This window comes from Monodelphis domestica, chromosome 4, assembly GCF_027887165.1.
Source record: "Monodelphis domestica isolate mMonDom1 chromosome 4, mMonDom1.pri, whole genome shotgun sequence".
Lineage (NCBI taxonomy): Eukaryota > Metazoa > Chordata > Mammalia > Didelphimorphia > Didelphidae > Monodelphis > Monodelphis domestica.
The window spans coordinates 432614001-432736065 of record NC_077230.1 but is presented as its reverse complement, the minus strand read 5'-3'; the positions used below and the strand labels follow the sequence as shown (position 1 = coordinate 432736065).

The window sequence follows — 122065 nt, the reverse complement described above, 5'->3', positions numbered from 1 at the left end:
ACTACAGAAAATTGCCAAACTATAAGAGAGAAAGGACTAAGTTTCAGCAGTAAATGGGAAAAATCATTCCCTTGTCTGATTTTACTATCACTGTCAGAGATAAGGGGAACCAGGATAGCCAACCTGAGGTACTTGCACATGGAATGTGGTTCAAGGAAGTCCTGCTTTTTAACATACGTCAAGTGCCACAACCTTGATTCTCACACTAGGATCAAGTCCTTTTGTATTGGCATAGAATCCTCCCTGGATTGGTGGTCTGTTTTGATCTTGTGCTACTTGGCACTGTATATTGACTCTTTTGTTCCCTTCTCCTTGAATCAGACATAATCTTTTAACAAAGTCCCATAGCATTTATCAATAAATGACAGGTTTCCCTAGTAGAAAGCCTTTTGGGTATGCATATTACTAGGACCAATAGATACTATAAACTTATACTGTAAACTTTATCCTTCAAGTAAAAAAAAAACCATTAATACTGATTTAATGTACTTCAAGTATCACCAAGGTTAGGAAAAAAGAAAGAAAAGTAAATATCCTATTACAAACATAAAGAGAAAAAATAATTTAAAAAATCATAATTTCACAGTTCACATTCCATGTGACAATGTGTTAGCCAAGCAGAGGCACAACACAAAAGGTGCTCCCTCAAAAATGAAATTTATATCATTCTTAACTTTGTCAGGATCCACAGTGTGAGTGTACATAATTTTTTCACCAGGTAAAAACCTTTTAACAGTAGTACAACTAATACAAATTCTAAAAAGTACCCAAATTCCCAAAATTATGAGCCCATTTAAGGATAATTGCAAACAAACCCACTATCATTAGGATTTACATGTATTGCTGCTGTATGACATTTAAAAACCCTATGAACACATGAATATTTGTCACAAGTTCTACAGATTTAGCCAATCTTTCAACCTTGGCAGATATATTGTTAAAGTCTATTATTACCATAATTCCAAAATTTGGTGGGAGAAAAACCCAGATAAAAACCCCGCTGTACTGTTTATGAAGTTACAAAATATAATAAATCCGTTTCAAAGCTACAAGACTTCACAGGAAAAATCATTCCCACCTTCCAGATGACATTGTAACACATCACAGGGTAATTAAGCCACTTGGGCACCTCCCTCCCTCTTGGTATGAGACTGTAACAGTGTAACAGAACTGTCTCCAATATGTCCCAACCATTTTCACATGGAGCTGAGGACTAAAAGGCAAAAATCACTTCAGGTGTGTCATCCATTACATTTACAATAAATGCAGAGACAGGAAAATACAAGAATACCATTGCACTTTACTTCAACTACAAATGGACCCTTACCTCTTGTTACAAACAACTCAGAGGCAGGCAAATAAATGATCAGAGGTAGCGATGCTCCCAGATATCTGAAAACCATGTCTGAATACCTATTAAAGTCAATTTAAATTATTAGATAAATTCCCAAAACTTGTATACAGGTTGAAGCCAATGTGATGGAGTCCATCCATCATCATATATGTGACAATTAACAAAGGCAAAAAAATAAACAAAATTCTGTTTATGGGCTTTTACAAAGATATTCTACAATACAACAAAGGCAAAAAAATAAACAAAATTCTGTTTATGGGCTTTTACAAAGATATTCTACAATACAATCATAGTCATAGGGGAGGTACAAATAAAGACAATATAACCGAATATTTCAATTTTTATAACTTATGAAGTAGTTGACAGTAAATCACCTACATCTTGTATTTAGAATTGCATTACAGAGACTTCTTCATTCTGGGGAGGGGAACAAACTGCAATAGTTAACATCAATAAGGCAATGAGGTCTGAAAAGGCTTAAGATTCACCTCCAAACTCCTTGAGGTTCCTTCTCCCAAGTACCATCAATCATCCAAATTCCTATGTCTACACCTCTGGGGTCCCTCATACTGAGGAGAGTTCCCAGACCAAGTACAGGTGTTTGGGTGTGAGTTTTGATTTTCCTCATTGGAATAACTATTTCTCCTAATTATCATTATTCCTGAAACTTCTATTCCTATTTTCCTGATTTCTTTTCTTACAATTCATAATTTCATGACCAACTTTTCCACAAAAATAACGTTAGTGGTTGTTTTGTGGCTTCTTGTAAGGGAGTGAGGGGATGGTTGATTTATCAACATGATATGCCCATAAGTACCAGTATTTATAATCTTTGGAATCTTTATTTTTAATGGCTAACTTCAAATCTTTTAAGATCTTAAAGTCAAAAGAACCATATTTTGGCATGGTAAAAGATATGTCAATCCATGCCTTACAAAGTTTTCTAGCTTCTTTTTTTTTGTCATCCAGTTCTCTTTAGGCAAATTAGGATCACTACAAGAATTTAGAAATTTATGCAGAGGTGAATCAGAAGGAATACTTCCTGATTTCCCGTGATGTGTTGCAGTATTTCTCATATTGTCTAGTCTGTATGTCCTATTTAAGCTAGTTTGAGTATTGCTAAATGGTCAGCTTAAACAATGAGGTTTAAAACAAAAAGCTAATGTAAGGAAACAGTAATTGTTGCACAGCAATAGAATCAATAATGAATATGTATTTAGTTTAATAATTGTTATTAATAATTAATAACAATATACATTTATTGTAATTATTAAGTGTGTTATTAGTAATTAATAATATGCATTTATTATAATAATCTATGATATTATCAACATTCAATAATACATATTTATTATAATTATTGTTATTAATTATTAACAACCATAAACCATAAGCAAGTATCAATAATCAATAATAACCATTAGTGATTAATAATAATGACTAATAATAGTTATTGAAAATTAATAATTATTTTTATTGATAGTATTATTAATACTATTGGGTTCTAACATTATTCCCTAATATTGCATGTAATTAATTTGATTTAATGTTGGCTTTATTCAATTTTAGAAATTTGGTTTTAATTTAAATTCAATATTATTAATATTTCCTATTAATAATCCTTTTATTTAAATGTATTCAATTTAATAGCATTAATTTAGATCACTAGTAGCAGTAGCAAAGGGATTCTTTTTATTTTCCTGCAGTTTTAATTCTTGACAGTAGGTGGCGCTATAAATGCGTATAGAATGAAAGGCACCTGTGGGTAGACCTATCTAATATCTAAGCAAGTGGTCTGATAAAGGGGAAAAAATGGCTTTTGCCATGCTAAAGAAGGCAGGCACTCTGCAGTGGACTTACGCGTCGGCTATGGGGGGTGGGGGGGAGGAAAAGAAAATGATCTATGTCTTTAACGAATAATGCTTGGAAATGATCAAATAAAATATATTAAAAAAAAAAAAAAAGAAGGCAGGCACTCTGCCAGGAAAGTTTGAAGGTGGGAGAGGGAGAGAGAAAAATGCAGTCTGAAGAAACATGCTGATGAGGGGAACAGCCACATGCTTTCAAATTTGGGGGAGGGCAGGGAGTTCCTAACCCTAGTCCACAGCCTGGAAGGACTCCCAGGATTAACTTAATAGGTGTCTCTGAGCAGGTCCCTGCTGCAGTGGCCCAGTGGGTGTGGTGCATGGAGAAAGTCAGCCGGACACTGGGCTGGGAAAGACCTGTTGAGTTCTAGTGCCCCTTGGTTTTACAAAAACCCTTGGTCTCATTTGGAATGGGAGGGGGGGGGGTCTTACACCAATTCCTAGGGGCCACCCCTGTGCACTGTTCTCCCAGTCCACAAGGGCCAGTCTGCGCCCAGTGCAGTAGGAGAGCATCCCAGCAGCCAGCAAAGCTCACAGTGGCTAAAAGCCTGCGTTTTCACAAGCCTGGGAAAATCAGATCGTCCTTTACCACCCCACTCTCATCCAAATGGGTTGGGTTGGGTGGACCACATCGGGGAAGAACCACTATCTGGGGAGGAAAAAAAACAAACATCCTCTTCCCTGCCTGAGTCCCCGGTTCTGTTTTGGGCAAAAATTGCCCTTCCCCTTCTCTACTGCCCCAGGGAGCCCCTAATTCTACTCCACAGCCTAGAAGGACTCCCCAGGATTTGTTCAAGGGATTCCCCCTGCCCTGCATTGTACTAGACTGAAAGAAGGAACACTAGGACCTTGTGTGCTGTGGAAAGGAATAGACTAGGAATTCCTGTTGGGTCCTAAAACCCACCGTATTCCATATGGACAAAAAGGCCCCTTCACCCTTATTCAAGCTGAAAGAAAAAAAAAAGGTGGTGTGGGGAGTGGGGGGTGGGGGGGAGAGATGCCACCAGGGAAGGAGCTTTTCTCAACAATCCAATGTGATCCAATCCGGGAAATACAGAAGCCTGTTCCCTCTCTCTGCCACGGTTTGTTTTGCATATGAAGGCAGGCCAGCTAACTGAAGCCAATTTTTAAAATCTTACCTAAAGTATACTCAAAACCTCTCAGAAGAAAATTAAGGTTCTATAAAACCCCAACATTGGTTGCCATCTGTAAATGTGAAAATATTTCTACCCAGATATATATTTTATAAAGTTTATTAGGGAGAGTAGACAATCATTCCTAAGTAACCTGACCATGTGGCCCCTAGCCTGCATGTCTCTTCTCCCTTCCCCTCCTCACCTGCCTGCTCTGTTCTCTTCTTGGTTCTCCCCCGATTCTCCCAAAGCCTTGACTTTTATTGACGTACAGTATGTAGAGGGATGCAAAACTGGTGCAACTGTGTTATCTCAGGAATGTTTGATAGACAGGCAAAGCTCCTCAGGAGGGGGAGGGGATAAAACTTCCTTGCATATAAACAACAAATTTGAGCACAGAGTTATTGCTGAGACTTGTTTGGATGAAGCCCATGGAGGGCATTTGGCTCTAGATGTATATAATTTAACTGAAGCAGAATGGATCAAAGGGGACTGTGGATGCATTGCTCACTAGTGTACTTCTGGGAATGAACGCTGGAAGCTGGGTGGGAAAGCAATGTGGAGAGCGTGCAGGTGAAGGTCATGGGAAAGGTGAGATGTGAACAGTCTTGTCCTCAGAGCCCACTGACCTGGAAAGAGGAAAGAGATGAGTGATTTGGGGGAACTGTTCTCCATCCTGATACAGAAAGAGTTAATGAATTAATAAAATGAAAAGATTCAAAGATTTATCAAATGCTCACTGTGTGCCAAGCCCTGCAGTGAATTTGTTGTTTGGTCATTTTTAGTCCTGTCTGATTCTTCATGACCCTTTTGGGGTTTTCTTGGCAGAGATACTGAACTAGTTTGCCATTTCCTTCTCCAGCTCATTTTACAGATGAAGAAACTGAGAGAAATAGTTAAGTAACTTGCCTAAGGACACACAGCTAGTGTCTGAGACTGGATTTGAATTCAGGAATTGGAATCTTCCTGATTCTAGTCACAGTAGCACCTAACTGCCATTCTATAGGAAGTGCTTGGGAATAAAGTAAATGGGAAATTCTGTGACATAGAAAAGCCCATGCATAAAGGAGGGTGGATTTGGGGGATGCTAATGGCTGCTGGTCAAAGTATAAGATTTAGAGGCTGGTTAGAGGGTAAAGCTCTGTGGTAGTTAGGGGCATCATCCATACAGTTGGTGGTGCCTAGTGGTTTGCAGGGCAGAGTGTCACTGCAGAGATAAGGCCAAGCTATCTTCCAGCTTACCCAAAGGATAAGGCCAGTGCCTCCCTGCCCATTCAGGCCATGCCAATTTCAGAGTCCATCCAGAAGGAAGAACTAGAGTCAGATATCTCTGGGGCTCTTCCCTGCTCAAAGTAGTTGAGCTAATAATTATCTGGAATCTTGTGATCATAGCTTCATCTCCAAAAAGCTAAGCTGATGGTTCTCTTTCCTTTTCCTCCATCTTCCAGAAGGTTTTAATTGCAGACTTCTGTGGTCACATCCAATATCCATTTTGTGTTCAGTGTAGCAGGAGTTGGAAGCTGGTGGTGTAAACCTGATTTTTACCAACCTGCTTTCCAGTTTTCCCTGGGGTGCTTGTCAAAAAAGGGAATCCTTCCCCTGTTCCAATTTGTTTTTGAGTTTCTTGAATGCAATCGTTTCTGTTTTTTCTTATCTCCTTTGTACCCCTACATCTCATTTGAACTAATGCAGATGAACAAAAGCCATATATAGTATATTTCATATATACCCAATGATTACAATCATGACAATGTAAAGACTAAAGCAAGTAGCTCTCTGGGTAAGTGTCTGAGATCAGAAAAAGATACCTTCCTCTTCACCGAGAGACCCCAAAGTACTGCCAGAGTAGAAGGTTATCTCCACTAGCAAATGTGTCCCCATGCCTGATGTAAGGGGGAAAAAGGGTTAATTTTTAAAGGGTTGGATTTGATTATTTAAGAGTTTGGTCACCAGGAATTTAATTAATTCCAAAGGGATTTTATTTACAAAACGTAGAAAGAGTGAAGCCAGAAATCAGAGAGAGGATAAGGTAAGATATCTAGCCAGAACACTAAGTAATTTACTCCCAGCCCCTCCAGGCAGGGAGAATTAGTTTCAGCCGGCCTCAGCCTTGGCAAAGCCGAGGACCCAGGAAATCTCTTCAGAAAATCCAGCAGTTGAGTCAGCTTTCATTCACCACATGTCAGACCAGTCAGCAGATCCTTCTGCCCCTTTTCACCAGCCTCAACTTGAAACCATGAAGAATTGACATCCAGCAGAAGTGGAAGTCCATGTTGAACTCCACTCCAAGAATCCCAGTTCCAAGTCAAACTCCACTTTTAAAGACATTTTCTCTTGTGTCACTTCCCATAATTCCATGTCTACCAATCACAGCTGATGCTCTGCTCTAGGACTGCCCAGAAGGCAGTTAGTTGATTCTGATTCATTACCTACTATTGCACACATGGGTCACAGACCTCCCATTTCATGATTAAGTGGGATATTTGCACTTTTGATGATTATACTAAATGGGCAGATCTTCATACTTAACTTTTAGGTACTGCGTTTGCACTTTTTGTGATTGAATCTAAAAATAGCCAGGTCACCCTACTTAACTTTTAAGTAGAGTGTTTACATTTATGGGGATTAAAATCTAAAAATAGACATGAGTTACAATTTAAATCTTCTCAATCAGGGAAGAGCTAAGTACCATCATTGTTACAATCAGGGGAGAGCCAAATCCAATCTTCACACTGGATTCCTTATTTTTTTTTTTCCGCAAGAGAGGATTCAATCTGGAGGAAGAAATGTATATAGCAAAGAAACCAAAGGGACTCCAGTTTGTAAACTTTCTCCATCTTGTTCCTGGTCCTCACCTACCTCAGGGGTTTGGCCTCAAGGAGGGTACAACAGCCCAAGGTCTTACTAACAATCATTGCAACTTCTCCCCAAACCCTGGAATGTTTTAATTCTGTCTTTCTGATAGCCATGAGGCAGCCTTCCCTATAAATAAAAGACGTCTAGTTTCATGTGGATTGCCTGCGCACTTATGCTCAGAGGGGCTGTTCTTTGTTGAACTCCATGATCAAACTGTTTTGATTTCCCTCTGGAGGCTGACTGCTCCCATTCTGTCTGGGATCCCAAAGCGTCACCCCCCCCCCCCCTTTTATTAAAGTCTTACTTTATCAGTTTTTTTTCCTTCTTGTTTAATTAGACCATCGTATAAGCAAAGACTAATGAATAAGACACAGATAAATAAAGCAGGCTGATACCAAGCACAAATAAGAGATTAGATGAGAGCATCCCCTTCATTTCCTTTCAGTGCTGAAGTGCTGTTTTCAGACTCTTCTGTCATTACTTTCTCTAGGTCCATCTTAGGTGGAAATGTAGACCACAAGTATGGGCATACACTGAACAGAAGTAGCAGGTTTGGACAGAAGCAGCTCCTTTTGGATGAAAACACTGAGCTGCAGGATCCTGGTTGGTTTTGTCTCTCTTCTTTTTAGTTCATTCCCTACATTACTACTATTGTTCCTATCTCTTTCATTCTTATAGTCTTTTATTGCTACTTTCCCTAGATTTTCCTTATTCTTTTTAGTGAGCAATAGGTGCCATCAAACTTACCTTGGGTTAAAGAGGCACCATTGTTAGAGCCCAAGGAAGGGAAGAGTAGGGGCCAATGGTCCCTTAGATAGGATCGAGAAATAAAAGACCAGACAAACACATAGCTGATAGCTAATGCCAACAAAGTTTATTGAGTAGTGGAAGAGTTTATAAAGGGAAAAAAACATAGGAATGGGGGGGGTATCATGAGTACATGTGGGGTTCAGCAAGTTCATGGTTAAATGAGTACCAAAACACATTCTTTCTCAAGATTGTTTTCCTGGCCATCTGGGCCACTTCCTAAGATATTTAGTCTATAGGGAAGATGTTTTCATTCCAATCTTTGTCCTTAGATCTGGAATGTTATTTCCAAAGTTTGGACCTTTGCCTAATTTCTTAGGCCCTAAACTTGGTTAGTCTCTGTCATTTCCCCCTGTGAAGATTGGATTTGGCTCTCCCCTTATTGTAACAATGAAGGTACTTAGCTCTTCCTTGATTATGAAGATTAAATTGTAATCTCCCGTCCATTTGATTGAATCCCCCCAAAATGTAAGCACAGTACTTAAAGTTGAGTGGGAAGATCTTCTCATGTTAGATCTAATCACCAAAGGTGTAAATATCCCACTTAATCATGAAGTGGGAGGTCTGTGACCCATGTGTGCAATAGTGGGTAACAAATTAGAATCGACTAACTGCTTTCTGGGCAGTCCTAGAGCATAGAATCAGCTGTGATTGGTAGATGTGGGATTAGGGGAAGTGATGCAAGAAAAAAGGTCTTTAAAAGAGACAAGGACCTGAACAGGGGTCTTCTAGGAGTTTGAAAGAGACACACTTGGAGTGGAGCTTTCTGTACGAAGCAGATCTACTGGAGTTCTACTGATAGAGAATCTGCTGATTGGCCTGACACATGTAGTGTGTAAAGAGTGTAAAGGCTGACTTCCTTTCCTTGGCCTTTCTGGAGGCATCAGTCTCTAGAAAGGTCCTTCGTTCTGAGATTCCTTTCCCCTGGCTGGGGCCTTTGAATTCCTACCTGGCTCAAAAGAAGCTGGAACTTGCTCATTCTCTCTCTCCTTTTCTTCTCTTTCTCTCTTCCTTAATATCTTCCCTCTATTATAAAATAAATGACTATAAATTCCATTCTGACTTTAGTCATTCATTTTTGGTATTTAGTAATTAAATCCTTGGTGACCAACTAAATTTATTCAATTGTGAAGATTGATTTTAGCTCTCTCCTGATTGTAACAATGAAGGTACTTAGCTCTTCCTTTATTGGGAAGATTGAATTGTAATCCCCTGTCTATTTTAAGATTTTTAATCCCCAAAAGATGATAACTCAGTATTTTAAGTAGATCTACCCATTTTAACTACAAAAAGGTGTTAAGTAACTACAAAAGGTGAACTAACCAAAAAAGGTGTTAAGTAACCCAAAGGATATAATCTAACCAAAGAAGGTGTCAACTAAGGAGTGAGCAGTCCTGGAGAAAAGCATCTGCTATGATTGGTAGACGTGAAATTTAGGGGAGGTGACACAAGAGAAAAAGATCTTTAAAAGAGGACCAAAGGCCAGAGGAGATATTCGATTGGAGATTCGAGTTGGATGGAGGATTCTCTGACTTGGAGTTGAACTGGAGTAACTGGATCCCTGGAGGAACTTGTGAAGGAGACCTCAGACTGTGTTTCCATTTTAGATGGTCACCAATGGTGAGTGAAAGGCTGACTTAGCGACCCTACCTTTCTTGAAGGTCTAACCTCTGAGAAAGGCCCATCATATCTCTCTCTCTCTCTCTCTCTCTCTCTCTCTCTCTCTCTCTCTCTCTCTCTCTCTCTCTCTCTCTCTCTCTCTCTCTCTCTCTCTCTCTCTCTCTCTCTCTCTCCTCTCTCTCTCTCTCTCTCTCTCTCTCTCTCTCTCTCTCTCTCTCTCTCTCTCCTCTCTCTCTCTCTCTCTCCTCTCTCTCTCTCTCTCTCTCTCTCTCTCTCTCTCTCTCTCTCTCTCTCTCTCTCTCTCTCTCCTTAATATCTTCCCTCTATTGCAAATAAATTCCATTTACTTTAGAAATTCTTTTGGGGATTTAGAAATTAAATCCCTGCCAACCACCAATTAAATATTCAGAGTCCAACCACCAATAAATTTAGCACACAGTCCAGCCATAAATTTAACGGGCCTTTTTATGTTTGAGTTGTAACTTAAGGGATGAGTGGCAGTTCAGGGGCCCATAAGATGCCATAGAAATCCTTCTGAGACAGGGAAGGATAAAAGCTGTGAGGCCTGCTGCTGCTATAGTGTGGACATGGGGGAGGCCTAGAGGGATATGCTTGAGAGCTCATATAAAATCCAGGGGGGATGCGGGGGAAGTTATCCTGTCTGCAGGATGTCGTGGCAAGAAGCTGCCAATCAAGTGAGGGAGGCGGATTCTTTAAAGGGGAAACAGGAAGGGCAGCCTGCTGGGCCAGGTGTGGGACACTCTGTGTGTTTACAGTGTGCCGGAGTAAAGGAAGAGCCGTTAACACGCGGGGTCCCCAGGGTCTGAGGGCGAAGCCTGGAGGCCTGGAGAAGGTCTTGGCTTGGGACATCTCCAGGAAGGGACCCGTCCATGAACTGGGGCCAAGTGATAGCGGCAGCCCGAGGAGGATCCCGGCACCCCAATAAAGCGGCTCCCGGGCCCAGCAGAGTACCGAAGCTTTCCCCCTGCGGGCTGGAGGGGTCCAGAGGCCAGCGTTACTCCGCCTGCGCGGCCCCCTAAGGGACGCCGAGGAAGCGGCTGCGGCGCCATATTGTGGGAGAGAAAAGGGGACCCCCCAGAAGGGGGGCGGAAGGAGCCACCGAGAGCTGGTGCGGGAGCGAAGCGATCCCGCCCGGGCTGCCCACACGGGTTTTGCGGGGCGGGAAGGGAGGGTCCTGCAGGGCGGAAGGTCTGTCCTCTTACAGATGCCACGTGACCAGGCGTTGGTTTCCGGGCGGGGGATGTGGGGCGGGCCCGCAGCCCGCGTTTGGTCCCTCCCCCCGGGCTGGCAGGGGATCGCCGGCGGGGCCGGGGGGGAGAGTCAGCGGCTGGAGGGAGCTTCCGAGAGCTCGTCTTCCCCCAGGAGGGCGGCGGGAGGCTGCCCGGGAGCAGTGACGGCCCTTGGGCTGGGGCTGGGCGGGAAGCTGGCCAGAGCTCCGGAGGTGGCTTCGGGGCCGCCGTCCCCCTTCGGTACCGCTCCAATTCCAGCCTTTACGTCATCGGGGAACGTGACCCGCCCGTTACACTCGCTGGGCCGTAGAGTGGAGAGCAGCTTCGACCCTGCCCCAAAGGCCGCTCGAGCCAGACTGCTCCTGAGGCCCAGCCGCGGCGCCCTGCTTGGAGCGACACAAAGCCGCGATGGCGGCTCTGCCGGCGCAGGGCTTCGGCTCCCCTCCGAAGCGCCCAGACGAAGCCCTTGGCAGCCGCGAGCAGCGGCAGAGAGAAGCGGCTCCGGGGGCCACCAGGCCGCCTCGCACCGCCCCTCCCCGGGTTACTCGGCTTAACTTTTCTGCGTGGGATCACAAGGACGGCAAGAGCGCGCCCGAGCGCAGACGTGCAGCGGCTCACCGACCATTCCAGCACCGACTGCGGAAGCACCTCCAGCGGGAGAAAGGGGAGAAAGGCGCCGCCTGGAGCCGGGCTGATCTCCGCAGGGCTCGTCCCAACGGCCACCCGCACTTCAAAAGCGGCGGAAGAGCCGAGAATGGCCACCTGTCCCACGTGCTTTGTCCTAGTAGTCGCTAAATGTCAACGTAAGATCATTGCCAGCACCGGATCTCCTTCTCTGGCCTCGCAGCCCTTATCTGAAGCTGCACATACATACACACATACATACACACATACATACATACATACACACATGTGTAACCGTGGAAAATGTGGTTTGCCAAGACTGTGAATTGCCAAAACTGTAAAGGTTTCAGCCAAATTGTAAAGATAATTTCTAGTGTCTTGAGTTAAATCAAAAATAAGTGGTCGCCATGGGAAAATTCCCAAATATGAAAATACCCAAGTCAGCTGGGTTTTATGGAGATTTTAATTAATATAAATGAAGGAATTAAAGGAAGGAGAGAGAGAGTAAGAGGAAATACTAGAAAGGGCCTAGGCCTGAGCCTAAGGGAGAGCGAGTCAGTCTTATCACTCACCACAAGATCGTCTTCAAGCAACCTCCAAACCTCTGAACTCCAACTCCAACTAACTTCCAATCCAAAAAAAAACTCCAACTCAGTAAGTCCCTTCCTTTTAAAGAAATCTTCTCTTATGTCTTCTCCCCTAAATTTTCACCTCTACCAATCACAGTAGCTGCTTTTTCCCAGGACTGCCCATTCTTAGTTCTCATCTTCTTTTATTCTTACCTTCTCTGGTTATATAAAACTTCACACCTCTTTTGTTAAGCTTGCCTTTTGTAAATTGCTTGACCCTTTAGGTACTAATTTAACCTTTATAGGTACTTAGCACCTTTTTGTATTAGATCTAAAAACAGACCTAGCTTAAGGTTCTAGCTTTACTATAAGTATGAGTTGGGGACTTTCATTGTTCAATCAGGAGTTCACAACTTTAGCTTCCCGTAAGGCACTGTCTGAGCAGGGGGGAGTAATTTTAAAAATTCCCAATACATTCCTGATCAAGTATCTCCATTGTTAAAAGAGGGGAATAGCTAGACCAAATCTTCTAAGGTACAGTCTGAGTAGTTTTTAAGATTCATGCATGCACACATGCATACATGCATGCACACACATGCATATACAAACATTCATACAATGTATACATGCATGCATACACACATATGTCTCTCCCTTTCTTCCAATCCTTTTGGGACACTTCAAGTACAATATTGATAAAATGTGGATTTTTTTATTTTTTTGTTTTTTGTTTATTTTTATTTTATTTTATATTTTATGGAATTAATCAATTTATAATATTTTTCCATAGTTATAAGAATGATGTTCTTTCCCTAGCCCTCCCCCAACCCTTTCCCATAACCCATGTGCAATTCCACTGGATTACATGTGTTCTTGATTCGAACCCATTGCCATGTTGTTGGTATTTGCATTAGAGTGTTCGTTTAGAGTCTCTCCTCTGTCATGTCCACTCAACCGCTGTAGTCAGGCAGTGTCTTTTCCTTGGTGTTTCTACTCCCACAGTTTGTCCTCTGCTTATGAATAGTGTTTTTTCTCCTAGATCCCTGCAGATTGTTCAGGGACATTACACCGCCACTAATGGAGAAGTCCATTATGTTCGATTATACCACAGTGTATTAGTCTCTGTGTACAATGTTCTCCTGGTTCTGCTCCTCTCGCTCTGCATCACTTCCTGGAGGTCATTCCAGTCTCCATGGAATTCCTCCACTTTATTATTCCTTTTAGCACAATAGTATTCCATCACCAACATATACCACAATTTGTTCAGCCATTCCCCAGTTGATGGGCTTCCCCTCGTTTTCCAATTTTTGACCACCACAAAGAGTGCAGCTATGAATATTCTTGTACAAGTCTTTTTGTCCATTATCTCTTTGGGGTACAGACCCAGCAGTGCTATGGCTGGATCAAAGGGTAGACATTCTTTTATCACCCTTTGGGCATAGTTCCAAATTGCCCTCCAGAATGGTTGGATCAGTTCACAACTCCACCAGCAATGAATTAGTGTCCCCACTTTGCCACACCCCCTCCAGCATTCATTACTTTCCATAGCTGTCATGTTAGCCAATCTGCTAGGTGTGAGGTGATACCTCACAGTTGTTTTGATTTGCATCTCTCTGATTATAGGAGATGTAGAGCACTTTTTCATGTGCTTATTAATAGTTTTGATTTCTTTGGCTGAGAACTGCCTGTGCATGTTCCTTGCCCATTTATCAATTGGAGAATGGCTTGATTTTTTGTACAATTGATGTAGTTCTTTGTAAATTTGAGTAATTTAACCTTTGTCAGAGGTTTTTATGAAGATTGTTTCCCAATTTGTTGCTACCCTTCTGATTTTGGTTACATTGGTTTTGTTTGTACAAAAACTTTTTAATTTGATGATTCCAGATTATTTATTTTGCATTTTGTAACTCTTTCTAAGTCTTGCTTGGTTTTGAAGTCTTTCCCTTCCCAAAGGTCTGACATGTATGCTATTCTGTGTTTGCCTAATTTTCTTATAGTTTCCTTCTTTTTTTCCTGCAGTAATAGAAGTTAATATATATTCTTGCTACAATATCAATATATACCTAAAAGCTTTAAACTATGGGAACCTGCCATTTATTGATAAAATATTATAGGACTGTGATTAAGGTTTGAATCTGATTCTAGAAATTGGGATGAAAATAAGGAGCACAGACTTAACCTGAATAGTGCCAAAAAGAGCACACAGGAAATACTAATGTGAGACTCGAGGTTGCGACGCTTGACATATGTTAAGTCATAGGACTTCCTTGTATCTACACTCTTTACAAAGTACTCATACAAGTACAAAATTTGACTATCATGCTGGCTCCCTATATTCCTGAGAATGACAAAAAAAAAATCAGACGAGGGAATGACATTTCCCCATCAAAATAGAATTCTAATTCTTTTCTTCTTATATTATGGCAACTTCCTATAGTCTTGGCTGCAAATGGCTAAATGACATATTACTGCATTCTGTCCTACAGACTTGTGGGATAGAAATTACTTTATATTGGACCTCTACAAGGGCCTATTTTGAATTTTTCCTTATGTTTTTGATTATTTTTCTCTTCTTTTGATAATTGACTCATACACCCCCATAACTCAACATTGCATTCTGAGTTGAACTGAATGTTTTTTAATACTTACTTCAGGGGGAATTGTATTTTAATTTAAAATCTAAGAATTTTTGAATTTTTTGTTTGAGATTGTATTTTTATAAAAATCCAAGAATTTTGATTTTTTGTTTAAGATTGTACTTTTATAAAAAATTCAAGATTTGATTTTGTTCGAGAAAAGATCTTCAAGAAAGAAGCTTGAAACTTTTATATCCAGAGAATGAACTGTTGCAGAAAGATGCCGAAAACTTACACTTCATCAAGAAGATCAAGAATGAACTTTGTATATGATTGATTGAACTGAACTTTGATTGAACATTTATTGTAAATGTACACATTCATGCCAAAAGGGACTGCCCCTAATTTGGCTTTCTGTCAATGTGCCTAGCAAAACATTGGTTTTGCTTTCTTTTCTTTTCTTTTCTTTTCTTTTCTTTTCTTTTCTTTTCTTTTCTTTTCTTTTCTTTTCTTTTTCATTTCCTCTCTCACTATTCTAATTTCTCTTTAAAAAATTGAATATTATGTATATCTATAGTTAGAAGTGCATTTTGAATTACAAAATTGATTATGTTAATTGATCAATGGGGAGACTAGTCTCCCATGATCATCAGGGGGGATTGTAAACCTCAAAATTTCTCAGACTTATGAATGTTAGGGGTTTCCTCCATTGGGGAATCTTCTACTTAAAAAAATTCCCTAGCAGATGGTGAGAACTCTACTTGAGTGTGGGGGCTCCTAGATATGGGAGTGTCCCTGCTCCACCCTACTTAAGACTGCCTTAGGACAGAAAACTGTTTGCTAAATAATGAAAGTACTTTGATCCATGCTTATGGAAGGGACAGGAAGTTCTTTGAGTCATGACTGTTTTAGAATTGATACAATGGATACTAAGTACCTATAAAGGTGGGGCAACTTGTAAACTACTTAAACCTAAAAGGTTGATAACTTATTCAGAGGTTTTTTCTTAATGGAATTTGTCGACACAGCAGCATTTTTTCCTGACTTACTAAAGAGATTAAAACTACTCAGCTGTGAATTCAAAATGGGCGGTCCTTTAGAAACATCTACAGTGATTGGTAGATGTAAGGACTTAGGGGAGGTGACAGAGGAGATTTTGCCCTTAAAAATAAGAGCTCAGAGAAGAGCAGGGAAGGATCTCGATTTCTGACTCTCATTCTGAAGGAGAGCTCCTTGAGGAGCTCCTCTGAGGGGCTCTGTCCCTCTGGGGTAGGAGCTCTGGAGGCTCTTGAGGGAGGCCCTTTGAAACCATCTCTGGCTGGAAGACTCTTTGAGGAAGGACGCTGGCCTGGTGTCACTAGTATCCTTGTTTAGTCAGACCTTGTGGTGAGTGTTAAAAAACTGACTGATTTCTCTTTTAAGACTCAGGTCTAGGCCGTATTGGCTTGAGGCCCTTCATACTTATTCCTTTCTTACTCTCTCTCTCTCTTTGATTACTCATTGTATTGTTAATTAAAATCTCTATAAAACCCAATTGACTTGGGTATTTGAATAATTGGGAATATTTTCCTGGCAACCACCTTATATTTGATTTTAAACCCAGGACACTGTAGTGAAACATATTTCTGTGGTAAAATTTACTCACCCTCTCTTATATCTATCACAATTTATATCTTCCACTATTTTAATCACTACAGTTTAAGACCTCAACCATTTTAAATCTCACAGAGGAGAGACTCTAAACGAACACTCTAATGCAAATATTAACAACATGGCAATGGGTTCGAATCAAGAACACATGTGATACCCAGTGGAATCACGCTTCGGCTACAGGGGGTGGAGGGGAGGAAAAGAAAATTATCTTTGTCTTTAATGAATAATGCATGGAAATGATCAAATGAAATATAAAATTAAAAAAAATATGGTTGAGACTGAATCTAATAATTATTTTGGCTGCCAAGGATTTTATTTATAAAATCCTAATGAAACACCCAGGCCAGCTGGAAATTTTATGGTGATTTAATTGATAGTGGACGAGATTAAGGAGAAGGAAGAAGGAAAGGAGTAGGTGTTCTATCTTCCCCTCCCCCCAACCTGGCTAGTTCCGATCGGGGAGATTAGGAGATAAGGTTTTGGAGTATGAAAGAGGAAGGAGTCAGCTTGAACTCCAAAAATGAAGGGCTAAGCCAAGATGCCCAAACCTGAAATCACCTCCAAGGCAACTCACCACCAAGCCCAGACAAAATAACTGCCACCACTCCAAAATTGTTGGAACACCTAGCAAGCTGCCAGCCAGAGTCACCTCTCCAGGGAAAGAGTAAGAGAGAGGAAGTGACTGCCTTATATAGACGGTTTTACATCACTTTCCTGCGTCTCATCTGTACCAATGATAGCTTAGCTTGACTTAGGACAGCCCAAGGGTCTGTCCGCTTTTTCTGCACATGTCTGTTGAAGGCCATTTCCTCAGATAATTAAATCTTGAGTTTGGTGCAGACCTTCCTAATCTTGTTAAACTAAGGAGGGTGGAGAAATTACAGGGTTTCCAAGATGTGATTCTGTTAGTCCAAGTATCTCTATTGTTATTGATTAGGAAATAGCTAAATCAGATCTTCTAAAGTACGGTCTGACTAGGGTGCAATTGTTTTAAAATTCAGGGGACCCTGCTGCCCACACATTGTACTAATATTAGTTACCTATCGGCAGCCTGGGGGTGATGGATTTGCCCTGTTGCCTGGAGACCGGATTCAAACAGAGACCCAGAGAGAGCACCCAGGCGCTGGCTCCGGAGGGGTTAAGAACGAGTCCTGGAGCGGGTAATGGAGCTGAGTAACCCCAGCAAAGTGAAGCCTCAGCTCGAGCTGGAGGGAGATGACAGGAAGAAGGAGGCAGCATCTGTGGACCCCCTCCCCAGGCAGGACTTACCTCCCACCCCAGCACTCAGGCTGCCTCCTGCTGGACTAATATTTCTCAACATATAATTAAATATTGCTTTTGTCATTAATCACTATGTTTAAATTATGTTTGATTTGTAGCAATGAGAATACATAATGCATATCAGGTATTTACATTCCGAATCAGAACTGTAGCAAAATTACAGTTTGGGAGTAGCTACCAAAACCATGTTTTGGTTTGGGGTCACTGCAACATGAGGAGCTGTATTGCGGGTCACGGCATTGGGAAGGTTGAGAACCACTGCTGTAGAGGGTTTATTTGCTATTGTCATTAAATGGGCTCTTGTGGTTTTGAGGATTTTGGTACTTCTTAAGTGTATGTTAGCTGCTCTACCACTAAAATGAATGTATGTAAATACAACAATATATACACGTATGTTACTCATACAGCACATGCCTGGGCTTCCTTTCTGCATACAGATGTGTGTTACACACAGTTAGATAGATATTGTATGTATGTGTGTGCGTGTACATGTTTGGTGTAACAGGGATATTATTATCTTCCTTTTGCAGTGTGTCTGGGGAGGAGGGGACAAGGGGCAGAAAGGGGAGATGGGAAGGAAAGGAGGATCTCCCTTTGACAAAATACATTTAGTTTCTAAATAAAGCGAGAACTCTTCTCATGTCTCAGAGGCTTCCAGTGCTCAGTGGACTCCAGGGAGGTCCAGGTGCGAGGCTATGCCAGAAGCCCTCTCCTATCCATTGTCCTCTCATCCCAGGGCTCCCTCAGTGGATTATTTCCAATTTATCCTGCCTGTAGCTTGTAGGAGGCTAGCTGGGTCCGTGTTCCATGAGATTGTGAGCTCCCAGAGGGCAGGGCCCATCCTTTGCCTTCTTTGCCCCCCCAGCACTGGGCACCCTGTCTGCCCACAGTAGGTGCTTGATAGATGCTTATTGCCTCACTGACTTTCTGCCCCTCAGGTAGCAGCTCTCCTGGCTTTCTGCCTTTAGACTCCTTCCCATCTCCAAGAAGCTCCTGGGCTTCCTGATGCCTGAAGCTTCCCCTTGTGCTCAGCAGCAGCACCCCCAGCTCCTGCCTGTGTGCAGGACATTTCCTCTTGGGCTCATTGGGCGCTTCCAGCCCGGGATCCCTAGGCGAACCCTGTCCTTTTAGTTCTTGCTGAAATAACACTGACCTGCTGTGACAATACATGGACCGGATCCACCGAGGCTCAGAGAATACACAACACTTGGGAATGATCTCCTTCAGCTTGTCTCTGGCAGGTGAGCAGGGACTCCCTCCTTCAACATCATGGAGGTGATGCCCAGGCTCTGCCAGGGGAAGCCAGCAAAGGGAAGGACCACAGCCAGGCAGCCTGGAGTGTGATTTTTAGATTCTTTCCATCTTGCTTGGTCTAGCACCCAGGAATGTGCACACCCACATTACACAGGCATGTGCTAGCAAATGACAAATCAGAAAAAGCGGACAGACCCCTGGGCTGTCCTAAGTCAAGCTAAGCCATCATTGGTATAGATGAGACCAGGAAAGTGGGGTAAAACCGTCTATATAAGGCACGTCACTTCCTCTCTCTTGCTCTTTCCCCAGAGAGGCGACTCTGGCTGGCAGTGTGCCAAGCGTTTTGACATCTTGGCGTGGTGGCAGCTATTTGTCTGGGTTTGGCAGTGAGTTTGCCCTTGAGCTGATTCAGGTTCAGGCATTTTGGCTGAGCCCTTTTGGAGATCAGGCTGATTCCTTCCTCCTTACTCTCTAGAGCCTCTGGTCTTCTTTCTGGCACTAGCCAGGCGGGAGAAATCCTACACCTTTTTCCTTCTTCCTTCTTCTTAATCTCCTCCACTATCAATTGAATCACCATAAGTTTACAGCTGACTTTGGTATTTTATTATTTGGGATTTTCCCTGGCAATCACTTAAATTTAGATTTTAAGTCACAATGCTAAAATTATCTTTACAGGAGGCAGGTAGAGAATCCCTGCCTGGAGGAATGCTGATGAGATGACCAGCAGAGGAAGAGAGGACCTGAAGGAGACATCCTGTGCCTGGCTCTAACAGCCAATAGAGTCCCTCATGTCCTCTCAGACATTCCCTTTCTCCAGCATTGCCAACTCGCTACTGTGTAAAATCAGTCCCTGATGCTGAGTCCTTCTGGAGGGACCCCACGTGTGCACCCTGCTTGCCTTGGGAGGGCGGTCCTGCAGGGGAGGGCTATGGGCAGGTCATAATACCATCTGCTCCCCATGAAGTTGTGGCCCCAGCTGCCATGCAAGCTCTCTTACTCCTGTGAAACCCGGGCCAATGAAAACATTTAGGGAGGACCCGAGGCAGCTCTCATCCTGCCTCTGAGGAGAGGGTGATCCAGTCAAAGTCCCTTTGCCCTCATATAAAAGAAGCTTAGTCCTGTCTATATAAGCAGGACTCCCTTTGAATCATGGGGAGCCCTGCAGCCATCCCACCAATACCTGCTTCCTTGGGGAGTTGATCATCCCCTTCTGAACTTTCTCTTCTTGAGTTTTGCCTCTTTAATGAGAGCCAAGACAGGAACAGAGGATTTTTCTTTTCACACCACAGAAAAACCCTGTGAAGATTGAATTATAATCCTTCATCTATTTTTAGATTTTAATCCCAAAAGTGTTAACTCAGTATTTAAAGTAGATCTAACTACAAAAAAGGTGTGAACACCCATTTCATACATTGAAAGGGCAATCCTGGAGAGGAGCACCTGCTGTGATTGGTAGACATAAAATTTAGGGGAGTTGACACAAGAGAAAAAGGTCTTTAAATAGAGGAAACAGAGGCACACAGGATCTATCCTTAGATTCAGTCACTCGAAGTTGGACTGGAAGACAGACACTCAGACTTGGAGTAAAGACGCTTGGCTGTGGAACTGGACCCCTGGAGGAGCTCATGAAGGAGACCTCAGGAGACCTGCTTTCCTTTTAGATGGTCACCATGGTGAGTGAAAGGCTGACTTAGTTTCCTTGCCTTTTTGGAGGTGTGACCCTCTGAGAAAGGCCCACCGTCTTGAGACTCCTTTCCCCTGGCTTGGGGTTAGAATTTCTACCTGACTCTGAGGAAGCCAGAGGTCTCTCCCTCTCTCTCTTCCCTTCTCTCTCTTCCTTAAATATCTTCCCTCTATGGTAAAAATAAATGACCATAAATTACATTTCATTTTAGTAATTCATTTTGGGATTTAGAAATTAAATCCCTGGCGCCCACCAATTAATTATTAAGTCCAACCAAAATAAATTTTAACAGCCCCAATGGTAAGTGTTAGAGGCTCTGGAAGGATATCCTTGGGGTTTGGGAAGGATGCCTTTTGCAAGCATGCAAGACTTCAAAACTTAGCTTAAAAACAAAAAAGAGGTTTATTAATTTAGAAAGTAATGTTGAGAGTGGCCAGGAGGATAGCGAGGTGGAACAGCAAGATGGGGAGCAGTTCCTTGGGAGGACAGCATGAAAGGAAAGGCTGTTCTCCCCGAATGACATCAGTTCTGAGATTGTTATACCTTTTTACAACAGAACCTATGCCCTGGTAGGGACTTGACTTAGAGTGATAAGCCCTCAGGCATTTGGTGGGGTGAGGTGGTCATCTGACTGGGGTCTGCCTGGAGGCATAAAGATTCATCTCTTTGTCCATCTTAAGTCTCAAGGATGTTCTAGGGTAGATAGCCATCTCAAGACCCTGGGGGAGGGGAGGGGCGTCATTGGATGTTTCCAGGTTCAGAGTCAAGAGGATGGAAGGGAGTGAAGGAGTTTCCCTGATAATAGTCCACCTGCGTTTCTGGGGTACAGTGCCCATGTCAGTAAGGGTTGGGGATTTCTATACAAAAGGTATGATTGTCCTTCTCAGAGTTAAAGGAGAATAGAGATTGAGAGGAGTTTGGCACAAAGATGGCAGAGAGAAGCAGCTGACAGATCTGGATTGGCTCAGTCAAGGAGTATTCTCCATAACCAGGAGACTAAGGTCTAGAGACTAGAGGTGCTAGAGAGGTGAGAGAAGCAGAAAACAGCACCAAGGAGACATGAAAGACCACTTCTGGACCTTAGAAGTCTACTCAGTTGAAAGACAGGGAAGCCATCTAACATCTCTGATCTCCTGGCTCTGACCTACCTTGGACCTGCAAGCCCAGCACTGAGTTTCTTGGAGATGGTGACTTGAGCTGACAGCTTCTGCTTCCAGCCAGAGAGGCTACCTGGAAGAGGAATCCATGGAAGAACTACCTTGAAAGGTGGACCACATGAGAAGTAGAAGAGGTTGTAAAGCCTCAGTGGGTTTAGGCCTCTCTTGGAGTGCCCTCCCAGGGCTAAAAGGCCCTTCCTGTCTGACCCCTTTGGTCCTCAGATCATCCTTTTCCTCAGATCATACTCAGGGCCTCAGACCCCTGCCTGTCTCTCTCCCCCCTACCCCTGTCTTCCCTCAGCTAAAAATCTTCTGAACACAAAACAAGTATGCAACTGAGATAAAAAGCAAATAAGGTTTAAGTATTGTCCAAGACCTCTCTCATCCTCCCCTCCAATGTAATAGTATTTTTTCTTCCCTCACCTCTTTATGTGATATAATTTACCCCATTTTACCTGTCTCTTCCCTTTTCTATCAGTATAATCAATCCTCTTTTTTACAGCTTGATTTTTTTGCAAATCACCCAAAACAGCTGATATTGAGTCATATTTTCCCATAGTTGTCCCTTTGTGGAGGAAACGTGAAGAAAGTGAATGAAACAGAGGATGCTTTTCAGGACTCAGCCTCTATTGGCCTTTTCTCTGAGAGCAGATGGCCCTTTCCATCACAAGTCCTTTGGGATGATTTGGGGCCATTGGGTTTCCTCAAACTTCTCTGTCATTGCCCTGGTCCACCCCAGGATAGTATGTAGAATACTTCTGTGGGTTCTGCTCCCTTCACTCTGCATCAGGCTGGGTCAGTCTTTGCAGGTTTCCCTGAATTCCTTCTGCTCATCCTTCCTCACAGCATCATCATCTCCAGGATAGTCCCATTCCACGACTTATCCCTGCAGGCCCCAATGGGGGCAGATGCCTTCCCTGTCCAGCCTTTTATCCCCCCCACATTGAGCTTCAATAGAGCACTTTGTCCATAAATATGTCCTTTTCCTTTGGGTTTTCTGTCTCCTGGGATACAGACCCCAGAATGGCATCATCACTGCCTAGAAGGCTATGAAGGGTCTTAGAGCCCTTTGAGTATTGCTCCAGCTCTGTCTCCTCAAAGGCAGAATACCTTCAGGACTCCCCAACAGGGTCTTTGTGGCTCACCAAAAAGGCCTCTTTTCTTCCCATCAGACAGCAGGGGAGTCCTGGATCCTCTGGGAGGTCAGGGCTGGGGATAGGAGGAAAAGCCAGCTGGGATAGCCAGACTCCAGCCTGTATTCAGCTTCAGAGATACAGAGGAGAGCTGGGGGAGAGACAGAGCCAGGAAAGGGGGAGGAGCAGCTCTAGGGTACATGGGGGATTCAGGGAGGACGAGCCCCTGGGGTGGGACAGTGTGGTGACCCCAGGGATAGAGACAGAGGAGATCCGCACTCAAGGTCTGTCTATCTGTGTGTGCGTGTTTATATGGACAGAAACAGAGGCCAGAAGGAAACTGAATGAAACTGCCTGAAGGGTTTCCATTATAATGAATCATGAAGATATTAAAGATGTTTTCAAAAGCCGACTAATGAGTGAAGGGTTCATGGACCAGACTATGGATGTCTTCCCAATATTTCACAGGATTGAGTTCTGAATCTTTGGATTGGACAAGACTTAAACATGAAGCCTCCATTTTATCTGCAGCCTGAAAGCTGACAGACAAGTTCTAAAGGCCTTTTGTCATGTCAAAGAGCTACCCTTACCATCTGAATCCCTTTGGTGCCAGAAGTCTGCGAAGACAAAGGTTTGATCAAAGTCAGGAAGGACGTGGAGGGAGCCTCTTTCCTGTGTGCCCAGTGGCACCCTTGTGTTGCTATCCATTCCTTTATCTTGTGTTAAATTTCAATTAATATCAATGACTCCAAGTATTCTAATTATAAGGCTTATTAGTCATCATCTGAAGTAGGAGAAATCAAAGAACAAAGTTGGCCATAGAAATTGTACTTTCAGAGAAATGACGCTGCCGGCGGCAGGTGGGCTGTCCAAAGCTCCTCTTGGACCTGCAAGGCTCCCCCTTAACGTGGGAAAGTGAGAGCAGGCTCCGGTCTCTAGTCCAGAAGGAGTTGCGCCTTGTCCTTCCTGGGCACTGGCGCCCCCCACCCCCACCCCGTTGCTGCCTGTTTCGTTACCTTTGTCATCGGACTTGAAGTCTTACCTAAAAGCCTCTGCTGCTTCCTTGGTTCCAGGGATCCCCAAAAGCCCCCCGATGCTAGAAAGGTAGAATGAACTCCTCAGGGACGTGCTGGCAGACACCCCTGCAGACTTCTGGGTCTCCCCTCTGTAATTTCTGTGTGTCTCCTTCCCTCATCCTCAAACTCCTTCCACATTGCTTTCCAGGCTTTGGCTTCCCTCCTGGGTGACGGAATTCATGCAGGAGTTTTTGGAGAGGCTGAACTTCTTCACTGGGCGGCTGTGGGGTTCGCAGGAGGAATCAAGACCCCGACACGAGGCTGTGCATGAAGCAGGGAAGAGCCTGGACCCAGCCTGTTCCCTGAGAGGCTCTCCTGAGGCTGTGAACCCATTTATCCTGCTCTTTCTGTCACCCTCATCCCTGGAAGAGGCTGCAGAGGCCAGAGAGTCCCCTCAAAAATCAGGGGGAACAGGGGGTCCTCAGGGGGATGGACGAGGCCAAGACTGACCCATGAAGAAGCCGGATCAAAAGGGTTCTGAGCGGTCCCGATCCAGAAGCTCTTCTTCCTCCCCTCAAGAGAACCCTGGAGTCCCCTGCTCCCCCCAACCTCCTCTCTTGGCCTCTAAAAACCTGTCAGGGCCCATTACCAGGCCTCAGAGCCAAGGGGGGCCTCTGCAGACTTTGGCCTCCTTTCCTGGCCATCCCATGGAGGCAGACATTGCTCAGAGACGCCTTGGCCCAGTCTGCTTCTCTCCTGCACCTCCCTGTGTCTGCATACCTTCATGGACCCATTATTCCGGCTTCCTCTTCCTCCCAGATGCCCCCTTTCCTCTCCCAGGGAGCCGACAAGGCCCCAGACCCCCTCCTGCTCTGCTGCAGTCCCTGAGGAAGGGGAGGGCATCCCCATCCTGAGGCCCCCCCAAACCCAGGAAGTTGGTGCCTGCCAGAGCTCAGGGCCTAGAGTCAGGGAGGCCTGAGATCACCCCCTGAGAGACCCTGCACAAGTCACTTTACTCTGCCTGCCTCAGTTTCCTCCCCTGACAAATGAGCTGCAGAAGGACATGGCAAAGCCGCCCAGCCTCTGCCCAGAAAGCCCCAAAGGGGGGGATCAGACAGGCCTGAACAGCCTGAGCCCAGCAGCCCAGCAGACAGACACAGACACCCCCAGACTGTCCTCTGTCCATCAGGGCTCTGAGCCTGGCTCAGCGGCTGCTGCTGCTTTCTGTGGCCTCCTCCAGGGCACGAGGGGTTCCTGGGCCTCCCCCAGGCCTCTGGAGGGTCTCCTGGGCCCCTGGGCTGGGGCGGTGCTGAAGGAGACCCTCCTCAGCTGGCCCAGAGGCCCAGGAGACCCCGAGGGAGCAGCCTTGTTCCCCCCCACACCCCAGACCCTCTCTGGACCAGCTTCTCCACAGCCCTCGCTCAGGCTCTTTTTGTCTGGATATCACATGGGGGAAACTGAGGCAAAGGCTGGGAAGGAACTTGGCCAGGCTCCCCCAGATGGGCCGTGTCTGAGGCCAGGTTTGAGGTCAGATCTTGGGGGTTCCAAGCCCAGGAAGGCAGCCCCAGAGTCACCTGATGCCTCCTCTGGGGAGAGGGTGGGCCTCTCCTTGGGGGAACTCCCAGGGTCCCTCCAAAGCAGAAGAAGCAGGAAATTCAGAGATCCCTGGAGGAGGGGAAGCTGTGGGAGGGGCCTGGAGGGTCAGCGGCTGCCCTGTGCCTCAGTTTCCTTTTTTGTCAGAAGGGGGATCCTGGCACCCCCCTCAGGTCCTGGGGGAGGATGGATCCATTCCCTAATCAGTCAATCAGTAGACACTTATTAGGCACCTGCTGTGTGCCAGGATCTAGCCTGAGGCAGCCTCCAGTGGAACTAAGCAGCAGCAGGGCAGGGCTGGAGGGGAAATAGGGGGAGGGGAGAAGGCTGCAGCCGCCCAGCTGGGGAACATTTCCTATATGACCCCTCCCCCACCAGGAGGCTTAACCCAGGGACCAAGGCAGGAGGACTCCATTTCCCAGAATGCCTGTGTCATGACACCATTCAGGTCTTGACCCTCTCCATGGAGGACTCCATTTCCCAGAATGCCTGTGTCAGGACACCATTCAGGTCTTGACCCTCTCCATGGAGGACTCCATTTCCCAGAATGCCTGTGTCAGGACACCATTCAGGTCTTGACCCTCTCCATGGAGGACTCCATTTCCCAGAATGCCGTTTCCTGACTTCTTTCTAGTCTTGGCTCCTCCCCACTGGGGCAGCTTCAAGGGATGCTGGGAATCTCCTGTGGCCTGTCTCAGCTTCTCTAAGGCTCACAGCTGTGCTTCTTGGCCGTTTGCTGGGTGAGAGGAGGAGGGGAGGGAGTTGATGCGCAGGCACGGCCCTGGCTCCCTGCTCTTGCAGTTGAGTCTTACTGCAGACTAACTTTTGGGGAGCGGGAAGACCCGGGTGGACCAGTTCCTCCTTCCTGAGCTGGGAATTGTGGGGGCTGCGTGCGCATGTGCACCAAGAGAGGCGGAGCCGGAGCCCCAGTGTAAGTGCTTGTGGTGGGGGAGGGGCTGCCTCAGTGTGTCTCGGTGTCTGTCCCTCACCGTAAAGGACTTCAGAAGAGATAAACAGGGAAGTGCCTGGTCAGGCCGGGGCGGCTCAGTCTGCACCAGGAACCCCGGCGGGGCTTTACCCTCCCCCCACTCCAGAGCTGGGAGGCAGCTGGGGGAGGGGTACAGTCACAGGAGGGGGGCTGGGCGAGGCTCTTCATGTTCACACCGGAACACACCGGGGAAGAAGCAGACCTGCGGAGCCTGTCAGGGGGCAGCGGGGATGCCCGCGCCCCCATGCCATGGGAGGACCCCCGATCTCGGGCCCCGAGGAAATGCCAGCCCGCTCTCCCCGCCCCCACCTGATGCTCCCCCCATTCCCCAGTAACCCCCCTTGCAGTCCCCCCCAATCCGGCCAGTGCAGTTTCTGAATAGAAGGAAGCCAACGATGACGTCAGAGTGGGCGGGGCTTCATTCCTGGCCAGTCCCAGGCCCTTCCCAGCCCGAGGCACCCCCTTCACCCCCGAAGCCAGGGAAGGCCTGGGAGCCCCCCTGAGCCCTCCCCCTCTCTCCCCCCCCCCAGGCGCCCACCGAGGACGTCTCCCCCCTCGGGGCTGCCATCCCCGGAAGCACCCCAGGGTGGCCCCGCAGAGAGCCTGCAGCCAGAGAGAATGGCGCCCGGGACCCCCTCCCAGGTGAGTGCAGCCCCTCCCCGGGCCAGGCTGGAATCCAGCAGAGCTCAGAGCTGGGTCTGTGCCAGGCCTCCAGGGGCGCCCTCACTGCTTGTCCTCAGGGAGCTCCGGGGTCTGCCCTGGCTGCCCCCCATCCACCCACCATATTCTGGACTCTCCCTGCCTGGATGAGCCCTCAGGATCCAGGCAGACGGGCCCAGGCGCTGCCATTCCTTCATCCACCCCCGTGTGACGCCTTCCCACGGGGTCGCCCAGCCCCAGGAGGAAGAGCCTGGCAGGGCTGGCACGGAGCTGGGCACAGGGGCGCCAGGGGAGGGGGCTGGGCTGGGGGGGATCGGGTGAGGCGGGGCCTGGCAGGAAGGGGCCATCCAAGGGCTCTTCTGGTTCCTGAAGGCCAGTCAGGGACAGGGCGGCCCCCTGAGCTGGGTGAGCCCCGGCTGTGCCCGCCTGGGGGGTTCCTGCAGTTCCTCCGTGATTGTTCCCTCCGTGGAGAACATTGTGTGGGTCAGAGATGGCTCTGGGCCATTTTTCTGAGCTCAGGATCCTAAATTTCAGTGTGGTCAGTGGAAGCTGCAGGTGGCACCCAGACCCCCCCCCCCCAAGCCTGGGTCCCCAGAGCCGGAGCAGGTGTTTGCGGGTGTCTGATGGGTCCTTCGCAGGCTGCGGGGTGCAGAGGAGGGCAGTAGGCAGCGGGCAGAGGGCTTTGGTCAGGGTCGGAGCCTTTCATGGAGTCCAAGACGAGGTCAGAGAAGAGAATGGATGGAGTCCTGCAGAGGAGCCTCTCCGGGCCGCAGTGCTTTGGGGAGCTTCTCGTGGGCAGAAACCTCCAAAGGCTCCCCCGGTACCTGGACCTGCTGAGGCTGTGTGACCTCCTCAGGCCGCCCGTAGCCTGGCGGGCTCTGTGCTCGGCTTTCCTGGACAACAACACAGACCTGAAGCTGCTATTCTTCCCTCAAGGTCTTCAGTATCCTTCATTGCTCCAAATCTATATTCTCCCCGTAGTTCCACGATCCTTGTTCTCTCCCACCTTCCCTTCCCCCTCCTGGATTGACAGGCGATTCCACAGGGTTCTCCCTACATTATCACTCACAGTCTAGTTTCGTGTTATTCACTTTTGTAACAGAGTCACCTTGGAGACCCCAAACTGCCAATCCTGTAACCGTAGAAACAACCGAGGAATCGTTGGTTTTCTTCTGGGTTTCTCCTCCCCCAGTTCTTGTTCTGCTATACTATTCGGACACACCAAACTCCATCCCTTCCCATACGGTGGCCGAGACTCCACTGCTATGCTTGATGTCTCCTACCCAGTGGAATAGCCACGTCTAACTCTGAACACGGGCACTGCAGCTACGTGATCACCTGGTTCCTGATCGCTAATGTAAAGGCACTGAAAGGACTTTCCTCTCACTGTGTACGAGATCAGTTGTAGGACGTCAGATAAAGAGGGCGGGTCCATGGAGGCCTTGTACAGACTTTCGCCCAGACCTGGAAGAATCCTCAGGCGCAGAGGCTGGGGGGACAGTAGTGAAGGCTGGGAAGATGCATGGCCAGGAACAAGGAAGTCCCCGGTCACTGCATTCAGAGTAGGGAAGGGAATAAGGGGAGAAGGAAGCTGCCGGGGGAGTAGCCTTGCAGGTGGCTACCCAGGTGGAATACCAATCCCTGGGCTGCTTTAGGTGCCTGGGAGGAGTCCAAGCTGATTAGGGCTCACTCTGGTGTCAGTTGCATTGCAGATAGGAGAGTCTGGCAGAGTCTGGAGGTCCCGGCCTTGGGCGCCACTGGAGGACAGCCGAGATCTTGAGATGTCAGAGGCGGGGCAGGTGGGGCTGCCAGGAACCAGCCAGAGTAGACAAGTTCTGAACAAGCAGCTGTCTGCCTTCCTTGGGATGGAGGTCTCTGCATTTTCCTCTTGGAGCCAAGATTTCTCTGCTTGCTTTTGTTGCTGAAATCTTTCTGCCTTCTGGTTCTAGCTGTATCTGAATGAAGATCTTTTGCTGTTTCTGGTGGCTGCCCTTTGCACTGGGCTTTATCTTTCCTGTCTGAACTCTTTGAATGTTCTTCAGATATATCAGGAGCAATTCTCCATCCCAGACCTGGCTCTAGGGGCTGCTCTCTGTCCCTGCTACTGTTGTGGGTGAGGAAATGCTGGTTCTGGTCCAAAGGATTATAGCTCAGACTCATTTCTCTCAAGAAAAGGTGTCTATTGAAGGAAGTTACACTTAGTATAGTCATGGGATTGGAAAAAGTCATTGCAGGGTTGGTAGAATAGACTCTGGATAACTGTAGAGAACAGTGGAATGGCCCCTGTAGTGTTTCAGGTTTCTAGATTGTATTCAGGTTCTGGGGAATTGTGTCTTTGCATGCTTAGAAACTCTCTGCCTTTCCTTAGACTATTCTTCTGGATATTGTGACAAGGAAATCACTTTAAAAGACTGATATATATTAATTTAAGGTCGCCAAGGAATTCAGCTATGTAATTCCTAAATGAAAACTCAAGTCAGCCGTCAGTCTTTTATAGAGTTTAATTACAAACAGGAGGAAGAAAGGAATTAGAGAGAGAGAGAGAGAGAGAGAGAGAGAGAGAGAGAGAGAGAGAGAGAGAAAGGGGAGAGAAGGGAATAGGGCTTAAATACCCCCTCTGTTTAGGCTGGGCCAAAAGGCCCAAGCCCTTAGATAGCTGGGGCAAAGAAAGGAGATCAGTCCCTATTACTCACGTGACCAAAATGGAGAAACAGTCTCAGGGGCCTCCACCTCCAGCTTCCTTCAGAGCAAGCTTCTCAGAGCACCTCTCCAACCACTCAGAGCCAAAACTCTCCAACCCCCCACCCCAGTCCTCAGACCCCTCTATCTTTAAGGAAACCATCCAAGTTCCCTCCTCTCAGTTCTCACATCTACCAATCACTGTCCATCATTTTCCCTGTGCCAATGGTGGCTCTAGCTTAACCCAGGACCGCCCAGAGGTCTGTGGCTTTGCACATGTCTGTTGAAAGTCATATTCTCAAATAATTAAATCTTGATCTTTTGCTACAGCCCTTCCTAAATCCTGTTACCCTGAGTAGGGTAGAGATTGGAATAATTAAATTTTGATCTATGCTGCAGCCCTTCCTAAATCCTGTTACCCTGAGTAGGGTGGAGATTGGAAGTTCCAAGACCTGGTTCTGTCATTCCAAGTATCTCTATTGTATCAATTCTAAAATCAATCATGACTCAAAGAAATTCCTATTCTGTGCTTAAGCATAGGTCAAAGCCCTTTCCATTGTTCAGCAAAAGGTTTCTGTCCTAAAGTAATCTTAAGAAGGGAGGAGGAGGAACCTCCCATGCCAATGGGGTTCACATTCCAATAGAGTTCCCACTCTCAATAGGAAATTTTTCAAGTATGAAATTTCCCAATGGTGAAATTTCCAACATTTATAAGTCTAAGAAATTTTAAGGTTTACAATATCCCAGGGGCATTCCATGCTGAAAAATAGGGAGTGGGTCAGGGAGGGGTGAAATGGAAGAGTTTCCAACATCAAGTATACCCTGTGTTTTCCCTGGAGCACATAGGAAAGTAGAAGAGGCCTGCCAAGAGGCATGTGATTGTCCGATCTGGCCACTTCCTCAGTCAGCCTCTTCATTTCTTGACCCTTGACCCCAGGTTTCCCTATTTACAGGGCTCTACTTAGATCCTTTGCTTTGAATGAACTGTTTTTAAAAATTAATGTTGAATTGTGATATTTTTGTGGAATGAATTTCCCTTTAACCTGGCTAAGTTTAAAGCTCCAGATTTGCTCTCCCCTTCATACCAGGTTATGAAACTAAGAGGAAACCTCCTTTCTTATGTTAAGCTCAAATGATTAAAGGCAGGACAGTGTGAAAAGTGAATCACACTTTCTTTGTTTATCAATTAGCAACTTCTAAATTAATCAATCAAAAACGTAAGGGCCCCTACTTAACACTAAGTAAGAGTGTTGCAAGTCGCTTGCTAAAGTGGGTGATAACTCCAGAAGCCACTGCCCTGCCCCTGGCCAGTGCTAGGCAAATTGAAAGAACGCAATTGGTTCCTATAAAGTGGAGGAAGGGATATTACCAGATCAATTCTGACACTTGGGATGAGGAGGAATTTCAGATCACCTCTTTCTCCTCCCCAGAATCTCCCACCTCACTCAGAGAGCACTTCCCAGCTCCCTGGTTCTATAGGGAAAATCATTTCAGAGTAAGACGCTTCTCCAGGTTTGACTCTCACAACATCATTCTTCCTTCAGACACAAAATGCCTTTGTCAGTATTCCACTGGGCTCTGAATGACTGATCTCCAGTGCTGGCTCTGACACTCCTCAAGGTTAGGAGTTTGGATAAATCCTTTGTATTTCCTCCAGTCATTTGATGAGGGTTTTACTAGATGAATTCTGAAGGTTCAGCTCTGTGTCTCATGAATTTTGCTGGCTTAGGGGTCCATAACACTCAAGGATGTGGCTGTGGACTTCACCCAGGAGGAGTGGGGCCTCTTGGACCATTCTCAGAAAGACTTGTGCCTGGAGGTCATGCTGGAGAACATACAGAATCTACTGTCTGTGGGTAAGGACCATTTCCTCTGTTAACCCTGAATCAGCCATTAAGGGAATGTCTTTATTCCATGCCAGATGTACAGCATATTGAGTCTTTGTCAATGATTAAAAAAGTAAAAGTGCTTACCTCTGCCCTGGCTTCTTCTCCTGCCCGCTTTTTATAAAAATAGTCAAAATTAATAAGAATCTGAATAATATCCTCACTGAAAAATGGTGAAAAGTTATGAATAAGTAGTTTCAGATTAAGAAATCACAGCTCTCACTACACATATGAAAAAATGTTCTAAATTCCTCTTGATTAGGGAAGTAAATTAGAAGAACTCTGAGGTACCACCTCAGCCCTACCTGATTGGTCAGTATGACTATAAAGGAAAATGATGGAGGTGATGCAGCCGAATTGGCAAACTTAATGCATTCCTGTTGGATTTGTGAACTGATCCATCCATGCTGGAAGGCAATTTGGAATGACTACTAAAGAGCTATAAAAGAATGAACCTATTTTGATCCAGTAATACCACTACTAGATCTCTACCCCAAAGAGACCAGAAAACAGGGGAAGGACCTACTTGTAGGAAAATATTTGTAACTGGAGTTTTGGTGGTAGCAAAGAATTGGCAATTGTGACAAGGAAATCACTTTAAAAGACTGATATATATTAATTTAAGGTCGCCAAGGAATTTGGCTATGTAATTCCTAAATGAAACTCAAGTCAGCAGTCAACCTTTTATGGAGTTTTTAATTACAAACAGGAGGAAGAAAGGTATTAGAGAGAGGGAGAGAGAGAGAGAAGGGAATAGGGCTTAAATACCCCCTCTGTTTAGGCTGGACCAAAAGGCCCAAGCCCTTAGATAGCTGAGGCAAAGAAAAGAGATCAGTCCCTATCACTCATGTGACCAAAATGGAGAAACAGTCTCAGGGGCCTCCACCTCCAGCTTCCTTCAGAGCAAGCTTCTCAGAGCACCTCTCCAACCAACCAACCAACAACCTCTAGTCCTCAGACCCTGCTATCTTTAAGGAAACCATTCAAGTTCCCTCCCCTCAGTTCTCACATCTACCAATCACTGTCCATGTCTTCCCTGTGCCAATGGTGGCTCTAGCTTAACCCAGGACCGCCCAGAGGTCTGTGGCTTTGCACATGTCTGTTGAAGGTCATATTCTCAAATAATTAAATCTTGATCCTTTGCTGCAGCCCTTCCTAAATCCTGTTACCCTGAGTAGGGTGGAGATTGGAAGTTCCAAGACCTGGTTCTGTCATTCCAAGTATCTCTATTGTATCAATTCTAAAATCAATCATGACTCAAAGAACTTCCTGTTCTATGCTTAAGCATAGGTCAAAGCCCTTTCCATTGTTCAGCAAAAGGTTTCTGTCCTAAAGTAATCTTAAGTAGGGAGGAGAAGGGTCCTTCTCCCATGCCAAGGGGGTTCACATTCCAATAGACTATCAGTAGGAAATTTTTCAAGTATGAAATTTCCCAATGGTGAAATTTCCAACATTTATAAGTCTAAGAAATTTTAAGGTTTACACAATTGAAGGGATGTCTGTCAGTTGACGAAAGGGTAAACAAATTTTGGTATGTGATAGTGATGGAATACTATTGTGCTGTAAGGAATGGTGACCAGGATGATTTCAGAGAGAGCTGGAAAGACTAACATAAACTGATGCAGCGTGAAATAAGCAGAACCAGGAGAACATTGTGCACCGTAACAGTAATATTGTGGAATGATTAACTGTGATAGACTTGGGTATTCTCAGTAATATAATGATCCAGTACAATTTTTTAGTTGTTGATTTTGTTTTTCTGTTTTGAGGTTATGGTTTTATATGCTTATTCACTTACAAAACTAATCAATATAACCATCCACATAATTGACCATATCAATAAACACACTAACAGAAATCACATGATTATCTGAATAGATGCAGGAAAATTCACAAAATACAACCAGCAATTCCTGTTCAAAACACTAGAAAATATAGGAATAGAAGGGTCCTCTGTCAGAATAACAAACAGTATTTATTTAAAATTATCATCAAGTATTATCTGTAATGGGCATAAGTTAGGAGCCTTCCCAGGAAGACAAGGAGTGCAGCAAGGATGCCCATTGTCACCACTATTGTTTAATTCTGTACTAGAAACTCTAGCTGTAGCAATTAGAGATGAGAAAGAAATTGAAGGGATAAAAGTAGGCAACGAGGAAACTAAACTATCACTCTTAGCAGTTGATAGGATGGTATACCTAGAGAAACCGAGAAAATCAACTAAAATTAGTGGAAATAATTTTAGTAAAGTTGCAGGATACAAAACAAACCTACCTAAATCATCAGCATTTCTATTTATTTCCAATAAAACTCAGCAGCAAGGGTTAGAAAGAGAAACTCCATTTAAAATCACTCTTGGTAATATAAATTATTTGGGAATCTATCTGCCAAGACAAACTCGGGAATTATTTGAACACGACTACAGAACACTTATCACACAAATAAAACTAGATCTAAACAATTGGAAAAACATTAATTGTTCATGGGAAGGATGAGCTAATAAAATAAAAATTACAGTCCTAACTAAACCTAAAATAATTTACTTATTCAGTACCATACTGCCAAAAAACTTTTTTTTTTAATAGAATAAGAAAACATTATAACAAAGTTCATTTGGAAGAACAAAAGATCCAGAATATCAAGGGAACTAATGAAAAAAAAATGTTAAGGATGGAGGCCTCGCAGTACCAGTTCTCAAACTATACCATAAAGCAGTGATTATCCAAACAATATGGTACTGTGTAAGAGATAGAAGGATGGATCAGTGGAATTAGACATGGGATAAATGACCTTAGCAAGATAGTGTTTGATAAACCCGAAGATCCCAGCTTTTGGAATATGATCTCACCTCATACCTAATAGAGTGGCTAATATGACAGTAAAGGAGAATGATAAATGTTGGAGGGGTTGTGGCAAAATTGGGACACTAATGTGTTGCTGGTGAAGTTGTGAATTGATTTAGCCATTCTGGAAGGCAATTTGGAAATCTGCCCAAAGGACTTAAAGGAATGCTTTGGTCCAGCAATACCACTACTAGGTTTGTACCCTAAAGAGGAAAATATTTGTACAAAAATATTCATAGCTGTGCTCTTTGTGGTGGTAAAAAATTGGAAAATGAGGGGGTATTCATCTATTGGGGAATGGATGAACAAATTGTGTTATATGATTGTGATGAAATGAATACTACTATGCTGTAAGGAATGATGAACTGGAGGATTTCTGTGTGAACTAGAAGAACCTCGATGATACAGAATCAAATGAGCAGAACCAAGAGAATATTTTATGCAGAAAGTGAAACATTGTGGAATAATACAATGTATTGGAGCTTGCTAATACAAGACAATCCCAAGCGATTTATGAGAAATAATGCTTTCCACATCAAGAGAAACTGTGGGAGTAGAAACACAGAAGAAAAACAAATAACTCATCTTTTGTTTATATGGATATATGATTTGTGAATTTGGGTTTCAAAAGATTGCTCTATTATAAAAATTAATAATATGAAAATAGTTATGAGTGATAACAGTTGTATAACCCAGTGGAAATACTTATGGGAGCTTGGAGGGGGAGAGAAGAGAAAGAAAAATAAATATGTAAGCTTGGAAAAAAATTTAAAAATTTTTTTAATTTAAAAGATACATTAGAAAAAAAATATATATGTAGGGAGTAGCTGTGTGGTTCGGTGGATTGAGAGTCAGGCCTAGAGACAGGAGGTCCTAGGTTAAAATCTGGCCTCAGAAACTTTCTAGCTGTTTGACCCTGGGCAAGTTTTTTAGCCCCCATTGCCTACCCCTTACCACTATTCTGCCTTGGAACCTCTACACAGTATTAACTCTGAGACAGAAGGTAAGGGATTCTAAAATAAATAAACAAAAAAACCAATACAGAAATAAAATTCAAAAAGAAGTACAAAACTGTAGCTTACAGCCTCTAATTTTGCCTATTCTAGCAAGTCATCCTTATTCCTCCTTTTTCCTTAAATTGCAGGCCATATGATAGGAATGGAAAGAAAGGGAGTAGGCATTTCTAAACAACTATTCTATGTCCATTGCTGGGTAAAAAAGTTAATAATTATCATTAATTTCACAACATCTTTGTGAGTTTGATACTCTTATTGTCCTCAATTCATAGGTGAGGCAACTGAGGCAAAGAGAGGTTAAATAACTTGCCCAGGAGCACCCACTTACCATCTCTCTGAGACTGTAGTAAATTTGTTTTTCTGACTCCCAAGGTCTGATCTTTTACCCCTTTACTACCAGCTACCTTTTATTTCTAGATAATGGAGGTTGTGAAATGTGCCTATTCTAATATTGCAAGATGTAAATAAAGGTGGAATTTTCTGATTGGAAATGGTTTCCATGATTTCTGCCTTCCTATAAATGCTCCAACAGTGAATATAATAGAAACCATTCTATAGTCCTTATTTGCATGCTCCCTTTCCATTAAGAATTTTTAAAAATTTTCTCTCCTTAACCCTTCTTTCTTATGCCCAGGGCTTCCAATGCTTAGAGAAAAATTTATCTCCTGTTTTCAGCAAGGAGAAGCACCATGGCTGTTAGACAAAAAAGACCCAAGGAGCTCTTGTTCAGGTGAGTGAAATGAGAGTAGGTGTATGAGGGCTATTATTCCAAAAGACTTATTTTTTCCAGTGAAGGGAGTGCTAGACTTGGGGGCTGGCAGACCACCACTGAAGCATGCTGTTCATTTCCCAAGAGATGGATGATGGTCTCAGTATAGAGTATGAGACATAATATATGGTAGCTCAAAATACCATGAATATATAGTGTGTCTGCACTAAATGGCATAATATCCTGGCATGTGTAGAGAAAAGAAGAAAACATATTCCACTTGAAAATTACTGTATGAGAGTTTAAAAAAGTGAGGTTGTTTTTCAGCTTAGCATATAGAATGACCATGTGATAGTGCATCCAAAATATTTAGAACAGAATATCTGGAAGGTTACCTGAGATTCACAAAATTATAAGAATAATTGAAGTGTGACTTTTTAGGAAAGATAGAAAGGGCAGTGGAGAAACACTGTCCAATACTGTGGACAAAATGTGTTCTGGCACAGGGTTTGATTTGTATTCTATCTGCAAGGAAGTTGGTCAGGTCATTCCTCCATTCTTTATTCATGACATGAGTTGCAAAGTATGATGAGAATCTTGGGCCTGCCTGTGTCCCAGGTCCATTGTGAGAGTTCATTGTTAGTGTATGTGCAAATCTTTCTAAAATCATCCACCTTGTAGATATGACGAAATGGTGTATCCAAAGACTGATTCCTCTTTAAATTTGAAAACTTCTTTTAGCCTGGGTAAATAGAATAAAAATCAGTTTATTTTCTGCCATCAGAGGAAAGAACTTCTATTTCTTTGTGTTCTCCTTCCTTCTGTGTTCATATCATTATTTGTTTTCTTCAGAGGCTGAGACTACTTTTGAAGTGACGGAGATGACTACAATGCCAAGCTTTTTTGTGAAAAGATATGACCCCCAAAGATGCATGAATGAGGGTCCCTCTGGCTTCGTTTTGAGAGAAATCATTGACTCTAATATCAAGGTAAATAAAAATCCAAAGAGTCACAATGTATTTGATGAAAAGACAGAGAAATTCAGCCAATATTCAGTCCTATATCAGTATATGAAATTGGCCTTAGGTAATTGTCAGGATCACGAATATGTCAAGTGCTCTCCTGAAGAAGTAGGACTTATTCAGTGGCATGAGAAACCTCTGGATGTGCCCATGTATCAATGTGACCTAGGTGGAATGGCCTTTGACTGCAGTTCAGACCTCAGGAGACATCCAAAAAGGAAATGTGTAAAGATAGTTTCTATGAGTAATAAAGGTGGGAAACCTTCCAGTCAGAACTCTGAGCCTGCTGCACATGAAATAATACACTCTGGAGAGAAACCTTATGAATGTAAAGAGTGTGGGAAGGCTTTCACATGGAAAGTCTCTCTTGCTGCACATCAGAGAATCCACACTGGAGAGAAACCTTTTGAATGTAAACAGTGTGGAAAGGCTTTTATATGGAAGGTCTCTTTTACTGAACATCAGAGAATCCATACTGGAGAGAAACCTTATGAGTGTAAACACTGTGGAAAAGCTTTCACAAAGAGGGGCCATCTTGTCAGTCATCAGAGAATGCACACTGGAGAGAAACCTTATGAATGTAAACAGTGTGGAAAGGCTTTTACATGGAAGGTCTCCTTTACTGAACATCAGCGAATCCACAGTGGAGAGAAACCTTATGAATGTAAACACTGTGGAAAGGCTTTCACTCAGAGGAGCCATCTTGCTACACATCAGAGAATCCACACTGGAGAGAAACCTTATGAATGTAAACAGTGTGGAAAGGCTTTCACAGAGAGGGGCTCTCTTGCTAAACATCAGAGAATTCACACAGGAGAGAAACCTTATGAATGTAAGCACTGTGGAAAGGCTTTCACAAATAGTGGCTATCTTGCTGTACATCAAAGAATCCACACTGGAGAGAAACCTTATGAATGTAACCACTGTGGAAAGGCTTTCACAGAGAGGGGTTCTCTTGCTGTACATCAGAGAATCCACACTGGAGAGAAACCTTATGAGTGTAAACAATGTGGAAAGGCTTTCACAGATAGCGGCTCTCTTGCTAAACATCAGAGAAGTCACAGTGGAGATAAACCTTATGAATGTAAACATTGTGGAAAGGCATTTACGTGGAAGGTCTCTTTTACTGAACATCAGAGAAGCCACAGTGGAGAGAAACCTTATGAATGTAAACACTGTGGAAAGGCTTTCACAAAAAGTGGCCATCTTGCCAGTCATCAGAGAATCCACACTGGAGAGAAACCTTATCAGTGTAAACACTGTGGAAAGGCTTTCACAGATAGAGGCAATCATGCCATTCATCAGAGAATCCACACTGGAGAGAAACCTTATGAATGTAAACAATGTGGAAAGGCTTTCACACAGAGAGGCTCTCTTGCCATTCATCTGAGGAGCCACAGTGGAGAGAAACCTTATGAATGTAAACAATGTGGAAAGGCTTTCAGAGATAGTGGCTCTCTTGCTGCACATCAGAGAATCCACAGTGGAGAGAAACCTTATGAATGTACGCAGTGTGGAAAGGCTTTCACACAGAGAGGCCAGCTTACTGTACATCAGAGAAGCCACAGTGGAGAGAAACCTTATGAATGTAAACAGTGTGGAAAGGCTTTCACAAATAGAGGCAATCTTGCCAAACATCAGAGAATCCACAGTGGCGAGAAACCTTTTGAATGTAAACAGTGTGGGAAAGCTTTCACACGGAGGAGCTCTCTTGCACAACATCAGAGAATTCATGGTGGAGAGAAACCTTATGAATGTAAACAATGTGGAAAGGCTTTCAGATGGAGGGAGTCTCTTGCCAGACATCAGAGCATCCATATTGGATAGAAACTGTGGATATCATTAATTTGAATAGGCTTTCATATATAGCTCCATAGTTGTTTCATGTCAGAAAATCTTCACTGGAGAGAAGCCTTATGAATGAGACTAAACTTATACTTGCTAGTTTTAGATTATTTATCATAAGAAGATCCACACTAGATAGAAAGTTAAGGAATATTATAAATGTGGTAAGTCCTTCAGGCAATGATCATTTCTTATTACCAAGCAAGAATTCCTTTGGGATAAAAATCTTGTTACTGTCATGAATGAAGAAAGACATTGAAATGGAGAGTCCAGAGCTTGTTCAGTATGAAAAAAATGTCTTCTGAACAGATCAGTTCCAGATGGATTGCCTGGGGGAAGGCTTTCAGCCAGGATCCTATCTTTTACATCATATCAGAGGATTCCTGGTGCAGAAAATACTTAATCTGGGTGCTCAGGTTTTATGTGTTTTCCACAGGAGGAGGGTGATCACTTATTTAGGGAAATGCAAATTATAATAAGCCTGAGGGATCACCCCATATATTTTATTTTTTAATTTATTTTTATTAAACCCTTGCCTTCCATCTTGGAATCAATACTGTGTATTGGTTACAAGGCAGAAGAGTGGTAAGTGCTAGGCAGTGGGGGTTAAGTGACTTGCTCAGGGTTAACCAGCTTTGAAGTGTCTGATGCCAGATTTGAATCTAGGACCTCCCATCTCTCGGCCTGGCTCTCAATCCACTTAACTACCTGGCTTTCCCCCACCCCATATCTTTTAGATTTGCCATTATGACAGAAAAAGAAAGTGACAAAGTTGGAGGAGATGTGAGGAAACAGATACTCAATTGATTCAGCAAATCTGGAGAGAGCAATTTGAAACTATGTCCAAAGGGCAGTAAAAAACATAAACAGGGAAAGGACCTATAGGTACTGAAAAAAAAATCACTTAAAACTGCTCTTTTTGAGGTGACTTGATATAGAATGACACAAATTTCTCACTCCATGCACTTACATTTTGTCAATGAATCAATACTGTGTATTGGTTCCAAGGCAGAAGAATGGCAAAGGCTGGGCATTTGGGGTTAAAGTTCTTACCCAGGTTCACAAAACTAGGGAGTGTCTGAGGCCAGGTCTGAAGCCAGGACCTCTCATCTCTAGGCTTGGCAGCTGTATCCATTGAGTATCCATTGAACCATTTAGGTGCCCCTACTTCACTAATTCTACATTTCTATTAAATTTGCTTATTGCCTGCTCTCTCACATTTGGAAAAGGAGTGTAAAATTGAAAAATTTAATCTCTAATAATAAAATATTTTATGGAGGTTTATTAAAGATCATTAAAATCAAGGAATAAAGAGGGTAGAAAATAAAAACCACATGCCCATGGTTGATTAGCCATTTTAAAATTCCCATTCACCACCATCACCACTGGCTGCAAGCCCAAGAAGAAATGAGACTCTCTGTCCTCACATTATATCCTCTGTCTACAGGAAGTATATAATGACAGGAAGTCAGGGGGCTCTCAGGAAATGTAGTTCTTTTTTATGGTAACAGATTTTCAATTATACAGTAGATAATACTCTTAATTTTCAGGCTTTTAAATTTCTACTCCAAGCTTCCCATTTTTGCTAGGTAGTTCTTTTCTCCTATGTATCTGCCTTTCTTATCTCATATTGTCAATTGCTCAAGACATCATATAAATTAGTAGACACTTTTCCAGTATAACCATAGTAAAACAAAACAGGCTTATCAAAAAAGAGCAACTTTCCTAAGAAATCTTTTTAATCCCTGAGTTTATATACTATTGTCAATGTGGAATCTAGAAACCCCCAATCTTGAAGCCTTGTAAGATCTGATGAACCCGTAAGTTGGAGATCCCAATTCCCTGAGAAACCACCCTGAAGGGAATCTCAGGCTAGCAGTTTCAGACTGAATCATGGACCCTAAGAAGTTTGAGGGGGCTAAGCAAATGCTAAGTACTCTTTTTCTTAGGTAGTCTCCCATTGTATCAGAGACCCTTACACTTGGGTGGTGAAATAGTGGAGTATAATAATGCGGTACACTGAGGTGTGTGAATGATACCTCAGTTCCCTTTTACTGCCTTACTACATTGGACCAGCTGCAACTAAGTCTTTCAAGCAGTTGTAAAAAACAGGTTTATTGGTAAGTAAGAGATAGGGAGGGAGGATTTAGGATTGAGAATGCCCAGTCACTAATTCTCTCACTTCCCTTTATGTTTATTGCATGGTGAACCCTTCTTGATCTTGAGGCTCCCTAAAAATCCTTTTTGCTTCTGACTAATAATGCAAAAATTCCCCTCTCTTCTTCCTTATACTATAAATGTTCCCTTTATTGGTTTATCAGGATGTGACAGGTTTCAGGTTGAAAGGATGAACCCTGTATGTTGAAGTGCAACCCAGGTGGGCTGGGTCTAAGGTTGACCCTCAGCCCTCACACCAACAACTGCATCAGAAACATGATGTTCTTTTTGCAAGGTTTGAGAGTGTAGGATCTTCTTCAGGATGGTTTTTCTGGAGAGGAAAGGTACTCCCAAAGAAATCAAAAGGTTTCCCTTGTCTCACAGGCTGTGTAATAGTTAAAGGAATTTTAGGGATTAAAGAAGTACAGGGGATAAGGAAGGTTTTGTAACAGGGAATGGGGGAGTTGAAGGGATAGAGGGAATATGGATGCTGGTGAGGTAAAAGGAGAGAGCTACTCCCTTCTGAGAGGCTATTTTTGAAAAATGGGGTTCCTGAGAAATGGACTAATTATGATAGCCTGAGGGGGATGTCTTCTCTATTGATTGATGTTGAAGATACCTCAGAGTAGGTAAGAACAGATCCCCTCCCACCCCCACAAGGGACAACCCTTCCCCCAGACCAAGGTCTTCTGGCAGGAGTCCAATAAGACTATTTATGGTTGAATGGCTGTCCTTAGGTTCAGTTCCCTCTATGTGTCCCCCTGAAATGATAGTCCTCTTATCTGACTGCATTTTATTTAAGTAAAGGTGAATTTTAATAACAAGTTTGGATTGGGGAGGTATCAGGGAAGAGGGAATCGGGATTTTCCTAGACTGGGTTTGAGTCTCAGCTTTTGAGCTGAGGCCAGGCCTTGCAGGCTGGTGGAGGGTTTCTTATTCCTGCCTATTCTAATCTCTGCTAGCTTTTGTTAAGTTCAAAGTCATTAGCAGTAGACAGCTAAAGAGGAAGAAAAGGTTCTGACTTTCAGAGCTGGTTGGGCCTGTCTCTTTGGGCTGATGCCTTCTAAAGACCGGCCTTACAGTTCAAACCATTCCCCTTAAATACTTTCGTTTGATGAAATGATCCCTGGAATCCAGGTAGAGCACCCAGTTGGGAAAATCAGATATAGAGGTGCTTCTATCCCAAGACAGGGAGAGAGTGCTCCTTCCAGTCTGAGGGCCAGGAAAAAGAGAGTCCTAGGAGAGCAACTTTCACTCTCCAACTCCCCCCTCCCCCCCACCAACTGTCATCCCTGTTTTACATCAGTTTTACTCAAGCCTTCCAACTGCTGTTTGCTCCACCTCAGTGGCAGAAAGTCCAGAGCTTGATCCAGTTTTCCTCTCCACAGCTGGTAGAAACAGGATCAGCAGAGATAAGCTCCTTCCTCTCTCAGCTCCAAGACAGGAAGAGCCCACATAGTAGTTGCACCTTCAAAATTTCTCCTCCTACATTTCAGAATCTCCTGCAGTCATGCTAGCCTCTTAAAACCAACTTTTACTACACTTAGATTCATTTATATTTCTGTGATTTCTACCATAAAAGTAGGGACTATCTTAATCTCCATTGTAAATAGCCCCTTCCCTTGCACCCTAGCCTCTAGCTATGATTCCTTTCCCTGATTGTATCCTGTCTGTAATTGGAACACTCCCATTTCCTTGTAGCTATGGTAATGTCAATCATCTTTCACTGCCCCTGGATCCCTCAAGTGGTATATAGGTCCTCCAGATTCTTTTGTTCCTTGGAGTTGTCAATCTAGCAGGGTTGGTTCTCCCAGGGGTCAGTGACCAGAGCAACCGGGATCTTGGAACTATGTGTGGGTGTGTAGCAGGCAGCTCTGAGTGGAGGCCTTGAGGAAAGCACTGAATCCCTTTCCTTAATTAAAGAGTGGCTTTTCTGACTATAATAGTTCTGTGTTTTCTCAAGTTAATACTAGCTAAACAAACATGTATTTAACTTTGTATTAACAGTTGTGGAAAACATTACATAGCTTTACTCAGTTTGCATTTATACCTGTTTTTATTAGGTTAGCTAAGTTGACTGTCTTCAAAATTCTTTGTCCTGTGGCTATTTCAATTTACAACCTTAGCAGGAAAACATAAGGAATTAATTCTGTTAGGACCTGAGAAATCAAGCCCTCCATCCTGCTCCCTGCTTCGTTCTTCTGTAGAACGAAGCAGGGAGCAGGATGGAGGGTTTTAGCAGAGCACTGTGCTGATGCTCCAGCTTAAGGGATTTATTAGGAAAGTCATTACACATTGATACATGATGGATGTGGGTCATTGACAGACAACGGGAGGCAATACAGAGAACTATTTCAAAGGGATATTTTCAAGATACCAAGTCTGGATTCTACACAGGTTTGCTGAATTCTCATTACAGGCAAAACTCATCAATTCATGGCTATGTGACTAGGGATGAGGAGGATGGGGAGTGGGAATATCACTAAGAATAAATCCAGGGGACATGGTGAGGTGTCTGGAAGATAAAGAACATCTGTAAAAGTTTCTAATTTATGGGGATCCAGGTGTGAACTAATGCTGAAAATATTTTTAAGGGGCAAGGAGAAAGGAAAGGAATGGTTGGCAAACAGGGAGTAGAGAGGAGAGTTTGCAAAGTGCTGCATGTCACAACTTTAAAGACCGTATTCTAGAGTGTGGGGAAGATATGAGAAGACACAGTGGAGCTTGGAGCAACAACTTCCTGTGGTTGTCTTTTGTGTTAGCCAAGTGGGAGTTTGCCTGCCCTTTTCCTTTGGAGTCAAAGCTACCTGCCCTGCTGTCCTGGTATCCTGGTGTTGAGATCCTACCAACTCTGTCTTCTAATTTGTCATCTAATCGTTTTCCTGTGTCCTGAGCGTGCATCTGTACTGCTATAAAGAGAACTGTTGGCCAGATAGTAAAACTGACTGTGGGGAAGGCCTGAAGCCATTTTGGGTCCAGCTGGAAGAGAGTTGGACTCATCAAGGGTTCAAAGTTAATACTCTGATGAACTATAAATATCTAACCAAAAGATATTTTAGAGGATTATTAGTCAGGTAATTAGAATAGCTAGAATTTCTAGACAGAGAGTAGTGAACAGGCATCTGGAAGAGAAGATGGCTCTTTGCAGAGCCCTGAGGAAAGGAGGGAGGAGTATCTAGAATTCATAGTTTAGGGATTCCTAATTCCTGATCCTCCAGTAATGCTACAGTGAATAACAATAAACCTTGTCTATAATATTTTTAAACCTTGGTCTAAGAGTCAGATAGCATTTTGGGCCTGTAAGAGGCCTGCCAGTCCTATCCTGATATATCCTTTGCTGGAGGCCATCACACCCCCACTGGCTGATAAGGTCACAGTTTGGGAAATAATGAGGCCCCCACTGATCCTCCTCTGTGACTTCTCTCTCTCTTTAACTTCTCTCAATAATGAATGATTATTGTTCTCTCTCCAATATAAAAGAAATGATATAAGAGCAAAGACTTAGGGAATAAATATATATCTCACCTTGATCCCCCAGATTATTACCCTAAAAGATTACATTCAGAGAATTAAAACCTAAAGATCATACCCATTACCCTCCCTCCTTTCCCTCTCCATAGAGTTACATTCACTCCCGTTACAAGCCAGGCAAGCCAAGAACATCAATCACCTTCAAGCCCACATCTCACTCCACTGAATCTGTTTGTAGACAAACCAGGCAACATTGCTAGATGCTTTAAAGTAACACAAGAAAAATAGAACTTGTAAATTGAGGAAAACCCCATTTCTGGTCTGCTTTAAGTTACCCTTTAACCCTATACCTAGCTATGAAATGTTTTGTTACCCATCTCCTAAGTAATTGTGACTGATTGTGAAGGCTGATCAAAAGCAACAACGAGTGTCTCAGCAGGTCAAGAGGAACTAACCTCCAGATTACCCTATGTCATTTATATCCACCATTAATTTATCTGTTGTAGCAACATGGTAAATGATCACAGAATGTTGATTGGGTGATTTGTTAACGTGTGACATCCAATTAAATGCACAAGATCATGTATGCAGAAAATTGATTGTATGCCAGAAAAGTATGTACTCACTGAACCTATATAATAAACGAAACCTCCTGCCATGGCAGAACGCTTTGTGATGCCTATGCATGTAGGATTGAGCATGTAGCATCTCTCATCCATTATTCGACCTAACCGCTACACCAAACAGAGTGGCCCTACCCTCGGAGAGACTGCTGGCTCGGTTCTCAAAGATCCTTGATATATCACTTATACAAATTTACCATTGATATTATTCACATTTATTTCAAAGGTATTAAAAAATGAACTATCATAACTATAGGAAGGAAAAAGAAGGAAATGAGTTTGCAAAGAGAGAGTTTCCTGCATGCCACAGAACTTTATAGACTCTATTCTAGAGTCTGAGGAAGAGATAAGAATGGGCAGGCACAGTGAGATAGTTGGGGGCCGTTGGTTCCTGTCCTTTGGGGGGAATTGGAGAGGTAACTTCCAGTGGCTTGGTCTGAGCCAAGTGGGAGTTTGCCTACCTGTTCCCTGGGGAGCCAGAGGTTCCTGCTATTATGTGATACTGGTATCCTGGTATCTGGTGTGAGATCCTATCAAATCTGCCTCCACATTTATCATCTACTTGTGTTCCTGTGTCCTGTTTCCTGACACCTGATAAGTGAAAGGCCAGCAACCTAGTAAAGCCTGTCCTGAAGCCATCTCGGGCTTCAGCCTAAGAGGGTGAACTCACCAAGAGTTCAAAGCTATCCTATTGACAAACTATAAACTTGTCCAACATTACTTTGGAGGACCAGTTAGGTCAGATAGCTATAGATAGAGAGTGTAGAGAAAGGCAGCCAGAAGATTTTGAAGAAGGTTTCTCAGGAGGCCTGGAGAAAGGTGGGAGGAGTATCCAGAATTTAAAGAATAGGAATTCCTCTGTTCCTGGTCCTCCTATCCTCTTTCATTTGAATGATAATAAAGCTTATCTTTAATGTTTTTAACTTTGATTTACTAGTCAGGTAGCATTCTGGGCCTCTAAGCTGCCTGTCAGGTCTACCCACTCAGTGTATCCAAACTTGATACATCACTTAGACAAATCTTTCCATCCATATTATCCACCTGTTTCATAATCAATGTACTCATGTTACAAACTTATGGTTATATTTCTCATGATTAATTACTTAAACACTGTAACAAAGTGTAATAACTCTGAGCTTACGGCATGCTGATCATTCCCTAAGCCTACAGTCCAAAGGTTAATTGGACCTCTGGGCAGGGCACTGAGTCCTAAATTATTTTAGCCTCCTCCTCTTTGATCTTGTGATTGTTAACCCAGCCAATGTTAAATTCTCTGCCATGTCTAATGTTCATTAACTACCTCCCATTACCCATTCCTTGATTCTCCAATAAAAGACTGGTAACACATGTTGGAGCCCATGTTGTTAAACTCTTTGTTTCTGAGTCTTTCTTCCTTTGTTATGTTCCCTCTTAAAACCCCTCTACCCATTTTCCCTCAGTCTCTAGCTTCCCTTCTCCGGTGTCCACACACAAAGATAATATTTGTGGCTGCTGGACAGCTACACTTGTGAGGTCCTATTGCTGTTAAGGATGTTTGATATTGTACTAGAGGGGGATCAGGAACCAAAGCTTGACAGGTCTCTGAGAGGGAGGAAACAGATAAATAGTAGCACTACTTCCTCTCCCAGACAGAGCTGCCCCAGAGAAGGTGAAGTTGGATCTCTGTCCAGAGCTGAAGGGTAAGAGAAAATCCCCTTCAATCTTTGGTTTCTGTTTTCTTCTCTGGATGATTATTATCTTTGATCTCCTCAATACATTTGATGAATGAGATGTTTAGTTCTTCTGTGATTTATAAGATCTATTTATTGTCTGGAAACAGGGTTGGTAGGTTAGGGAAGAGGGAAAACAGGAAGTGCCTATTTCTGATTTCACCCTAAATTCCCTTCAGGGGTTGAGGGCTCAGATCTGAAGACCTGGATCCCTGAGGACTGTTGTGGAGTCAGGCTGGTGTAATTTCCTGATATAGAGATACAGCTTTGAAGATATTTATGGGAAATCTGGATGGATAGTTTCTTTCCTTCCCCAAAGGGAAAAAAGTGTCTATCCACCTCTTGAGGAAAGATGGCTAATCTGGGTCTTTTCAGATAAATGGAGGGATTATAGCAGGCTAAACTCAGTGAGAACCCTTTCCCAACTGCCCATCTCCTTTTCTTAGCTGGAGGTTCCTGTCCCATCCCCCATTGTCAGCCAAAGTTCCAGTTCCTCCTGCAGTCCTTGCAGTGTATACTGTATCTCTTTTGTCCATAATATATTATACAGGAAGAATTTAGAGATGCTTGAAATGCTAAATGGGAAGCTTCTGCTCTTGGTAAGAACCTCATCTTGATGCTAATGTAAAGACCCTTTGAAGAGACAGAAGGTAAATTGTTTATTCAGCCAGTTCTGCCAAGGATGGACTTTTGGGCATGTGGATTTCCCCCAATTCTTTCTTATAGGTAGAAGGTCAAGACTCCTTAACTCAGGATTTTTTCTGATATTGTCAGAAGAAAGATGCTTTTGCAATAATCTCTTGTTTTTTGCTGAATCCTTGCTTTAGCATAAGATCAAGGGTGGCAACATCATTTTTCTTGTGGTATTTCCTTCCTTTTGACCCCTTTAAATTCTAATCTGGTTCTGGCAAGGCTTAGCTCCTGGGTTCAGAACAAAAGAAAATGAAGAAATGGATTTCAAATATGCATGTTATTATAGAGCTCCAAAGATCATCTTAACCAACATTCATCTAGTGTTTGATGGACATTATTGGGCAGAAGAATAAGGGATTTCAGTACCTTGCCCAGGGTGGCATAGTTTGGAAGTGTCTGAGGGTACATTTGAACCCAGGACCTCCCATCAGTAGACTTGACTCAATACCCTGAGCCTTCTAACTGCCTCCCTAAAACCTTGTTTCAATTCCAAATAGAAGTTAACTAGTTGCCTCAGTGCATTCTGGAACTTGTATTCAGAATTTCCAGTTATTAAGAATTTTTTCAGTCTCTGTCTGTCTCCCCTGTCTTTTGTTTCTCTTTCTCTTGTCTTTATTTTTTGTCCTTGACCTAAACTATGAGGTTGCCAGGTAAGGTCCATAGTATGCTGAATAAGCCCAAGTGACCTAGGATTGAACTAAGACAAGTCTGGACCAGTCTGAGCTTGTAGAAAAGACATATATCACCATATGAGATTGTACTAATAGATCCAAATCCTGACAGGATACAGGGTTCTCAAAGTCCTCTGTGATAGGTTGTTCATTAGTACTACCTGTAGCCATGTGGATGGGGCCACAACACAACTCCCTACAAATATCAGCCCCCTCCTCATTAACTTGCCATTCTGCATTCTTACCCCTGAGGCCCCCCAAACAGGTGGTCCTTGGTGGGCTCTGACAGTCTCTTGGGTTTTTTCCTGTTTCTTGTTTTTCTCTGTCTATTGTCTTTAGTCACTGTCCACTCTTGGGACATTTCTGCCTCTCCAGCCCAGTCCTGGTTTGGGCTTCCTTTGCCATCCCAGTCCTTTCTCTTTCTTCTCCAGTTCAGCCAACAATTAAAAACAAGCCACTCTGTTCCTGTACCTGAAGGATGTCAGTCTGCCCTGTTACCACCCTGTCCGACCACGAACTTTTGTAGCCAAAAGCCCCCTCGATGCCACTTTTCTCATCTGAAAATTCAGCTGCTGAGCATAGAGAATGTCTTTACTTTGGGATGGATGTAGCCAGGGCTGTTTGTATTTTCCTTAGTTCTGACCTGGGCATGAGGAAGAATCTCTTCAATGATTTCTAGGCAGCAAAGGCCCTGCCCCTTCCCCATCCTCTCCCATCTGCCTCCTCCTTCCCTCCCCTCTCAGCCCTCCCAGTCCAGCCTCCTAGGTGGGATCCTCAGACACAGTCACATGGAAGTGGCTGATCCAGTATCCCCTCTGAGGTCCTCTGCTGACAGAGCAAAGGAGACGGCTGGTAGTCCTGAAGGCCAGGCATCCCCCTCCCTCCTGTTCCCCATGAGAAATTCATTTTAAGACCCGAGTTCAAATTCTGACTTTGACACCTGTCAGTCTCTTCTATGGCCTCAGTGTGTTCTTGTGTGAAACAAAGGAGTCAGCCCAGGTGATGTACAGCACCCCATCCAGGTGAAACTCAGTGACCCCAGGAGATGGCCAGAGTCCTAATACACACACACACACACACACACACACACACACACACACACGCCCACTGATCCATGTGTGTTATATGTTTGGGCACCAGCTTGGTGCAACAGGAAACAAACCCACTAGATTGGGACTCCTCAGTCCCTGGTTCAAATCCTGTCTCTGCCACTTATTATTGCCTCAGTTGGGGTGGGCACGATGGCCCTTCTTGGACCTACACATGGCTCAAGCTTGTCTCCTTTAATGTTCTTTCACTCACATTTCATTGTTTCATTCACATAAAATGAGGGCTAACCCCTGCTGCACTAGCAAGAGTGAGTTGGAGACCTCAGGACATTCATGTGAACCCCTGGAAGGGGAAGATGGATGGAATCAAGATTTGAGGTGGAATTGCACCTAAGACACTTGGTGGCTGTGGGATCCTGCAGAAGTGACTTCATCTCTGCCTCACTTTCCTCATCTGTAAAATGGGGCATCTACCCAGCAAGATGACAAATCCTCGAGGGCCCTAGAAATGCTGGCTGTGATGATTTCCTTTCCTGGGGAATAAGGGGTACAAAAGTATTGACTGAAACCCAGGGAGAAGAGAGGCAGAATAAAGTTGGGCCATAAAAGGAGGGTGTGAGCAGAGGGCCAATCTGGGCAGGGCTACTCAAGATCAGGAAGGACTAGATGCCAAGGCAGGGACCAGCACCCTGGCATCAGGGTATTAGCAAGAGGAGTGGAGGGTTTGGGGTGACCTCCTGGCCCTCTTCCTGATACCTTTCTCTTCCCACCTCTTCATAATCCTCATATCAGACACCCCATCCTTACATTTTCTCCCCTCACTCCCTGCCATGTGTCCCACTCTTCCCCCCTGTTATTATCAAACTAAAGTTTGTGTTTGATCAGCGAAAGTTGCTATATATAAGCTAAAGCTGTCGGGGGTTAAACTGATTTGTGGGCAGGGGATGGAAGGCTGGAAGCAGTTTGATCCAACCTTTTTATTTTCTTCCAGGGTGAAGAGGTAGGAAGAGAAATAGGTGCATAGAAACTAGGAGGCAGGAATAGGATAGGCTATCTCTAAACTTTATATTATCTACCCAGAATCCCCCCAAACCTGGCTGCTTTCTTTGCAGTTTCTTCTTATCAGGCAAAGCCGACCTACACTGATCTACTCTTACTAAGATAATTTCTCTATCTAATCCTAAGCTAATAAAAATGAATCTTTATCTTCTCAAACCTCCTTGAAGTGACCTATGAAAACCAAAAGGCTGTCTGAAACCAACTGTCAGACCAAACTCAAAAGCACTTGGCAGACAGACCCTGACAGGCCCACTCCTAGTCAGAGCCAGTGGATGGAGCCCCCTCTGGCTGCTCTTTCTCTGTGGCATACCAGGAATATTGGCATCTGGGAAGTATGATTGATGTATTGATATTGTATGACCAGATGCATGGTCAGACCTCTTGATGGTCATTGTATGATTCATGAACTGGCTCTTGACTTCACCATGCCTCCTCTGTTCCAGTAAGGTCATTAACATAGCGCTGGTACTTTTGCTCTGGGCACACTCATTTGCAAAGCGCGGGGGGGGGGTGGGGGTGGGGGTGGGGGGGTGGGGTGGGGGGTGGATTTACCTCCACGTCTTTGTTTTCGTCATTATCAATTCAACCCCTGTTAAACACCTATGCCATGTTACATATTCATTGAGCACCTCCCAATCCACAACTCAATAAATGGGAGAGGACAGTGCAGTTTTCTCTCTCTTGATTCCTGCATCTTCGGAGTTCCTCTTCCTATCTCTCTTTATCTCTACCTAGGAATTCTTTCTTCCATGTGTTCTCTTATTTCTCATATTTTCCTTTAATTAATTTTCAAAGGAAAATATTATAGGAGCAAGCACCGCTCCCCATATCAATTAACTTGTCTTTGAGTCTTCATTTATTACCCATTTCCCTCAGACTCCCTTCTCCTTCTCAAGTTAAAACCCACAGAGGAAAATTATATAACAACCGCTGGCTGGATTGTTATATTCTCACTGCAGAAGAAGCTCTCAGTCACAGACTTACTCAAATTCCTAGTTGTTTCCCAAACTCTCAAAGTTACTGTCTCAAAAATAGCTGAGATCTTCTCAGAGAAATGGTCCAGCAACCTCCTCCCTGTTATGGGGCAGGAAGGATACCTTTGAGGTTTGGGAAGGATGCCTTTTGCAAGCATGCAAGACTCCAAAATTTAGCTTAAAACAAAAAAAAGAGATTTATTAATTTAGAAAGTAATGTTGAGAGTGGCCAGGAGGATATCAAGGTGGAACAGCAAGATGGGGAGCAGTTCCTGGGAGGATGGCATGAAAGGAAAGGCTGTTCCCCCATGGGGACAGCATGGATGGAGAGGCTGTTCCCCCAGACGACATCAGTTCTGGGGTTTATATACTCTTTAGATGCTATGTCCTGGTGTGGATGTGACTTGGAGAGTGTTAGTCCCTCAGGCATTTGGTGGGGTGAGGTGGTCATCTGACTGGGGCCTGCCTGGAGGCATAAAGATTCATCTCTTTGTCCATCTTAAATCTAGAGGACAAAAGAGGGTAAACATCTCAGGACCCTAGGTGGGGGTCATTGGGTGTTTCTAGGTTCAGAGTCAGGAGGAGGAAAAACAAGGGAGTTTCCCTGGTAATAGTTCGCCTGGGTTTCTGGGGTACAGTGCCCATGTCATTTCCCCCACTCCTAATATGTAAGGGAAAAAAGGATGGTGGTCTGTCTTCTGTAACTTCTTCAGAGCTGAGAATGGGTGTAGAGTTGTCCCTGCCTAACATTAGGAGAGAGAGAGAGAGGTATTGACTGTAGGCCATGTCCAGAGCATCAGGCTGGGATGGTGGCCGAGGTTATGGTGGCATCTGGCATCTGGGTGACTCGCATGAGTGCTTTTACCCTAGAAGCAACTAGAGAGATGACAAGGTTACAAATACAAGGTCCACATATCCAACCATAGGGGAGTAGCCAAAACTGGAGTGGTTGCTAATCTCCCTAAAGCCTCAGGTCTTGGATACAACTCAGAGGCACTGAGACCTTGGGCTAGAGGCCTGGGGTTCTCTCCACTTTGGGGGTGCTTCATACAGACCCAACAGTTAGAGGGACCCACTTTGGCTAGCTACTGCTTCCCCAAGCTGAATCATAGGATTATATGTCTGGCTGGCTGGGTATGCATGATTTAAAACATAGAAGAAGACCCAAAATTTAAGGAAAGAAATAGTTATTGCCAGGTAGTTAAAGGCTAAAGTAAAAGGGGTTAAGAGAGCAGGGAAGGAAAGGCTGCTGGCACAGGGTCTTAGGGACATGTCCTCAGTGAATGCTGGGTCCTAGGTAGCTGGGAACCTGCTTAGAGATGTGAAGGATGTCCAGCGACTGCTTCCCCTGATGGGCAGACAGGTCACAAGGGGAGAGTCAGCCCCTAAGATAGAAGTTTAGAAATCAGGACTAGGGGGATAGAAACAAAGAAAATTAGTACAATTAACAATTGGCATTACATATTTGCATTTGGGTATCTTATCCAACAGACTTATTAAGAAATCATCTTCTGACAGGAATAGATCCCTTTAGGATTCCCGAGTTGTTTGCAGAGTTGGTATGTGATGTTTCTGTTAAAGAATATACTTTTGCAAAGTACATATTAACTATAACATCTATAAACATTTGAGTAACAATATTTTACAGATGAATTTCTTTACTCCAGATTCTGGGGAAAATTCAAAAGAGCTTTGAGCTATTCCAAGCTCAAGATCCAGACTTCAACTGTGGTAAATTAAGGCTCCAAATACAAGCCATCAATGAATAAACTTCATCTACTTCTCAAAGTATGTTCCCTAACAATTTGAGAATGTCCAATTATTAACCTAATAGGTTGTTTGGGGAAATGGAAACTTTAATTTTCCAATTTGTATTATGTGCTGATTATGGGAATGTCACCAAGGAAGAAGGCCCAGAAGGGAAAATATCTCCTCATGTTAAAGGACACAGTGAGTGGCTTCATGTACCAAGCAAGGCTGTTACTGCCATTATTGTTTCACTCAAGGATCAGCAGGCCTAGATGGTCAGGAAAATTCAGTCCAAAGTGAGCCTTGAGCTGCCTTCTCTATAACCATCCTAGGGCTTTCTCTCTCCTTAGAGCACTTGCCACTGGATCCCAGAAGCCTTCTTTTTTTCCTTAAAGGACAAGTCTCACCCATTACAGCTCAGAGAAATTCTGCTTATCAGCAGTCCAAAAACAAATTTCCATACCCTCAAACAAGCTTTTCTGACCATTTGCCCTCTCTAAGGATTCCTTAAAGCCTATGAGTCTACATTATGGCAATTATTCTTACATATTTTGGCAATAATTAATTTGTCACAATTTAGTCATAAAACCTGAACAGGAATGTTGAATTCATTAGCTCTATAGTAATATACAAATCAAGGCTAGATCATATCCTGACCTTAGGCCATCTGAAGGAACTAAGACAAGACCAGTCAGGAATTTTCTCTAAGGAATTTTCAGAGAAATTCCAGAATTATTTGTGATTTTTCCAAAACTATATACATCAATTCTAGAAATTATCCCCAAGTTAAAGATCCAATTATGAGAGCAAAACATCTATCTGTTCTCTTTCACCTCTCTCTCTCTCTCTTTTCCTTTAAAACCCTCTGCTTAAAAAGCAGAACACAACTTCCATTCTTCCTTCACAAATCTACATACTCAAGATTTATGGTCTTTAGATCAAAGTTCCTCTTTCTTCTGAATTCAAACCCAACATACCTCTTCACCTTCTCTGACTTGCTTTTAGCATCATAAGTCAAACAAACATTCCCTTGGTATTACTTCAATTGCTAATTGGTAACCAAAAGAATTCTTATTTAAAGGATCATTGAAATGCTGTATCTTTAGCATAGTACTCATCAGTTATAAATTTCAGTTCATAGAACAAATTGGTAAATTGAGGTAACCACTGAGTATTGAACAAAATCTATGGTAGAGTCAGGTTTACAATGAGCTTGTTTACATCCAAACAATATTTAAAATACATATTTCAACAGCAACTCATATAACATTTCAAAAAAATTTCATAAAGCATTTAGTATTACAAAATCCATTTTAAATTTAGAGCTTTGAAACCTTTTAAGGACCATAAACCTTAAAGCAAGCTTTTTGACAAGCAGGCTGATTATCTATTTTCAAGATCAAGAAGTTAAATGTAATAATAAAGTTAGTTCAACTTTAATACATTGGGATGAAAACCACTGAGATGAAAACCGTTTGATAATCTTAAACAAAAACCCATCTTTGGTAAATTTAAACACTGCTAAAGCCTGTTTTACAAAACTGATCTATGGCTTTTCTATACAAACAAATTTCACTGTCTGACAAAATTAAAATTAGGATGTTATTTTTTAAACCCATATAAATACATGATCACAATTTTGAAAATACCAATAAATACCTCTAAAAGACAGATTTTAAGCATTACTTCTTTCTGTCTAGCAGACAGGGAAAGGAGATTTATCAGGTCTTCTTATCTCTCCCTGTTTACCTCAAAACAGAAGATAATTAATAGGTTGTTCTACAAGTTGAAAAAAACCTTAGTTTTAAAAGTGTAAGACATTTAAAAATCCCCCAAATAGGGGTGTCTCACCAGTTTTTCTGTTCAGAATCAACCCCCTTCCTCTCTTTAGTAGAGGAGGAAGGCAGATCTGATCAGTTAACTGAAAAGCTTCCTGGTTTCCTTCCCCCATCTCCACCTGGGTTTCTTGGCGGGCCCTTGCCTTAAAATCCAAGTGAAGAGTAGAGTTTGGAGAAATGGGATCCTAGTGAGAGAATAAAGCTAAAAGGCAATGAGCTTCTGTCCATAAAAATATGTCCAATTGCCAGCTGGTGTTGGAATTTAGGGTAACAAAAAGTCAATTTATTCATCATTTTTTTGGATGTTGCTCAGCTATTTAACATGAGAGAAAACAAACAAAAAATCTGACTGAATTTTCTCTCAGGCTGCTTAGACTTGATCTCTTCCCAACAGGAGAGGCCTACAAGCATGCTTCTCCCTTTGTCTTAATTGGGTGGGCTAGTCCCTATCTGGCTTGACCTCAGGCTGAAGAAAATAAAAAATTGCCATGAATAGGCCATGCCTCTTCTTACCAAGGATGTAACGTGGCCAGTCAACATTACAAAAAGAAATTGGTTGCTTTTTCTTTAAGCTGTTTGGTGCCAATTTTTTTCCAATTTTAAAGTATACACCCCAAAGGGGAATCTCGGGATTCTCTCTGTCTCTGTCCCATTTAGATGTGGAATGGCCAATTCCACACTGGAGAGTCAACAACTGTGCGTCCACAGAGGTTTCCCGACCAAGAGCACTCAGTTGAACATTGAGGCAGAAAGACTTCCCACACAACTTAGAACCGTCTTCCAGTATAAGAGGGAGCTGACAGACCCCAAACTCCAGTGGCCAGACTGAACTGGGGCCGATATGAGAGAAAGCACGAAAGAGGTCCCACAAGGATATCACCCAAAAGATGGGGGTTTCAGGAGTCAAAGAAAAGGCTCTTTCCTACCTGAGAAGCTGTGTCCTCATGGATGATCCGGAGTACAGGAGTAGCTTTCAGGAGAGCCAAAAACGTTGGGCGTCAAAATATTATTGGATCGAAGGATACCCTAGGGTCGGGAAGGAGACCTTTTGCAAGCATGCAAGACTCCAAAACTTAGCTTAAAACAGAAAAGAGATTGATTAATTTAGAAAGTAATGTTGAGAGTGGCCAGGAGGATAGCAAGGCGAAACAGCAAGATGGGGAGCAGTTCTTTGGGAGGACAGCATGAAAGGAAGGGCTGTTCCCCCATGGGGACAGCATGGACAGAGAGGCTGTCCCCCAGATGACATCAGTTCTGGGGTTTATATACACTTTAGATGCTATGTCCTGGTGTGGATGTGACTTGGAGAGTGTTAGTCCCTCAGGCATTTGGTGGGGTGAGGTGGTCATCTGACTGGGACCTATCTGGAAGCATAAAGATTCATCTCTTTGTCCATCTTAAATCTAAAGGACAAAAGAGGGTAAACATCTCAGGACCCTGAGAGGGGGGTCATTGGGTGTTTCTAGGTTAAGAGTCACAAGGAGGCAAAACAAGGGAGTTTCCCTGGTAATAGTTCGCCTGGGTTTCTGGGGTACAATGCCCATTGTGAATCTTGAAATTTCTCAGACTTGTGAATGTTAAAAAATTCCTCATTGTGGAATTTTTTATTGGGACAATTCACTATTGGGACTATTCCCCATTTTAAACAGTGAAGCTACTTAGATCTAAAATGTGAGAACTCTACTTAGATCAAAAATGGGAAGACCTCTACTCCACCCGTACTTAAGATTGCTTTAGGGGAGAAAACTCCTTGCTGAACAATGAAAAATGCTTACACCCATACTTAAGCCATGCCTATTTTTAGAATTAATACAAAGGGGGTGCTAAGTACCTATAAAGGTCAAGCAAACTTACATGGGACAAAGAGGTGAGAAACTTACTCAGAGATTCTAACCTACTCAGGTGTGGATTACTAAAAGGATTAATCTACTCAGGTGTGAATTCAGAATGGGCTGTCCTTTGGAAAATGTCTACTGTGATCGGTAGATGGAAGAACTTAGGGGAGGTGACATAGGAGAAAACCCCCTATATAAGAAAAGGACAGCCTGTTGAAAAAGAGATAGAGTCTCTTGAGAGACAGCCTCTAAGGAGGTTATTGAGAGAAGGACAATCTCTAAGGAGGTCTCTCAAGGGAGGCTGACTCTGGCTGGAACTCCCTCTGGGGAGACTCTGTCCCCCTGAATCATCGCTTGAACAGATCTTATGGTGAGTGATTAAGATATAAGGACTGACTGATCTTTCTTTTAGGGCTTAGGCCTGGGTTGGCCAGGGCTGCCTGGGGCCAGCCTATTCTTTTCTCATTTATTCCCCCCCCCCCTCTTTGATTTCTCATTGTATTATTAATTAAATTCTCTATAAAACCCAGTTGACTTGGGTATATTCATAATTGGGAATATTTCTCTGGCGACCACCTTATATTTGATTTAAAACAAGACACTGTAGTGAAAACATATTTTCTGCGGTCACAATTTACTCACCCACTCTTATGTCTACTACAAATTATATCTTCCACTATTTTAATCACTACAGTTTACAACCTCAACCATTTTAACTCTTACAGTTTATGGCTCCCACTCTTTTAAATGCCACACCATGTCACTCCCTAAGAAGTCAGAAAGACTGGAGGCCCAGAACTCACTGAATTCTCTCTTTTATGACAGACCTTTTAAAGAACCCTCATCAAGATCTCTCTGCTCTCTTTCCTAAAGGAGACTGTGATAGTAATAAATCTGCTTTTAATGACAGAATAAATTTAATAAAACTCCATATAACACCCCTAACATGAAGGTCCTCTGAGTTGATCCCAAGGTTCTCTTTGCCCCCCAATGCTCAGGGAGCCATTCTCCTCCCTCTGCACTGTCCCTCCTCCCCAGGTAGGTCCTTCCTCCACTCCCACACCATAAGAGGTGCTCACTCCTTTTCCAGACTAATGATGGGGTTGGACTCAATCTCAAGAAGAGCTAACATTTAGAGAATGCTTCCTGGGTGCCAGGCATCATGCTAAGGGCTTTCCAATGACCATCTCAATGACCCTAGGTGAGTCATTTAACTTCTCTCTGGTTTTCCCTCTCTGTACAATGGAGTGTTAAGAGCACCTTCATGTCACGGTTGAGGGAAGGATTAAGGGAGAAAACCTTGGTAAAATGCTGCACAAGCCTTCACTCCCTGTGAAGATGCTGGCTTTGATGGGAGTATTACTCCTTGAAGTACAGTGTCCTAGGAAAGACAGCAGAGAAAACACTTACACTGTAGTGGCTTCATTTTTCATTCAAACTGATATTCAGGAAAGAGTAGAGGGAGTAACTGTGATCGGTAGCACCTTGGGCTTAGAAGTGGGGCCCACATTGATGTACACATTCTCCCTCTGGTGCTTGAAAGACTGATTTGGGTAATAAATATCAGTTTATTGATTATACCAGTTTATTGGTTAGACCAGCATCACCCCTATGAAGTGACAGGTAGGTGAGTGGTCCTCTGGAATGACCAGAGACCCCCGATTGTGCTCAGGCAATTGAACAAATACTTTGGGGAGCTCATTTTTCAGCCCCTCCCTTGAGCCCCGCCAAGATGTCTATATATGGTGCATGCCTGAATAGGAGATGGTTCCTCAGACCTCAGCCCTTGGCCATAGACAGGGTGGACAAGTGAAGGACCAGCATCTCACCCTGTAGAGCAGGATTCATTCCTCATGAATGCAGGGCTGAGAGATGAGAAGTCTCGTCAAACAATCAGAGGAGCCATGAATAAAGGGGCATAATGGAGAGGGGAAGGATTCCCCTCCACCCACGGGACAGGGACTGCAGAGGATAAAATGAGCCATTCTTATTTTTAGCAAAAGTACATTCATGACTGAATGGGAAGCTGTTAGCTGGAAAACTGGTTTGAGGAAGTTTTACTTGTGAACCTTGTACCCAGGGTTATAAAGAATGCCCATTACATAGACCCATGTGGAGAATGGACTTAATGGACAAGGCTACAAATAGCCAGCTTTATTTTTTCTCTAAGACAGAAGAGCTGAGGCTAAGCAATGTGAGTCTGTGACTTGCACAGGGTGGCGCAGCCTGGTGGTGTCTGCGTTCAGACGTGATGAAGAGGCAACTTTCAAAGAGAGAAAGCAAATGACCAGCTGGTAGACGGGGAAATGCTCTGCCTGTATAATCACTCCTCGAAATCCCAAATAACTGGGAAGACTTCCAGCCTGATGAAGGTGAAGAGAGGAGAATCACAAATGGAATTTGTTTTCCTCAATTGTGTATTTCTTACAAGTTTTTTTTTTCCTTTTTCATCTGGAAAGAGGCCCATTAGTTGGGAAGAAAATATATATAACATATCAATAACAAGTTTCAACAAAAGTACTCTAAGTCAACACTAGATAATTGCAATTTCAATTCTCTTTCAGCCTCTGGCTCACCCCCATGCCATCGACAAATAAGTCTCTGTGTACAATGTTGTTCCAGTCTCCATGGAATTCCTCCACTTTATTGTGCCTTTTAGCACAATAGTATTCCATCACCAACAGATACCACAGTTTGTTCAGCCATTCCCCAATTGAAGGGCATCCCCTCATTTTCCAATTTTTGCTACCACAAAGAACGCAGCTATGAATATTCTTGTACAAGTCTTTTTCTCCATTATCTCTTTGGGGTACAAACCCAGCAGTGCTATGGCTGGATCAAAGGGCAGACAGTCTATTAGCTCCCTTTGGGCATCGTTCCAAATTGCCCTCCAGAATGGTTGGATCAGTTCACAACTCCACCAGCAATGAATTAATGTCCCTACTTTGCCACATCCCCTCCAGCATTCATTACTTTCCATAGCTGTCATGTTAGCCAATCTGCTAGGTGTGAGGTGATACCTCAGAGTTGTTTTGATTTGCATCTCTGATTATAAGAGATTTAGAGCACTTTTTCATGTGCTTATTAATAGTTTTGATTTCTTTGGCTGCGAACTGCCTGTTCATGTCCCTTGCCCATTTGTCAATTGGAGAATGGCTTGATTTTTTTGTATAATTGATTTAGCTCTTTGTAAATTTGAGTAATTAAACCTGTCAGAGGTTTTTTTTTTGAAGATTGTTTCCTAGTTTGTTATTTCCCTTCTGATTTTGGTTACAGTGGTTTTGTTTGTACAAAAACTTTTTAATTTGATGTAGTCAAAATTATTTATTTTACATTTTGTGGTTCTTTCTAAGTCTTTCTTGGTTTCAAAATCTTTCCCTTCGCAAAGATCTGACACATATACTATTCTGTGTTCACCTAATTTACTTATAGTTTCCTTCTTTATGTTCAAGTCATTCACCCATTCTGAGTTTATCTTGGTGTAGGGTGTGAGGTGTTGATCCAAACCTAATGTCTCCCACACTGTCTTCCAATTTTCCCAGAAGTTTTTATCAAATAGAGGATTTTTGTCCTAAAATCTGGGGTCTTTGGGTTTGTCATAGACTGTCTTGCTGAGGTCATTTACCCCAAGTCTATTCCACTGATCCTCCTTTCTGTCTCTTAGCCAATACCAAATTGTTTTGATGACCACTGCTTTATAGTATAGTTTGAGATCTGGGACTGCAAGTCCTCCTTCCTTTGCATTATTTTCATGATTTCCCTGGATATCTTTGATATTTTGTTCTTGCAAATGAACTTTGTTATGGTTTTTATTAATAACATGAAATTTTTTTTGGAAGTTTCATGGGTATGGCACTAAATTAATAGATAATTTTGGGTAGGATGGTCATTTTTATTATGTTAGCTTGTTCTACCCATGAGCAGTTAATGTTTTTCCAATTGTTTAGATCTAGTTTTAATTGTGTGGAGAGTGTTTTGTAGTTGTGTTCATATAGTTCCTGTGTTTGTCTCGGCAGATAGATTCCTAAGTATTTTATTTTGTCTAAGGTGATTTTGAATGGAATTTCTCTTTCTAATTCTAATTTCACAACATCTCATTTCTAATGAGATGTGTTGGAGATATATAGAAATGCTGATGACTTATGTGGGTTTATTTTGTATCCTGCAACTTTGCTAAAGTTGTTGATTATTTCAACTAGCTTTTTGTTTGATTCTCTAGGATTTTTTAAGTGGACCATCATATCACCCACAAAGAGTGATAGCTTGGTCTCCTCATTGCCTGTTTTAATGCCTTCAATTTCTTTTTCTTCTCTAATTGCTACTGCTAGTGTTTCTAGTACAATGTTAAATAACAGAGGAGATAATGGGCATCTTTGTTTTACTCCTGATCTTATTGGGAAGGCTTCTAGTTTATCCCCATTGCAGATGATGTTTGCTGATGGTTTTAGATTGATACTATTTATTGTTTTTAGGAACGGCCCTTCTATTCCTATGCTTTCTGGTGTTTTCAATAGGAATGGGTGTTGTATTTTATCAAAGGCTTTTTCTGCCTGGATTGAGATAATCATGTGATTTTTGTTGGTTTGCATGTTGATGTGGTCAATTATGAGTATGGTTTTCCTAATATTGAACCATCCTTTCATTCCTGGTATAAATCCTACTTGATCATAGTGAATGACCCTCCTGATCACTTGCTGGAGTCTTTCTTGCTAGTATTCTATTTAAGATTTTTGTATCTATGTTCATTAGGAAGATTGGTCTGTAGTTTTCTTTCTCTGTTTTTTTTTACCTGCCTGGCTTTGGAATCAGTACCATATTTGTGTCACAAAAGGAATTTGGTAAAACTCCCTCTTTGTTTTTTATGTCAAATAGTTTGTTCTCTAACCGATTTTGAAAAATCATATTAATTTCCAATTGATTTTTGATTTGGCTCTCCATGTACCCTTATTGATCATTATTTTTATTGCCTTATGATCTGAAAAGGTTGCCTTCATTATTTCTGCTTTTCTGCATTTGTATGCCATGTTTTTATGACCTAGTATATGGTCAATCTTTGTGAATGTGCCATGTGCTGCTGAAAAGAAGGTGTATTCCTTTTTGTCCCTATTTATTTTTCTCCATATATCTATTAACTCTAATTTTTCTAAGATTTAATTCACCTCTTTTAGCTCTTATTTTTTTATTTGATAGTGGTTGGGTTCAGGTCTCCCACTAGTATAGTTTTACTATGTATTTCTTCCTTCAATTCTCCTAGTTTCTCCATTAGAAATTTAGGTGCTATACCATTTGGTGCATACATACTGATTAATATTTCCTCATTGCCTATACTCCCTTTTATCAGGAGGTATTTACCTTCCCTATCCCTTTTTATCAGGTCTATTTTTGCTTTGGCTTTGTCAGATATCATGATTGCAACTCCTGCCTTATTTCTGTCAGTTGAGGCCCAAAAGGTCTTACTCCAGCCTTTAATTCTGACCTTATGAGTATCTACCTGCCTCAGGTGTGTTTTTTGTAGACAACATATGGTAGGATTCTGGATTCTAATCCACTATTTGTCTACATTTTATGGGTGAGTTCATCCCATTCATGTTCAAAGTTATGATTGTCACGTTTGAATTCCCTGGCATTTTGATACCCTCCCCTACTTCTGACCTTTCTTCTTTAGCTATAACCTTTTAAACCAGTGGTTTAATTTTAATCAGTCCCCCTAATCCCCCCCCCCTTAATATATTTCCCTTTCTGGCCCTTGCCTTTTTGTTTCCTTCTTGTTTTTTTTTAAGGGTCTGTTAATTTCCTTCCCCCCTCTCCTTCCATCCCTTTTTGTATTCCCTCCCCCTTACCCCTCCTTAGTTTTAGCTACTCCCTTACCCAGTTGGATAAGATAGAATTCAAGATCCCAATGGATCTAGATGCTCTTCCCTCTGAGTTGATTTCACTGAGAGTAAGTTTTAAGTATTACCTATTAGCACTCTCTTTGTATCCTTCTTGTGAGTATTCTTCCCCTCCCCTTCCCATGTGTGTCTTTGTGTGAAAAAGATTATTCTATTTATTTCTATTTCTTCAAGTATCTCTTGGTACCATCATCGATTCCCACTCCCACCCTTTTTTTTCCCCATATCATCTTAATGCCCCAATCTTTCCCTATGCATGATTCTTCTAGTTACTCTAATAATAAATACAATTTTTGAGAATTACAAATAACATTTTCCCCATATATTAATATATATGATTTGATCTAATTATAGCCCTTATGGAAGAGTTTGAATAAAAAAAACATTTTTCTCCTTTTCCCCTTCTTTCATATTTACATTTTCATGTTTCTCTTGCTCTCTGTGTTTGGGTATCAAACTTTCCACTATTTCTTTACAAATACTTGGGAATCTTCTATTTTGTTGAAGGCCCATACTTTCCTCTGGAAGTATATGGTCAATTTTGATGGATAGGTGATTCTTGGTTGAAGACCCAGTTCTCTTGCCTTTCTGAATATCGTATTCCAGGCCTTGTGGTCCTTCAGTGTGGAAGCTGCCAGGTCTTGTGTAATCCTGATTGGTACTCCTTAATATCTGAATTGTCTCTTTTTGGATTCTTGTAAAACTTTCTCCTTAGCTTGGAAGCTCTTGAATTTGGCAATTACATTCTTGGGAGTTATCTTTTGGGGATTTAGTATAGAGGGTGTTCTATGAACTCTTGCAATGTCTATTTTCCCCCTTGTTCAAGAACTTCAGGGCAACTTTCTTGGATGATTTCTTGTAGTATGGTGTCAAGATTTCTGTTTATTTCTGTTTTTTTTAGGTAGACCAATGATTCTCAAATTGTCTCTCCTTCCTGTTATCCTGATCTGTTGCCTTGTCAGTGAGATAGTTTATGTTCTTCTAAATTGTTAATCTTTTGACTTTGCTTTATTAATTCTTGCTGTTTTGCAAGATCATTCTCTTCCAGTTGCATAATTCTGGTCTTTAAAGACTGGTTTTCCTTTTCAGTTTGGCCTGCCCTGCTTTTTGTGGCTTCCCGCTGTTTCTCCAATTGGGAGTTCTTGTCTCTCAGACTGTTGATTTCTCTTTGAATTAATTCCCATTTTTCTTGCCAGAAGGTTTCCATCTTTTGGATAAGCTCCAATTTGATTTCTTCCAGAGCTTGTGGACAATTTCCATTTGTGTGTGTGTGTGTGTGTGTGTGTGTGTGTGTGTGTATGTGAAGGTTTTGATTTTGTTTGAATTTCAAGCTCTTTATCCGCTGTAGCCTGGGTTTTCCCTCCGTAAACATTTTCAAGGGTCACTGTCTTCTTCCTGTTTTTTTTTTTTGGAGGGTTGGTTGGTCTTGGGCACAATGAGCCATCCCTTTTGTGGTTTTCCCTTTCCTTTTTAGTCAGAAATCTGAGTGAGATGGGCAGGTTCTCTGTGGAGTTAAGGAGTGAGGTTTTTGCCTGAGGCAAACTCTCTAATCTCCTCAGCCTCCAATGTTCGCTAGAGCGTCCGCCATCTGCGCTCTCGCCAGTGCGCAGAGGTTTCCTGTGTAACTGCTTTCAGGGGTACATCCCCGGCAGTCCTAGTCAGCTCCCAAGGACCTAAGTGTTCCCCTTGCTCACTCTAGAGGTGTCTTTCACTCACTCGCTGTTTCTGGTGTGTGCTGGTTCTGACTAGGTGAGGTGGGGGAGGGTAGATCAGCTCACTTTGGGTGTGAGCTTTTTCTCCTTCTTATAGTGTGGAAATGCTCAAACCCCAAGTACCTTCAATGCTGTGCCCTACTATAGAGTCCCTCCGTTCTTCTGAAAATGGTTTTATATTCTTTTGAGGTAGTCTATTTCATTGGGTGCTGGGGAGAGGAAGCAACTCAAGTCTAGATTGCCATCATGCTTACCCGGAAATTATGGTTCCTTTCTGAAATAAGGTGGATAGCTTTGATGGTAGGTTTTTATTTTTTTAATCCCTCACCTTCCATCTTGGAATCAATACTGTGTATTGGTTCTAAGGCAGAAGAGTGGTAAGGACTAGGCAATGGGGGTTAAGTGACTTGCCCAGGGTCACATAGCTGGGAAGTGTCTGAGGCTAGATTTGAACCCAGGACCTTCCATCTCCAGGCCTAGCTCTTAATCCACTGAGCTACCCAGCTACCCCCTTGATGGTAGGTTTTTTAGAAGTGAGATACCAAGGGTTAATGGTTACTTGAAAACCCACAGTGAGGATAGGCCCTGCAGTTCAGTCTGAGACTCTGGGGCCACCCTAAGGTTGAGCTGTTAGGCTAAAGAGAAACAGAACACAATCAGATTTGAACCCAGGACCTCCCATCTCTAGGCTTGGAGCTATATGCAGTTAAGGAGTCTTGACCTTCTAACTAAGAAGGAATGGGGGGGGGGGTGGAAAATTAAGATGGGAACCTGATCAGATTCTTTGGTAGATAATGTACAAAGTAACCTACAGTTTGTAGTTTTGAGGTGAAGTCCAAATGTGAACTCCCCTCAGAGCTCAGCCCAAGCAATGCTCTGGAATCTTTGTATATATATAAAAATAGACTATTTATTGAAAATATAATATGACATAAAAATATAAGGATATAAAAGGATTACTAAACTCCACCCAAATCCACTGGATTCACAAGAATATGCTTCAGTCCTGGTTTTCCAGGCTAACACTGGCTCCGTGATACCTAAATAACCCCAAATTTTCCTTAATCTACACTACCTATCACTATATCCTTATAAGATTATACTTATTAACTATAACTCCAGAGACGTCAAATGACTGAGCTGAGGTGTTTACTCAGAGTCTGGAGCCAAACAGGATTTCTGTGGTCTTCTCAAGATGAAATCAATAACAATAACCAGCCTTAGTAGATATATAACTAGATTCACTTCTAGTGTCTCCCTAGCTTGGTAACAGGAAAACCCCCAAATCCTTCAAGATCTGTTTTCTTCTTCCTCAGACTCCTGGCAAAGGAGCCAAGAGATCAGAAACAGCAGCTTGTCCCTTTCACTCAAGGGAGCAAGCCAACTGTCCTAGTTTTCAGTTGATCCAGCAGGCCTTCTCTCTCAGCATCCCAGAGAACCTTGGCTCAGATCTCTTCCAAAAATTCAATTTGTGCTCCAGACAGCTACTCTGCTTTTTATCCATGAAATTAATGTTATAAGACAACTTCTTAATATTATCCTTATAAAGGCAATCCAAATTCCCCAAAGCCCATCCTCGGCAGTTCTGACTAAATTAACAATGGACCTTCTGCCTCTTCTAAAGGTATTTTCTTTAGCATCAAGATGAGTTCTTACCAAGACAGGAAGCTTCCCATTTATTATTTCAAACATCTCTAAGTTCTTCCTGTATAGCATATCAAACATCCTTAACAGCAATAGGACCTCACAATTTTCACAGATGATCCATTTCTCCCAGACACCTCACCATGTCCCCTGTAATCAGGATTTGGCAAATCTGTGTTGAATCCAGACTTAGTATCCTGAAAGTATTCCTTTGAAGTAGCTCTCTGTATTGGCTCCTCTTGTCTGTCAATGACCTACATCCATCATGTATCAATTTTCCTAATAAATTCCTCAAGCTGGAACATCGGTGCAGCACTCTGCTCAGACCCTCCATTCTTTCTGCTTCATTCTTCCGTGCTGAGTTGTCCCTCTCATTCAATAACCCTGCCTGGGCTTGATTTTTCAGGCCCTAACAGAATTAATGCCTTAAAGCTTTCCTGCTAGGGCTGTGAATGGAAACAGCCACAGGACAAGGAATTCTGAAGAGTCATTTGAGCCAACCTAATAAAAACAGGTATAAATGCAAACTGAGTAAAGCTATATTGATGTTTTCCACTACTGTAAATGTAAAATTAAATATATATATATTTGTTTTGGTAGCATATAGGCTCAGTGATTAAAAAAGTTCCCTAGGAAAGCTGCTCTTTTTGATAAGCATATTTTGTTTCACTGTGGTTTTAATGGAAAAATGTCTACTGATTTATCTGATGTCTTGAGCATTTGACAAGACAGGATAAGAAAAGCTAAGTTAGGAGATGAAAAGAACTATCTAGCAAGAATGGGAAGCTTGGAAGTGTTACAGTGAAAAGAGTGGTTGGTTAAACTGTGACCACGAAAATGTGGTTTCACAACTGTGAATTGACAAAAGCATAAAGATAATTTTTAGTGTCTTAGTTTTATATTAAAAATAAAGTGGTCACCATGGGAATTAATTCCCAAATATGAAATACCCAAGTCAACTTGGGTATTTCTGACCCAAGTCATATTTATAACCCAAGTCATAAAACCAAGTGGGTTTTATGGAGATTTAATTAATACAAATTAAGAAATTAAGAAAAAGGGAGAGACAGAGTAAGAGGGAATAATAGGAAAAAGCCTAGGCCAGCCTAGGCTTAAGCCTTAAAAGAGACCAGTCAGTCTTTAATCACTCACCACAAGATCCTTCCAAGCAAAACTCTAGTGTTCAGAGAGACCCTCCAGTATAGCTCAGGAAGCTGAACTAAGTTCAGCCACTGAGAGAGAGACCAGCCTCCAATTCAGCTCCAAAGCTGAATTCCCTTTTCAGAGGCCTTCTGACCTCTTTTTAAAGAGAATTTTCTCCTATGTCACCTCCCCTAAGTTTTTATGTCTACCAATCACAGTAGACGTTTTCACAGGACTGACCATTCTTAATTCACATCTTCTTTAGTTCTCAATTTCTCTGGGTAGACTAAAACTTCACACCTCTTTTGTTAAGCTTGTCCCTTGCAAGTTTGCATGTTTCCTGACCTGTTAGTGATTAATTTGACCTTCACAGGTACTTAGCACCTTTTTGTATTAGATCTAAAAATAGATCCAGCTTAAGGATTTTAGCTTTACTTTAAGTATGGGCTGGGTATCTTTCCATTGTTCAGTAAGTTTTACAACTTTATCTTCCCCTAAAGTATGCCTAAGTATGGGTGGAGTAATGTAAAGTTCTCACATACATTCCTGACTAAGTACCTCCATTGTTTAAAATGGGGAATAGCCTTAACCAAATGTTTTGAAGTAGAGTCTGAGAAATTTCAAGATTCACAGAAGGGAACTTAAAAAGCATTAAAATTAAAATACTCTCCTATTCAATTTGAAATGTAGCAAGGCAGGCAATAAGCAAACTTAATAGAAATGAAGAATAAATGAAGAAGGGGCACCTATCAGATACTCAATGGATATAGTTCCAAGCCTAGAGATGGGAGATCCCATTTCTCTTTAGCCTGACAGCTCAACCTTAGGATGGTCCCTGAGTCCCCTTAGTTGATATTTCTAGAGACAAGCTGGACTTGGGACACCTCAAATCCCCCCTTATTACTTCACCAGAGGGGTTGGGCTTCTGCTCAGACCCAGAAATCAGCAAACTGCATGATGAGTCCAAGTTCTTGGATAGAATGGACTGAGTAGTAGGGATCAGGTCCTCCATCTCTTCCACATCTTCCCCATGCACTCTTATTCTGTTTGTTTGGTAAGAGCCAGCAAAAAACAGGAAACAAATGAGTGCTGTTGTGTAATTTTTTTTCTAATCACAGATATGCAAATGATAAATAAAGCCTCCAAGCAAGCAAGAAAGATAGGTTTATTGTGTGTGTGTGATCTCACAACAAAGCTGGACCAGTGGTCATGACCAGAAGACCCTGAGCACTGTTAAGAGAACTTCCTTTATGCCCCAAAGAATTAGAGAATTTTTTTTACCAGTACAAAAAACAGTACAAAATAGTCAAACCCCTCAAAGAATAGAGAAACCCAGAAGCAACATTCATTGGTTAGGTCAACTAGGAAGCACTCCTTATTTGTCATTAGGTTAGGTCAGCTAGGAAGCAACCCATATTTGGTGAAAGAAATCTTTTGACCATGACTTAAGAATCACTTGATGGGGGGCAGCTGGGTAGCTCAGTGGATTGAGAGCCAGGCCTAGAGATGGGAGGTCTTAGGTTCAAATCTGGCCTCAGACACTTCCCAACTGTGTGACCCTGGGCAAGTCACTTGATCCCCATTGCCTAGCCCTTACCGCTCTTCTGCCTTGGAGCCAATACAAAGTATTGACTCCAAGATGGAAGGTAAGGGTTTAAAAAAAAAAGAATCACTTGATGGAAAGGTAGGAAGCAGTGATGCCTGTGCTAAGAGTGGGTGGTGATGAGTGGAACTAAAGGTCAAGCATTCTGACATATAATGGAAAACAATATCTGACCTTTAAAACTTTTTTTAAGTCTTGGATTTTCTCTCCTGCACCTAAGAGATGTTAAGCAATCGTATATAGATTTTGCATGTACAATCTTATAAAACATTTTCCCATATCAATTCTTCTTTTTTTCCTCCTTAAACCCTTACCTTCCATCTTGGAATCAATACTGTGTATTGGTTCCAAGGCAGAAGAGTGGTAAGGGATAGACAATGGGGGTTAAGTGACTTGCCCAGGGTCACACAGTTGGGAAGTGTCTGAGGCCAGATTTGAACTCAGGACCTCCCATCTCTAGGCCTGGCTCTCAATCCACTGAGTTACCCTGATGCCCCCCATATCAATCTTTCTGTGCAACTAAACTCAAACAAAAAAAAATTAAATGAAAAACTTTATCATCTATGGTCTGTATAGTGACCCCCCGGCAGGAGTCCTATAATATTTATCTGTGGGTAATAACCTGAGGTGGAGAGAGGAGGCTAAGGAAATGGGAGAACAATAATGACTCAAAGGCAAAAGTAGAAACACATGGGGAGTAACATGAACTACAAGGAAATAAGAGTTATAAGAGAATAGCTGGGGAGTACCAACCCCTTGATACTCCTATAGACAAGAGAGTCTGAACATTAACAGGAAGCTTTGGGGGCGACAGCATTGCTATGAAAGCTCAACTCCTTGGTGCCTCCTATAGACAATAGAGTCTAAGCCTTAGTAGGAGGCACTGGGGGAGTCCGTGTCGCCAGGAAAGAGATACAGTGAAGCAAGAGAGGTAAGAGGAGAGGAGGGAACAGAGGGAGAGAGGAAGTGAAGGGCGAAAGTTAGAGAGTTAGTCAGAGAGAACTAGTAAAAGGCTAGTAAGTAAAAGTTTCGCGCCAGTTCCCCAGTATTTATTGAGGGTTTTTAGAAATGTGGATCAACAAATATGTAACATGACATAGGTTTTAACATTGGTTGAATTGACAATGATAAGATCAAAGAGGTGGAGATTAATCCAACCCGCGCTTAGCAAATGAAAGTACTCCATGCCAAGGGCTTTAATCTAACTGTGCTATGCAAATGAATGTACTCCGAGCTGAGGCATCATGGCCACCAAGGGGTCTGACCATGTGTCTGGTAATACAATATCAATACATCAATCCCATTCCCAGATGCCAACATACCTGGTATGCTACAGTCTGGATTCACACTTGATCAGTTCTTTGGAAATGGATGAAATTTTTATTCTGAGTCCTTTGAAATTATTTTGGATCATTCTATTGTTGAGAATAGCTCAATTCACAGTTGTTCTACATACAATATTGCTGTTACAATGTGCAATGTTCTCCTGTTGCTTCTAAATTCAGTCTGCATCAGTTCTCAAATTTTTCCAAGCTCCTCATTAATTATAAAACAATATTCCATTACAATCATATGCCACACCATTTACTTAGCAAATTCCCAATTGATGAACTTCCTCTTACTTTCCAATTCTGTCATTACTCCAAAAAGCAGCTTTAAGTGATTTTTAAAAAATACCTATAGGTCCTTTTCTTTTCTTTTTAATGTCCTTTGGTCATAGTTCCAAATTGCTCTCTCCAGAATTGCTGAATCAGTTCACAAATTTCCCAATAATTCATTAGTATCTCAGTTTTCCAACATCTCCTCCAACTTTGTCCCTTTCCTTTTCTGTCATAATAGCAAATCTAAAAGGTATGGGGTATTCCCTCAGTCTTATTATAATTTGCATTTCCCTAAATAATAGTGATCATCCTAATCCTGAGGAAAATACATACAATTTGAGCATACTGATTAGGTATTTCTACACTATGAATCCTCTGATACAAAGTAAAAGATAGGATCCTGGCTGAAAGCCTTCCTCCAGGGAATCCACCTTGAATTGGTCTGTTCAGAAGACATTTTATCCTACTGAACAAGCTCTGGACTCTCCATTTCAATGTCTTTCTTCATTCATGATAGCAAGATGTCTATTGAAAAGGAATTCTTGGTTAGGAATAAGAGATGATTGATGCCTGAAGGCCTTACCACATTTGTCATATTCCTAAAGTTTCTCTAAAGTGTGGATTCTCTTATTTTTTTAAAGATGTGATTCCTTTATTTCTCTATAATCAACACTTCAACAAGATTTAGAACCATTTGCTAAGGAAAATTTGCAGACTTTCCAGAATTTCTTAAGATTAAAAATAAACCCTTGAACTGAGCATATGATTTTCCCTTTGTAGTATTTCTTTGCTGCTGCCAAACAAGAGGAGCAAGAATGAGGTTGTGGTGACTCTCTTGTTCCTTGGTCACATATGTCTCTCTTCAAGGAACCGTCTAATCACTGTTTTTTAAAAAATATTTTACACTTAGTAACTACTGTCATCAAAAGTCATTTAATAAAGAAATGCATAAAATTATGTGCTGAATCATAATATCCAGGTTATTTGTAATGTTTAAAAGAGGTAAATTGTGTTTATGTTCTGATATAAACGTTCTTTGCTTTTGAGTTCCCTTTGGATTCGTTTTATTTTCATAGTTTTTTCTCAATTTTGTGACTTTAAAAAATGTAATAACAGTATATATTATTGTTGTTCTCTTTTCATGTCTTCATATGTTTTTCCTTATTTTCTTCCAGAAATTGCTCTTACCTTGAGGAGGGTAGCAATGTCTTCCAAACACCAAGAATATCCAAGATCATCATTTAAAATACTGATGGTCTGTGTTATGGGAACAAAGCAATGAACCTAATTTGAATGACTATAAAATAAAGACTGTCCATCATTTATCTAGGAATAAGAAATAACTTGTAAATTAAGGGGATGTTGACAATTCCACTTCTGAGTGGGGTGGTGACAAGTTCTTTTGGCTCAATCATGGGATTCAAGGTAAAGTTCTGCAGAATAATAGGAAGAGAAATAAATTCATCTGAGCCAAGCTCTCCCCAAGATAGAGGCACTTTCCCGAAGAAAATATTACAAAGCAGTCATTCTTCTGAAAGTTTCCAGATTTGTCCAAGAAGTTCTCTGGGTCACACTCATATGGATTGGGAAATGCTTATCTATCATACAAGATGGAGTAGAGCAAGGGGAATACTTTTGTGCCCTTAGGAATCAAGTATTTTTGGAAGTGGATGTCATAGGCTGCTAATCGTGGAAGAATCAAGGACACAAGATGAATATATCTCTGTATCTCATGCACAACAACATCCACATAAGGCATCTTGACTCTGTCCTGCATGGAGGGTTTTCTACTTGAGCCAAGGACTTGGCCAATTTCTTCATGAACTTTGGCTTGAATCTTTGGGTATTTCATGAGCAGTAAAAGCCCATATCTCAGGGTGCTGGATGTTGTTTCTGAACCAGCAGCTAAGTAGATGCATTGGCCACCAATTCCTGATACTTGAATGCAGACTCTGGATTCAGTTTCTCCTGTTGTATTTTGATGAGGAAAACATCAATATAGTCCCGGGGGTTGTTTGGATCTAGGGTTTCCTGGTGCTTCTTCACTTGGTCCATTAAGAAAACCATAATTTTGCCACTATTTTTATGAATGGTTCTATGACTTCCAGGCAGACATTTTATTAGTGAAGGATACATATTATAGAGTTGGATCCATGGTGTGTTTAAGAGCTGATAGTTTTCATTTAATAGGCTCATCAATCTCCGAAATTTCTCATCATCATAGTTGAAGCGATTGTTAAAGAGGATGGAGCAGATCACATTGCAGGGAGCACAGCCCAGGATGAAGGTGGGGTTGAAGAACTGACCCTTTTTTTTTTTTCTGGAGCTCCTCCACCAGACACTAGGCTTCTTCCTGGATTCTCTCCTCAACAGTTCTCTTCCCCATCCCAAAGTTCCTCAGAGTCATGAGGGAGAAACCTCTGCTCTGTCTCCACTTTTCACCATTGCTTAAAAAGATCCCTTTAACATTAATTCATTGCTAGTGGAGCTGTGAAATGATCCAACCATTCTGGAGGGCAATTTGGAACTATGCCCAAAGAGCAACAAAAGAATATCTACCCTTTGACCCAGCCATAGCACTGCTGGGTCTGTACCCCAAAGAGATAATGGACACAAAGACTTGTGCAAAAATATTCATAGCTGCGCTCTTTGTGGTGGCCCAAAACTGGAAAACGAGGGGATGCCCATCAATTGGGGAATGGCTGAACAAACTGTGGTATATGTTGGTGATGGAATACTATTGTGCTAAAAGGAATAATAAAGTGGAGAAGTTCCATGGAGACTGGAACAACCTCCAGGAAGTGATGCAGAGCGAGAGGAGCAGAACCAGGAGAACATTGTACACAGAGACTAATACACTGTGGTATAATCGAACGTAATGGACTTCTCCATTAGTGGCGGTGTAATGTCCCTGAACAACTTGCAGGGATCCAGGAGAAAAAAACACCATTCATAAGGAAAGGATAAACTATGGGAGTGGAAACGCCGAGAAAAAGCAACTGCCTGAATACAGAGGTTGAGGGGACATGACAGAGGATGGACTCTAAATGAACACTCTAATGCAAATACTATCAACAAAGCAATGGGTTCAAATCAAGAAAACATCTAATGCCCAGTGGACTTACGCGTTGGCTATGGGGGGTGGGGGGGGAGGAAAAGAAAATTATCTATGTCTTTAACGAATAATGCTTGGAAATGATCAAATAAAATATATTTAAAAAAAAAAAAAGATCCCTTTAGTCTAGTCAGACTTACTCCATTGGTAAACAGCATAACTTGGGAAAGGGGAAGAAGGCGTGTGGATTCTCTTATGTCAAATAAGCTAAGAGTGCCAACTATAAGATCAGTCTCACTCATGAGATTTCTTAACAGGGCAGATTTTCTGACATGAAACAACTGTGGTGTTTTATATGAAAGCCTATCCAAATTAATGATATTCACTAAGTTTCTATCCAATGTGGATGCTCTGATGTTTGGCAAGACTCCCTCCAAGTGAAAGCCTTTCCACATTGTTTACACTCAGTAGGTTTCTCTCCAGTGCAGATTCTCTGATGACTGGCAAGATGGCCCCTATCTGTGAAAGTCTTTCCACATTGTTTGCAATTCTAAGGTTACTCTCTAGTGTGGATTCTCTGATGTTTGGTATGAGCACCTTTCCACATAAAAGCCTTTCCACAGTGTTTGCATTCATAAGGTTTCTCTCCTGTGTGTATTCTCTGATGCTGATTAAAAGAGACCTTCCATGTAAAAGCCTTTCCACATTCTTTACACTCATAAGGTTTCTCTCCACTGTGGCTTCTTTGATGTTTAGCAAGAGAACTGCTATCTGGGAAAGCCTTTCCACATAGTTTACATTCATAAGGTTTCTCCCCACTGTGGCTTTTCTGATGTGCAGTAAGTTGGCTCCTCTTTGTGAAAGCCTTTCCACAGTGTTTACATTCATAAGGTTTCTCTCCACTGTGGCTTCTCTGATGTTTAGCAAGAGAGCCGCTATCTGTGAAAGCCTTTCCACATTGTTTACACTCATAAGGTTTCTCTCCAGTGTGGATTCTCTGATGTACAGCAAGAGAACCCCTCTCTGTGAAAGCCTTTCCACAGTGGTTACATTCATAAGGTTTCTCTCCAGTGTGGATTCTTTGATGTACAGCAAGATAGCCACTATTTGTGAAAGCCTTTCCACAGTGCTTACATTCATAAGGTTTCTCTCCAGTGTGGATTCTCTGATGTCTGGCAAGAGAACTCCTCCGTGTTAAAGCCTTTCCACAGTGTTTACATTCATAAGGTTTTTCTCCAGAGTGGATTCTCTGATGTGTAGCAAGATGGCTCCTCTGAGTGAAAGCCTTTCCACAGTGTTTACATTCATAAGGTTTCTCTCCACTGTGGATTCTCTGATGTCTGGCAAGAGAGCCCCTCTGTGTTAAAGCCTTTCCACAGTGTTTACATTCATAAGGTTTCTCTCCAGTGTGCATTCTCTGATGACTGACAAGATGGTCCCTCTTTGTGAAAGCTTTTCCACAGTGTTTACACTCATAACGTTTCTCTCCAGTATGGATTCTCTGATGTTCAGTAAAAGAGACCTTCCATATAAAAGCCTTTCCACACTGTTTACATTCAAAAGGTTTCTCTCCAGTGTGGATTCTCTGATGTGCAGCAAGAGAGACTTTCCATGTGAAAGCCTTCCCACACTCTTTACATTCATAAGGTTTCTCTCCAGAGTGTATTATTTCATGTGCAGCAGGCTCAGAGTTCTGACTGGAAGGTTTCCCACCTTTATTACTCATAGAAACTATCTTTACACATTTCCTTTTTGGATGTCTACTGAGGTCTGAACTGCAGTCAAAGGCCATTCCACCTAGGTCACATTGATACATGGGCACATCCAGAGGTTTCTCATGCCACTGAATAAGTCCTACTTCTTCAGGAGAGCACTTGACATATTCGTGATCCTGACAATTACCTAAGGCCAATTTCATATACTGATATAGGACTGAATATTGGCTGAATTTCTCTGTCTTTTCATCAAATACATTGTGACTCTTTGGATTTTTATTTACCTTGATATTAGAGTCAATGATTTCTCTCAAAATGAAGCCAGAGGGACCCTCATTCATGCATCTTTGGGGGTCATATCTTTTCACAAAAAAACTTGGCATTGTAGTCATCTCCGTCACTTCAAAAGTAGTCTCAGCCTCTGAAGAAAACAAATAATGATATGAACACAGAAGTAAGGAGGACATACACAGAGAAAGAAATAAAAGTTCTTTCCTATGGTGGCAGAAAGTAAACTGATTTTTATTCTATTTCCCTAGGCCAAAAGGAGTTTTCAAATTTAAACAAGAGGAACCAGTCTTTGGATACACCATTTCATCATATCTGCAAGATGGATGATTTTAGAGACTTTCACATACAATAACAATGAAACCTCACAATGGACCTGGGACACAGGCAAGTCCAAGATTCTCATCATTCTTTGCAACTCATGTCATGAATAAAGAATAGAGGAATTACCTGACCAACTTCCTTGCAGATAGAATACAAATCAAACCCTGTGCCTGAACACGTTTTGTCCACAGTATTAGACAGTATTTCTCCACTGCCCTTTCTATCTTTCCTAAAAAGTCATGCTTCAATTATTCTTAAAATTTTGTGAATCTCAGGTAACCTTCCAGATATTCTGTTCTCATGATTTTGGATGCTCTATTAAATGGTCATTCTTAGTAAATACTAAACCATTCTTAGTTTATATACAAAGTCAAGAAACAACGTCACTCTTTCAGTGATCATGCAGTAATTTTCAAAGTGGAAAATGAGTATTCTTTTCTCTACATATGCCTAGATATTATGCCATTTAGTGCAGACACATTAAATATTCATCTTAATTTATGATCAACCATATGTTATGTCTTATACTCTTTACTGAATTCACCGTCCATCTCTTGGGAAATGAACAACATGCTTCAGTTGTAAGAGTTTAAATTTAGGTTTTATGCTAAATACGAGAATGCTAAAGTAATACTATTTGCTGATTTAAAATATTATCCCTTAAGTTAAAATGACTGCAGCAGCTTTATTTTGCAATGAAGTATGAAAGAGTAAAAGCGGGAAATGTAGGAGACAGAAAGTACTGCCTAACTAAAAACTCCGTTTAATACTGTCTCCAGACCGCAAATGAGTATCCAAAAGTGAATCTCACTTAGAATCCCAAGTCCTAATTAGGAAGCTGAAATCCAAAGAGCCAGGAAACACTGAAGAATTCACTGAGAATCTTCAGTGCACATGAGGATAAGATCACCAAGAATCTCAGTAGAACTCATGCTGAAGGGAGTGTCCCACTAAAGCACCAACGAACAGAGAAGGTCTAACCGAAGAACCAAGGAAGGAATCACTTCACTCACCATCACAGGATCCAAGGGAAGCATATCTTTAAGGATCAAGGCAGGAATGACTCCAAGCCAGAAGATCCGAAGAGAGAAGTCCTGAATCCAGGAAGCTATGGCCTTTTTATAGTCCTTTTTTTTCCACGTCACTTCCTGTCTCTTCCCCTCTTCACAGGAACCAATCAAAGCTTGCAAACTGCTTAGCCCTACCTAAGGCTGGGCAGTCCCTTTTGGAGGTGAGATTCCAACTAGTGACTGGTCAAGTGTTAAGTAGGTGTGTTTTAAGTTTTTGATTGATTAAACTAAAGATTGCTGATTGACTACATTAGAAATGATAGACAGATAATTCTATATTCACACAGTGAAGGTCTGCCAGCCCCCAAGTCTAGCACTCCCTTCACTACAAAAAATGTCTTTTGGGATAACAGCCCTTATACACCTACTCTCATCTCACTCATCTGGACAAGAGTTCTTTGGGTCTTTTTTGTCTAATAGTCATGGTGCTTCTCCTTGCTGAAAACAGGAGAGAAAATTTTCTCTAGGCATTGGAAGCCCTGGGCATAAGAAAGAAGCAAGGGTTCTGGAAGGGAAAAATCTTAAAAATTCTTAATGGAAAGGGGGCATGCAAATAAGGACTATAGAATGGTTTCTGTTGTATTCACTGTTGGGACATTTGCAGGAGGGCAGAGATCATGGAAACCATTTGCAATCAGAAAATTCCATCTTTATTTCAATCTTGTAATATAAGGATAGGCACATTCCACAACCTCCATTATCTAGAACTAAAAGGTACCTTGTAGTAAAGGGGTAAAAGATCATAACTTGGGAGTCAGAAAAACAAATTTAATACAGTCTCAGAGAGATGGTAAGTGGGCAAGTTCCTGGGCAAGTTATTTAACCTCTCTTTGCCTCAGTTGCCACAACTATGAATTGAGGTCAATAAGAGTAGCAAACTCACAGGGATGTTGGAAATTAATGATAATTACGAACTCCTTTACTCAGCAATGGACATAGAACAGTTATTTGGAAATGCCTATTACCTTTCTTTCCATTCCTATCATGCAATTTGAGGAAAAAAGGAAGGAGCAATAATGATGAACTTGCTAGAATAGGCAGAATTAGAGGCTGTCAGATACAGTTTTGTACTTTTTGAATTTTATTTCCATATTGCTTTTTATTTATTTTTAAAACCCTTACCTTCTATCTCAGAGTCAATACTGTGTAGAGGTTCCAAGGCAGAAGAGTGGTAAAGGCTAGGCAATGGGGGCTAAACAATTTGCCCAGAGTAACACAGCTAGGAAGTTTCTGAGGCCAGATTTTAACCTAGGACCTCTTGTTTCTAGGTCTGACTCTCAATCCACTGAACACACAGCTGCTCCATATATATAATATATATACACAATATATATAATATATATATAATGTATTTTTTACATTAAAAAATTTAAAAGCATTTTTCCATGTTAACATTTATTTTTATTTCTCTTCTCTCCCCCTCCCAGCTCCCATAAGCATTTCCACTGGGTTATACAAATGTTACCACTTGGAACTTGTAAAAAATAGACTCGAATACAGGACTACAATCCCCATGAGCCTTTGCTCCACTTCCCCAAAATGCCTTGTAATCTCACCTGGGCCGAGATCGAGAAGGTATTTAAGTGGATTCAAAGGCTTTTGAGGGGCTTTTCTTGGCTCTTTTTGGACTTCCGTTTTGGAGCAGAGGCGTCTCTTCCATGATGTGAGGTTATTTTGGCTAGGCCTCTGGCCTAGGCACATGTTTCTTGTATATTAATCTTTAACCTTTAATAAACCTCTAAAAAATATAATACTCCTTGCAGAGAGAAACTAATTTCTACCTGCCTCAAGTCTCCCCATATTCCATAAATTTTAATCTTTACAGTTATGGCGACCTAATGGGAAAAAAAAAAGAACTTCCAATCTTCTGATTTCTTTTCTGATCTTAAATTCAGTTTTAATAGCTAGTACCTAGAAAAAAAAATTTTTTTTTTTGAGCCATATCTCTCTGGCCAAGGTTTTCTACCCTCGCAAAGCTGCTACAGGCTCCGGACCTGCTGCCCACCCCACCTGGCTCCGCCCCGTCACTTCCTGCCTGCAGCCTGCAGCCCTGATCGTCCTCACCTGGTACCTGGTCCCGGCCTTGCCCACCCCCGCAGCCGCTCCTGCTCCTGGCCTCTCACCGACCCGCTGCCTGCCTGTTTCTGCGCCCCAGACCCTCGAGCGTGACCCCAGCCGGCTCATCACCCAGATCCTTGGAGCAGATCGCTGAGGACTCATTGCGACCAGCTGGTAACAGTATTGGCCACGTGGGTGGAGGGGAGAGAAGAGAGGGAAAGGAGACCGGTAATTTTCCCTTAGGCTAAGCCTCCACGTGGCTGGGGGTATTGGCCACTGCGGGATCAGAGAGGGGAAAGAGGGAAAAGACTAGAGATCAGAAACAGACTTTTCAAACAGAAACTTAATAGCAATGGGCTGTTTAAAAGGATTTTTGACTCTTCTGGCAGTTTCATTGATTTTACCTGCCTGTCTGGGAGCAGACTCAGCCCAAAGATTCAACTTTACCTTTGGGGAGGAAAATGGGTGGCCCAGCGAACTGGAAGCCAGGCCCAGAGCCGGGAGGTCTCTAGTTAAAATCTGGCCTCCGATGCTTCCCAGCTATGGGGCCCTGGACGGATCCCTTGAACCCCATAGCCTAGCCTTTACTACTCTACCTTCGGACAATAGACATTTAAATGGATAATTAAAAACAAACAAACAAAAAAAAACCCCAAGGAACTTTGAAGAGACTAAAGGCTATATTCTAAGGCATTTCAGACTCCAATGTTTATAAAAAAATCTCTGTATTCTATTGCATTTTTTGTTATGGTTTAACTTTGTGATTTTAAGTTCATATATTACTGGATTGAATATTATTCTGTGAACTGAAGGTTGATTGAATTTATTTTGAATGTACTGAGTTTTAAAATTCTGTTGTTTTTCCCCTATAACTGTGTTAAAAAAAATATTATTGTGAATAAGCCCATATGAAAAAACAGCTTTTTTCTATTTTGCTGAGGATAGATGGACTTTAGAACTGGCTATAATTGTACTAACAACCTTTGGGATTTTAATTTGCTAAATACCTCAAATGATTTGATTTTAAGGGTTTTTTAAATATGATTTTTGGAATTTTTTTTTAACAATCTGGTTATTTTTGCCTGCTCCTACCACGAGGTAAGGCCAGTAGTAGCTGAAGTGAAATGTATTTTATAAACCCCCAACCTTCCCACATGTGAATGGAAGTTGGGCAGTTAATCTCAGGGCATTTGTATCCCTATAAGCCTCCAAGAAAAAGGAGCACCCCTTTATTTATGCTCTTTAGCTCACTATTTTACTTCTACCAGAATGATATATAGATTTCTTGATTATGTTCTAAACCCAAGATGAGTTTTACTTTGTTTTTAAAAATATGTTTAAATACCAAGGTTGAAGGATTGCTATGTTTGTAAAAATTGTGACAAATGTCCATCAATTCATAGGTTTTAAAAATGTCATACAGCAACTTATGTGAAATATGAAAGTGTGTTTGTTTGCTATTGTAATTAAATGGGCTATTGAGAATTTTGGGGATTTTGATATCTACATATTTGTACTACTGTATTTTTAAAAATGTGTTCAATTCATTTGCCTTCTACTCACAGTGATCATGGCCAGATACAAAGAGGAAACGGATCTCATTTTTTGGTGAGAAAGCCTTGTATTTTATTTTTCTTAACTGACACAGAGTGTCAATGATTATAAGCTATATTTTTGAATTTTTTAAAGCTCTTTTATTATTATATTTTTCTTGCATGTGCAATATACTTTTTCAGTTTTTTTAATTATTTTTTTCTCTCCTTTTTATATTTGAAGCACATGTCACCAGTATTAAGATTTTCTTTAACCTTTTGATTTTCAGTGCTACAAGTTTAAGATACATTTGCTAATGCATGCCCTAAAAAGCTAGAGACTATAAAAATGATGCCACTAATTATTTAAATAAATTATGGGACTTTGCTTAATGATTCTGTCTGATTCCAGGACAAGAGATACACACAAGAGCCATTTCATAGGCCAAAGAAAGGCCAATCTAGGATGGATTGATGCACTTCTAGGCCAATACAAAGGTCTTGAACCTAGAGTGAAGACTCGAGGTTACTATGTTTAACATGTGTTAAGACATAGGCTTTCCTTGTATCCACACTCACCCTGAAGATACTCACAGATGAGTATCCCCGAAACCTTGGCTCCTACTTGGCTTCTATAATCTGGTCCCTTTCTTTTCTGCCTCTCATAGTGTGGTACTTTTCTGTAGTCCTGGCACTGACTGGGTAAATGCATCATTACTTAGATCATTTTGATTGAGCCCTGATTGAAGGACCTGTTATAGATTTATTTTTCTTCTACTTGAAATTTTTACACATAAGACTTTGATAAGTCTATATTTTCATCCAATATTTTCTTTTCTTTTGGATTTTCTGATATCTTTTTAATATCTCTTGCCAATTGATTCATATACCTCATACCTCAGCCATGCATCCCTAAGTGATCCCTTTTTTTTTTATATCACCCTCTTAACGGGGGGAATGTAAAAAAATATCATTATTTAAATTGCAAAGTTTAAATTCCTTTTGAGAAGAATTTTAGGTAAAGAAGATGCTACTTCCCTGAATTCAGAAACTGAACTGTTGGAGAAGCCATCATGAAGAAGCCTCCAGACCACAAGCTGCACAAAATGAACTTTGGGTGTGGTTAATGAACATTTATTTGCATGCATACTTTCATGCCAAAGGGGACTGCCCCCTAACTGGCTTTCTGTCAATGCGTCCAGTAATTATTGGTTTTATTCTTTTCTTTCTCTTATCCTCAATTATTGTAATCTTTAAATTGATTATGTTTTCTTGATCCTTTGGAAAAAAATTAATTTTTTGCAAATGATCAAAGGGGGGAAATGTAAAAAATAGACTCGAATACAGGACTACAATCCCCATGAGCCTTTGCTCCACTTCCCCAAAATGCCTTGTAATCTCACCTGGGCCGAGATCGAGAAGGTATTTAAGTGGATTCAAAGGCTTTTGAGGGGCTTTTCTTGGCTCTTTTTGGACTTCCGTTTTGGAGCAGAGGCGTCTCTTCCATGATGTGAGGTTATTTTGGCTAGGCCTCTGGCCTAGGCACATGTTTCTTACTTGTATATTAATCTTTAACCTTTAATAAACCTCTAAAACATATAATACTCCTTGCAGAGAGAAACTAATTTCTACCTGCCTCAAGTCTCCCCATATTCCATAAATTTTAATCTTTACAAACTATTTCCATATTATTAATTTTTACAATAGAGAAATCTTTTGAAACCCAAATTCACAAATCATATATCCATATAAACAAATAATGAGTCATTTGTTTTTCTTCTGTGTTCCTACTCTCACAGTTCTTTCTCTTTATGTGGAAAGCATTCTTTCTCATAAGTGCCTTGGGACTATCTTGTATTAGCAAACTCCATTACATTTTAATATTCCACAATGTTTCACTTTCTGTATAAAATATTCTCTTGGTTCTGCTCATTTGACTCTGTATCATCGAGATTCTTCCAGTTCACACAGAAATCCTCCAGTTCATCACTCCTTACAGCATAGTAGTATTCCATCACCATCATATAACATATTTTGTTCAGCCATTTCCCAATAGAGGGACACCCCCTCATTTTCCTTTTTTTTTTTACCATCACAAAGAGCACAGCTACGAATATTTTTGTATAAATATTTTTCCTTGTTATCTCTTTAGGGTAGAAACCTAGTAGTGGTATTACTGGATCAAAGGGTATGCATTCCTTTACGTCCTTTGGGCAGAGTTCCAAATTGCCTTCCAGAATGGCTAAATCAATTCACAACTTCACCAGCAACACATTAGAGTCTCGATTTTGCCACAACCCCTCCAACATTTATTATTCTCCATTACTGTCATATTGGCCACTCTATTAGGTGTGAGGGGAGATCATATCCCAAAAGCTGGGATCTTTGGGTTTATCAAACACTATCTTGCTGAGGTCATTTATCCCACGTATATTCCACTGAACCATCCTTCTATCTCTTAGCCAGTACCATATTGTTTGGATATGTAAAATTGGAGATTTGACCCCTAGACTTCAATCCCCAGAAGTCCTTGGTACTTCTCAGAATTCCCTATAATCTCACCTGAGTCTCCACCTGGGCAAGAACACAATTTAGTATTTAACAGGCTCTCTGCCTCCCAAGAGCTCTCTTCCTGTACTCGGAGATTACAAGATGTAGTGAGGATGCTAAGCTCGGGGATTCTGAATTGGCTAATCAGCCGTAGGTGCGTGGTTTTCTACTTTGTACTCTTAATTCTAAAAACAGATCCTTAATAAACCTCATAAAATATAATACTTTTATTATTAGAAACTACATTCAATTTTTACAGACCACGTCGGTTGTGATGAAATACCTTCAATCTTCTTAACTTTCCTAAATCTTTTCTCTACTGTGACTAAGTTCATCTTTTAATAGCTACTACCTAGATTTTTTTTTTATTAAACCCTTACCTTCCGTCTTGGAGTCAATACTGTGTATTGGCAGTATTCCTCTTCCAAAAGAGGAAGAAGAGTGGTAAGGTCTAGGTAATAGGGGTCAAATGGCTTGCCCAGGGTCACACAGCTGGGAAGTGTCGGAGGCCAGATTTGAACCCAGAACCTCCTGTGTCTGGGCTTGGCTCTCAATCCACAGAGTTACCCAGATTCCCCCTCTAGATTTGTTTTTTAAGCCACGTTTCTCCAAGGCTTTTCAGAAAAGCCTCTTGATCAACTCGAGCCTGCTTGCCTGCTTGCCTGCATTCATCCACTCCGGACCTGCTTGATCTCTCTCCCTGTCCTGACCGGCCCCAGCCTCAGCAACTCTGGCCTCCAAGCCAGATTGCCCCAGGCCAGCCCCAGAACCCAGGCTGCTGGTAGCTGCCCTTTGTGTCTTCGGAACCAAACACCAGCTGGTAAAAACAGGGGTGATCTTTCCTTAGGCTACAATTAGCCTCTATGTGGGAGCAGGGGACCATGGGGGGGCGTGGTGGTGGTGTAAACCTCAAAATTTCTTAGACTTATAAATGTTGGAAATTTCACCATTGGGAAATTTCATACTTGGAAAATTTCCTACTGATAGTCTATTGGAATGTGAACCCCATTGGCATGGGAGGTTCCTCCTCCTCCCTTCTTAAGATTACTTTAGGACAGAAACCTTTTGCTGAACAATGGAAAGGGCTTTGACCTATGCTTAAGCATGGAACAGGAATTTCTTTGAGTCATGATTGATTTTTAGAATTGATACAATGGAGATACTTGGAATCAATCTCCACCCTACTCAGTCCTAACAGGATTTAGGAAGGGCTGCAGCATAGATCAAAATTTAATTATTCCAATCTCTACCCTACTCAGGGTAACAGGATTTAGGAAGGGCTGTAGCAAAAGATCAAGATTTAATTATTTGAGAATATGACCTTCAACAGACATGTGCAAAGCCACAGACCTCTGGGCGGTCCTGGGTTAAGCTAGAGCCACCACTGGCACAGGGAAAATGATGGACAGTGATTGGTAGATGTGAGAACTGAGGGGAGGGAACTTGGATGGTTTCCTTAAAGATAGAGGGGTCTGAGGACTGGGGTTGGTTGGAGAGTTTTGGCTCTGAGTGGTTGGAGAGGTGCTCTGAGAAGCTTGCTCTGGAGGAAGCTGAAGGTGGGGGCCCCGGAGACTGTTTCTCCATTTTTGGTCACGTGAGTAATAGGGACTGATCTCTTTCTTTGCCCCAGCTATCTAAGGGCTTGGGCCTTTTGGCCCAGCCTAAACAGAGGGGGTATTTAAGCCCTATTCCCTTCTCTCCCCTTTCTCTCTCTCTCTCTCTCTTTCTATCTCTAATTCCTTTCTTCCTCCTGTTTGTAATTAAACTCTATAAAAGACTGACGGCTGACTTGAGTTTTCATTTAGGAATTACATAGCTGAATTCCTTGGCGACCTTAAATTAATATATATCAGTCTTTTAAAGTGATTTCCTTGTCATATTGTGGCTGACCACACGGGAGTCTAAAGAATTCTCTCAATAAACCCCCCCCCCCCGGTATAACTACTATAGCCTCTAAAGTATGTTCAGCCTGCCCTATCTGCCAGGCATATGACCAACATGCATATCGTGGAAAAGCCTTTGGGGGACGTCCTCTGGCTTACACACCTTTTGAACATCTACAGATAGATTTCATAACAATGCCAAAGGCTGGACGTTATAAATTTTGTCTAGTAATTGTAGATCAACTAACCAGATGGCCGGAAGCATTTCCTACGACCCGAGCCACAGCAGATTTTGTTGCAAAGATACTTTTAAAGGAAATTATTCCTCATTTTGGCCTGCCAGCACGTATTGACTCCGATAGAGGGAGTCATTTTACCGATTCTGTCTTAAACCAAATATATTCTTGCTTGGGGATAACTCCAAAATTCCATGTTCCATATCACCCCCAGAGCTCAGGCCAAGTGGAGAGGATGAATAAAGAACTTAAGACTATGATTGGCAAATTATGCACTGAGACCCATTTAAAATGGCCTGAAATTCTCCCTCTGGCCCTATTTTATCTTAGAAGCAGGCCTAGAGGAGACTTACATATTTCACCATTTGAGATGCTTTTTGGACATCCGCCTATACAGGCTAAGCCTTTCTCCCCGGCTTATACATCGCTATTAGGGAGAGATATTACTATTGCTTCCTATATACAGGAGTTACAGCACAAACTAGGTGAACTTCATGAATCCGGAGCTGCAGTACAAGCCGGACCATTAGACTTTTCTCTGCATGACCTGAACCCAGGAGATAAAGTTTATATCAAGAATTTCAAGAGAACTGGAGCAACTCAACCTTCATGGGAAGGACCATTCCAAATATTATTAACTACTCCAACATCTATAAAGATTGGAGAAAGAGACTCTTGGATTCACTGCTCACATGTGAAGAAAGCATCTTCTGCTGAGACTGATTGACTCTATCCTATCATATGAATTGTGACTCTATCTTATCATATGAATTGGAGATAATAATCCATAGACAAATGGATGCTGTTTTTTCAAGAATATATTGAATTACTGATTTTTTCTTATTTTTCTTATTTATTTTATTTTATTTTTTGATCAGAATATTTGAATTTTTTTTCATTTTTTGTACTGAAGGTACACATAATTAATATTAATATTATTTTTCCCTGCAGTAATACAAGTTAATATATATACTCTTGCTATAATATCAATATATGCCTAAAAGCTTTAAACTATGGGAACCTGCTATTTATTGATAAAATATTATAGGACTGTGATTAATGTTTGTGTCTGATTCCAGGAAAAGAGATAAAAACAAGGAGCACAGACTAAACCTGAATAGTGCCAATAGAGCACACAAGAAATATTAAAGTGAGACTCGAGGTTGCGACGCTTAACTTATGTTTAAGTCGTAGGACTTCCTTGTATCTACACTCTTTTTGAAGTACTCAAACAAGTACAAAGCTTGACTATCATGCTGGCTCCCTATATCCCTGAGGAAAAAAAATCAGACGAGGGAATGACATTTCCCCATTAAAATAGAATTCTAATTCTTTTCTTCTTATATTATGGCAACTTCCTGTAGTCTTGGCTACAAATGGCTAAGTGAAATATTACTGCATTCTGTCCTACATACTTGTGGGATAGAAATTACTTTAAACTGGACCTATACAAGACCTATTTTGAATTTTTCTTATGTTTTTTATTATTTTTCTATTCTTTTGATAATTGACACATACAACCCCATAACTGAACATTGCATTCTGAGTTAAACTTGATATTTTTTTTTAATACTTACTTCAGGGGGAATTGTATTTTAATTTAAAATCTAAGAATTTTTTATTTTTTTTTGTTTGAGATTGTATTTTTATAAAAATCCAAGAATTTTGGTTAAGATTTTACTTTTATAAAAAAATTCAAAGATTTTGATTCTGTTTGAGAAAAGATCTTCAAGAAAGAAGCTTGAAACTTATATCCAGAGAATGAACTGTTGCAGAAAGATGCCGAAACCCTACACTTCATCAAGAAGATCAAGAATGAACTTTGGATGTGATTGATTGGACTGAACTTTTGATTGAACATTTATTGTAACTGTACACATTTATGCCAAAAGGGACTGCCCCTAATTTGGCTTTCTGTCAATGCGCCTAGCAAAACATTGGTTTTGCTTTCTTTTCTTTTCTATTTCCTCTCTCGCTATTCTAATTTCTCTTAGAATATTGAATATTGTGTATATCTTTAGTTAGAAGTGAATTTAGAACTACAAAATAATTATGTTAAATGATCAATGGGGAGACTAGTCTCCCAATGATCATCAGGGGGGATTGTAAACCTCAAAATTTCTTAGACTTATAAATGTTGGAAATGTCACCATTGGGAAATTTCATACTTGGAAAATTTCTTACTGATAGTCTATTGGAATGTGAACCCCATTGGCATGGGAGGTTCCTCCTCCTCCCTTCTTAAGATTACTTTAGGACAGAAACCTTTTGCTGAACAATGGAAAGGGCTTTGACCTATGCTTAAGCATAAAACAGGAATTTCTTTGAGCCATGATTGATTTTTAGAATTGATACAATGGAGATACTTGGAATCAATCTCCACCCTACTCAGTCCTAACAGGATTTAGGAAGGGCTGCAGCATAGATCAAAATTTAATTATTCCAATCTCTACCCTACTCAGGGTAACAGGATTTAGGAAGGGCTGTAGCAAAAGATCAAGATTTAATTATTTGAGAATATGACCTTCAACAGACATGTGCAAAGCCACAGACCTCTGGGCGGTCCTGGGTTAAGCTAGAGCCACCATTGGCACAGGGAAAATGATGGACAGTGATTGGTAGATGTGAGAACTGAGGGGAGGGAACTTGGATGGTTTCCTTAAAGATAGAGGGGTCTGAGGACTGGGGTTGGTTGGAGAGTTTTGGCTCTGAGTGGTTGGAGAGGTGCTCTGAGAAGCTTGCTCTGGAGGAAGCTGAAGGTGGGGGCCCCGGAGACTGTTTCTCCATTTTTGGTCATGTGAGTAATAGGGACTGATCTCTTTTCTTTGCCTCAGCTATCTAAGGGCTTGGGCCTTTTGGCCCAGCCTAAACAGAGGGGGTATTTAAGCCCTATTCCCTTCTCTCCCCTTTCTCTCTCTCTCTCTCTCTCTCTCTCTCTCTCTCTCTCTCTCTCTCTCTCTCTCTCTCTCTCTCTCTCTCTAATTCCTTTCTTCCTCCTGTTTGTAATTAAACTCTATAAAAGGCTGACAGCCGACTTGAGTTTTCATTTAGGAATTACATAGCTGAATTCCTTGGCGACCTTAAATTAATATATATCAGTCTTTTAAAGTGATTTCCTTGTCACAGTGGGAAGAGGAGAAGGAAGAGACTATTCCAAACAGAATGTTACAAGCATGGCTTATTTCAAAGAATATCTTTTGAGTGCACTGATTCTTTTATTTATCTCACCAGAGATTCAGGGGAGAAATTGAGCTCCCTGCAACTCTTTGGCCCAATTTGAGATTCCAAAAAACCCATCCTCAGTATGGGGAGGCAGCTCAGTGGATTGAGAGTCAGGCCTAGAGACAGGAGGTCTTTGTTAAAATCTGGTGTCAGACACTTCCTTGTTGTGTGGCCCTGGGAGGGTCACGACCCCCATTGCTTATCCCTTACCAATCTTCTGTCTTCTGACAATAGGATCTAAATGGATAATTAAAAAAAAAAAAGAAACCAACGAACTTTAAAGAGACTGGAGGTTATATATATATATATATAATTTTTTTTTAAACCCTTACCTTCCGTCTTGAAGTCAATACTGTGTATTGGCTCCAAGGCAGAAGAGTGGTAAGGGCTAGGCAATGGGGGTCAAGTGACTTGCCCAGGGTCACACAGCTAGGAAGTGGCTGAGGCTGGATTTGAACCTAGGACCTCCTGTCTCTAGGCCTGGTTCTCAATCCACTGAGCTACCCAGCTGCCCCCTGGAGGTTATATTTTTAAGGCATTTTGGACTCCAATGTTTTATTAAATTCTTTGTATTTTATTGCATTTTGCTGACTGTTTTGTTTAAGATTTAATTTTGTTGGTTTTAAGTTCATATATTAAAGCATTCAATACTATTCTGTTGCACTGAATCATTTTAATGTACTGGGTTTTAACTAATGTTATATTCTGTTGCTTTTCCCGTATAACTACACTGAACAAATATTATTGAATAAGCCCATATATAAAAACAGCCTTTTCTATTTTTGACTTTGTAAACTGTCACCTAAAGGATGGATAGACTTTACAAAAACTGGTTACAATCGTATAACAACCTTTGGAAAATTTAATGAGCTAAATATCTCAAATTGATTTTAAGGGGTCTTTAGACATGATTTTTAGATTTTTTTCCCAACAACTCTGATCATTTTGCCTGTTTCTAACAGTAGGTAAGGTACATTTTAGTAGCTGATGTGAAATACAATTATAACCACCACCTCCCACAGTTAAAAAATGTGAATGGATGGGACATCACAGTCTTATACCAAAGGAGCTGGGAAGTTAATCCCAGGGCATGTACCCCTGGATGACTCCCAAAAGAGGAGAATCTCTCATTTATAACTCTTCAGCTCACTTTACTTTCACCAGAATGATCTTTAGATTCTTGATGATGTTCTAGACACAAATAAGTTTTACTTTGTTTAAAATTATATTTGCCAAGGTTGAAAGATTTGCTACGTTTGTAAAAATTGTGACAAATATCCATTAGTTCATAGGTTTTTAAAAATGCCATACAGCAACTTATGTAAAAAATGATAGTGGTTTTGTTTGCTATTGTAATTAATTGGACTATTGAGAATTTTGGGGATATTGATACTTATATATTTGTACTACTGTTCTTTATAAAAAAAGTTACCTTGTGAAATTCATTTGCATGTACTCATAGTGGATCATGGCCAGGTATGAAGAGGAAATGGATGTCATTTTGATGAGAAACCTTGTATTCTATATTTCCTTAGCTGACACAGTGTGTCAATGATTATAAGCTATATTTTTCAATTTTAAAACTCTTTTATTATTATTTTTTTCTTGCATGTGTAATATACTATTTCAGTCTTTTATTTTTTCTCTCTTTTTTATATTTGAAGCACATGTCACCAATATTAAGATTTTCTTTAACTTTTTTGATTTAGCAGTAATATAAGTTTAAAATATATTTACTATAATGTCAACGCATGCCCCAAAAGCTTGAGACTATAAAAATTATGCCACTAATTGTTTAAAAAAATTTTGGGGCCTTGCTTAATGATTCTGTCTGATTCCAAGACAAGATATATAAAAGAGCCATTGCACAGGGACAAAGAAGCACAAAGTTAACCTGAACAGTGCCAATTGAGCACAGGGTCAAAGAAACCAACCAATCCCAATGGGGTTGATACATTCTAAGTCAATACAAAGGACTTGAACCTAGTGTGAAGACTTGAGGTTGTGACGCTTAACATACGTTAATACATAGACCTTCCTTGTATCTGTGAAAATACTTACAGACGAGTATCTCAAATTTGGCCCCTACCTGGCTCTTATAATCTAGTCCCTTTTCTGTCTTTCATAGTGTGGCAATTTTCTGTAGTCCTAGCTACTGACTAGGTTAATGCTTAATTGCTTATACCATTTTAATTAGGTTCCGATTCAAGGACCTGTTATATATTTATTTTTCCTTTCCTTGGAATTTTTACACATAAGATTTTGATAGTCTATATTTCATCCAGAAATTATCTTTTTTACTTGGATTTTTAAAATGTTTTTTATTTCTCTTGCCAATTGATTCATATACCTCATAACTCAGCCATGCATCCCTGAGTGATTCCTGTGTTTTTCAATCACCCTCTTCAGGTGTGGTATGTAAAAATGTAAAATTTATTATTATTTTAAATTGGAAAGTTTAAATTCCTTGAGAGAGAAATTTTAGGTTAAGAAACATGATACCTCTCCAAATCCAGAAACTGAACTGTTTGGAGAAGACACCATGAAGATGCCTCCACAGACCACAAGCTGCACGAGAAGATCAAGAATGAACTTTGGATGTAGTTGATTGAACATTTAATTTGCATGTATACTCTTATGCCAAAGGGGACTGCCCCCTAACTGGCTTTTTGTCAATACTTCTGGCAATTGTTGGCTTTGTTCTCTTTTCCTCCTATCCTCAAATTATTGTAATTTAAAAGGTGGTATGTTTACAAGACCCAGAGGAGAGACTAGTCTTTCTTGGGCCTTAGGGGGGTATGTAAAATTGGAGATTTGACCCCTAGACTTCAATCCCCAGAAGTCCTTGGTACTTCTCAGAATTCCCTATAATCTCACCTGAGTCTCCACCTGGGCGAGAACACAATTTAGTATTTAATGGGCTCTCTGCCTCCCAAGAGCTCTCTTCCTGTACTTGGAGATTGCAAGATGTAGTGAGGATGCTAAGCTCGGGGATTCTGAATTGGCTAATCAGCCGTAGGTGTGTGGTTTTCTACTTTGTATTCTTAATTCTAATAACAGATCCTTAATAAACCTCATAAAATATAATACTTTTATTATTAGAAACTAAATTTAATTTTCACAGATGATCACTACTTTATAGTATAGTTTGAGAACTGGTACTGCTAGGCCTCCGTCCTTCACATTTTTTTTTCATTAGTTCCCTTGATATTCTGGATCTTTTGTTCTTCCAAATAAACTTTGTTATAATTTTTTCTAATTCTATAAAAAATTTTTTTTGGCAATTTGATAGTTTTGGCACTGAATAAATAAATTAGTTTAGGTAGGACTGTCATATTTTTTTTAATATTAGTTCATCCTCCCAAAGGACAATTAATGTTTTTCCAATTGTCTAGATCTAGTTTTATTTGTGTGATAAGTGATCTACAGTTGTGTTCATATAATTCCTGAGTTTGCCTTGGCAGATAGATTCCCAAATAGTTTATATTACCAAGAATGATTTTAAATGGAGTTTTTCTAACCCTTGATGCTGAGTTTTATTGGAAATAGAAATTCTGATGATTTAGGTGGGTTTATTTTATATCCTGCAACTTTACTAAAATTAATATTTCCACTAATTTTTAGTTGATTTTTCTCGGTTTCTCTAGGTATACCATCCTATCAACTGCAAACAGTGATAGTTTAGTTTCCTCATTGTCTACTTTAATCCCTTCAATTTCTTTCTCGTCTTTAATTGCTACAGGTAGAGTTTCTAGTACAGTATTAAACAACAGTGGTGATGATGGGCTTCCTTGCTGCACTCCTGATCTTACTGGAAAGGCTCCTAACTTATCCTCATTGCAGATGATACTTGATGATGATTTTAAATAAATACTGTTTGTTATTCTGACAAAGGACCCTTCTATTCCTATATTTTCTAGTGTTTTTCATAGGAATTGGCAGTTGTATTTTGTCAAAGAGGTTTTCTGCAACCATTGAGATAATCATGTGATTTCTGTTAGTTTGCTTATTAATATGGTCAATTATGTGGATGGTTATATTGTTTAGTTTTGTAAGTGAATAAGCATATAAAACCACAACCTCAAAACAAAAACCAAAATCAACAACTGAGAAACTACTGGATCATTACGTTACTGAGAATACCCAAGTCTATCACAGTTGATCATTCCACAATATTACTGTTACGGTGCACAATGTTCTCCTGGTTCTGCTTATTTCACTCTGCATCAGTTTATGTTAGTCTTTCCAGCTCTCTCTGAAATCATCCTGGTCACCATTCCTTACAGCACAATAGTATTCCATCACCATCACATACCAAAATTTTTTTACCCTTTCGTCAACTGACAGACATCCCTTCAATTGCCAATTCTTTGCTACCACCAAAACTCCAGTTACAAATATTTTCCTACAAGTAGGTCCTTCCCGTTTTCTGATCTCTTTGGGGTAGAGATCTAGTAGTGGTATTACTGGATCAAAACAGGTTCATTCTTTTATAGCTCTTTAGTAGTCATTCCAAATTGCCCTCCAGCATGGATGGATCAGTTCACAACTCCAGCAGCAATGCATTAAGTGTGCTAATTTAGCTGCATCCCCTCCAAACTTTGTCATTTTCCTTTATAGTCATACTGGCCAATCAGGTAGGGCTGAGGTGGTACCTCAGAAGTCTTCTAACTTACTTCTCTAATCAAGAGGGATTTAGAACATTTTTTCATATGTGTAGTGAGAGCTGTGATTCCTTCATCTGAAAACTATTTATTCATAACCTTTGAACATTTGTCAATTGGGGAATGACTTGGATTCTTATTAATTTGACTTCTTTTTTTCTTAATGAAAAGCAGGCAGGATAACTTGGGGCAAAAATCAGCACTTTTAATGAAGACAGTCCCTTAATGGAAGATTCAAAAAACAGGGGAAATGTTCCTTACCTACAGAGAGTAGATTCTGCACATTCTCCAGCATGACCTCCAGGTACAGCTCTTTCTGAGAATGGTCCAACAGGCGCCACTCCTCCCAGGTGAAGTCCACAGTCACATCCTTGAGTGCAATTGATCCCTAAACGAGCAAAAGTCACGAGATTTAGAGCTGAAACTTCAGATTCCAACTAGCACAACCCTCATCAAATAACTGGAGGAAACTGAAGCACACAAAAAATTTTTACTCAAACGCCTAACCTGTAGGAGTGGCAGAGCCAGCCCTGGAGACCCGTCATTCAGAGCTCAGTGGAATATTGACAAAGGCATTTTGTGTCTGAAGTGAGAATGTTGGAAGAATAAAACCTGGAGAAGTGAGTTACTCTGAAATGCTTTTCCCCTATGGAATCTGAGATGGGAAGTGCTTTCTGAGTGAGGGGGGAAGATTCTGGAGAGGAGAAAGAGAGGTGATATGAAATTCCTCCTCATCCCGAGTGTCAGAATTGATCTGGTAACTATTTTTTTGAAGAGCTTCTAAGAAAGGAGCATGTACTGTGTATCCTAGGGGGGAATTGCTACCAGTGATTAATGACGAGAAAACAAAGAAAAAGGAATTCTCTACTTCATTTCCTAAAAGGCTGAAATACTCTTATCCAGATGAAAGTGTAAAGAGGATTCTAGTTATATGGGATCAGACTCTGACTCTAGGTAAGTAAAGAAGCACCATCTCAGGGGGCAGCTGGGTTGCTCAGTGGATTGAGAGTCAGGCCTAGAGATGGGAGGTCCTGGGTTCAAATCTGGCCTCAGACACTTCCCAGCTGTGTGACCCTGGGCAAGTCACTTAACCCCCATTGCCTAGCCCTTACCACTCTTCTGCCTTGGAGCCAATACACAGAATTGACTCCAAGATGGAAGGTAAGGGTTAAAAAAAAAAAAAGAAGCACCATCTCATGTTAACATTGAGAGTTTGAGGAACCACTGGCTAGGATGTACCATAGCTAAAACTTCCAGTCTTTGCTTTATGATGGATATTTTTACTGGAATGTATTCAGTCTTTTTATATTTAGTTACATAGAAAGAAGAGTATGATGAAGAAAGGAAAGGGTGTTCATCTTTTTAAAATATAACATTTTATTAACTGGAGTTGGGGATTGAGCTAATTCAAAAGGCAGTGTGAGTGTAATTCTCCAGAGGCAGAATGTCTTTATCTTAAATAATTTATTAATTAACTGATCATTTAATGTCGTCAGCTGACTCTTTCCAAAATCTAAAAGAAAGAAAAATATATGTATTTCCCTGGTGAGATCACCATACAGTCCCTCCCCTGACATCTCAGATTCATAAATAAACACTGAGGAGGGCGACTTGGGAGACTTCAGCTCCTCCCTTATTACTTCATCACAGAAGCTGCCACTTGCCCAAGCTTCCTCAAGCTTCCCCCAGGCTTGTGGCTGGTCCAGAACACTCTCAGAATGTGTCCAGGTTCACCATGGCTTGCCACTCCTGCCCTTAATCCTTTGAGTTTAACATAAGAAAAGAGGTTCCCCCTAGTTTCATAACTTGGGATGAAGGGGACAGCAAATCTGGAGCTCTAAACTTAGCCAAGTTAAAAGGAAATTTATTCCAATAAAATACCACAATTCAACATTAATTTTCAAAAACAGTTCATTTATGAAAACCAAACCTGGGGTCAAGGGTCAAGAAGTTAAGAGACTAAGGAATAAGAGACAAGGCAGTGGCCAGATCCGACAATGACCAGCCTCTTGGCAGGGCTCTCCTACTTTCCCATGTCCTCCATGGAAAACACAGGGTATACTTGGTATTAGAAACTTCCATTTCACCCCTTCCTGACCCACTTCCTATTTTCCATCATGGAATGCCACGTGGACATCCAGGGGAGGAATAGCCTGAGGAAAGGCTGAGAGTTTCCAAGCATGGGGAGACACAATTCTTCAGACCCTCTTTACATTCTAGAAACCTGAAACCCTACAGGGCACATTCCACTGTCCTCTACGATCATCTGAGGGCTTATTCCACACCCTGCAATGGCGTTTTCCATCCCCATGACTACACTGTATGTAACATCCTTCAATAGACACCTTTTTGTCACCATTCTTTGGGCCAGAACAAGCATTCCTTCTCCCACAACAGGAGCAGGGCAGAGAGCAGCCCCTGCAGCCTGCTCCTGACATATCTGATGGATGCTCAGAGTTCAGACAGGAATGGGCAGCAAAAGCTTCGCACTCCGACAGAGCCAGAAGCAGAAGGCAGAAGGATTTCAGGCCCGAAGGAAAGCAGAGAAACCTGGGCTCAGAGAAGAATGCAGAGACCTCAGTCCCAAGGAAGGCAGAAGCTGCTTGTTCAGAACTTGTCTACTCTGGCTGGTTCCTGGCAGCCCCCAGTGCCCCACCTGCCCTGCCTCTGACATCCCGAGATCTTGGCCGCTCTCCAGTGGCGCCCAAGGCCGGGACCTCCAAAATCTGCCAGCCTCCCTACCCCAAACTCTGCCCTTTGCTATCTGCAATGCCATTAGCATCAGAGTGAGCCCTCATCAGCCTAGACTCCTCCTAGGCACTTAAAGCACCCCAGGGCTGGGCAGCCACCTGCAAGGCTGGTCCCCCTGGCAGCCTCCCTCTCCCCTTATTCCAGCGGTTCTCAACCTGTGGGTTGCGACCCTGGTGGGGGACGAAAGACCAAAACACAGGTGTCGCCTAAAGCCATCGGAAAATACATATTTCCATGGCTTTAGATGCTGCGAAATCACACTACTTTACAGCAAGATCTCGGAAAGAATGGGGACCCTGCTGTCCTCACATCGTATTAATATTAGTTACCTTTCAGCAGCCCTCCCCCTATGGGGGGTGATGGATTTACCCTGTTGCCTAGAGACTGGACTCATGAGACCCAGAGGGAGAACCAGGGCACTGGCTCCGGAGGGGTTAAGAACGAGTCCTGGAGCGGGCAACAGAGCCGAGTAACCCCAGCAAAGTGAAGCCTCAGCTCGAGCTGGAGGGAGATGACAGGAAGGAGGCAGCATCTGCGGACCCCTCCCCAGGCAGGACTTACCTCCCACCCCAGCACTAGGCTGCCTCCTGCTGGACTAATATTTCTCAACATATAATTAAATATTGCTTTTGTGATTAATCACTATGTTTAAATTATGTTTGATTTGTAGCAATGAGAATACATAATGTATATCAGGTATTTACATTCCAAATCAGAACTGTAGCAAAATTACAGTTTGGGAGTAGCCGCCAAAACCATGTTTTGGTTTGGGGTCACCGCAACATGAGGAGCTGTATTGCGGGTCACGGCATTGGGAAGGTTGAGAACCACTGCCTTATTCCCTTCCCTACTCTGAATGCAGCGACCGGGGACTTCCTTGTTCCTGGCCGTGCATCTTCCCGGCCTTCACTACTGTCCCCCCAGCCTCTGCGCCTGAGGATTCCTCCAGGTCTGGGTGAAAGTCTCTACAAGGCCTCCATGGACCCGCCCTCTGTCTGACATCACAGTGAGAGGAAAGTCCTTTCAGTGCCTTTACATTAGCGATCAGGAACCAGGTGATCACGTAGCTGCAGTGCCCGTGTTCAGAGTCAGACGTGGCTATTCCACTGGGTAGGAGACATCAAGCATAGCAGTGGAGTCTCGGCCACCGTATGGGAAGGGATGGAGTTTGGTGTGTCCGAATAGTATAGCAGAACAAGAACTGGGGGAGGAGAAACCCAGAAGAAAACCAACGATTCCTCGGTTGTTTCTACGGTTACAGGATTGGCAGTTTTGGTTTCAAAAGATTATTACAAAAGTGAATAACACGAAACTAGACTGTGAGTGATAATGTAGGGAGATGCCTGTGGAATCGCCTGTCAATCCAGGAGGGGGAGGGAAGGTGGGAGAGAACAAGGATCGTGGAACTGCGGGGAGAACATAGATTAAAAAAAAGAATATTGGAGCAATGGAGGATACTGAAGACCTTGAGGGAAGAACAGCAGCTTCAGGTCTGTGTTGTTGTCCAGGAAAGCCGAGCACAGAGATGGCCTGAGCACTGCGGCGCAGAGGCTCCTGTGACCCGAGTGGTGCAAAGGTGCTGCACCACTTGTCCATTCTCTTCTCTGACCTCGTCCTGGACTGATCAAAGCCTCCGACCCTGACCAAAGCCCTCTGCCACACCCGCAAACACCTGCCCGGCTCTGGGGACCCTGGGGGGGGGGGCTGGGGCACCTGCAGGTAACCACAGGTAAAGTTTGGCTCTTCAGCTCTGAGTGGGCCGTCTCTGACCCTCACAATGTCCTCCATGGAGGAACTGCAGGAACCCCCTAGGCGGGCACAGCCGGGGCTCACCCAGCTCAGGGGGCCGCCCAGTCCCTGACTGGCCTTCAGGAACCAGAAGAGCCCTTGGATGGCCCCTTCCTGCCAGGCCCCGCCTCCCCGGCTCCCCCACCCCAGGCCTGCTCTCCTGGGCCAGCCCAGCCCCCTCCCCTGGCGCCCCTGTGCCCAGCTCGGTGCCAGCCCTGCCAGGCTCTTCCTGCTGGGGCTGGGGAAGCCCAACGCTGTCACCCCCCGCATTCCCAGCACCCACCAGGGAGGCTCTCCTGTGGCCAGGGGGGAGGGGCTGTGAGCAGGGACCGTGGGGAGAAGCTCAGGGCTGCCCTGGGAGGACAGGACAAGGTGCTCCATGTGCTCAGCAGAGCCCGCCTGCCCCGCCCCTCCCCCACGCCTGGCTGGAGCCCTTCTCAGCAGCCCTTCCAGCCCGTTCCTCCGGCTCACCTGGGAGGGGGGCCTCGGGGTCCCGGGGGCCATTCCTCTGGCTGAGGCCTCTCTGCGGGGCCACCTTGGGGTGCTTCAGCGGGTGGCAGCCCCGAGGGGGAGACTTCCTCTGTGTGCGCCTGGGAGGGGGGGAGAGAGGGGGAGGGCTCAGGGGGGCACCAGGAGCCTCAGGCTGGGAAGGGCCTGGGACTGGCCAGGAAGACGCCTCTCACCGTCTCTGGAGGGGGAGCCGGGCATCGGGTGGGGGCTGGGGAGAGGGCTGGCACTTGTGCAGTGCCCAACACCGGGGCTTCTTCCACGGAATCGGGGGACGGGCCTCCCTTCTGCACCCCCCCCCCCCCCCGTCCCAGCCTCTCCCCTCTACTCTCTCCACCACCCCACCCCCACGCTGGCTCCCTGGGCTGCTCCTCCATTATGTTCTGTCCAGAACCTCCCCTGAGCGGAGGAGCCCACCCCACCCCCTGCTGCCTCCTGGATCCCGTGGGGGGGGGAGGGCAAAGCCCCGCCACGGCTCCTGGTGCAGACAGAGCCGCCCCATCTTGACCGGGCACTTCCGTGTTGTTCGTTTTCTGCAGTCCTTTCCAGTGAGGGACAGACTGGGAGACACACAGAGACAGCCCCTCCCCCACCACAAGCACTTACAAGTGGCTCCGGCCCCGCCTCTCTCAGCGAACATGCGGACACGCTACCCAAACTGAGTAACCCGGAACTGGTCCACCCGAGCAGTCCAGCTACCCAAGAGTTGGCGAGCAAAACGTCTCAGCTGATAAAGCAGGGAGCCAGGGCCGCGCCTGCGCATTGCCTCCCTCGCCCTCTCACCCAGCAAAGGTCCTAAAAGCACAGATGTGAGACTTCCAGGAGCTGAGGCAGCCCACTGCTGACTCCCAACATGCCTAGAAGCTGCCCCAGGGGGAGGAGCCAGACTAGGGAGAAGTCAGGAAACAGCATTCTGGGAAATGCAGTCTTCTATGGGGAGAGCAAGACATGCAAGGTATCCTGACACGGGCATTCTGGGAAATGGAGTTCTCCTGCCTGGGTCCCTGGGTCAAGCCTCCTGGTGGGGGAGGGGTCATATAGGAAATGTTCCTCAGCCCAGGGGGCTGCAGCCTTCTCCCCTCCCCCCATATCCCCTCCAGCCCTGCCCTGTTGCTGCTTCTTTCCACTGGAGGCTGCCTCAGGTCAGAGCCTGGCACACAGCAGGGGCCTAATAAGTGTCTATTGACTGATCAGGTAATGGATCCATCCTCTCCCAGGACCTGAGGAGGGGGTGCCAGGACCCCCCTTCTGACAGAAAAGGAAACTGAGGCACAGGGCAGCCGCTGACTCTCCAGGCCCAGCCCCCCCCCCTCCTACAGCTTCCCCTCCTCTAGGGATCTTTCTGCTGCTCCTGCTTTGGGGGACCCCGGGGGCTCCCCAACAGAAGCGCCAACCCTCTCCCCAGAGGAGGAATCAGGTGACTCAGGGGCTGCCCTCCTGGGCCTGGAACCCCCAAGATCTGGGCTCAAATCTGGCCTCAGACACGGCCCATCTGGGGAAGCCTGGCCAAGTTCCTTCCCAGCCTTTGCCTCAGTTTCCCCCATGTGATATCCAGACAAAAAGAACCTGAGCGAGGGCTGTGGGGAAGCTGGTCCAGAGAGGCTCTGGGGGGAAGCAGAGCTGCTCCCTCGGGCTCTCCTGGGCCTCTGGGCCGGCTGAGGAGGGTCTCCTTCAGCACCACCCCAGCCCAGAGGCCCAAAGACCCTCCAGAGGCCTGGGGGAGGCCCAGGAACCCCTCCTGCCCTGGAGGAGGCCACAGAAGGCAGCAGCAGCCACTGAGCCCAAGCTCGGAACCCTGATGGACAGAGGACAGTCTGGGGGTGTCTGTGTGTCTGTCTGCAGGGCTGCTGGGCTCAGGCTGGTCAGGCCTGTCTGATCCTCCCCTTTGGGGCTTTCTGGGCAGAGGCTGGGCGGCTTTGCCATGTCCTTTTGCAGCTCATTTGTCAGGGGAGGAAACTGAGGCAGACAGAGTAAAGTGACTTGTCCAGGGTCTCTCAGGGACTGCCGCAGAGCAGGAGGGGGTCTGGGGCCTTGTCGGCTCCCTGGGAGAGGAAAGGGGGTGTCTGGGAGGAAGAGGAAGCCGGAATAATGGGTCCATGAAGGGATGCAGACACAGGGAGGTGCAGGAGGGAAGCAGACTGGGCCAAGGCCTCTCTGATCAACGTCTGCCTCCGTGGGAAGGCCAGGAAAGGAGGCCGAAGTCTGCAGAGACCCCGTCCTGGGCCCAGAGAGGAGGCTGGGGGGACTGTCTTGAGGGGAGGAAGAGGAGCTTCTGGCTCCGGCTGCTCAGAACCCTGTTGTTCCTGCCCCCCTCTGATCTTGGGGGGACCGTCCGGCCTCTGCAGCCTCCTCCAGGAATGAGGGTGACCGAAGAGCAGCACGAAGGGGTCCACAGGCTCAGGCGAGCCTCTCGGGGCACAGATTCCTCCTGGGAACCCCACAGCCGCCCAGGATCCCCCTAAAGGGGTTCTGGAGGGACGCCGAGGGGCGGCTTCATTCGGTTTCCTTCTGGCCTCTGTTTGTGTCCATAGAAACGAGCCCACCCAGAGGGCCGGGTCTTGGGTGCGGATCTCAGCGGTCTTCCCCCCCCCACCGCCCCCCCTACTCTCCCCCCTTCCTGGCTCTGCCCCTCCCCCAACTCTCCCCTCAATCCTGGCTGGAGCCCGGCCCGCCTCGTCCCCAGCCGTGACCTCCCCGAGGGGCCCCGGGAAGAAAAAGGGCTTTTGGTGAGCCTCGAAGGCCCCGCTGGGGAGTCCCGAAGGGATGCCGCCATTGTGGAGCACTCAAAGGCCTCGGGGAGCCTCCAGAGCCTTCCCGGCGGCAGCATCCTGGAACCGGAACACCCAGAGGAAAAGGACGCCTTCCGGGACCAAGTGCTCCATTGCAGCTGGCGGGAGGCTCTGCCCCCACCACGTGACGAGCAGGAGGCATTCTGGGAAAGCGGCCCCGCGCCCGGCTTGGTGCAGAGTGAAGAGCGCAGAACCCGCACAACCTCCCACACGGCCTGACACCGTCCTGGGGGCACGAGGGCCACCGCAATGGCCCAAAGCGTCCCAAAGGCCTCGGGCTGGACAGGGCTGTCGCCTCTGAGAAGGGCTGGCGGAAGCGTCCCCCGTGACACTCACGTGCTTCCGGCCTCCACCACAAGGGGCGAATGTGGGAATATGTGGCTCAATAGCAGCTGTTTGGGGTGAAATGCAAAAAGCACTCAAGCAGTAAAAAGAGGCTGAAACGGAGAGAAAAGGGAAGAGACTGCAAAATGGGGCGAATCCTGCCGGTAAAGAGGAGAGGGAAGGAAGAGCACCATGGGGGGAAAGGGGAGGCCAGACGGGACTTAAACCTTATTCACTTTTGATCTCAGAAGGTTTTTAGCTGAGGGAGGACAGGGCTTGGGGGGAGAAATACGGGCAGGGGTCTGAGGCCCTGAGGATGGTCTGAGGAAAAGGATGACCTGAGAACCTAAAGGGGGAAGGCCAAAAGGGCCTTTTAACACAGGGAGGACCCTCCCAGAGGACTAGACCCACTGAGGCCCAAAACCCTCTTCTGCTTCTCATGTGGTCCACCTTTCAAGGTAGCTCTTCCATGGACTCCTCTTCCAGGTAGCCCCTCTGGCTGGAGGTAAAAGCTGTCAGCTCAAGTCACCATCTCCCAGAAACTCAGTGCTGGGCTTGCAGGTCCAAGGTAGGTCAGAGCCAGGAGATCAGAGAGGTAAGATGGCTTCCCTGTCTTCTAATTGACTAGACTTCTAAGAGCTAGAAGTGGTCTTTCATGCCTCCTTTCTGCTGTTTTCTGCTTCCCTCAGTTCTCTAACTCCTACTCAGAAGTCTCCTGGTTATGGAGAATTCTCCTTGACTGAGCCAACCCAGATCTACCAGCTGCTGTTCCCCGCTATCTTTGTGCCACACTCTTCTCAGTCTCTTTCCTCCTTTAACTCTGAGAAGTATAATCACACCTTTTGCAGGGATCTATCTCCCCAACCCTTACCATTGGGGCTATTCTGTGGTGTGAAAAGAAAAATCCTCTGTTCCTGTCTTGGCTCTCATTAAAGAGGCAAAACTCAAGAAGAGAAAGTTCAGAAGGGGATGATCAACTCCCCAAGGAAGCAGGTATTGGTGGGATGGCTGCAGGGCTCCCCATGATTCAAAGGGAGTCCTGCTTATATAGACGGGACTAAGCTTCTTTTATATGAGGGCAAAGGGACTTTGACTGGATCACCCTCTCCTCAGAGGCAGGATGAGAGCTGCCTCAGGTCCTCCCTAAATGTTTTCATTGGCCCAGGTTTCACAGGAGTAAGAGAGCTTGCATGGCAGCTGGGGCCATAACTTCATGGGGAGGAGCTGACATTATGGCCTGCCCATAGCCCTCCCCTGCAGGACCACCCTCGGAAGTGTGAAGATTGGATTTAGCCATCTCCTGATTGTAACAATGAAGATACTTAGCTCTTCCTTTATTGGGAAGCTAGAATTGTAAGCTACAATCTATTTTTAGATTTTAACCACAAAAAGGTGTTAAGTAACTACAAAAGGTGAATTTAACAAAAGAGGATTTAAGTAACCTAAAAATATGTAATCTAACCAGAGAAGGTGAGAACTAAAGAATGGGCAGTCCTGGAGAAAAGCGTCTGCTGTGATTGGTAGATGTGAAATTTAGGGGAGGTGACACAAGAGAAAAAGATCTTTAAAAAGAGGACCAAAAGGCAGAATCATTTGATTCGGATTCAGACAGTCAGTCACCAGACTTGGTGCCATCTTTCCCTTTTCTCCTCTCTCCTCTCCCTCTCCCTTTCGTACTCCCATTGTGATTAAACCACCACAAACTCCGTTCTGACTTGAGTGTTTCGTTTTTAGGAATTTCGTAAGTAAATTCCTTGGCGGCCATGAATTAATATTATATCAATCTTTAAAGGTGATATTTTCACCATTACAGTATACAATATCTGCATAATTGCAATACACAAAATTCACACTGATATAAATTTCTGTGGAAAATTCAAACAAATAAAGAAATTTCTTCTCTGCATGAATTTGCACAGAAATAAAAAAATGTATCATATTTGTACATATGCAAATCTATATAGATACAACTTATGTACATATGTGAATACTAACGTACTAATCAACTAACTATATTAGAATAATTTATTAATGTTCTAATGACTAACAATAGGGACAGTTTAGAGAAAATGTGTTCAAAGTCTTAGGGAAGTAGGGACAGACATATACTTAAGTATGGAAGTTAGATTGCATTATGATTTTAGGTTAGCAATTGTTAGTGCTAAAATTTTTATTTAGTGAATTTGTAGACATTAGGAGAGAAGACAGTTACATGTTCAAAATACTGTTGGAATTGTGTAAAATGGTTACATGATTTGTTATTATGTTCAAAACTAGGTTCATGTAAATCCTTTCCTTACCTAAATCCGTTTCCGATACCCAAACTTAGCACAGAACTGCATAGACAGAATAGCTAAGCGAAGATTAGGGTTTGTTGCTTTGGGAGGGTAGAGGAATATTTAACAGAGTAAAGGCTTAAAAATGAGATAGCTGGAAATGTAATATATCTATGTACCAGGTAAGGACCATTAGCATAAGATGCTGGTGCCATCTTCTTCCAAAGCCTAAAAGGGAGGATATTGTGCAAGTGAGAAATTGAGAATGGTTTGTAGCAGGAGCTTGGAATAGCTGGGACTGATGACCTGTCATTCAAATGAGCATTCCGATTTGGAATGTGACCAGGAAAGAGCAGTTGGAGGAGACCAACCAAAGGCTTGACCCTCTTGGCTTGAAAGAGGGAAGAAGTTGGTTCTCTCTGGGTTTTTGGAGACGGAAGCCTGAAGGTGGTCTTTGGTTTTGAAGACAGAAGAAAGAAGGACAAAAGTCCAGCTCTCTCTCCGATTTGCTTTATTGTGCTAGTGACTGATCTTCCTGACCTATCAGCCATTTCTCCCAATTGAACTATATTACACCATCCTTCAACCTAGGATTCAGCTTAGTATTAGGGAAACCCCAAAATCCTCTTTCTTTCCATTCCTTATCATTCCCAGTCTTCCCCAATAAACCCCTTGCTTAAGATAAAGAAGAGAAAGAGTATTTCATCTGAGACATCATAAACCTCACCCTGAGTTGATTTAGAGAAACCAGAAGGAGAATCAATAAGAAGAAGAGGGAAGAAGAAGGAAGGGGGAAGGAAGAAGAAGGGAGGAGGAAGGGAGGGAAGGAGAAAGAAAGGAAGGAAGGAAGGAAAGAGAGAAAGAAAAGATAACAGCCTGATCTTTAGTTATCAATTACCAATCAAAATAGTCCCTTATTACAATTTGGTTATGAAGTTTTATGTCCTAATACATGGTCAATTTTTGTGCATGCACCATCCCTATTCAATTTTCTCTGGATATCTATTAAATCTATCTTTTCTGAAATTTCATTCACTTCCTTTACTTTATTCTTATTTATTTTTTTGGTTAGATTTATCTGGTTCTAATAGGGGAAAGTTGAGGTCTTTCACTAATATAGTTTTACTGCCCCTTTCCTCCTTAAGCTCCTTTAGTTTCTCATTTTAAAATCTGGAGGCTTTATCTTTTGGTGCATATATGTTAAGTATGGTTATTACTTCATTTTCTATATTACCTTTTATTAAGATATAATGACCTTCCTCATCTCTTTTAATTGAATCTATTTTCGCTTAAGCTTTGTCTGAGATCATAATTGCTACTCCTGCTTTTTTTTTTAATATATTTTTCCATGGTTACATCATTCATGTTCTCTTCCTCCTCTCTTCCCTCACCCCTCCTGGAGCTGGCAACCAATTCCACTGGTGTTATACATTTACTATCACTTGATACCTATTTCCATAGTATAACTTTTTGTAATTAATAAAGTAATCTTTTAAAACCAAAATCCCAAATCATATACCCATATAAACAAGTGGTAAATCATATGGTATTTTTTTTTGGCTACTCCCACAGTTCTTTCTCTTGATGCGGAGAGTGTTCTTTCTCATAAATTCTTTGAGATTGTCCTGGATCATTTCATTGCTACTAGTAATAAAATTACTTAAAAGTCCAACTTTATTTCAATTTTTGTGTACAGTGTTCTCCTGGTCTGGTCATTGCAATCTGCATCAGTTCATGGAGGTCTTTCCAATTCGTATAGAAATGAAGCAGTTCATCATTCCTTACAGCACAATAGTATTCCAGAGTAGTTAGTTTCTCTTTCTAACTCTTGCTTCTGAATTACTGCTCCTTTTTTAATCTCAGTTGAAACCCAATAAATTCTGCTCCAGCCCCTTATCTTTACTCTGTTTGTGTCTATCTGTCTCATATCATATCATAGGATTCTCGCTTTTAATTCACTTCACTACCTGCTTCTGTTTTTTGGGTAAATTCACCCCATTTATTTTCAGTTATGATTACCATCTGTGTATTTCCCTCCAACTTGTTTTCCTCTTTTAATCCCATACTTCCTCCTTTCACTCTGTCCCCCCACACCAGTGTAATGGATGGGATACCTAACTGAGGCACAGCTGCCAAAACAGTTGCCATGGTCAGCAGGAACAGAATCAGAGTCCCAGTATTCTCCTATGTACTCTGGAAGTTTGCTTGGTCCTCCCATGATCCCAGTTTGGTCCCTTTGAAGTGGTAGCAAGTGGAACAGTTGAAAACAAAACTACACAAATGACATGCTCTGGAGTCTGCTGGGTCAATTCAAGGGAATAGGATCAGCTTCTCTGGAGTGAGCTAAACAGTGAATGACTGTGAGGGTCTCGGGAAGGATGGCAGTGCTCAGGAATCTCAAAAGAACAGACAGACAGGAACATTTTCCAAACCAGTATTTTATACTGACCAAGAACATCATCTGATATGTCATCATGGAAGTATTATTGGTGTATTGATATTGTATCCTATGTATTCATTTACCAGACTCATGACCATGTTACTTATTGATTATTGTATTGCCAAATCTTCAGTCCAAAGGACAAAAAGAATTCCTGAGCAGGACATTATTGGCCACAGGGTCCTGGCTCACACCTTGTTAGACCACATTCCTTTCCAAGTCACATGTTGAACTAGCCTCCTCCTCTCTGATCATGTGATTGTCAATTCAACCAATGTTAAAATCTATGCCATGTCACATATTCATTAGTTACTTCCCTCTCCACATTCCTAAACTCTCCAATAAAAGTTCGGGGACATGTGCAAGCTGGTCTCTTTTCTATTGAGAAGCATCACTGGAGCATGCTACATCCCTCATGTTTTAACTCCTTGTCTCTGAGTCTTTATTCCTTTGTCTCTCTCTTTCTCTCCTTTATCTATATTCCCTCAGTTTCCAATCTCCTTCTCAGGTGTCCACCCACAAGAATTTCAAGATGTAACTATAGGAGGTTACATGATGCCTCAGATTCTAGTTCGGCCTGGCTGGAGAGTAAAAACTGCCCTAAATGTATCTTTTTACTTCCTTTTTATTTCCAGTTTGAGAACAGGCAGTTGAAAAATTTCTCCACCTCTTCATCACACAGATAGCCTCTCACAGCCAGCACAACTGAGTTCTATTTTATTTTATTTTATTTATTTAAAACCCTTACCTTCCACCTTGGAGTCAATACTTTGTATTGGCTCTAAGGCAGAAGAGTGGTAAGGGCTAGGCAATGGGGGTCAAGTGACTTGCCCAGGGTCACACAGCTGGGAAGTGTCTGAGGTCAGATTTGAACCTAGGACCTCCCATCTCTAGGCCTGACTCTTCATCCACTGAGCTACCCAGCTGCCCCCACAACTGAGTTTTAAAAGGAGAAACAGAAAGTACTCATCTGGATCCTGACAAAGGGGTCATAAAACAATCAGACAAGGGGTAGTAATAGGACTGGAACAATATGGAAGAATTTTTCCTAAAGAGTATCTTGAAATCATATTCCCCTTTGTGGGGAGAAGAGACTAGAACAGTGAAGGGCAACCTTTTGAGCTTGGTTCGCCAAAAAAAAAAAAAAAACAAGCAAAACTTGGGTGTCACTTTGAGAAAAAACCCATAATTTTATGATATTTATAGTTTAAATAACAAAAATGTATCATTATAATATATAACTGTATTTAATAAACCAAAAACTAATTATTTAACTTACCTTCTTAGTGACTTCTTTGTTCATCTGTCCACTGGTTTCTTTTGTTGATATTGATATTATTTCATTTGTGTGGGGTGCTGTGAACTAAGATAAGTGAAGGGGAAGGGGAATTCTTTAACTAACCTGCCTATTAGTGACTTTTTTGTTGCTGAATGTCATTGGCTAAATCTTCAATTGAAGGTTTGAACTTGAAGTCCAAGCAAGTGCTACTAACTTCTTCTGTCAATCTGTTTCTTTTGTTGGTTTTGATGTTATTTAGCACTGAGAATAAGGTCTCACAAAAGTATGTAGAGGGAAAAATTGGGAGTAAAGCCATTGCTATATTTTTCAGAGTGCTAAAAGTGTCTGGTAATTGGTTCCAGGCACTCCTCCATTGCAAGTGGGCCAGAGCCTCTCACCCTGTCTTCTGCAGTCCTGGCCCTGCCCCTCTTCTCTCCTCCCCAGCTGGCTGGCCCAGGTGCACTGAGAGAGCACTTAAGTTACATCAGACAACAACCTCAAAGTGCAAAAAAGAGAATTTCAATAGAAGCTGGAGTGCAGTGGCAGGTATTGAAAGAGCTTCAGAATGGAGCCTCACAGACAACAGTGAGTGAGTATACAATTGTTTTCTCAATGAAAAGAGAACAGGAAGATCTGAGGAATTTTCAGAGCAGTTTCTATAAAAAGATTTCGTCTTTAGACAGCCTTGAAACGAAGAATGATTTCAGTCTGGATTTCTCAGCACATTTTTAAAGATCAAACAAGATTTTAACAAGGGATCGTTTTGCGTATCATTCCAAAAACTGTCTCCAGCCTCAATTCACCTTTCCCAAACCATTAATGAGGTTGAATAACCTCAGAACCCTTTAAGTCCTGTGGTTAGTTCTATGTTGAGAGATTCCGTAGTTCAGTTAACCTTTCATCATTAGCTTATCAGGATCTGCTGAATGACCAAATCTAAGATCGTTAAAGAACATGAGATTATTGAAGCTGATATAACAGACAAGAGATCTGAGAACAAATTCTGCATTATTGGCAACAGAGTGGATTTTAGGGTTATTGTGGGAACAAATACTTTGAGCATCGTGTCTGTAAATTCACAGAGGGATGTTTTGCCAACGCTGAATGATGATGCCCAAACTAAGAACCTGAAAGTTTTCAAGGTTTTGACATTCCAAACATGAGGGGCAGACCTGAACATAGAGATTTAACATTTTCAGAGCAGTTGACTCTCCTCACTTACAATTTAGCCATTCACTCGGGCTTTCCAAAAGGACATAATTTAGAAATTTTCAGTTGAGAATGTAAAAGTGTTTCTTTTGTCAACATAGAAATCTAGAGCTCCCCAGTTTATTTAGTTTGAGGGTAGAAACCCCAGGTTTGGACCTTGTCACAGGAGTCTCCCCCTGAGGGAAGGTCCCTCTTCACCAGACAGTGAACTTCCTGGTAGTTTGGGTGGGAGCAGGGAATCCCATCCAATATTGAACATCCCTTTTGTCCCAATGGTTTCTCCCCCTAGTCTAAGGTCCATGACCAAGGTGGCCCAGCCCTGGGATTGGTCTTTCCCTTTTGTGTCCATTGTAGGGCATCAGCCCCTCCGTGTTATTCCTGTCTAGAACTCCTCATTTTCCTTTCTTACCATTGTAAAGTCAATCAACTGTCCCCCTCACTCTAAGCCCTCGGGTCATCTAGAGTGATATATAGGTTCCCCAAATTCTTTTGTTCCTCGGAGTCCATCCTGAGTCGGTGGCACTCCCAGGGGCTGGTGACCAGGGTGTCTAGTCTCTGCAGTCTTGGGAAGCAGCTCTGTCGTCGTATTAGTAGCGCTGACCCCTTTTCCCTTGATTAAAGAGTGATTTTGACTATTTAATAGTTCTGTGGTTTTTCTAGTTGACATTAATGGAGGCCCCAGCGAGACCCGAAGTCCCCGTGGCCTGAGCCCTCCAGCTAATGAGGACCCCAGACTTGAGGTACCTCACACAACCCATTTGGGGTTGGGTCAGGAGTCCGGTTGGCAGGGCCAGGGAAGCGGCTCTCTCGGAGGTAAGACTCGCATCTCGTGTTTGGGGGTAACTCGCTCTTTAATGAAGGGATCCTTAGTCAAATTTGTCCATAGTCATTGGACATGGGTAACAGCTTGTCTGTTGTCCCAAAATTTGGTGGGGGCGGTCAGTAGCCCAAAGAACCACCTAGAAGTATGGCCATAAGTTACAGGGCTTCGAAGTGTGGACGTGATGCAAGCAAGTAATTGGATAAATAGCAAACAGTGACAAAGGCCAATCCGAAGGTAAGCTGGCCAAGGTGGGGTTCATTTAATGAGGAAAAGATACTGTTTCTATAGTCTGTTTTAAGCAAAGCAGGTCGAGAGATTGAAGAAGAGGAAAGAGCAGTCTTCAACCAAAGGCTCGAGGAAGGCGCCTGAAGAAAAACCAGGTCAGAAGGGTCCATAGACCAGGAGAAGGGTAAGAACCAGAGAGGTGAAGGCCAGGAGAGCCGGTCAGAGGCGTGAAAGGTTGGCTGGAAGCTTTGAGTGGAGTGTGAGAGCCCCAGGGTTCAATTGAGAGTCTGAGTAACAGCTTTAAGTTGAGTAAAAGAGAGAAAGTTTCTTCATGAATTGAGATACAATGGCTCGAGGTTTAAATGGTTACAAAAAAAACGCTCATAGAAGCTTAAGAACTTAAGTTCTGGATTTCTTCTCAAATTTTCTGTGGGCTTTTGCTTGTATTGTAAGTCTAATGGATTCCTTAGGCGAGACTTCGCTAATAATCAAGTGCTGGTGATTTAAATGTTAGCCAATACTGTCTGTAAGTGGTGTTAATGGATTCCTCCCAAAGCTGAAGAGGCGAGAGCGGAGCTGGCGATCCAGCAGGAGGCAAAAGGAGGTCCGGAAATTCTCAACTTGAAGGTCTCCTTTTTCTTCCCAAAGTTTGGGTCTTGTTAATGGGTGAAATGGTGTGTATCAAGCGCAGTTCATATTGGCAACAAGGTGCGTTGTATTCTAGGTGTATTCACTCGGGTATTTGAGGGCTCTAATTTCACTTTTTTTTCCAAGCTGTTCATTGTTTTCCAATAGCAACGTGTGGGTGAGTCCTGGAGTGAAGAAAGTTCCTTTTAGGATGGTCAACTGCAGACCTGACCAGTCACTAGATTGGTGTCAATGACGAGAAATAGTGGGGAAAAGGCAGCGCTTTAAATGGAAGGAAACCCCAAACATTTTAGACTGACCCAACAAATTTCCTCTTAGGAGCGGCTTTAGCCTTAGGCCAAAGTGGTTTGAGGCAAGGCTAAGAGAGGCTAAATTGGAGCCAAAAAATAATAATAATGATAATAGAAAAGGGAAAGGAATTGTAAAGGTATTCAGTTAAAGGTAATTTAAGCTTTCTTAGTAATCCTAAATTTTGTGTTTGGAAAAACATGTTACTGGTTTTCGATTCTGAAAAAGCAAAAGGATCCTAAACTGTAAACTGATCTTTGAGTTTTTAAGGTCAATTTCCAGAGTGCAACCATTACAATAGATTTTGGTTTTAAAAGAGCAGCGATTACTGAGAACTCATTTTACTTTTAAAGTGGAGAGAGCGAATGGTTTTGTGATCATTATTACTGATGATCATTGGCACAGGATGGCTAATAGAGAAGGGAATTTCTCACCTGGGAAACTCCAGAATTTCTAGGAATGTATTTGCCACCCCAGTTCTGGAGTGGTTTAAACCTATTAAAGTTTTATTTCAAGACATTTCTTAGGAGCCAAAAGCCTGGACAAGATTTTCCTGCAGCCTCGAATCCGAAGGATTCTCAGAGAGGACATCTCTGAGAAATCCAAAGGGAGCCCCAAGATATCGGATCCGGATAAGTCTTGTTTCTCATCATTTTCATTGACTAGAAATGTTTCTGTAGCAGACATAAAAGTGGCCATTTGATCTCCCCGAGCAAAGTCCCTTTAAGTAGAGAACCGAGAAAGGACAGAGCCAGTCCCCAGACTGAGCTGAAGTAGGAAAAGTCTAAATAGGAGCATTTTACCCGACTAAGGTTTGAAAGAACATCTGCTCACTGGAGAAGTTGCAGCAGAGATGCCAGAGCGCTAGTTTGTCTCCAAGTAGCATCAGAAGAAGTTGGGAAGAATGACGGAGTCTAGAAAGAATTGTTAGTGATACGAGATAAATTTATTTTAAATCTGGACCCTGGTTAGGGTCAAGTAGCTAAAAGGAATGAAATCAATTCCAAAATCCCTCGCATCTCAACCTCCCCAAAGGGGGGGGGGTGTGAGTTGAGTGTATAAGGTTTTAAATTTAGGAAAATTGGATTTTTAATAGTGAGAATTTTTCTGCTTTTCTATTTCCACAGTTTGTAGGATTCACATGTAGGTAAAGTGAGGCAATCTTTCTGATGAAGCATGTCAATGACATGATTTTATAATCTGTGTGGAAAAGACATTATTAAAAATAATAAGATGAAATGGCAGATTCCGGGTCAGCAGCGTGGATCATCCTGGTAGTGAGTAAGCACACGGGGAGTCGGTCCAGGCCTGTTAAAGAGTGTGTTTATGGATTTCTCTGAAGTTTTCTCTTGCAGCAGCGAGGAAGCTGACGGATACCAAAGGAGGAGCCTGCCAGAGGACAGAAGTCAGAGAGGAGGCTGAAGGCATCATCAGGACCCACCAGAAGGGAAAGACTTCAGACTTTGGGAAATGGGGTCCTGCTTGATGGTTAGTTACTCTTGGCCAAAGGCAGACGGCCTGCCTTTCGGGCTCAGGTGGCCTTGGGGAACGCCCCCAAAGGCCAACGACCAATACCTGCGTCCCTAGACTTTCCCACCAGTAGGGGATGGAGTCCAATCCCATAGAGCATTGCTCATTTGTCCATAGGCTTGGTCAGCGACTTTTGGTCTTGACCAAAAGGGGGGGGTGTCCACTTGGAAATCTAGAGCTCCCCAGTTTATTTAGTTTGAGGGTAGAAACCCCAGGGTTGGACTTTGTCCCAGGAGAGTCTCCCCCTGAGGGAAGGTCCCTCTTCACCAGACCGTGGACTTCCTGGTAGTTTGGGTGGGAGCAGGGAATCCCATCCAATATTGAGCATCCCTTTGGTCCCAATGGTTTCTTCCCCTAGGCTAAGGTCCATGACCAAGGTGGCCCAGCCCTGGGATTGGTCTTTCCCTTTTGTGTCCATTGTAGGGCATCAGCCCCTCCGTGTTATTCCTGTCTAGAACTCCTCATTTTTCTTTCTCACCATTGTAAAGTCAATCAACTTCCCCTCTAATCCTAAACCCCCCAGGCCATCTAGAGTGGCATAGAGGCTCCCCAAGTTCTTTTGTTCCCCGGAGTCCATCCTGAGTCGGTGGCACTCCCAGGGGCTGGTGACCAGGGCGTCCAGTCTCTGCAGTCTTGGGAAGCAGCGCTGACCCCTTTTCCCTTGATTAAAGAGTGATTTGGGCTATTTAATAGTTCTGCGTTTTTTCTAGTTGACACTTTCATGGTCTTGGATTCTAATTACTTCAATCTCTTTCTTTTGTCTTCTTTCCATATCCGTGTGACCAGAGGGAAATAACCGCAAAATTGATAGATGCGCATATTTGACCAATGATAGAAGTTTTACTCTTGGAGATGTCCTCTCTCCAGCAGCTGACCAGATTGAGGGGAGAAGCGTGAGCTTGAAGCCATCGCTAATAGGAATGGAAACAGACAGTGGAAAGAGTTAACACTGGAGTAGAGACTCTCTCTTAGTTGCTACAAGGCGAATTACATTTCCTTTTCTTTTCTGATTATTTTCCTGCAGGAAGGCTAATCCTTTGAAGGCATTACTAGTGTCTGTGTGTCAAATTCTCCAGAGCAGTCCCTGTAGCGCCGATTGTTTCACGGGGCCGAAGAGTGAAATACTCCCTTTCTTCACACGTTTGCCATATTTTCATTCACCAAGTTTTAACGTTTGTCAGGCCAGCCTGACAAGGAAACCTGCCTGACACCCATGCTCAGAGCAGATTCCCAAGGAGGCTGTCAGGCGGAAGAGAGCGAAGCGAGGCCCAAAGGAGAGGGCGGCCAGCAGAAGCAGGGTGCAGGGAGGGGTCCTCCCTCAGACCTACCTGCACATGCAGAGCTGGCTTCCAGAAGCCAGAGACAATTCGGCCCCAACGGAGGAAGCAATCACACCCAGGGCAGGACCTCAGGATCCTGTCAACCTCTCCTCCCCAGACCCTGCCCTCCAATGGGGGAATGTCCTAGCCCTCAGAATGACCCTCCTCCCCCTCTGGTCTCCAAACTGGTCCCCAGGGCTAGAATCCCATCTGGGCCACATCCATCAGCCAGTCATCTCTGAGAGCTCCCTAGCTACAGTGTAAGAATTTAGATTTAGGTTTTATGCTAAGTAGGAGAATTCTAAAGTAATGTTGTGGTCGCCATTTAAAAATATGACAGCTTAAGTCAAAATGACTTTTAGCAGCTTTATTTACAAAGAGGTGCAAAGAGTGAAAGTGGAGAGACACAAAGTACTGCCTAGCTACAAAATATCCCAAGTTTAATACCTAATATCTGTAGACCACAAATGGGAATCCAAAAGCAAATCTCACGGGAATCCAAAGTCCTAATTAGGAAGCCCAAATCGGAAGAGCCAGGAGATGCTGAAGACTCCTCAGAGAACCTTTATTGCACAACTAAGTAAGACTGCCAAGAATCTCACCAGAACTCACGCTGAAGGGAGTGTCCCACCGAAGCACCCACAAACAGAGAGGGTCTCCTCAGCATAGAACCAAGGACGGAATCACTGCACTCAGCACCTCAAGCCAACACAGGATCCAGGGAAAGAGTCTCCTCCTCCAGTCCAGCTCACCAAAGCAGAGAGCGTCCCTAAATCCTCCGGCTGGCCTTTGTAAAGGACTTTTCTCCACTTTCTCACCTCCTATTGCTCCCCACTTTATGGGAACCAATGTCAGTCTTTCAATTTGCCTAGCACCGCCCAAGGAAGGGACAGTGACCTGTGGAGGTGTGAGCTTACTCTAGCAAGTGACTTGCAAACTCTCTTACTTAGTGTCTAGTAGGGGTACTTAAAGTTCTTGATTTGTTTAGCTAAAAATAGACTAGGGGAAAGTTAGTCCTAACTTCCCACCATTGCCCAACCTCTCTCTCTCCCTAACCTTGTTCTCCAGTGTGGATTCTCTTATGCTTATTTGGACTGGAGTTCCATGGAAAGCCTTTCCAGAATTTTTACATCCATAGTGTATCTCTCCAGTGTAGACTCTCCAATGTGCTGCAAGACAGCCCCTCTATGTGAAAGCCTTTCCACATTCTTTGCATCCTTTTAGAGAGAGAGAGACAAAGGAATAAACACTCTCAGTGTTTATTCAATCTCTCTTTTTTCCTCTGTCCATTCTCCCTCAGTTTCCAATCTCCTTCTCAGGTGTCCACCCACAAGAATATTAATATGTAACTACAGGAGGTTACATGATGGCGCTCAACGTGGTATAAATCACCTGAGGAGACATATTGGGGTTCAAGATTGGAGAGAGATCAGCAGACCTGCACTTGGCCAGTGAGGTGAGTTGCTGTTCCATCCTGGAATATGGGTCAAAAACCTGTCTTCTCATACTGTGAAGTCTTTAAAACTAGGAATTAAGATCTCAGAAGTTTAGCTCCAGGCATTACTTAAAGTTACCTTGAAATGTTGTCCTAACTTTCCAGAACACGAAGTATTTACTAAACAAGAGTGGAATTTAATAGGGCAAGCTATGAAACAAAGTAAAAAAAAAAGACAGAATATTACCAGCAATTGGGATCACATGGAATCTAGTCTGAATCCTGCACAACATGTGGAGAGTTGAACTGCTTCTCAGTTTCCACCCCCACCTTTCATTAATTTTCCTAACACTTACCTATCACTGTTGCTCTTTCAACTTTTATGGCTTTAACTGACTCTATCAATCCATTCCCTACCCTCTTACTTGAGGCTGCTGCAGAAGCTCACCTTAGGAGGATTCTCTTTGTCCTTCCTTCCCCAACTCCTTCTGAATTTCAACCTTCACCTCCACGAAAACCTAATGCGGGATTACAAGCATCCTAACTCTAGAAAAGAAAGCCGGTCAACAGCTTCTCCAACAGAAATTAGAAATAATTCTGAGAATGCAGAAGTCAATTTAGAACAGCCCAATAATGTTGCATTCCTGACTCCTAAAGAGATCAAAAGAGATCATTACCTAGGAGCTGCTGGACAAGATAAGCCAGCAATCTCTGGCCAGATCATTGGTATCAATTGAATCTAAGCTTATGGCAGAAGATTCCTTAAGTTGAAACTGCTATTTCAAAAGTTATGCAAGGAACAAGCTAGAAAAAACATGGCAATCCATGTGCCCATTCCCTATGATGAATTAACTGGCCCAGGGAAATTTAGAAGTATTACTAGGTGATTGTTATATTCAGAAGAAACCTTTAGTCACATTGGGCTAGCTGCTAAAAGAGCATGACAAATCGTAACGAAACACCGTAATGCTGCAGAGTTCTTGGAGGAGACGATTCCTCACAAAAGGGCTATAAGAACATGCCAAGACATAAAAACTTTAGTCCACAAGAATCCAATGGCAGCTCAATTAAAAAAAAAAAAGAACACGTGTTTGCTTTGCCTGCTGCAAAGCCGGTCATTTTAAATGATCATGTCCCAAATTAAAGCCGAGATTGTCTCCTGAATTTTTCAAAGAATGTCCCACAGCACATCATTGGGTCACGCCACGTCTGCTGAGAACACAGGCCTAAACAAAATGCAAACACTGGCAGAATAATCCTGAGCCCCTTTAAAATTCAGGACACCAAAGAAAAGGCTCGTGATCCCAAAAAAGTTAAAACAGGCAGAAATTTTGCTCTCAAGCACTTTGCCAGAGCAACAGGCTTTCTTTTTCAGCAAAGCTCAGTGCTGGATTTTAGCATATCAAAACGGGATCTGGGAGACTCCTATAAATTTATTTAACAGTTCCAGAGAATCCAGCACTATTGTTTAAAAGCAAAAGTATCATTCCTCAGAATTTACAAACTTTAAGCACTGTAAGGGAGAAATACAAATCACAAATAAAGCTTTTCACATTTTTGTGATTTGTAATAAAAAAAGGTAAACACCTGATTCTTTTGTTTTTAAACAGATCTTTGCTAAAAGATGGAGTTACTGTGAAGTCAAATTTAAAATCAAACAGCGCAAATTCATATTGGACACGGCAAATTAAAAAGAAATGTCGGATTGCATTTCTTTCTATGGAAAGTAAAAAATGTCCTGATATTTTTCATATACCATAGTCTCTTTGGACAAGAGATATTTTATCTGTAATGAATTTTAGTCTAATTTTAGGTTAAGCACCACAGTGCAAATAGAATTTTTAAGGCTTTGAGTTAGATGTGAAGCTACATTGGCTGCTCCAGCCACGTGACTTGCTTCTAAACCTATTTGGGTCTTAAAAAGAAATTACTCCAGCAGATGGATAAATGAATCCTGCCACGTGGATGGCTTAACACCCTCACCTTGGGTTAAACGTTTTTAGCCCAAGTCCTGGAATCAGCCAACAGAAAAGTCAACGCTCAGTACAACTGTTGAGATGGCAAGCCTAAATTTCAAATATATCCAAATTGTAAATGTGCTGGGACCATTGTTTTTGAGCAGGACATCAGGTGACCCAGAATAGAAGCAAGTAGACATTGTTTAAAAAACCTGAATGAGGTTCAGAAACTTCATAGGAGGCACATTGACAAAGGCGAGCCAGTAGAGTCATTAGTTACTTTAAAAGAAAATGATGTACTCTGAGGCTAAGAAAGAAACGCGAAAACTTGATACAACTTTATCCAAAAGCAAATATTTACAATGAATCATTCTCAAATCGCGTTAGAGATAAGACACACTCGCGGATGCCTGGCAGCCGAGTGGACACATTATTGGAGGGATTCCAATTGTTAACCAATAGACAGAGTGGTTTACTAGTTGTTTCGAATGGGCAGAATTACTGCTTACTCGAATGACAAACGTTGGTCCTGATGCTGACGCGAGTCTAAGCCCCATGACAAGAAGACACGGTCAAACGTTACTTGTACCGTATCTCTTTTGGCCGTTGAGTTTTGCAAAGTTTGTAGGTAAAATTGACAATCATATTCCTGGTACCGAAATCTTGTAAATTACGAATTGACATCTAATTGTTTAAAGAGAATAACATCGTTGCACCTTGCTGCTAATGCTGGGAACACGTGGACTGCATCCAATCAGGAACAAGCAGCAGCTCCAGATCAGACAGTCAGGCAATGCTGAGGCAGGCACAGGATAGCTTTTTGCAGAAAGCAGAGTTGACGGCAGTTAGACGCGTGCTTAAGATCACAGCACAGACTTGTGAAATCATATGTGATTCATTGAATGCTGTTTATCTGGTTCTTGGTTTAAAAGATGAATATTAAACCAATGCAAGATCCAGAACTTGTTCTGTTATTTCACATCACAATGAATACTGTCTTGCAAAGTTGGAGTAAAAACTTTATCACACACCTTTACTCTGACATGAACCTCCCTTCACCTATGTCTGAGGGAATGTCAAAAGTAAAGGGCCTGACAGCCACTGCTTTTCAGGAAGCAGGTAATTCGCACTCACTACTCTGTCAGAATACCAGATCTATTGAACCTCAATATTCTATACAAGCAAGTGAAATGACTTGGCAGTGCAAATATAATGCCACTCCTTCACTTCAAGGAGGTAACTGCAGAATTCTAAGAACTGCACAATTTTGGCAAAGGGAGGCATTGCAATATGCTCCTGTTGTAAAAATTGAAAAATAATATGTGATTGGAGAGAATTACTCTCATGAGGTATGAGCTAAAGCTCAAAATGAAGAAGTATGCAAAGTTATTGCACATCTTTTAAATAATATTGCACATTTGGCCATTCCAAAATAGTTTTAAAAATTGGAATAACAATAATCCAAACAATAATCCAAAAAATTGGAATAATTCTACCAGCAATAGATGGGCTAAGTTGGACAAATCTTGGAACATCTCTCAAAAGTCTGGTGTTCCAGAAAATTCTTAAAAACAAGCCATTGGAGAAAGGGCTCAAAGGAATTTAAAAGCCCAAATCCAAAAAACAAAACAAGACAAAGGATATTTTCAGTCACTTTCTAACTGAATAAGACCAAAAAAGTCTTTCATTTGGGGTCAAGATTTTGCTTCTATTTTTGCAGATACCAGAAGTCCATGGAAGAAAACCAAAGGCATCCAGCATTTCCAAAGAAGGCCAGCCCAGAGAGAGGAGAAAGCAGATGTCTGTACAGCACCAACCACAGCACAACGCAGAGGCCAGACACCAGACAAAACAGCAGATGAACAAACAAGGCAAAACCACTGACTTAGGGACAGGTCTAATGCACTATCCACACAAATGTACTTTTACTGAGAGGCAGTTTACCTACACAAGACTATCATTAATTTGCTAATTCTATGCTAAAAGTATATGGGTATTTGTTGTAAGATCAATGCTTGTCATGTACCTGAATACTTCAAATGGTATTTGTACAATATGTAACTTGCAGTTATTTTATTGTAATTGTTCCATTTTACTCAAATTTGATTAAAAAAATTAGATCAATTGGAAATGTTTTAATAGTACATTGGATACTGTTGAATTGCAACAGAAATTGTTTGTATTGTCCAAAATATATGTATGATAATTATTTTAACTGGTTCATTCTATATTTGCAAAAAAACTATGCCTTTATGAGAATCAGACTTATTTAAAAACCAATTTAGTGGAAATTGCATTTAAGCTTTTAAATAAAAAAAGGGATGTAATGGTACTCCTAACCAGCAATCACTTCTCCATCCCAGAAGAGCTATACGCTACTCCTATGCAATAGCATTTCGAGTGTAATGATAAGGATTACACTGTAGAGTAGCCCTGGATTTTTTGGAGATTACCAGGAGATAAAGATTATCAGGGACCCAACAGGATGATAACATCAGGTGGAGGGTTTGCTTGTATTTCTACCAATAATGGAAACATCTGGACCCCCACCAAGCACATCACGCCATGCAGCTCAGGACCAGGAAGAGAAGCAGAAGAACAACGTAGATGACATCGATCACCAGCAGACCTGATGCACTCAAGACACACCAGACGAGATGCTCCCTGGGGACATGTTAAAGACCGACATTACACCTCTCTTGATTATACTCACTATCATTGCCCTGATGGACACTTGTCAGGCTGACATCTACTGGTCTATTACACCTACACCCCAATATTAAGAATGTCAACTTGGATGGACAAGCCCCCACTTGTCTACGTTCGTGACACCAAATGGCTGCCATACTCAATGTTAGCCAGAGGCATTGCCATGCACTCAGAAGGGACTGGCTACAATTATTCAGACCCTACTGTATACCCTTCATTTTGTATGTCTACACCATGTCCTGACACAAAGAATTCATTTTGTAGACCTTGTAAAATTCAAACTTGGGTTGTAAGAAGCGCTGCTGATAACAAGTATATGGGCATCGGTATGGCTCTCCTAGGCACAGGGGCTAGGATTGATCCACCACAACAGAGACCGAGTAGCCCTGACAACAGAAAATTGTGTTTGAATCGGGTAGAGTCACTGCACGGGGATTTACCATGGGCAGACAGATGGTCCTGGTCAAACTCCTAGAGAGGCGGAGATGTCAGGTAGAATAGACTTGGAGATTCTTACGTGGGGACCTCAGTCACGGAGACCGTCATCTACATCCGTGTATAGATTCTGTTCATGACAAATCCTAGATCGCTGTGAAGTACCAACCACCATTGGTGTCCTTACCTGTGAATCTTACCGACACGGGCATCTACTCCAACTGCCCATTTGGTCCACAGCATTTCCCATCATCGCGCATCGCTCCAGACGCTTTATATTGATTCAGTTATTGCTACAGTTGTGTTCGCTGACTACAAAACCAAGCTTTTATACAGGAGGTTGTGTCTAATTCATCTGAACGTTGATACACACAACAGTCTTGACCCGGCTTTTAAGGATGAATCAGAAACTTTGAAAGATGCTGTATTTTGGCTAGGAAAAGAGGGTGGAGCTTTGCACGCTAGAATTACTTCTCCGTTTCATTTCAACCAAACAGGATATTGTGTTACACCTTTCAAATATAGTAATGCTTCATATGAATGGCAATCCGTAGTACAGCACATTAAAGGAGCTTGGGGACGTCCCCAAAGCACGTTGGATAGTATACGTTGACAACAAGAAATGAATAAGTGCAACCAAATTGTATATGAGCAGGAAGCAGTAGAAACGGCTTCTAAATGGGAAGAAAGTTGGGCTTCTAGTAACCCTAAAATTGGCTTGGCAGAATTAATTTTACAAACATTGGCAACGCCACATTCTTGGTGGTTATATGGACTGGTTTATTGATACAGAAGCAGAGGTTTAAATAAGGCTTATATCAGAAACATGCGGCCAGAAGTTGCCATGCCACTTCATTCTCGTCATTCTTGTATCAGAATGTAATGTTTATGGGGATAGCGATGCTTTTAAAAATTCACATTAATTGTTTTATTCATGTTTTTGAAAAGCTTTTCATGGTGAAAACTTTTGTACACCTACCATATGAATCTTGGTCAACTTAAATTAGGAAAGTAGAAATCATTTTTGGATGGAAATCCTTGTATTACCCATTGGCTTAGCTAAAACGTTGCCACGTGAAATGGGAGCCACGAGCTTAAAATTTTGTATTAATTTTATTTTTATTTTCCCTGATTATTTTTTCAGACTATTTTCCCATATATTTTCTTTTAAGTACTAGAAGCACATTGAAAGCAGTATTAATATTATGATCCTGAAATATGAGTTAGCAATATCTATGAGCTTTACTCTATATGCTTACCCCAAAGCTTGAGACTGTAGGAACCTGCAAGAATTTGTTAAACGTCATGGGACTCATGTGAGTTACTGTGTCTGGTTGCAGAAGAAGGGATTGCCATGGAGGCCTTACACTTTGCGGCAAAGCATGGTGTCTAGAGAGGTCTATGAGCCATATGAGATGGATAAATGCTGCTTGCTAAGGTTGGAAGTAAAAGGACGCCATGTTTTGGCACCCTCCAACACAGGTCAGCTGCTACCAAAGGAATCAAATGTCTATGTGGCCAGCATCTTGGCTTCAATATCCCAAAGACGACGCATGATCAGACCAAGGGAAAGGAGGGAATGTCCTCTCCTCTCAAGCTATAGTCCCTCGCTTTAGATTTAAAGGTCTGGCACCTTCTTACAGTCCTGGCTGAAGATGGGCAAAAGGTTATATTAATCCACCTGTCCTACGGCACGATGGGACTGATCAGATTAATTCAGGATGACTAATGAGTTAAGGTCGTTTTTATTATTGGTCTTACATAAATCTTTTTAAATTCAATTTTGCTATTTGATTTGGAATTCACTTTTATTTATTTGTTATGCTGGCTATACTCATTGTTGTTGCTGTTTTGGTTTAGTTTATAATTTCTTTTTACCGTTATATAATCTCGTCTTAACTTTTAAACAAAAAGGGGGATATGTAGCATACCAGGTCTATTAGCATCTTGAAAGTATGATTGGTGTATTAATATTGTATCTTATGTGTTCATACGCCAGACTCATGGCCATGTTACTTATTGATTAGTGTATTTCCAAATCTTCATTCCAAAGGACAAAGGAATTCCTGAGCGGGACAACCCAGCTCCCACCTAGTCAGACCACATTCCATACCAAGTCACATGTTTGATTAACCTCCTCCTCTTTGATTCCATGATTGTCCATTGAGCCAATGGTAAAGCCTCTGCCATGTCACATGGTCATTAGCTACCTCCCACTCCACATTCTTAAACTCTCCAAC

General features: G+C 42.6%; 2 protein-coding genes and 1 long non-coding RNA gene across 12 annotated transcripts; 2 read left to right on the top strand and 1 right to left on the bottom strand.

The window, feature by feature from the left end:
- Positions 1-26071: 26071 nt before the first annotated feature.
- LOC100618455 (zinc finger protein 260-like) lies at positions 26072-46671 on the top strand. Of its 3 annotated transcripts, none has more exons than XM_056825579.1 (5): positions 26072-26356; positions 26944-27055; positions 31482-31608; positions 36132-36227; positions 37059-46671. In XM_056825579.1, exons 1-5 carry the CDS (start codon positions 26322-26324, stop codon positions 39053-39055), a joined length of 2367 nt encoding a protein of 788 aa, XP_056681557.1. In that variant the 5' UTR covers positions 26072-26321; the 3' UTR covers positions 39056-46671. The 3 variants fall into 3 exon arrangements, with proteins under 3 accessions (XP_056681557.1, XP_056681559.1, XP_056681558.1); XM_056825580.1 differs by lacking the exon at positions 26072-26356 and adding an exon at positions 31297-31372 and having other exon boundaries at positions 26949-27055; XM_056825581.1 differs by lacking the exons at positions 36132-36227; positions 37059-46671 and having other exon boundaries at positions 31482-31721.
- Positions 46672-51651: 4980 nt separating this feature from the next.
- Positions 51652-100706, bottom strand: LOC100618339 (zinc finger protein OZF-like). 8 transcript variants are annotated; one of them, XR_008918189.1, is made up of 7 exons: positions 98745-100699; positions 98103-98221; positions 93354-93480; positions 70217-75686; positions 68201-68334; positions 55993-56143; positions 51652-52864 (listed from the first exon to the last, which is right to left on the bottom strand). XR_008918189.1 is itself a non-coding variant. In XM_016422684.2 (5 exons), the coding sequence occupies exons 2-5, from the start codon at positions 98133-98135 to the stop codon at positions 59067-59069; spliced, it is 495 nt and encodes a 164-aa protein (XP_016278170.1). In that variant the 5' UTR covers positions 98136-98221; positions 98745-100706; the 3' UTR covers positions 59027-59066. The 8 variants fall into 8 exon arrangements, 2 of the variants coding, with proteins under 2 accessions (XP_016278170.1, XP_007492424.1); XR_008918193.1 differs by having other exon boundaries at positions 51652-52355; XR_008918188.1 differs by having other exon boundaries at positions 51652-56143.
- A 66-nt stretch (positions 100707-100772) lies between these two features.
- LOC130458822 (uncharacterized) lies at positions 100773-118864 on the top strand. Its single transcript, XR_008918197.1, has 4 exons — positions 100773-101415; positions 101738-111927; positions 112756-114744; positions 118402-118864. It is a non-coding gene; the product is annotated as an uncharacterized LOC130458822 (long non-coding RNA).
- Positions 118865-122065: the final 3201 nt, after the last annotated feature.

Excerpts from the sequence above, each read along its gene's own strand:
- LOC100618455 (XM_056825579.1), top strand. The coding sequence starts at position 26,322 with ATGTGCACCAAGAGAGGCGGAGCCGGAGCCCCAGT. Across the intron at positions 27,056-31,481 it reads CGCCCGGGACCCCCTCCCAG|GGGTCCATAACACTCAAGGA; the intron begins GTGAGTGCAGCC and ends TTGCTGGCTTAG. Across the intron at positions 31,609-36,131 it reads ACAGAATCTACTGTCTGTGG|GGCTTCCAATGCTTAGAGAA; the intron begins GTAAGGACCATT and ends TCTTATGCCCAG.
- LOC100618339 (XM_007492362.3), bottom strand. The coding sequence starts at position 98,135 with ATGGCCCCCGGGACCCCGAGGCCCCCCTCCCAG. Across the intron at positions 93,481-98,102 it reads CCCCGAGGCCCCCCTCCCAG|GGATCAATTGCACTCAAGGA; the intron begins GTGAGCCGGAGG and ends TTGCTCGTTTAG. Across the intron at positions 75,687-93,353 it reads GCAGAATCTACTCTCTGTAG|AGGCTGAGACTACTTTTGAA; the intron begins GTAAGGAACATT and ends TGTTTTCTTCAG.